At 45.2% G+C, this 121,673-nt stretch overlaps 2 protein-coding genes and 1 long non-coding RNA gene across 5 annotated transcripts; 1 reads left to right on the forward strand and 2 right to left on the reverse strand.

Annotated features, from left to right (window-relative positions):
- Positions 1-3,393: 3,393 nt before the first annotated feature.
- On the forward strand, positions 3,394-5,018 carry SIVA1 (SIVA1 apoptosis inducing factor). Its single transcript, XM_075426720.1, has 4 exons — positions 3,394-3,551; positions 3,672-3,863; positions 4,150-4,306; positions 4,785-5,018. The coding sequence occupies exons 1-4, from the start codon at positions 3,434-3,436 to the stop codon at positions 4,840-4,842; spliced, it is 525 nt and encodes a 174-aa protein (XP_075282835.1). The 5' UTR covers positions 3,394-3,433; the 3' UTR covers positions 4,843-5,018.
- Positions 5,019-23,309: 18,291 nt separating this feature from the next.
- AKT1 (AKT serine/threonine kinase 1) lies at positions 23,310-97,275 on the reverse strand. Of its 3 annotated transcripts, none has more exons than XM_075426731.1 (15): positions 97,209-97,275; positions 95,634-95,708; positions 90,041-90,215; positions 58,342-58,470; positions 51,639-51,750; positions 48,675-48,822; positions 46,729-46,860; positions 46,496-46,561; positions 44,764-44,832; positions 43,909-44,034; positions 42,459-42,587; positions 38,043-38,257; positions 29,962-30,049; positions 25,494-25,596; positions 23,310-24,799 (listed from the first exon to the last, which is right to left on the reverse strand). In XM_075426731.1, the coding sequence occupies exons 3-15, from the start codon at positions 90,084-90,086 to the stop codon at positions 24,720-24,722; spliced, it is 1,443 nt and encodes a 480-aa protein (XP_075282846.1). In that variant the 5' UTR covers positions 90,087-90,215; positions 95,634-95,708; positions 97,209-97,275; the 3' UTR covers positions 23,310-24,719. The 3 variants fall into 3 exon arrangements, with proteins under 3 accessions (XP_075282846.1, XP_075282843.1, XP_075282844.1); XM_075426728.1 differs by lacking the exon at positions 97,209-97,275 and adding an exon at positions 96,738-97,043; XM_075426729.1 differs by lacking the exons at positions 95,634-95,708; positions 97,209-97,275 and adding an exon at positions 96,738-97,043.
- A 16,985-nt stretch (positions 97,276-114,260) lies between these two features.
- LOC142361994 (uncharacterized) lies at positions 114,261-119,472 on the reverse strand. The gene is made up of 3 exons (XR_012764576.1): positions 119,149-119,472; positions 117,363-117,736; positions 114,261-115,759 (listed from the first exon to the last, which is right to left on the reverse strand). It is a non-coding gene; the product is annotated as an uncharacterized LOC142361994 (long non-coding RNA).
- Positions 119,473-121,673: the final 2,201 nt, after the last annotated feature.

A 121,673-nucleotide genomic window follows, 5' to 3' on the forward strand; every position in this document is an offset into this window, starting at 1 on the left:
CTTACAGGTGGATCAGAAACAACAATCTTAAAATCTGTCTTTGCGTACTGGAGTATTTAAAATCTAGATCTACACATTTTGTAGGCAATGTCTGCTATAGTTCAGGCCTAAATGTGGCGTATTTAATTAAATTGTTCTCAGTGAGAAAGGATTTTGGTGCCAATTCTTACAAAGGGATCGGTGTGATCCTGAGGACTGTATATCGGTAAACTTCTGACAATTCCATGTATTTATAAGTACTCTGAGAAGGGAGATGAGCAGTGAGGTATCAGTGTTTGCTGCATTGTTATTAAAAGTCAAATCTAAAAGCCAACTGGGAAGAGCTACAGCTGTGTATTTTTGAGGCTCCCACTATACCAAACAGGCAATAAATTGGCAGAGTCAGTAAGAACGCAGTAACATATGTGGGGGAAAAATAACCTCGGCTGTACGCCTAGAGCAATGGGTTCTGAGCGAAGCAGTTAGCGCTCCGGGGAGCGATGCTGCAAGCCATTTCTGAGTAGTTCCCTGAGAGCATCCGTTTGGTACCTCAGTGGTAACCAAAATGACAAATCGGATGTCAGGAGTTATTGGGGAAGCGGCCAGAAAGAAAACCCCTTTAGGCTGATGCTGCCCAGATGCACGGCACGCCCGCAGCTGGCACGCTGGCCACCCAGCTTCAGGGAGGACATTGGAGACCAAGAGGTGCAGGAAAGGACGTCGGACGCTGTCTCTACCCCGCAGCTGAGGTACGCCGGGTGGGCTCGGCCACCCAGTCCCTGCTGCCCAGAGCTCCCCGGGGCAGCCGGCTCCCTCCCTCCCGCCCTCCCTCCCTTCCCATGCAGCCCCATCCCTTCCCAGAGCAGCAGTGCTCGCTCGAGGCTTCCCATGCTGTGCACCGGGATGTGGCACAGGTGATGCGGATTGGGACACACCGCAGAGCAGCGCTTCAGTGGGACGAAATATTTTGGCCTGAATAAAAGATGGGGGAGGATGATACGGGAGGCATCGTTATAGTCACGGATGTTTAGCAGAGAGTCAATGGGGAACAATTATTTGTTATTTTCTGTAAAACCAGGCATAGGAGACACCCAAGGAAATGAACAGGCGGCAAACTGAAAACAATCCATCTGAAATATTTTTTTTAAATAATGTATTGCTAAGTTGTAGATCTTGCTAGACAAAGTAAGAAATCGACAGTACCAGTTTTGAGAAGGGGTCTGGACAAATTAATGAAGAGTGGGCTTACTGACTACTATTAAACATTAAGATCTAGATGGAAATTTCAGCTCAGAAAATTTCTGAATGCCAAACTGATAGAAGCAATGAAGGTGAACTATGACCAGGGTTCTTCTGTGTCTGCCCCGACTTTCTTGAAGTACTGATAGAAATAGAAGATTATGAAAGACAGTGAGCACAGTCCCTTTTGCTTTAAATTTGCTTACTGGAAATGGAAGCTATTGAAAAAAAAATGAAATGCAATTTTTCCTTTGTTCTGTAAGTGACAAAGCTGTTCAGCAGGCAATTTGCCCCGTAATATTCACACGGGCACAGGAGGAGCAAAGTAGCAAGAAAAAGGCTGTCTTTTTATTCTTTGCTTTCTTTCACAAATATGTTTTCAAGGACAAAGCAGAATCATTGCATTTCACAATTACACTTAGTGGCTTGGGTTTTATCTGGGTTGCATTTTCACGTTCAGAAGCTGCATAACGTAACACACAATCTCGTTGACTAACCTGAGAAATCGTCAGCGTTAATTTTCACGAACACTCGATACCCGCGAGCTTTGCCAGATCAGATCTCAGCCTTTCTTCTACTTCCAAATCACCCGCGGATCTTCCTCAAGGCTATACTGCTGCGATAAAATGCTCAGAATCATTCTGTCTGGTAACGAGTCAGCAGATTGGTGGCTGAGCCAGCTCCATCCCTGGAGCAAGCTAAGGTGTGTCGGTGCGGACCAGGCAGAATTATTTTGCCTCTATAGCTCACAGATAGGAAATACCTGGTCAGCAGCAGATGCTGTTAAGGCTGAGGATTGTGAAGCGGTGAAGCGATGTCCCCACCTGAGGCGGACTGAGATAGCGGCTGCAGCAGCAGATTTCTGTGCGGGCCCTGCGGCGGGGTGGCGGTTCCATGTGTCGAATGCGATCGGCCCTCAGGGAAAGCGCCCTTGAAGTCACCCTTCAGTGACAGCACCAGCAGCAGCACGCCCTGCTCCCTTTCGAATCTGCTCCATGTTCTGAGACCAGCACTGCAGAGTACTCCCCCTTCACAAGCAGAACAGAGCTTTGAACTTTATTTCTTTGCATTTCACCTGGTTCTCAGGCAGTTGAGCTCCGTTCGCGCTCACCCTGTGCCGTCTTAAGGAGACGTGTGCGATCGGCTGCCCTCCGAGAGCTTCAGGGACATCACAGTGTGCATCTACTGAATATTTACAAAGACATTTCCTTAGAGGGATCGAAAAGACTGTGAGTTTTCAGTGTGCAGTGGAAAATCGCCTGCTAAACATCGTTAAGCACGTGCAGAAAAAGACAAAGTGGAAATCTTCACAGCTGGAGGAAGTGCAGAAGGGGGTTTTGTGGATTACTGTGCAGTGCCACCATAGTGTCCACTCCACACACTACACCGCTGGGAGAGAAAATGATCCCGTTGGCCTGTGTGAAATCAGTGTGGTTGTACCTGCGAACTAGTAGCAGTTCTGCAGCCAGCGGAAGCGTGGTTTTAGTGTTCACTGATGGAAAAATCGCTGCTATACTCGGTTGTGATTTTGTCTGGAACCCCAGCACGCATTGGGGTGAAGGTTTGGATCCAGAACGCTCTCTGTGAGGAACACAGCCGGCCTGGCTGGTTGCCTTCAGCCAAAGGGTGCAAAACACCGCACCGGGAGCTCCCACACCGGCTCTGAAGGTCTGCTGTGCCCCGAGGAAAACGATGTATTTCCAAACCATACATTCCAGCCAGACTGACTGCCGCTTGGAGCTGGGCGCGAGGGGTTTGACCCGTGGGGAGATGCCCAGGCCGTGCTGAGGTGTGCCTGTGAGCGGGGCTTGACGACGGCCACTCCCATCACCCAAGAGCCGCAGCAGGCCTCGGGGTTCGGCTGCGGCCGAGGGTCAGCCCCGACAACCCGCCGAACCCGCCGAGCGGAACCTTCCTGCGGGAGGGGCGGCCGGTTCCCCGCGGGGTCCCGGCTCCGGAGCCCCTCAGGCTGGGGACGGGGCACTCAGGACCGCGGGGTGCCGGCTCAGGAGCCCCTCAGGCTGGGGACGGGGCCCTCAGGACCGCGGGGTGCCGGCTCAGGAGCCCCTCAGGCTGGGGACGGGGCCCTCCGGAGGGGGCGGGCCGTTCCCGGGGCCGGGCCTGAGGCGCCGCCGCTGGCCGGGCGCGGCGCTGACGCGGCGGCTGAGGGGCGGCGGCGGGAGGCGGCGCCGGGCCGGGCCGGGCCGGGCCCGCCATGCCGAAGCGCTCCTGCCCCTTCGGCGAAGCGGCCCCGCTCCAGCTGAAAACACGCGTGGGCCTCCGCGAGCTGAGCCGCGGCGTGCGGGGCGAGGAGTACCGCCGGGAGGTCTTCGGTGAGGCGGGGGCGGGCGGGGGAGGGGGGAGCGCCGGGGCCGCCCCCCCCCCGGTCCTGGCGGCGGGGCTGAGGGGAGGAAACGGCCCCTGACTGCTGTCCCCTCCCCTCCGCCCGGCAGAGAGGACCCGGCGGCTGCTCTTCAGGGGCGCCCAGGCCTACATGGAGGGCTCCGGGCCCACCGGCCCCGTCCCCCGCTCGCCGAGGCCCGGCGGGGAGGCGCAGGACGGCAGCGTGGGGCGCGGCTGGAGCCGGCAGCTGCTCATCGGCCACGACGGGAGGCTGCTGAGGCGGCCCGCCGCCGCCGAGAAGGGTGAGCGGCCCGGCCGCGGGCGGGCGGGCGGAGGGGCTGCGCTGCGGCCCCGGGCCTCGGGACGGGGCGGGGTGTGAAGGAGCCCCTCCGCCCTCCTTTATTCCCTGTTTGCAGAGGAAGCGTGAGATCTGGCGGGGTTAGAGACCGCGCGGTCTGCTGGAGAGGAGAATGTGCCGCCGGGAGCCGCGGTGCTGAGCCCGGATGCCGAGGGCTGGGAACTGCCGGGGGCTTGCTCTGTCCTGCTGCCAGGTCGACGCCTTCTTATAACCGCGTCTTTCCCAAGCAGTTCCGCCCGCGGGAGTCTCCAAAGCCTGCTCGTCGTGCGTGAGGACCGCTGATGCCGAGGAAGCGTGCGCGCAGTGCGAGCAGCTCGTCTGCCGGAACTGCAGCAGGCTCTGCGGCTGCTGCAGCACCGTTACCTGTGCTCTGTGCTCCACTGTCGAGTAAGTGCCTTGGGAGTTCTTATTTTAATTACATATGCCCTGAAAACTGGCCGTAGCGTATGAACATCCGACAGATGTCTAGCTTATCCGCATAAAGGACTTGAACTCTTCTCATGTTGCTTTGGCAGCAGTAAAACTACCTGAAACGTGGAAAATAAAATGCCTGTGTGAAGCAGTCTAACCAGTCTTGGTGCAAGTCTAGTTTAGCTTCATGTTTAAATGTTCTAGGAGGCAAAAATTCCTTGTGCTTTCCCAGTATGCTGGCCAGTGATGAATGAATGCACTCCCAAGGAGCAGTCTCATGTTTTTGCCACCGTTGTTAACAGTTCTGTGATATAAAGGAATGTCGAGTATGCTGTGTGGGAGTCCCGTGGTTACAGTTGATAGATGGAATAGGATGGCATTCTTTGTTACGTTCCAGAAAGAGTAGACACACTGACTTTGTTTCTTCTGGTTTTCTTTTTCTTTTCTTCTCTAGTTATGGTGATGTTGGAGAGCAAGTTCTCTGCAATGGTTGTTCAATATTTCAAGTCTGAAACTTGATGAAATAGCCTTTATGGTTAAGACGTCCGTAAATTTCATGAAGTCTCCTTACGGCTGGTCAATTAATTCTTTTAGCATATGAATTATGGAATATCTATGTTTTGTATCTTTATATTGTACTTTTTAATACTGTAGCTAAATAAACTTTTATATTTTGAGGCTTTCTAGATTATTCTGAGTCAACTTTCTCCTTTTCCCTAGTTGTGATATGTCTATCTGGAAGGGGCCACTTTGTGCTCTTACCTGGTGTCCCTTATGCGATACAGAATTTGGAATATTCATCCAGTGACTTGCCACTTGTTGCTTATGTTAGGACACACTTTTGTGGGATCAGAATAGAAATCAGTTGCTCCTTGTGTACTTTCAGGGGAGTGTAAATCTGTTGTGGACAGACAACATTTACTTTCTGAGCTAACTGGGAAAATCAGCCAGGCCTGAAGGCTTTTCCAAATAGGGAACTTGCTAATTTCTCGTTAATTTTTTTTTTTTAAACTGTCAGAAACATCACAGAATCACAGAATGTTTGGGGTTGGAAGGGACCTCTGTGGGTCATCTAGTCCAACCCTCCTGCCAAAGCAGGGTCATGCTTATTGACAGCTTGAGTAGTTTTAGTTGTTCTTTCCATGGTAACTTTGATAGAAAGAACAGTGGTATACCAGGCTTGCAGCAAAAAAGCTTTTGTCAATAGTTAAGTGTCAAAAACTGATTTTCCTGTACCTTCCTTGCAAGGTCTTTCTTGGAAAGCAGCTTGTTTGTGTAGGTTGATGATCTACACTGTAAACGTCATATTGTCTTGAATACCGACTCAAAAATAGCTCATGAAGTGGTCTGAAAAATGGTCAGCACTCAAGCGTACATCTCCATAAACCAGCTCATTCCTCATTTTCCTTTCATATCCCTGCAGAGACCAGTTTGCTTAGTATTGTTTGCGCTGTAGGAGTGAAACTGTCGTTAAGTACTGCTGGAAAGCCCCTCAAAGTATTTTTCTTTTACTATTTTTTGCTAAGTTTTTAAAAATAAAAACACCAGACTTCTCATCTTGCAAACTAACCACACATAAGACAAAACTACAGTGGTCTTTACCTCAGGGAAATGATGACTAAAGTGGCTGATTTCAGACTGTAGGAAAAAAGGAACAGATTTGAGAGAAAACAGAAGTTTTCATGGCACTCAGCTGATGTTCTGCTTCCCAAATTCTTTGCCCTTAATTCCCAAAAGGAAGTCTGCCACTGGTGCTTCCCACTCTTCTCAACTGTGGTTAGTATGTTTCACGTGGAGTAACTTTTTTTTACCTCTTCCCCACTACTCCGGCCATTTCTATTTGAAGAAACTGAAAGGCCCTTGCAATGCAAGCTGAGAGACTTGCTGCTCTCTTGTGGGGACATCTTTATTTGACATGCTGTTGAAAGCATGCTGGGTATTTTTACAGTTCAGAACACTGCAAATAACCAAACAGAAGAGTACATGCTCTAGCGAAGGGCGCGGTGATGGCTATGGCTGAACAGCAGGACGACTTCTTAGCTGTGCATTGCGTGGCTGTGGATACGTCAGGCACGGTGAGGTGCCGGACGACGTTCTCGCTGGCCCCGGAGCAGCACCTTGTATAACTCTGCAGAGACACTCTGAAAGCGTTTGTGCACTTTAGGGTGTCTGGGGGGTATCACTTCACTACTAGGTCAACTGTCTGTGTGCTAGCCTGGGCTGACCAATGGCTCTGGTCTGTTTCCCTGCTCTGCGTGCTTTGTAGCTGGTTAAAATGGGAGAGTTCACTAGTTCTTACTCCAGTCTTCATTCTGAGCAACTGTAAAATGTATCTTGTCCCTACCTGCAAATCAAACAAACGAAGTCGCAGTCAGTCAGGTGAGCTGGCAGTGAAAGTACTAGTCAGGGTGTGCAGCCATTCCGCAGCATTGCCTGTCTGCTCAGAGCTGCAGTGGATTAAGCCAGGGCGATGGCAGATGGCCGGTGCAGTTCCCAGCTGTCAGGTGTCATAGGGCAGGTAAAAATGTGGCTCCTGTGGTAACCGTCCTAAAACACAAAGCTGAGTTTTATGAATGGGAAGAATCTGTGGGTTACTGCATTTAAATGTTAGTTCGAGGGAAGAATTTTAAAACTCGGCTTTTGTTTCATTTGAAGCTCTAAGCAGTGAACAACAATGTTTTTCAGTCAGGCATATTTTCCAAACTGAAACCTTCAAGTGTGTGCCTGCTTTTTCTCATCCTCTCCCGAGGGTGAGAGACTGAAAATACTGCTTTACTTCTAGGCTCCCAGAGAGATGAGACATGCTGTTTACAAATGATTTATGTTTCAAAGTAGTTGATAGATATGGTTTTTTGGCTCATTTAGTCACTGCTGCATTTCACAGAAAGCTGTGCTCTGTAAACAACGAGATGGATTTCATGGCTGAAAGTTCTTACTTGTTATCCCCTAGCCTGCCCCCTGAAAGATGGTTGTTCATTAGGACAGGTACCTGATGTGGAGTGAAGAGCTGGGAGAAGAAAAAAGCAGGAGGGCTGGAAGAGAACGGCTAGAGGCCCGCAGAAGCAGGGCAGGAGGAGCTCAGAACAGCGTGGTCAACTCTTGCATTGGGGTGGTGTGTCATACGTGTAAGAAATGTTTTTTTAGTGGTTACCGGCTCATTTGTTTCTCTGGCTTCAGAAGATGTGAAAAACTGCTTCTCGTGCCCTTTATCTCCCAGAAGACTCAAATCCCATTACTGAGGAAAGTTCCTGCTCTAGTCCTGCAGTTCTCAGGTGAACAGTGGGAGGTAGGACCAGGAACTGTTTTTAAATCTTTATATTGCCAACAGAAAAAACCTGTGCGGAGGGAAGAATCTTTGAGTGAGAGGTCCAAGGATTCTTCTCTTTGTGTAATTAACTCCTACTCACAAGGCCTTGTCTGTTGCCACTGGTCATCGAGCAGTACGTTGGATGTTCCTAGGACTGCACAGGAGAGCCAGAGAGATTTTCTGGTTTATTAATTGAGCAGGAAATTGGTTTTTATAGTGTGCTTTGTTGTTGTTATCATATGTTCTTTCCCTCCTATTCAGTGCAAAGTGTCAAAAACCAAAGTTTGCCTGGTGTTCAGAGGGAAGGAGATCCTCTGAGGAGCCAGCATATTGATGAGTGAAAATATCCTACAGTAGTGATTTTACGGATGGATGAGAAACTTCTTCTGAGGCCTGTACATCATTACTGGTGAGCTATGTCTCAAAGAGCACAGTTTTATGTCTAAAAGGAAGTCAACTGATCTGATCAGGATGAAACAATTTCCTTTAAGCCTAATAAGTGAGTAAATACTAGAAATGTATGATCTCAGAGATGTCAGATACTCCTGTAGGGACAACCCAAGGTGGTAAATGACTTCAGCAGTCTCCAGTCTCTAAATCTGCATTAGAACAAGACCACACAATATTATGAAGAACGTCAGTTAACAGATCAAATACACTTGAGTTCTCTCCTTCCGTAGAATTTATCCATTAGATGCGTCCGTCGTAGTGTTGTGTTCTTGGTGATCAGATTTGGTGGTTACACAAACAACCTTAGTCCTGTGTGCGCACGGAGTAATTCCTGCACGTTCTGTAAATTGGGTCAGAAGCCTGTTTGCTTTCCAAGAGCAAAGTGAGTCATTCAACAGGTGATCCAGACACCCTGAAAAAAATCCCACAACCTTAGCTTAGGACACAAATCTACCCAGTGCCTTTGTGTGACTGGTACCTCTTTTGTTTAATGCAGCCAGCATCTAAGCCTCTTCCCCTCCTTTCGTTTTAGCGTCCCATCCGTTTGGACCTTGACTTCTAGCCTATTCATAGCTTTTTTTTCTCCCCCCTCCCCCTTTTTTCTAGGCAGGTAATAACTAGATGCAGCTGTATTTTATCTTGGGACAGAGCACAAACCCCAAGTCACTTAGGTGTAAGCGAAAGATGATGTCCTTTATTTTTTCTGAATATGGCTAAGACATTTATGCTTTGCTTCTGTGCTGTATTTGCTACCATCAGCTGCAAGGTAAGCGGCAGCAATCTACGAATGGTTTAGATCTTCTGGATCTTTTCTGAAGAGGTGCAACCAAGAAGTAGAAATGGAAACAGTATCTTTGTCCCAAGGTTTGTTAGGCCTGATTCTTTTAAAAACACACAGCTGGTCTCCGGGTGAATTGGTTAGACAGCAGTGAGTGCCAGCACCACGCAAATCAGACGTGCTGCTCTCTTTCACCACGCAGAACCCTACCAGTAGTTGCATGATGGCTTTGTGTTTTGGCGAGATCAGACTGGATTAAAAAATTGCATCCTAGCAAAACTGAACTGATACTAAACTCCCACCTATGCTGCATGTGTACAAACTTACATATACTGCTCCCTTGTAATATCTGGTTAGTTGTAATATTGTTGCATCATGGCAGATGATGCAGCTCTTAGCTATTTGTGCCGCCTTTACCTTCCATCTAGATTCCAACAGTGCTGACTGCCTAGGCACGACATCCCCAGAAACTCCAGATAGTAGAGAGCGTGGCAGTATATCTCCGCCGTTTATTCTATATATACCAGGCTTGTCCTCTGTTCTGTGCGGTGGTTTGCGATTGATTATCAGGCTAAGTTTAGATCCCAAGCGATTGTAGAAATCTGTGGGGTTGTCCAAGCAGAGGGAGGAAAACCTCCAACCGTCTGACAGGAGCACTCCACCGATGGGCAGCACAAAGACTCTGCAGCCAGGCTTGGTCGCGCGATGTGGGGTGCTGCAGCTTTGCAGACATGAATGGAGAGGGTGGGTGGGAGGCTCTTCCATGAGAGCTTCTTTCTTCCAGCGGGCTTTTGCATGGGGACAGATAAGGTGAAGAAAGACCACAAGTACCCTGATGTTGAGTTTCCTTGTGCTGGGTCTTCCACTCCCTTTAGGGTTTTCCATTACTGAATCTTACAGGGGAAGGTAGCAAAGGTTTGAACACTGTGTTTTGTTTGTATTGAAGCAAATTGGTGAACCCATTAAAGGTAGCCAGGAGGCTTCAGAAAATGTTAATGCTTCTTTAAAAAATAAATAGGAGCTATGTAATTCAAAGACCAACACTGCTTATGGATAGAAAATGGGAAGAAAATTATTCTAAATCTCACTTTCTATTTGTCCTGGTTTCAATTGGGATAGTTAATTTTCTTCCCAGCAGCTGCTGTGTTTCGGATTTGGTACAAGCAGGATGTTGGTAACACTGATGTTTGCCGTTGTTGCCAAGAAATCAAGGACCTTTCCCAGTTCCTCAGATGCAGCTAACGAGCAGGTGTGCAGGAGCTGGGAGGGAGCACGGCCAGGCAGCGAGCCCAGCGTGGCCAAAGGAAATCCTCCGTACCATGGACGGGATGCTTGGTCTGTGAATGGGGGCTGGCCGGGGGCAGGAAGCTCTTGGCTCTTCTTGTTTCTGGGAGTTCGAATCCTCTCTTGTCTGGGAGTTCCAGCTTTTTCAGGAATTTAGTGAAATTCGTGATTTTGAGGTTCTGTCATCGCTGTTCAGGGACTGACTGCGAATCGGTCAGCAGGTGGTGAGAAAAATCGTGTTGTATATAGTTTGTTTTGCATATTCATTATTATCAGTATTACTATCAGTATTATTATTTCCTTTGTTGACTTATTAAACTGTCTTTCTCTCAGCCCACGAGTTTCCCCTTTTGCCCATTTCTCCTCCCCATAGTGCTGGGGGGGAAGGGGAGGGGTGAGCGAGCGGCTGGCTGGTGCTGAGCTGCCGGTTGCTGGGTTAAACCACGACACTATTTTACATTAATAAAATTGCAAAAGAGTCAAAGTGATCAGACACTGTATATTTTATAATATTTTAATGACTATCACAGTTCTATGCACAAGTTTTCCATCTTTTTCTTTTGTATAAATATATATTTCTGAAGATATTGAAATATCATACTTTTTGTAGTTTATTTCATTTTGAACTGCTACCGTTGTAATACGAGTTTTAATGATATTTGCTAGTGCTGTGTATTCTGGGCTTTTGTTACTTTGTGTTTTCCTGGAGGAAAAGCTTCAGCCTCAGCAGGAATCAAATGATTATAGCTTATACTTCTATTGCAAGTTTTTAGTTCTCGGGGTTGTGATTTCCATTGAAGCCTGGTGATGGATGTTACGTTACTTACCTCTTGCAGATGTTATTGCTTAAACATTTTGTGGTTGTAGGATTTACTTTAAACTTCAGGATTTGTTTAATTGTATTTTCTTACATTATTTTATTCAAACGTAATATTTGAAATCACAGTCCCCTTCTCACTTGTTCCACTGTCACTTGTTCTGTAAGGTGTGGATGTTTTTCTGTTTCTTCTCTCCCTGACAAATACAGCTGTGGGCAGTGAGGCCAGATGTTCCCTCGATAGCCTGCACAGCAATGTCAGAATCCACATCACTTCACCGGGTACTCTCGAGCTGTCCTACAGACCTGTGCTCCTGCACTGCAGATCTGAACACCGCCCGCGGCTCCTCCTGCAGAAGTCTGCTTTAATCTGGCGAGAGGCTTGGGAGAAGACACAACCCTTGGTCCCACCCTCTCAGCAGCGCTTTCACGTCTCGGCCACGAGGTGGCATCGCGACGTCAGGTTTGCGTCGATTCTGACCCATGGTCTGGGGTGTTTGTTTTTTCCTCAGGTCCTCACAGTTTAATTGATACTGTTATAACCGGACTCGTAGTTTTAGGGGGGAGGCATTTTGTCTTACAATATCCCCCGCCTAAATCCGTAGGCCCAAAACAAATGCTTCCAAACCGGAATTATCTATCCAGAATACTCTGCCTGAAATTCAAAATGGACCATTTTGCTGTCTACAAAGATAAAAGCAAAACGTAAATCATGCATAAATATAAATTGACCAAACTGATTTTTCTTTGAATTTTAAGGTATTGGCATCATAAACGAAGGTATTTATATGCTAGACAGCATGTTAAGTTATATCTATCTTTTCTTAAAGAAAACCAAAATGCAAGACAAGAACCCCAAGGACAAAACCCCCACCAAACACCTTGCATCACACTCCACATTTTGCTGCATTACATGAACATACCGCACACAAGTTCCTTCTCGTGAAGGTGTGAAAGAGCACAGCAGAGCAGGGCTGTACGGCGGGCTGCTGAAGTGGCCGGGAGGGTGCTGGCGTCACGGGAAGGCTGCTGTCCGTCACCTCTGAATGGCAGCAGCAACCAGGGGATGGTCCTGAGGACTGAGAATAGGTGAGGGTTATGCCATTCTTTGAAGAGAACAGTTTGAGGAATCATGGGCTGCTCAGTCTGACCTCAGTCCACGGGAAGATGACGGTGCAAATCCTCACGAAAGCCGTGTCCAGGACTGCATCCAGGCACATGAGGGGCAGGAACTTAATTGGGAACACTCAGCATGGATTTACCAAGAGCAAATTATGTCTGACCAAGCTGACTGCCTTTTCCGATGGGATGAGCAGCACCAGATGAGAGAAATGGACGCCATTCACCTTGACACTAGCACGGCTCTCAGCGCAGTCCCCCAGCGTGCTGTTGTAGAAGCTGTGTGGGAGAGGTGTGGTTTGGACAGGTGAACCATACGGTGGGTAGAAGATCTGCTGGGCTGTCAGTCACAACGGGCTGCGACAGGCAGGGCAAACCCAGCCAGCAGCTGATTACCAGTAGCATTCCTCAGGGGTTGTTACTGGAACTGATGGTGCTGGGTGTCTTTGCTAAGCAGCGGGGCGGTGGGACAGAGCGGAGCCTTCGCCAGTCCCTGGGTGATGCCGGGTGGAGGGCGGTGGTCAGTGCCTGGCGGGTGGCACCACCGGAGCCTTCACAAACTGGAGAAATGGGCTGGCAGGGCCTCCCGCGCTCGGCACAGTCCTGCCAGGGGACGGGCTCTCGCCATCCGCAGCCCCGGCCGGGTGCTGACTGACCAGAAGACAGCTCTGCAGCACGGGACCCGGGGGTCTGGAGCTGGCCCGGAGTCGCAGTGCGTCCTCGCTGGGGTACAGGCAAACCATGCCACGCTGCAAGAGCGGAGGCCGCGCGGTTCCCCTCGCGTGTGGGATCCAGACGTGTTGCTGCTGCACGCCAAGGCTTTGGTCATCCTGAAGACCCCACGGCGCAGAGAGACACCGCCCACAGGCAGCAAGCCTGGCGACTGCCACTTCCCAGCTAGTCTGTGGCCTTCAGAGTCCACCAAACACGCAAGTGTTTTATGATTTTTCTTGGGGTTGCAAGGCTGGCTGTTCATGTTAGGTGCTTTTGAACACACTGAGAAATTTATAGTACCGTTGAAACTCTTCGGCACTCTTAAGCCTGCTGCTCTTCCTCTGCTCTCCTAAGCACTGATTACTGCTAGCTGTGAGAGATGAGGAACTGGTAAAAGGATCTGTGGTCTGAGTACGTCCACTCTTACATCCTGTTTACTCCGCTAGAACTACCGACATGATGAAAGGTACTCATATCCTGAAGTGTTTTGGTGGGCTGTGCTGAAGAGTGCAGCACTGCGGATCGTAGATTCCTGAGCCTAAAGAAATAACTACATTTTCAATTAAGTGCATACAAAAATTAATGCACTTTTATGTATCTTGGTCCCAGCAAGTTTCATTTTAGCAGCTTGATTCTCCCCCACGCTTTCTTGCACTGAGTAATACCATGCTAAATGAGTAATCTGATTGTTCTGATTTCTTTTTCCATCATAGCAAGGTTATTTACTGCCCCAAACTAGATTTTAAAATATTTTTTAAATTCTTAATTTTACATTTTATTTCTAAGCTTAGAAACCTGAGACTGTAGTCAGCTTGGACAAACTGTGTAAGGAATTAAACTATAGTCAAATGTAAGGCTGAAAATACATAGTCAATGTGCAAATCTTCATGGTCTCCTCACAAAAATGTTAAAAACAGAAAGCCAGCTCCAATACTTCCTTCACGCCTTGTTTCGTACGCTGCTGAGTGGTTTAACTCCACGTTGTTCTGGAAGTCTGTGCTTCTCCAAAAGAGAGAACTTGGTGTTGTCGGCTGTATTTCTACTTCCAGAGCTGGTTTAAGGTACCTGTGTGTTTAGACAGGCCAGTTTTCCACATGAATGCGAGAGCTTTCTTACTGTGAGTTACTGTAAACCAAGTCAGAGGGACTTTCCCCTTCTCCGGTACAAATGTTCCACTCTCTTTACTCCGTGCACCCTCACATATCCACGTATTTGTGTTTAGGATCATTGCTATGACCGTTTTTCTTGCATCTTGTACTGACTTTGTCCCTTCTGTGCTGATGCTGCTGATGGGGATGCAGCAAGCGCCAGTGCGCTTCTGCTCCCCCTAACGCTAACAAGCGTTCTGTTCGTGGAAGCGTAGCGCTGGCCTGGCTCTGCTGAAGACCTCATCGAAGCTCATGATGCTGGCCCTTCCCTGCTGCTGGTGCTTCTAATCTACTGCAGAATGATGTGATTCGGAGTTCTTTCATCTCCTTTAGCACTAGGTATTGTCTCTGGTTGCGTTTTACGGTGCAAATATGTCTTAATGCGCAGGAGTTGTAGCTTTGAGCTGTACCTGAAATGTCTCTAATATTATTTCACCGGTAGTGTCTTCTGCCCAAGTTAAATGCAAACTTCCGTAGTAACGAGTGCTTCAGAAACACTGTTAGAAATGAGACTACCCTTTCATGGTCAGTGGCGTCCATCACTTGGACATGAAAACTAGTTCAAACCTCAACACTTGTTCTCTGTATTTTCTCAAGAATTCCAGTTCTTGCGAGGCTTTTTAACTTCATTCCTCCACTCAGGGTATTTTCTTCGTTTGCTTAGCTCATGCTGCCATCTGTTGTTCAGCAACGCCTCGGAGCCAAGACGGCTGATGGGGATCGGAGTTCTCTTCGAATCAGCACTTGGCACCATGAGCTTTTTCACAACCCCGCATGCGGTTCCAGCAGCTGCACGCATGAATCACTGCGGCGCAGCACCCTGCCAGAAGGGCCTTGGCCAGCACGGTTGGATGCCACACAGGCAGCAGTGCTAGGAACTGAGCTTCTCAGAAGGTGCGATATAAATTTGAGATCGTTATTTTGATACTCATTTTGATGTAACATGCTCCAAAGTGTCATTACTGTTCAGAAAGCTTTGGGAATACCTAGACTGTACATAAGAATTTACAATTAATTACCAAAAAAAATCAGTAGGTTGGGGGGGGTGTGTGCATGTGTGTGTTTGTTACAGCAAACTCTTCTGACACATTCCCTATGATGTGTTACTGACAGACCGCTTGCCCCGGCACCAGAGCTGCTCTTCACATGCTTTTGAGTCAGTCTGTATTTAAACCTGTCTCCAGCAGTATTTGATGTCGGTTGTTTTAGTCTGGTTTGCTTGGCCATGGGTACTCGCTCGATTATGCCGTGTGTTCACTGAGAGATTTGCTATCACGTACTGTTCTTCTGCAAACACTACACAGCCCCATCTCACTCCGAGTTCAGCGAGCTGCGAGAGCATTTCCTCACGGTTTGCAAGAGGATGGTGTGCATTCCACGCCAGCTGTGTAGCAGTGAGCCGACTGCACGAACGCCAAGCCCAAAGGTGTAAATCAGCCTCGTGTTATTGGGCAAACTGGGAAGCTATACAGCTGAGGAGCTCCTCCTGCACAGAATTTGCGTTAGGTTCTAGCGCTGTCATTATTTGTTTAATGATTACCATTGCTTTGGCTATTTAACACAAGACTATTCACAAAAAAAAATTATGGAGTCCATATGTTTGTATTTCCCTTAGATGCCTAAAAAGGGGGGGCAGGGGGCAAGATGGAGGTTATATTGTCTTGACTTTATTTTGAAGCTGCATCTGCAGACTAGCTGGAGCCAAGCAGGGTAACTAGAGGCTGGGACAGTATCATCCCAGAATAGGGTGTTGAAACTTCTTGGGCAACTTCCACCGAGCTGCCTGGCAGGCCTCCCCTGGTTCCCCTCAGACCATCGCATCCGTGAGTACCTAGGGGTTAACGCAGAGTGTGTGCCAGAGTGGGAAAGGCTCCGTGGTTCTGCAGAAGTGTGGTGGGAAAGGACATGATTAAATCTTGTGTTCCAAAAGCCTTTCACACCACTAGCAAAGTGGATTAAATGGGCCAAGGGATGCACAGGCTGCAGCCTGCGGCAGCGAACTTGAGGATGATGAAGGTTGCTGTTGGTTTCCCACACCTTCAAGGGTTCTTAAGAGTTTATTTGAAAGAGTTAAAGGGAATATGTAAGTGTTTTCCATCAGCAATTTTCAGTCAGTATCTTACTAGGGATTTAACTGTATTTTTATAGGGATAGGTTAAACCTGATAGTTCATACCACAATGAAAAGATAGGCTAGAGAAAGGGCAGAGAAATGGTCTGGTTTGCTTTCCTCAGGTTTCTTCCACTTACCAGCTGGAAGACCACACAAATTTAGGGATGCCCTGTAACAGAAACGGATGCCAGACAGTGAGGGATGACCAGACTGTTTTCTGAAAGCAGTTAACTCCCTTCTAACTCTGCTAAAGAAGCAGGAGTGCATGATGAAAGGCGCGGGGCAGTTACCTCTGCTTGTTACCCTAGTGATTTCTAGTTGTGCTTCCACAGCAGAATTAACAGCAGATTTGAAAATGTCACTAGGAATAGGAAATCACTTTAAAACTCAGTGGTTTCTTTGGTTAGGCCGGTATTCCATGCCAAAATACATCAGTCAGCATCCTACAGGAAACCTGAGGATGTGGGTTTATATAGAGAATGTAAAGTGGTCCTGCAGGTTTGGGTCAGATGATAAAATTCAGCTTGATCTTGCTACATTAAGGAACTGCAGTATCCAAAATAAGATTATATTGGCAGAGCACAGCTACTATGCCCATCCCTAAATGCAAACACTTGCTTGTCTTCAGTGTTTCATCTCTCCTAGGAAAGCCACCACTCCCAGACCAGCAGCAGACACAGCCCTGAGCCGCACTGGAGGTGAGGGCCAGGACTGTCCCCCAGCCCGTGCGCCACGCCGGGAGGAGGACAGACTGCGGGACAGACTAACGCCCAAACCTCCTCCTGCTCATTAGATCTGCACACATCTGAGCAAGGAAGGGGGGTCTGGCAGCTTCCTTCTACCATTTAAAAGGGAGCTTAGCTGTGTAGTGGGTGTCTGAAGCCTCCACAGAAACCCAAGGAGGATCTGCCATCAGCACACTGCCCAAGAGACAATACTTCTTGAAAGTAAGAAATATTATGCCAGTTCATAACACACCCTCTAGAAGGGACTGCAGCAGAAGACCTGAAATAGGCTAAGAAGGCATAAAAAAGAATGAGAGAAGGCAGGCGAGGAGAAGAAATCCACTGTTTGTCTGCTGGGAGGAAGGAGGAAGGTGTCATAAGGAAAAAGGCAAAATAAAGAGAACTGGAATTCAGACAAAAACGACTCAAAAAAAAGGGAGAGGGGACAAAACAGAGCAGCCTGGTCTCCACAGGTACCACCCCGCACTCTGCACCCAGCCTCCACGCAGCAGGGAAGCGAAAGCCCAGCTCCGCGTGCCAGCCCTTCTGGGCTCCCCGGAGAGCAGACCTGCTCTGCGGCGGACAGCCAGATGGCATCGCCAGGGCCGGGGCTCCGGGGGGGTCCAGACGGGGAACTGGAAGGTTCTTCGTGCTGCTACCGCCTGCCTCTGCAGCAGCCCCCCAGCACGCTGTGTGCCCGCAGCGTGTCCCCCCCAGACGTGTGCACCCACGCACCTCCGTACCAGCAACATTTCAGCTGAACCCGGTAGAAAAACAGGTGTATTCGTATCTTGGGTTTTCTTCAGGTTTTAAAAGTATCTGTGTTGACTTTTCCTTTCTTGCAACACGTGCCCGTGCTTTGTCATCATCGAGACGTTGCTAATAATAAGCGGGCCGCCAGCACTGACCTGAGAAAGCCGAGAGGGCTGTTTTGCAGAGAGGAACCCCAGACACCGCCGCCTCGCTCACGCTGACCTCACCAGTCAACCTCGGTGCCTTCCCGCAGCGTCAGGATACCTCTCCTAACCGCTGACAAGTACAAAGCACACATGCCACAGGTTTCTCAGTTACCTGGAAAACTACCGGACAGCCCAGGAAGCCTCACAACTCTGTGAACTGCTTACTGGAATACAAAAAAAAAAAAATAAATTCATTTTAAATAACAAGCAGCCACCTTTGATCTCCACTTCCTTAACAGCTCAGCAAATGAGCATAGAAAGTAAAACTTCAGAAAGGTAATGTAATTTCAAGTTTTACAATAAAGGAAGATGCTAAGTTTAATCCCTTTATCTTAGTTACACATCGCATTTATGACTGCTTCACCTGTGTAAATAAGTACATTTTGTTCTGCTTCCTTGTGCTTCCCTTCCTCTGCACCTTTCGAGTCTGCAGTTGCACCAAGTGACCTTGCTCTTTCCTCCTGGTTTTTATTCGGTTTCATTTTATACTCATTACCAGACTGTCGGCAGGTATTCCTGTCTCCCTGTTTAGTTTCATTTCCCCCAGTAATATCAGAATAAGGAACAACTGCAGCAGCTGAACATACTGTATGGGAAGCTTACCAGATGCTGCAACCATCCTAAGAATACTACCGCTCCATTTTCATTACTAGAGTTCATTAAAGGGCTTATGTCTTGATCTTTCTGCACATCCATAAAGCCTTTAAAATCACTGGAGCAATTTATCAAATACCTTAGAAAAGTTCACTGGCTACTAACAAGGCCCCAGCAAACCACTCCAATGCTGTACCGTCCCCGCATGCCAGGCCTGCGCAGGGGGAAAGGTGTTGCAATCGTTCTTCGTAGTCAGACTTGCACTTGGCTGAATTAAAAAATAAAAAGCCAGTTTCAGCGCAGACCATGCCCTCAGCCGCTCGGGGCTGGGGTCAGGGGCGAGCTGCCATGTGCTGAGCTGCCGGCTTCAGCGCTGCCAGGAGACCCAGGGCAGACCGGCAAAGCCTGGGGTGCAGCCGCCCAGCGCCGGGTCCCAGCCGCCTTACGGGAGCTGGCGGCTCCACCCGCCCTGGGAACAATTTCCGAGCAACCTGTGTCAGAGAGGGGAGGAGAACATGAAAGGAGTCGGTTTTGGGCACGACTCCGTGGGAAGGAAAAGCTGCAGCCACCCCAGCCAAGCGGAGATGAAAGCACCCAGCGGTGCTGCCCAGAACGTGGCCTTTGAGGAACAGCCAGCAGAGCCGGCCGGGAGAGCAAACCTGAGTGCAAAGCAGACCGCATCCTTCACCCGAAAGAGTAAATTATGCGCAGCCTTTTGTCTCCTAGTCATGCCAGGAGGAAACCTGGAGTATCCAGCCTGCCCGCACCCCTCCCCAGCGATGCGAGGGCAGCGCTGGTGTTCCCGCTGCACAGGAACGCGCTGACAGCCTCCGGCTCAGGGACCACATGCTACAGCACAAGGTACTCCTCGTAGCCCTGGGAAAATTACTGACACAACTACAATGCAATAAAACTTATTTGAATTCAACACAGATGCATACTTTGCTTAAAACAGTAAGTGCAGTGAACTTGGGATGACCAGGGCCAACGGCATAAAAGAAAATGAGAAAAATGCGGGATTTGTACTACTGCAAGCATCTCCAAACAAGGCTGGTGCCGAGCCACAAAGACTGTACGAAAGCAGTAGACCGGTTGCGTCGGTCTGGAAGTAAAGATGCACACCAGAGACGATAGGAAAAAACCCCGTGAAGAACCTCCTTCACTAGGGCACGTGCTCTCACATCCGGGCCTAAAGCATTACACAGGCTCACAGAGTACCTGACGTTTTCTGGAGACCATCTAGGGCAGCACGCCCGCCCCCAGCACGGCAAGCAAGGCTTCCCCAAAGAAGTCCAATTTGTTCCAGTCACTCCACTTCAGTAGGCTGAAGGAAGAACAGTATTACTGGTTTTGCTTTTCTCCAAAACAATATAATGTCTAAGTATGTGGTTTATGATCATTTTGATCCAACTTTGGTGACTTCCCAGGCACGGTGCTGAAGCTCACCATCGCTGTTCTTTGTTCTGATGGAGGTTCTCTCAGTACCAGCCAGCACTTTTCTGGCCAGCGGCACCAGGACTGTAAGAACACAACTGCGCAAGGAAACAGCTATGGTAGACTTTGCAAATACCCAAAGATCACACCATTTCAGGTAGGGATTGTGCCGCCTCTGTTTTTGTGAAGAATTTTTCACTCTTGTACTCAAAATAAGGATAGTATCTTCTCTGGGGTGAAAGTTACATATTTTTTTTTATAATGTGCACAATTTGAGACCCTCAGAATTCAGAAAATACAGCAGCCGCCATCTTCTTGAAACAAAGACCTGATGAAGATGCAAAACAGAGACAGTTACGGTAATATGACAGAAGACATGAAGGCACAGCGTGGAAAGACTCATAAAAACGGAATCTAAGCATAGACCGGGGTTACATTTAACACAGGAGAAAGTCGCTGAAGTCCATCTCTCCAGACGCAGGCAGTGAGAGGCAGACAACCACGCAAAGCAGTGCTTCGGGAACGGAGAAACGGAGACCCAAGCTACAAGCACGCTGAAAAACCACAGAGGGAAGCAGTGTTTTCACATACAAAGTCCCTGAGAAAGAACCCAATGAGCTCACAAAACCAGGATGGTGACCAGCAGTTACAAAAATTAAAATTGAAAAGAAAAAAAGGGAAAGGACATGGCACATCGGGACTACTGTAACAAAACGGGTTTGTTCAAAATGATTTCAGACACGGAGCCACCAGTCATCACCTGATTAGAATGCAACATATGTTCCATTAGACAGAGCGACCAAACGTCTGTACGCTCAGCTGCACTGGGGATAATAAGCTCCCATTTGCTATAGGCACTGCGTGTTCTTTCGTTTTACTTCTAGTGGCAATTAACCTCCCTGTTATTAAGAAAACTGAGCTAAGAGTGGAAGACAAACACACTCATTTGCAACACTGAAGAAACAAGATCCTTTTAGATTCGCCCATTTCTTCAAAAGTGTTTTCACCTCGAAGCTCTCCTCGATGCTGTGCATCAACCCAACCCTCCCTCCCGAGTTCCCACTGCCCAGGCTCCTCCGGCAGAAACCCCACGCAATGCTCGCAGGTGCCTCACGCGTGCCGGCTTCTCTCCTGCAGCTCCCTCTCCCTGGAAGTGGCACTCCCACCAGAGGCTGTGACCTCTGGTTTGGGACCACCACCCTAAATCCTGCTGCTGGAGATAAAAATCTGACTTACCATCTGCTCTCTAAAAAGCAAAGGGTATTTTCTCTGACACAGATTTAAAAAACCCTTCAAGACTCAGGAGCGTGCAGCATACGCTCTGGTACCGAGCATTTCAACGCACGTAAGCAATCCAAAGTAGGAGAGAAGAAAATTCTCCCCTAGTTAAAGCAAAGATCATCCGATTCAAACAACCGAGGAAAGCTTTGACCCTCAAACCTCCAGAAGCTATCATAATTTGTTTCTCAGGTGCAAAAGCAGGAACAAATTCAAACGGCAGCCACCATGCTGGAGGCCTGCAGGAGAGCAGTGCTGCAGCTGGCCAGCACAGGAAGGTTACCTGCTGGGGGGCGGACGGCCTAGCACCAAAAATGGAGAAAGAGCCGTTTCTTTTATTGGGGGGTGGGGGGGGGGGGTGAGGGGGGTGAGATGTCATAGTTTGTGCAGAGCTGGGAATAATATATATATATATTATATATATAATACACCACTGTGATCTTTGCCCAGTTTAAAGGGAGAACAGCCTGCCACATCCTAATGGGATTGTGGTGGATGGTTCAGTCACACACGAGAATATAAAAAGGAATCTGCAGAACCACCTCGCCTCTTCACCCCAAACGGCACAAGCAGCAGAGTGTCTCCATTTCGACCAGCACTCGGCTGACGTCACCTTCTGACTGGAGCCAGAGGCACACAGGGAACCCCATGTTGCGTATTTGCTCTTGCAAAGGGTTTTTTTTTTTTCCTCTTTTTCTCCCAACCCGAGCTTACAGTCAGGTTCCTGGGCTGTAACATGCGTGCGCTACCCGTGTTCTGCATTGGGGCTGCACCACCTTTGCTGCAAAGCACACCACCAGAGCAAGATGACACCTGTCAATGCCAGAAGGAAGAATGAGGAGGTTTTGGCTGCAGAGATAGAAAAGTTTTGGGTTTTCAAACAAAAGAGCCAAAGTAACATGCAAGATGTAAGCACTCTCTGCATATATGGTACAAATGCAATCCGAGGTGAACAACACTCCAGTCGCAGACTTTTGTGATAGGATTTTCTGTGCTAAACCAAAACTGCAAGAACACCTTTCATGTTTGCAGGCAGACAGCTGTAATGCCGGTAATCATTCAATTCTAGACGACAGTAGGCACAGACAAAACGATGGGAAATATCCAGAAGCCCCTGCATTCAGTTGTGGCCCTCAGCTCACTGTTGCTAACAATACAAAGATTCCTAAGCTTTTTTGGCAGCTTTTGGGGTTTTTTTTAAGTTCCATTTTATATATGGGAATTAAAACAAAAATCCATTAGCAACAACTGGCATAAAAATACAGTTCTGAGACATCACCAGCCTCATCAGACCAACCCAATCCAGGTCTGTTCCTGCAGATTCATGCAGATTCGGATGCACGAAGTGTGTTAGCTGGGAGCTTGTTGGGGCTTGCAGACTTGCAGAAGAGCTCTCTGGACTTTGTCCCCGGGCTGCCTGCAAACTCAGCTGCAAACTCAAATGGAAGCAAAGCAAGGAGAGCAGTTATGAGATCAGACTTGCAGAATGGGACAGGCTGTCCAGCAACAGTCTCTACAGAGACACAGATCCCTGCTTTCACCTTCCCTCCTTGTATAAAACGTGCAGCAAATTGTACTGGGAATTGTAGCTTATTCCTTGAACCAAAAAATGTTTTGGATGTTTAATGGCTTACTACAGTGGCAAATTCATGCTCAGTTCGAAGCACGCTGCAGTTGTTCCTGGACGTTCTTGGATTTTTCTCTGTATTCTTGTTTGGAAAAGGACATTCCAGCCTTGTGTGACTACCTCCTAGAAGCGATTAATGTTAGTCCCCAGAAAGGAAATGCGGTATTATATATTGTACACTGGCCCAAGTGACTGGAATAGAAATACCTTTGAAGATCAGGGCCTCAGTAACACAATCTCACTGGCATCAGGAGGACAGCAAAACGAGGCCTGTCCTCAGTCACCTCAAGACAAACTATTTCTGGCACTGCATGTATTTCTTTTAACAAATATTTTCCAAAATTATCTTTGCATAAGGAGTAGCACAGAGAGGAAACAACTGAGGAGGGGCACAAAAACCTAAATCCCTCAGTGACCTGCACATCAAACTCGAGAAACTGGAGCACTCACTGCATCTCTACCAATGCAGAAGGCTCCTACCACAAGAAATAAGAACCTAACTTGTTAAAGCAATTTTTATTTAAGTATTTGGAGGGAAACTTTCATATCATGAGTAAAAATACTAGAGTCAAAAATTGTTAAAAAAAAATTCAAGATGATGGGCTCTCTGTGCAAACCCAGCAGTTTCTGATGGAAAGGGGAAGCGAGGGTTTTCATAACATACTCCCTTTCAAATAAAATATTAAATGCTAGTTAACTGCAGTACATGTCATCATTTTTTATACAGTCAAGAGAATGAAGAACAAAAAAAAGCAATTCAAGAGAACGCAATCTACAATGGAATAAATTCATTCGCAGCAGAGAGAATAAGACTGCTTTTATGAAAATTACAAAGAAACATGATACAACAAAAATAGGGTGTGGGGCATTTTCCACTAAGATTAAAAATGAAAAAAAAAAATTCACTTTTTGAACACCATTATTATTCAAACACATATGAAGTTTCAACCTAGTTTTTTTCTTATACATGGGAAACACTGTTCAAGCGAATCTTCAAGAGTGAGAAGGCACCATGAACTCTTGGCTGATACCTTTAATGCACACTCAAGAAAGAAGAAATGATCCGGCATGATGCAAAAAATCATTAAGTGTTTATATATATTCATATATCTTCTCATAAAAAAAAAAAGCGGCAACAAGTCATTACTTCAGTGCCAAAATGTACTTTTGTCTGGCTGACTCACTCCTTAAGATGATTTCTCACTTAGACCTGTACGGTACTTTTATACAGTGGTGAAAGTGGGTGATTTGCTGCGTTGTTGCATTTCATATTAGACTGGTAAATCAAGCGTTTTCTAGGTTCTGAGAAGCCAATCCTATGAAGTATTCCTAAACTCTACGCAAATGGAATCATTAAATGCACTGTCTAGAACGGAATACTCATCTGTACAACGTGGCAATTCCACTGGATTCAGTTTGATATGTAATGTCTTGTAGCAGATGTTATAACAAAAATAACTTTTGCTTTTTGATTTACCTCACTGAGGCCATTAATGCTGTTCCTATAGTTGGTTTTCTGGAGTTGGATGACAATTCACTGCTGTCCAAAATGAGTTTGAACCTTAACCCTCCAGAGTTTGTTCACTTTGTTGCTTATATTATTGCACTAGCTACTAAAGTCTTATATCTTCCTATATAAATCTAATTGTTCAGAGTGCAGATTCTATATTTAGATAATGAACTGTATGAAATAAATAAAATAAGGGGATTTTCTGGTCAGAGTTGCTGATATGTTGAATACCTTAATTATTTCTAAAGTAAACAGTTTTGGTGTATATTCTTAAAAACCTATGGTCATTCAGCATAAAAGCCTTGACGTAATACTTTTAAGAATGGATTTGTTTTCCTTCTCAAAAACGCATCAAAGAATTGTTTTAAATACAGAATCTGTGGAATCTGTGAGGCTTCCTACAAATTCACCTAAATCGTAATACAAACACAGTTTGTAATTCAGATAATATAGAAAGTTCTCTAGTGTCCATTGAAGTAAGGTCCCCAAAATGCAGTCTGTTTTGTTTCTGAATGGGAAAACATTGCAAAACATTAAGCGGTTCCACTGGCTGAATAGGAGAACTGAGGAAAATGAGGTCGTCTTTCATTATCTACACAATCCATGCTGTCATCTGAAAAACGAAAAAAAAAACCAGTAGACAACATTTGCTACCTTTTTCAGTAAACAAACAACATGATAATGCACAGGAGAGTAATTTCAGAAAATGTCAGTCGCCTCTTTCTTCCACTACTTGAAAGGACAAAGAAAAGGGAAGTCTCCAATCTCACCCCAACAAATGGGCATCACAGAAGATCCTGGCTGCTGTATCTAAACGGTTGTTGGGATGTCCATTTAAAGTTGCTACGAGCTGCAGTGCTTAAATACTTATTCACTGTTCTGAATCTCTGGCAAGTGCTATTTCAGAGCATCAAACATGTTCAGTTACCACGAAAACAAAATATACTTTGACTGATTATGGACATCAGTCTGTACTCAAACTGACTGCCTGCATACACACAGTGTGTGTGCAGATGTACACATGCGAAACTCAGAATTATTTTCTAGTGGGAATGTGCAGATTTGGAAGAGACAACACTGCACATGGTTTCACTATCTTCTAAAACAGGTTTTTCATTTCCCGAACTGGAAAGACAGGTGGAAAGTTTCACATCAGTTTACCAACGTCGTGGTCAAGCACATATATGGAAACCCAGCAAGTTTGAACTGATGCCTTTTCACATGGTCTAAGGAGACCAAGTAACATGACAGCAAATTACTTCTGGTTGTCTGGACAACACAGTGGGCAACATCTGGGAAAACTTTACCTTGGTCAGGAGGAGTGATTGTTATCATCTGTGCTGTGAATTCTTCATCAAAGTATCTCGTATCTGTTTCAGATGTAACTTGTGGCTTAAATGGAGGTACAAGCTATGAAAAGCAAACAAAAAAAATACTGTCCATTTCCAGGTTTTTGCAGTACTATTTGAAACAGGAAGAATTTGAAATAAGAGTTATAAGCTGCAGTGCCTTTTCCTACATCCCTAAAGTTTAAAAATCGCCAGTTTTTTGACTGCCTCTGTGCTGTAGGTCAGACCAGCCGGGAAGAATTCAGGACAAGGCAGAAGCAATATCAACATTTATACTCCTGGTCCCCAAAAGTAGTTTGATATTGACTCCAAACTTCGAAAATCCGCAGTGCTTACAGAAAATCGCGCATGCCTAGCAGTGAACATCCTCCTCTTGTTACACCCCGAGTTGCACTGTTTGGGTTTTATTTGTGACACTCGCTTGGGCAGAGAGGCAAGGAACCATCCCTGCGTCCCCAGGCCAGCTCCGGCAAGGGGAACAAACTCCAGCTGGAGCGGAGCTGCTGGCCTGGGGCTGGAGGAGGAGCGCGCCTGGGAAGCGGGGCCAGTTGCACGCAGATGCGCAGGGCTAGAACACGGTCAGTTTTGGAGGGCAAGGGAGCTGGGACTGAGAGCCCGCTCACCTCGCCGCTGCACGACACGGGAGGTGAGCACTGTCCTCAGCCCTCCCAGAGGGGACACGCAACAGCTCTCCGAGCCGGGCTGCAGCTCGCCCACCACGGGGGGTTAACCGTGGCCGACTTCAATAGCACACCAGGTAACAATTCAGGAGCGTGACTGAGGAAGTGTAACAGCTTCCAATCTGAAACCGCAGGGAAAGGTTTATCAAGGCAAATGGTAAATTGCTCCAACTGGAATTAAGTAGTGACCCCGCGACTTGCACTCCTGCTCTTACAGAAGTAAGAACGACACCTACAGAAATCACTACCTGGAAAACGTCAGCTAATCTTGAGTGTACAAAACACCTCTTCCCCACCACCAACATTTCCTCCAGCTTAGACCTGAAGAATCCTTTGCTTGGCAAGTTGATTAATAAGAAAAGCACAAGCTTCATGCTCGCTATCACCAGGATCACCTTTCTGATCTGTTTTGAGAGCACCTAACAGAGTGTTGTCCTGTCTTAACAAACAACGATCCAATGGAGCCCCTTCATTTTCAATGTAGAGACTAAGAAGTGTAATCTACATGAGGTGATACTTCCAAATACTAAGAAACATTCTAGAGTTTTAAAAAAAATCTTTAAAATTTAACAGACATAAAAATTCTGTTTATTATAAGAGACCACAATTACAGTATATATTGACCATAATTTTTTTGAATTATTAATGATCCTCTGTGCCCAAGGATGGCTTAAAAGAGCCTGACAAATGTTCTCGTGAAAAAAAATTAGGTCCTGAGAAGTGGTCTTTCTGTCCTGAGTTTCAGAAGGAGAAGGAAACAGGATATCCCAAAGCCACAAGTCACTCTGAGCCTTGCAAGTCCTCCTGAAGGTACTGAAGAGGGAATGCTTCGCATTACGATGTTAATAATGCTATTCTCTATCACATCAAACCAACATATTACGTATAAAAACCCTGCTGAGGATGAGCATTCTTCCTTTCACATTTTAACTCCATTCTCCTTCTCCCTACAGCAGCTTTCTGCCTACTCCTCACAGCGAGCCCTGGTTTGCTTCAGACAAGCTGTGCGTGCACGCGCGTGTGAGGTTCTGCCTGTCCTTTTCGGCAAATGGAGGTTTTGGCACTCGCAGTGCTCCCCGTCTCTCCAGCTTGCTGTGCGCGGCACAGAGTGATTTAGGACCTGGGCACTGCAGCAGACGCCTGAACTCTGTGCAGCAGAACAACTCGGAGCAGCAAGCCCAAGTCAGAACACATGCTGCAGGATCATTTTCCCTTTTATTTTAGTATCTGTTAAAAGCAATTTGAGACAGATTATGATGCACCCACAAGACAAATTTTTTTTCCCACCTAGCTGTCAAATTCAGAACATTAAGCTGGAAACAGAGGAGAAGCCACAGAAAGCTCTAGCGCTGCCTTTACCAAGCAAATATGTTGCTTTACTGAAAAGCTGCCACTGCAATCGCTCTGCAGCTCAGCTGGCAGAGAGGTGCCACCTGTGGCCTCCCGCTGCTGTGGACCAGCAGCATACCCGCAGGCTTATGTTGGTTTGAGAGACCAAAAAGACCAGAAAACAAAAAAGGTGATTAAAATCTCATTGCACATGTTTCGCTTCCGGGTGGGCAAAATATTGCAAATTCGATCGCACCTTTCTTTCCACCAGAAACAAAATAACAACACTCTCTCAGGAGAGTCTAATAAATATTTTAAATTCTTGGGACAACCCTAGTTATTCAAAACTCCTTATAATTCAAAGCAAAGCTGTGTTTCCAAAATGTTTAATTACAAAGTAAGTGTTCTTGATTACCCCAAGCCTACATTCATAAACACATTCACCATTATCTGGAGATAGCGGGTAACCAAGCTTAGCACATAAACACCTCTAAACAGCTGACAAAATTCAGCTTTTATCCGTGAGATTGCATTTCAAGTACATGCTACAAAATTCTCTCTGGACCACCCAGAACGCAGGCAGCAATTACTCGCAGGTTTTTCTGAAATCTCTTCATTTGCACAGCATGGCTATTTCTACAGTAGGTAGTGGTTTACATCCAATTTCAGACACACATGCTAACAGGACAGGAGCAAAACGGGAATCCAGCCTCCTTGGATATGCCAAGGTCAGAAACAGTCTCAGTGAGCACACTGTTTTCGCCAAAATAGGTAACATTTGGAATTTCCTGGTAGTTTCCACAATAATCTGAGTCAGTACTACTATGGGACAATTCATGAAGGCTTTCTCAGTCCAGTGGACACCTAAATTGCCTCCAGCTTGTGTGATTTCTCCTCCATTCAGGGAAGCAGGACGACCATCAAATAACTTCACTGAAGACATCTGAGCACTGTTATCAACTTTTTACCTTAAATTGCAAAAAAATAGCAAAAGCCCAAGTATTCAGCTTGCCAGCTAGGTGAAAACGGGGATAACTTCTTGTTTAGAATAATAATTCAGATACACTTTTTACAATATACTGAATAAACTTCATGCAAGTCCCTCCTGGCTGCACACAGCTCTCTCATGGGATGCTTTGAAAGGACAGAGGTCTAAACTCTACACTTTCAAGGCACAAAAACTTATTTTACGATTTTTCCGTTCCCTTTAGCCACACAAATCTGTGAGGAAGTGAAAGAAGAGAAGGAAACAAAGCACTTTCCATAATTGTATACAAGCACTGGACAATTCTCCCAATATGGTATGGAAGCCAGTGGTGTTACACTCTATTTTTTTAATACAAACATTGCTAATAGATCACTGTTTTACTGATAGAATCGAAAGAATTTGAACTCGGTTTCTGCTAAGTTTCCTACCTGCTCCCACCAACTGGAGCGAGATCAAAACTGTATTTAGAGATTAAATGAACTCCAGTATCATGGGGTCTGCAGGGGGAGGGAGGGAAATCGGGAAAGGCTGGGATTGAGTGAGATTGTGTGGCACCAGCAGGTGGGAGTCTTGAATCACCAGACCCACGTTTTAGTTTGCTACATCATGAGCATTATGGAAAATGTGGCTGGTGAGAATCAAATAGGAGAGGAGAACAGCACATCACCCGGACAGCATGAAGCAGGGCATCTTGGAGGAGTGGAATAAGTTATCTGTGAATGAAGGGACAGTGAGGCACAGACACCTGATGAAACACGCTCATGCAGAAAGGGACGGGCTCTTTGGCTTCAGTGGCTCCCATCGGAAACTCTTACAAACTCCATGGCTGTCATGGAAAACCAATGAGAAACACCAAGAAGTGCGGACACTTCACATCAGCCCTCTGTCACCAAAAAAACCCACCCCAACTATTAGCCTTGGATTGATGTAAAAGCCTACACTTGTCTGCACTTGCCTATTCAGTCTAATTTCGTAATTCAAGACAGGAAAAATGCCAAGGGAGCAAACAGCCCATCTTACACTACTGCTTCTAGGAAGTCTTGCTTCAGATGCGCAGGAACCAACAATAGCTCCTGGGCTTGCAAGGGATACGTCAGTTGACAGCAAGGAACAGAAAAGCAGGAAAAGCCTTTTAAAAAACTTATATACTGTCTAAATTTGGAAGCAATTTTGGTTACATCCTATTTATTCAGTCACAGAAACAAGTATCTCATTGAGACATACGCCTCTCACTGCGGAAAAAAGCTTTGGTTCAAAAGTAATCCCATTACATTATTTTAAGAAACAGGCAGCAATTTAGCCTTGTTAAAAACAATTGCAAACCTCTTCCATGGAGGGCTTTTGTGTACCTTACAGCAGCCAACAAAATCTGAAACACTCAGTATATCCACAGCTACAATTCACCTTGGGAGAACAGTTGTGCAAGTACCTTTTTCTCGTATACATCTTGCCAAACAATGCCAGCAAAGAATTTGTGCTGCATAATCTCCTTGGCATCATCAGGACCGCCACCTAACCTGTTTGGGGCAAAATAAGTGATTAAATGTACAGTTATCTTTCTCATACAATTTTTATTAAATGGTAGTGAAGAGATTCTGTGTTTATACAGTACATTTGGGAGCAGTTCTAGCATTTGCTTCATATTTGGTTTTTGTGCAAGGGCTGCAGGATAGCCTATTTTAGGCCTCAACACAGTTCCACTACAAGATTTGAAAACATGCTAACAAACAGAATCAGAATAGAGGCCTCTCTTAAACAAACAAAGAAAAAAAAAAATAATCACAATTCAAAAGACCGGCCCTTCGGGAAAGATGCTGTCCTAGGGACCACAGCATATCCTGCAAGTCAAAGGTCTCAGCCACACACCCTTCCCTCTTTCTAAATCAACAAGTGACCACCCCTTATAATTTTCTAGAGCAGAGTGATGCCAGTAGCAAAACTGAATTTGATTTTGAAGTGTGAGAGAGGCAAGGATTTTTAAGACAAACTGATTTATGCAACCTGATTTAAATTTCCATTAAAGAAAACAGTTGACAACTGCAGCAATAATATCGTGTTGTACACAAATCTTTCCTCCTCCTTGGCTTCACAAAAGCACAAAGGGTGCTTTATTGACATAAGGTTTATCAAGATAAAGCACTTTTATTCCAAAATAAAACTATCCACACAGCTTACCGATGCAATCAGTTTAGTTGCAGTCTTGAGTGAACAGATGGTTAAATTTTGCTGCGGAGGTTAAAATGTTCTCTAAAAGATTGAACCACATCGGCAAGCTAAGGCATGCGCTGAGAAAACAGGACACATACTGAGTAACCAGCAGGAGACCTACTTTCAGGTAACAAGGTTAAGCCCACGCTCAGGATTTTAAGCACAAGAGGTGTCACCATCTTCATCCAGGCTCACCTCTAGTATGTGCTCGTCCTCTGATTCTTGGTGCCACTGGCAAACTGAGGTATTACTCCTTTTTTAAGAGCTTGGAACAACGGCTCTACAAGACCAAGCCCAGAGCTACACCACCACAGAAAGACAGGCCAAGGACTGTTCTCTGAACCTGAAGCCAAGCTGCCCGGCCAGGCCCCATACTTGCTGCACAGCAGCTGGCCCTGAACCTCCTCCAGCCCAATGCGGTAACCCGTGGCTCTAATCCATGGCTATTTGAGGGTGAGGGGAAGGGTTTCAGTTCAGAGTATCAGAGAGAATGTGAAGGCTGTGCTACAGTCCACTGAGGTGGTATTTTGACAGCTTGAGAGTGTACTGCATGCTGTGGGACATAGTGTGAAGGCACAATGCCACCGGGACAGCATTGGACAATTGCTTAGCGAGGAGTTGTCAAATACGGCGACACTTTGTCCATACTGATGAATGGATCCTGGCGCACACAACTCCCTCCGCCATGGCCCAGCACTGTCTTCAGGGAGCGCAAGCTGGCAGAGGCCACGGCTGAACCAGAGAGACCAAGCAGCAGAGGTGCCTGGCAGTTCAGGGTCCATGCTTGGTTCCCAGCCCTCTCCCCTTCAGTGGCACAGCAACCTAAGGGGTTTGCTCCTTCACATTCCTTCATGAAATGTGCAGTGGAACAGGGAACAGATTCCCAGTCTTTGAGTTACAAAGTGTGGGTGATGCTCTCCTTCCACAGGAGAGCTCCAAGACCAGACCTAAGTTCATCGTAGAGCCCCACAGGCCACCACAAGCTGGATGATGGCTCTCCCATCTGCCTGGCAGCACTTTATGCAGCTGCAGAGCAGCCTGGAACAGAGACAAACTCCAGGGCAGCCTGGGAAGAGAGACAAACTCGGTGAGTAATCATCTCTCGGCTGGTTCCCCACAGGTCGAGAGCCTTTGCCAAGTCTCTGCCAGATTCCTTGCTGCTTCCCCAGCTGATGATGGCTGGCACAGAAGAGGGTGGAGTTGAACCTCTTTATCCACAGATGTCAATGGACTGCACTTCTGCTCAGAAGCTCAGGAGCGACTATGAGCTAAGCAGAGCCTGAATTGTGTTTTGCAGAACCATGCAGGAAGGTTGGCTGGCTCCAGCCATGTACGAGTGCTTTGGAGAATATGCTATTGCAAGCTTTTCTTCCATGAAGGACAAATACAAACTCAGGGGAATGCCAAGAAAAACCCCAGATGTTTTACTTACCTTTTAAAAACCTATACTGTTAAAAAACTCTATTCGAAGTGAATTGGGAAATGACAGAAACCTCATATTCTGGATACACACTTCTCCCAAAATACACTCTTGTTTTTCAGAATAATTATGAAAGGACCCTCTCACAGACGGTAAAATTAAATCAACACCTAATGCAAAAACCATGGTTAAGCACGACTGAGAACTGAAAGAGCATCAGGTTTGTCTTTCATAAGGACATGCAACAAGTAAAGAAAAATATAGCAGGAATAATTGTCTGACAAGATTCTTGTACAAGAAAGTTAAGTTCTGTGCATTTAAGTCTTCAGGCAGAACCCAAAATAGTATAAATAGGACTTAAAAAGGAAAAGCTGTTGAGATTTACAGCATACAAGGGAATATATCAGAAAGTGTAGAGGCCAAAAAGCCTTTTAAAAAAGAAAAAAGGCATTAAAACCCCCTCAAAACCCAAACTTCTGTCTAAATTAAAAAGTCTCCTTACAAAATACCTGCCAAAAAATTCCAGTTATTCATTTAACTTCCATCTATATTTGAGAGCCTTTGTTTCTATGTTTCAACTAAATGCCTTGGAGAAAATGCAACAACAAAATTAAACTGATACCATTTCCACATTTTTAATTTTTATGAAACCGTATTGCTTGCAAGTTCCTTTAATCACCTAATGACAAATATCTGGGCTCCACAAGTCAGGGGCGATCAGCTAGCATTCCATGTTCCATATCATTCCAATATTTTTTAAAATGTATGTATTGTAATTGTATATATCTATAAAAAAAAAGTAGTGCATGAACATACAGTCAACAGTGAAAGCAGTATCACAGGCCAGCAGGTTGCAATGAGTGGATCACAAGAAAAATACTGTTTCTCTGCTTGTCCATGTAGAAGTAAACAGTGCTCAGCACCCAGGTCCGTTCCCAGCTCTTTAAGAAGAAACCCACTAGGTTTATAGTGGAAAAGTTTCTGCAGTGAGGACAGCCAGGCTCCAACGCAGGAAAGCGGGCAGCAACTGCCTTCACTCTGCCCTGCCAACTAACCCCATTCATAAGCTCGGGCTTCACCGTATCGGAAGCCACAATACAGATTCCAGCTGAAGAGACTGTCGTACTTCCAGGTGAGGGATTTCTGGCGTTTACAGATTTGTACATGCACCATCCTGATCTGAGAAGACTGCCACAGTTTTAGGCACCGCTTCTGGTGCCGTTCTGTCTTCACGTGATTTCTCTGCCTCCCCCCAAAACTGCTTCTACAAGACGGCAAAGATACCCACGGGCTTAAGGAATTCAGCTCAGCAAAAGCTATTGGTGTTCACCAGCTCAGAGCCTGCATATTCCTCCTTCTCCGATAGAGTCAGGATGCAGACTAGTAACTTCTTTTACTACAGCCCTCACTTTCAGTGGTCTCCAACAGCCGCAGGGAAGGATTCAGCAACGGCACCTACACTGCTTTCCTGTGACCGGCACTACCAGCACGGAGAAGCTCTGGCTGGCTTTGGGAACAGCACCATTTGATGACTCCAGATTGGAAGGAAAACGCAATACTCTTCCCAAAGCCCTGTACACAGAGTCTTTGGGGGCCTTCCTGATCAGAGATTAAGACTTTTGGAAAGTCTCATGCAACTCCCAGCTCTGTGATGAGTTTTACTTCCCCACTTCTTCATTAACCACGTGTGTGCGACACAATCCTAGTGAATCCAATAACACTGGAAACGCTTCCACCCCCCAAACGTTAGTAACCACAAAGGAGTCATGCTTGAGGAAGCTGAGGCTTGGGAATTCTCTAAACTACCAATTTCTAGAAAGCTGGGAAAAAAAAATCTCTTTAAATTTGACTTTTATGTTTTCCTCAGCTTCAGTTTAGATTTCTTATGAGTGAACCGTCTGCGTTTGTCCAAACTTGTTCTGAGTGGCTTTGGACTGAATCAATTTAGTCTAAAATTATCATACACAACAGCTACAGCTCAGTCCACCTCACAGCACCTAGTGAAACTTGTATGAAGACTTGATGAGCACTCTGCATTTCAAGTGATACCAAGGACACTGGAGTTGTCTGGGGACAGAAACACTTTTGTACTCAAGACACACACATCTCAGAGCCAACACAAAACATTTGTCATGCGCAGTTTCAAAACTCTGGACATCCACAAGGCATGAGGTCTGCTGCCTAAGAGGACCAGCTATTCAAGGTTACCTCCTCCTGTCTGCCTCCAGCTAGCTGGGACTGCCTCCAGGCCCCTGCAGTCGCCATGACTGTCACCTCTACCTGCTCCAACTCCAGCAGCAGCTGTATGGGCTGCAGACCTAGCTGTGTTTGAGAGCAAGCTTGCCCAAGCCATCTACCCTTCCCATAGCAGAGCACCACAGAGGACACAGACGTACACCTTAGCTACAAATCACCTCCTTTCACAAGGAAAAAACAACCAAGGAGTTTGGTTTTGATGGTGGTAAAGACTTGATTGACCCTGATCTTCCTGACCATCTGCAGCCAACGTTGCACCCTGGATGTGGAAAGAGCCACCATCACTAGAAAGAATGAAGTGCCAGATCTCTGTGTGGCTGCAAAGACTGATCATCAGCTCCCAGGGACCACCTTCAGTGCTCCAAAGCCACAACTTCAACTCTGTGAAGTCATTAAATCTTTCACCAGACATTTGTGAAATGCTCCATCTTCTTCCTCTCATTCTTCCTGAATGGCAAGGTCCAACAACACCACAGAAGACAGAAGTAGATGAAGCAGCTCATGACAAACCCCATCTGAAAGAGGCTGAACAATCCTGACCTATCACAGGGAGCACTAAGGCATACAGTGAAAACACTTGATCAAAATTCAGAGGAAACCACCCTGAAGTTCTCTCAAGGTGAAAACCTGCCCAGATTCAGAGCTGGCGAGACACTCTGCTAATGGCAAACCCATCCACCCATCTAAACTCCAACCGTTTACACAGAGCACTCTGATCCATGCCCACTGTCACAGGTTGCAGTCTCCACAGTCAGAGAAAGAATAATAAAAGGTAAAAATTTTGCTGGATTATGTGTGGAAAAAATGCTCTGATTACCTCCTTCCATTTGATATATGTCACAAAGCAGTGAAGGAGAACTTCAGGTCACATTAAAAGGAAACATTTACAGAACAGATTTTTTCCTTCTTAGGAAAATGAGGGTTTACAAGATTAATAAACTTATATCAATCCCAAAAGAAACTTCAAAATTCCTTTTCTCTTACAAAATGGATTTTATATGACCAAATTTAGAAAACAGCCATGATTAAAAGCAGAATGCAATTTATTGTTCTTCACATTTTCCCCACATGCCTGTGAGTGTGAGACTGAACTGGTATTACTGAACGCAGAGCGCTAAGGGTACTTCTGTATATCCAGCTCAGGTACAACAGGTAATTTTTAAGATTTAAATCACTGATGCAGGGCACAATTCACTAGCTCCTTGATACTTAACTTCAAACATCCTCATCGCTGAACGTCATTATGTCAGCCTTTTTTGTTGTTGCTCTTTTTCTGAGGATTTTACGGGAAGGGATAACATCCCCAGTTTCATTTTTCTCATGCTTTTGGCTGTCTCCTCCATCCCACTCTGAGTTCAGCAGCAGTTACTAAATGTTGCCAGTTCTGATTTTTCTGCCACAGACAACACTGTGACGACACCAGCTTCTCTCCACCCCTGGGCTTTGTGGAAGAGGGGATTTCTGTTGAATTACACAGTGCTTCCCCAAAGCATCATCAACGGGCTAATTGCAACCAGACTATCACACATTATTTAACTTTTCACTAAATGTATTTTCACAGCTATCTGGCTGTTTTTCTTCAACACAGCTCCATGAACTCACTGTGAGTCAACCACCAAGTACCCCAGGCACCCACTCAGCACACAGACCACACAGTAAAGGAACATAAAACTATAAGGCCAGGACTCAGGACTTCTTCCTTCCAGCTTGCTTCCAGCTCAGCTCTCCACACTGCCTGAAACGCCATGAAGCGCAGGGGATTTGCAGAATCACAACTTCAGTTAAAAAGTTGGGTGAACAGTGATTGGTGAGAAACCAGTACTTAAGAATGGTCCATGATCCAAAAAGCTTGGGAAGCACCAGTGTAATTAGCAAGCTGCCATGTGTGCAGGCTCGTCTAGTCTATAGTTATTTCTATCAGCAGCATGAAAATCATCTGTCCAACAGATCAGAGCATCGTTGATTCCAAGCCTGCAGAGGATACATGCGAAGAAGTGGCTATTTGTATAAAATGAGCATATTGTGGAGTAATTATTGGCATTGGGAAAACCTTGTAATTAGAAACAAGTGGGCGTTCTTTGTTTGTAAACAAACTGCATTTTGGTTCATCAGAGATGCTCCTTTAAGAACAAATTACAGCAGATGCCGCTTGTGTTTCCAGTGATTGAAAGGCCCCACCTGAATAAGCTACAAGAGGGTCACAACTGTATTTAACCCAGCGCTTTCCTGGACAGGAATGCTGTTGGCAGGGGCTGCAGAGCACAGGCCCAGGAGGGCTGCTGATCAACGACCCAACCTTCTCCCAGAGGTCCCCTTGCAGGCGCCGGGTCCAGGAGCGGGGTGCAGCCATTGCCACCCAGTACACAGCTGGCCGTGCTCCTGACTACAACTCCCATGTCACCACTAAGCGGAATCCTCCACTAGTCCGAACTGTGGATTTGCATTACAAGACCTCTCAACAGGATTTTCCATCAGAAATAGTGATGGAAATCGCCTACAGTGATGACAAAAATCCTTGCTACAAACATCCACGTACTGGGAAAACCCATTTTCCTGCTATGTGCACACACACACAGACTAAACAAACATCAGAAAGCAAACCGGAATACTCTACTTGCATCTCACATGAAAGATTTCCTATCTGGGGCCCATTTACAGTGGAAGGTCCAGGACAGGAGATCGCAGACAGAGTCACGATATTATCTGTTTTAAAAATGTCTGGGTTGACAAGATGGCAGGTTTTTAAACCGATGTTTATCTTTGTGCGAAGGTCAACATCCTTTTTGGACCTTGTTCTATTTTCTGTTTGTTAGCCACTAAGGGCTTGGGTTTTTTGTTTTGCTTTTCTGTTTTTAAATAATACAGCATAGTAAGGAAAAAAAAAAACAAAACCAAAAGGAGGAAACAGAAAAAGCAGATTAAGCATGGTATAAACTCCACCACAAACATGGTACAAACACCACCACCTACTGTCCAAAGCAGGATGCTAAATCACTGGCACAGATTTAAACAAAAACTCAGAAAACGGACAGCAGCCTGAACTGTGACAGAAGGTGAAAGCATTCAGTGTGGAGCAGCTTGTAACCCACAGCAGCTACTGGATTTGTTATGACCAAAGGCAGGGTTAACTTGCGTTGTCCCAGGCTGTAGCTTTGCATTAATGGCAGCCATCGTATTCTGAAGTTCAGCCTTCTGATCACCAAAGCTGCTTCATGTCACTATTAGCGGTGCCAGCTCATGTCAGAATTTCAAACAAGAGTGAGTAGGTCCACTTGCTGCATCTTGGCAGATGATCATTTTGAACAGATTAGAAACAAAACTACAATTTTGTCTGAAACACCTTCCTCAACTTTAAATAACGAAAAATGGCTGGTGTGCGTGCGTGCAATAGCCCTTTGTGCAGTACTATTTTTTTTCAGTGATGGCGATATGGGCATTTCATACAGCAGCAGAGAGACAGTCACTTTTAACTCACCTGTCTTGAAGACAGTTCTCTTTAATACACACACCTTTTCATAGCACAATTAATAACTTCTTTCTGAAGCCTTTAACAGAGCTTTTTTTTTTTTTTTTTATTTCTGAGGGCACGAGTGCTTAAAAGTGCAACTATTACGCAACAGTCTCACCTTTGCTTAGGATCTTTCTTCAGCAAACCCGACAAGAGAGATTTTGCTTCAGGTGACAAAGTGCGTGGAAATCTAATCTCCTCCATAAGGATGAGCTCAAAGAGCTTTTCGTGATCCTGATTGTAGAAAGGGAGCCGGCCACACATCATTTCATACATCACAACTCCCAAACCCCACCAGTCCACTGCACGACCATAGTCATTATCTTCCAGCACCTGAAGAAACACAAGGAAAAGGCTTTAGAAGACATTCCCAAACCAAGTATGAACACAGAACTTGAGAGGCAAAATATATCCCAGCAAGTTCATCTTTTCACTTCACAGCCGAATCGACCAGCAAAGTATCTGCACAAGATCCATTTGAAAGAACTGGCACCCACATTCACCGCGCTAGGGTGAGCAGAAAGGGGAAAAGGAGACAGCGGGTATGTTACAGCAGCTTCCTTCTCTTCCTCCTCCTACCCTCCCTCACGTTATGGTCACGATAAGCACAACTTTCGAAAGCCCAAAGGCTGAGAACTGCTCTCACATTACAGAGCCAGCTGTCAAATTCTCCCTTCTTCATCACAAACTGTTCCAAATGGCATCCAATTTTTTAGAAAAATCCCAAACCACCAAGAAGTCAGTGCAGGGAGAAAATAAAGACCATCAATCTATTTACTTCACAAGCGATAAGCCAAACATCCCCATCACCTCCATTATCAACCTGCACCCCCCAAAGGGTGGCTCTGCACATGCTGAAAGACCACCCACAAACACTAAATGACTAACCTACACTAAACACTCAGAGCCAGAACACCAACATTTGACCAGCTGGAAGGCTGTAAAACAGCAGCCAAATTGTCTGGAAATGTTTCCTCTCCTCCTCTCTGCCCTGCTCCAAAGGCACTTGCTGACTAGCTTGAACACTCCTGCCTCTGCTTAGAGGGCTGCACACCCAGGGGTTCTCAATGGGGCGGACTTCTGCCAGGTCTCACAGAGGAAAGAGTCCAGCACTGGGCACTTCCACCTAACAAAGCCCTGGGTGGTGCAGGGACTCGGGACCCCACAGTGCCCTCCATCTCTCCTGCTTCCTCCGGAGAAGCCCTGTCACCGTGCATTTCTCATCTTCTGCGTTGAAGGTTGCTGAAATGAGTGGGGAGTGTTTTGTGGCTTGTGGAGTGGATGGTACAAGGACTTCTCCAGACTTTGTGTCTCCTATGCAGTTGTCTGTGGCTGACACCAACAGTGTCATGTTCCAGACCCTGTCCTCAGGTTTTAGTTGTCATCTTTACTCTTTTCACGGGTCTGCACTTAACTGCTCACTCTTGCTGCAAGCACAAACCATGACCACACCATCATCGAGTTTTCTTGTTGCATGGTGCCTGTGTGAGCTTTGCATAGCTACAATTTAGAATACTTTACAATCAAAATTAACAGGGTGAAAGAGCCAAACGAAGTCGACACAGGTTTCACAAAAGCAGGATCTGAACCTCTCACAAACCTCAATAAAGGTTTTGCACACAAAAAAGCAGCATGAAGACACTCCACATAACAACTGTTTGCACTCTGCCTCTCTTTATTCACTAATTATTCCCTTTAATTATCTGAACGAGGGAAAGGGCCTGCAGTAAAAACCAAAAGGCTGCCAGGTATTAGATTACCCCACGTTGGTCTATTTACGGCATCCCCTGCCGTATGATTCACACCAAACGACAGCTGGCTCTGCAGCTGCCCCGTTCATGTACACGGCCGACACAGCTGCCGGCCGGACAGGATTCCAGGAGCCAGCCCCATCCTTTCCGAGGCATCGCGGCCCTCAGGCTCACGGGCGATATTGTGTGACAGCGCAGTCAGCCACCGCTCCCCGAGCCACCCCGTTCAATCAGCGCTTCCTGTTTGCACTCCCCTACGCTTGGGTTACCCAAAATAAAACAGTCACAGGGCCTCCCATTTTTATTTTTCAAACTGCTGCAAGAGACGCAAATAGGAGAGGACTGAAAGAAAAACAAAACCACAGAGGCCTTTGTTGTGTATGTAATAAATGCTGCTTTTGAAATGCAGCAAATACTTAAAATGTTACCTTAGGAAGCATATTAATACTCTATATTACAATCTAGATTACTAATGACAGCTCCTTCAGTCACACCCATTAATTCTGAACAGAATGGAAAATGCTTATTTCTTCAAAGTTCTTTATCACAATAAGCATATGCTCGTATTAGTGATTGCACAAAGCAGAGCAATGGTGTTAGGATCAAAAAATATACCGTAACCAAAAAGGTATTGCACTCATCCATGATTTATTGCAGGATAGCTGGGGAGCAGTAAAGTAACAAGGTCATCTCACTCAAATTGAAGTATCATCATTTCCTAACAAGCAGGTCTAGACTGCTGCGAGATGGAATTTGAAAGAGAAGGCACAACAGCTGTAAACATCACAGCCATGGATGCATCTGACCACATCAAAGTTGACATGGTTCAGCCACTGTCAGCCACGCACAAGATTCCAGTATGAACCTAAAAACAACGATGCAACAACTGTACAAACACGCCGCTATGCCGGATTCAAGTTACAAACGCAGACAAGAAGAACGAGCCCCCTGCTTTTAAGGATGTATGACCTTAAATGCACAGAATATCGCTCGCACACAGTTTCCAGATTGTTTGCATGCTACTGACCAGATGACAAAAGCCTCCAGAATTTAACACCCCAACTCACAGACAGGATTTGCAAGGAGGGGAGAGCGCTGCGTTAATCAAAAGGATTTGTCCTTCAGGGTTTTGGATGAGCCTACCATAAATACTAAAAAGAAAAACAACAGCAAATAATGTTACAGAAGAACAACGTAACGCCTGCACAGGGAATCCCCACATTCCAAGTTAGGAAAAAACAAAACCAAAACAATAAATATTTTTAGTCTCCTCATAAAATCCTTGATGAGAAACTGAAGTTCAGCAATTGATTTTAAGAGGGAAGCTAAAATAGAAGCTGTGTTGATGCATAATAAACACTCTGTCGTGCTGCTAATTACTCCCCTGCATCAGTAAATCTTGAACAGTGGTGCATGGACCCCAGTTTAGTTTCACTGAAGACTTCTGGTGATCCATGGAGAGCTGGTAGCTATCATGACACTGGTTCCACCTCCTTGCTGCAAGCTCCTTTGACAGGTGACCACATTCTTCATTATTACTAAGACACTGGGGGCCCTTCAAAGCAACTGGGAGTTAAAAAACAAACAAAAAAACAGACAAAAACCAAGTGCACGCTGCCACCGCTATGCAAGCGGAGAGCACAAAAGTGCTGATCAGCAAAGACGTCAGCTCTCCATAGAAATATTCCTCCTCCACTTTGGTTTTCCATACTTTGTACTTGGGCACACTTCAACTCAAGAAAGGTTTGCAATGCCCAAGTCTCCCACCTCGGAGAAAGGCTATGTCCTGGCTGTGCCAGCAATGTACCATCTGCGACAGCCCAAGTGCTCCAAGCAGGATGGAACTCCTAATGCCATGGGCAACAAAGCACCCCCTGCAAGGCCTTTCTGCGCGGTACGCCACGTTAGCTCAGCCTCGGTGCCCTACCGATACGGCCAGTCTGCTTCCAGACAGCTTGGAGCGTGGGCAGAGAAAACTGGCTTCTGCCTGCAAAATACCGTGTATACATATATCCTCCATCACACAATTTCACTTTTGATCTGCCTGTAAATAACTCACAGCTGTAACACCACCACTGTTGCACAACTGTCAGAAGGAGTATTTCCAGGATGAAAGTTGCAAGCACACATTTGCATTTTTACATCTTAAAAAAAAAAAAAGTACAAAAAAACCTCCAAAACACGCAGTCTGGGGACTGGGATCCCCTGCTTGGATCTGTTTCCGAAAAGTTCAAATTAACATTGAGAAACATCTCATGCTCTTACAGTCACAAAACAGTCAGCACTTTTAATGCATACCATGCTAAATACTGCAGAAAAAGCTTGGTCTGTCCTGTTTCTGAATACATGTCACCTTAGACTGTCTTCAAAGAGTAAAAGAATTGGATGATATTATTACTTCTTAAGTGAAGTCCTGTTGATCTCTTTCAAATAGGCCAACACACAACAAACAAATCACAAAACAGCAACCAATCTATCAAGTGTTATTTGAAGCGATTTAAGTTTTTTCTTAATTAGATATCTGACACAAGAAACAAGCACTGTTCCAGTAAAATGTAAATGTTCCCTAAAGTGGAAGATACTACCCTGTCCAAAAAATATCACATTGTTATGCTAAAGATACGTCCCAGAACTTGGTGAATAAAAGATTCTCAGTATGTGTTGCTATATAACAGTAGTTACTGTATGAACACATTACGGCACAGGAATTATTTTGTATTGCTACTGCTACCACGGATGGCATTTACAAAGATAATTTAGTACAACAGCCAACATAAACATACCTCTGGTGCAAGATACTCTGGAGTGCCACAGAAAGTCTTCATTGTTGCTCCATCCTTGATGCCTTCTTTACATAGTCCAAAGTCTGTTATTTTTATGTGTCCGTCTTTATCCAGCATAAGATTTTCCAACTGAAAAGAAAATTCAGGTGAAAGACATTATTATGTATAACATACACTGCTCTTGAGCAAGTCAATGAAATACATGAATTTCTGCAGATCAGTGTTCAACCTCATTCTCACTGGGGTCAGAACCATAGTAGCTACCAAAGTACACATAATGTAAATATACACTTCTATTACTTTCCTTAGTTCTTGAGGGAATGTTAGGTAACCAATTTGCAGTCTTTGGGTAACCGACCGTACATATAGAAAGAACATAGAATGCAGACATTGTATTTATGCTTCTACAATGTTATCACCAACAGAACACCAGTTCTTTTAAGAATATTTTAAGTATCCCCCCCCTCATACAATCTCACCCCTGCTTTTACTCTAAGCAGTTTTATGAAAATCTCTTTACCAGTAAAGGACAGCAAATGAGACAAAAACCAAATGCAAGGCTAAGGAACCCCTTCCAAAGAGACCCTTTACACGAGAATCACTTTATATGATTACTCAGCACGTGGTATTCATCCCAGCCTGCACCACTAATTTTTGAGAAAGCCATTCAGATTTCAGGACAGAGTTTCCACTGTGTATGAAATGAAAGTGCACTTTCAAAGGAATCATGGCGATGTGGGAGATAAAATCCCAGCAGGAATCCCAGAACGACTTTGATGTAGCCTGAAAAGATTCCATAGCATGCTTCATTTTAGACTGCTCCTAAATGAACTACCAGTATCCTCCCACCCTCTCCTGAAAATACACTTCTCAGGGAAGAAGAAAAAAAAAAAAAAAAAGCTACTGTTGCATTTTCCTCAAGAAATTCCCAAGTTTATTTGCTATAAGATTTCCTGGTTGGTTGGTTGGGTTTTCCACCCTTCTTTGCTCACCAAACAAATAAGCAACTTGAAGCTTATCCAATTTTCTAACCGCAAGCAGGTACTACGAAGATAGTGCTGCGTAGCACATTGCAAGGAAGCACAGCATCCACACAGTATGAATTCGCATCTAGCTGATAAGACCTGGGACGAAGAGCCCAGAATTATGTTCCAACAACACAGAAAAGCCAGCAAGGTTTCTCTTGGAACACTAGCAGGCAAGTGAAAATGCAACCCAAGTAGCTCAGTACCCCTTCATATTCTCTGAAGCGCTGTCAGGGTCCTGATAAATGCATTACACAACCTCTTAAAAGCGTTCAGACATCTTGTAAAGTCAAGTCCAACAGTTGCAATAACTGTTATGTTAACGTTCAGTCAGGAAAGGCTTTCTTATAGTTCAGGCTCATTTGCCTTTGTGACTAAACCAAAACCCTAAGCCAAAAAGCCTCTGAAATTATTTTTCAACATACCTTCAAATCTCTATAAACCACATTCTTCTCTGAATGAAGGTAATCCAGTGCTGAAACAATCTCAGCTCCATAAAACCGAGCCCGGTCTTCAGAAAAGACGCGCTCTCTTGACAGGTGGAAAAACAACTACAAGAACAGTAATTTGTTACCTTTAGATTGCACATTTCTGAGTTGTGTCTCGCACTTCACAGGTCATCCTGCTTGGAATGCGGTATTACCTAAGAGAAATCCCCTTCCCATCCTCACCCAGCTGTGTTCCCAAATGTGTTAAAAAGCCTCATAAATTAAATGACTAGACAATTATATCTCATATTCACAGATGCACGCTGATAACAACTTCGTGCGCTGCACATTCTTGTATGTACAGAAAATTACAAAAACCCATTTTGATTGAACTACAATTACATATGAAAACTACAGCTTAACATATGATTTAGAGATATGTTAATAATCCAACTTTTCCTTCCTGACTGTCTAACAGTAGTTTGCTGTTGCTAGTTCTCCCTCCAAACTAACACATGCTCACAATATTGATTAAGAAGTGTTAGAAGTTGTCTGAAGAGCACCTAGAAAGCAACCTTGCCTTCTTGAATTACTAAATGTCAGATTACAATATGTTGCTGTCATGTAAAATATGAACCCACACCCAAAAACCTCTATTCTCTAAAAATGGAGCTAAGAAAAATAAGAGTCTTAATTCTTAGTATTAGTTAAACCTACAAACAGCTCTGTTTAACTGGGACAACTTGCTTTAATTAGAATTGCAAACATGGATCTTAGCTAAATAATGTCAAGCAGAATTAGTAGTAGTACAGGAAAATCCCAAAGTATTAAACGTTATTACATTTCCCTTACCTCCCCTCCATTAGCATACTCCATAACAAAACACAAGCGATCATGTGTCTGAAAGGAATACTTTAAAGCCTGAAACAGATTTAAACCAAAACTTAGAAAACACATCACGCTGACAGTTATAAAAGCATTTTTAACAGATTTTCAGAAACATAGACATAAAATTTTCTATTTTAGTGGACTTTTTGTCCTTGGGTCTTAGATAATACTTACACTTCCCTGTTAAAGCTGAGGACTGGTCCACCACCAACTTGTTTCATTAAATAAATTCAGGAAGACACTAAAACAACTCCTTGCAGAAGCTATCAGTAACGTCTATAATGCTGTGAAACAAAGTCCTGGCCCATTACGACACAAAACTTCCCAACAGTGGCTCTGACATTTCCTCCCCAGGCCACAAGCTCCCGCAGTTTCATCTCACAACCAAACCCCAGAGCACAAGGTTTTACCGCACGGGCTACAAGCCCTCTTATAGGAAACACATACATATTTACACGCAGCAGCCCCCTGGCCTCTGCCCTGCTGCCTGCACCGCTCCCTGTTGAGAGCCTGCCAGCGGATTGAGCAACGCTGTCAATACCAATCAGTAAGCAATTCACAAAAACAGGCCGGACGGAGGGTGTGAGGAAGCGTCACAAGGTGCCTCTGTACAGTCCTGTCACGTGTATTCCCGTGACAAGAGTAACATCAACTTGTTTGCCACAGTCTTAAGCTTTTTGGTTGTAACCCAGTCTTGCAGCCGAATTCTCAAGACAGCCGTTGGTTTAGATATTTGGGTTTATGCAAGCGTTAAAAAGAAAATACTGCATTATGATATCATCATCTTCATTACTAGGGGTGGCATTCTCACACCAGTCATAATTTTGCAGAGAGAGGGAGGGTCAGGTTTGAGACACGTCAACAAACATTTACTGATTATACTGAACACAGCCAATATTTACTTCCAGAGGCCACGCTTAAAAGTCTAAATTCCAGTTAAGCCCTTGTGCACCTGGACAAAGGAAACAACCAGGATCCTACACAGGTCTCTTAGAGGGCTTAAGCGGCTGGAAACAATTCAGAACCAACTTGTAACAACTACCAGAAACAAAATCTTGAGGAGGAACTTAGGTATCTGAACTCAACCCAGAAAGACTGCTGGCGTTGGAGGTCTAAACTGAGAGCATGGTTTGATTTTACAGCTAAGGCAATTCAACAGGAAAGCAGTGGATAAAGCACGGTCCCGCTCTTCCCTGCCCGATCCCACACGCTCCCACCACTGTCCTTTGGCTGGCATTACCAGTGCTCTGATTCCACAGTGAGCTGCTTCTGGGAGCTTAAAAAAACAGCAAAGGCAGGCAAAATTAAAGGGTTTTTACCCTACTATATCTTCCTGAAGTTGCTTGTAACAAGATCAGGGTCACCCTGCTCTCAGCTACAAAGAGGAGACCGACCCTTTGGAGGACAAGGAAAGCAGATACTTCTCTTGGAGACAGCAAGCCATTAAACGGGTGAGCCGTAAAGTCAAACCACACCCTGAAACACTGTCTTCAAGAGGTACTGCGGACCTGCTCTGCAAGAAGCAGAAGACTTAAAACAGCATTTTAATTTGTGCTTCCCCAAAACGGAAAGGTACGAAAATACACAGCCACTCGGAAAACACAGATCTCACATGTATTACAGAAATAACAAAAAATAAGGACAGCCTTGGTTGTCATGATGTCAAGTTACACTCAGCAGAGGGAGAAACGCTTACTGTTAAGAATGGATGCCGCGAGTTCTGTAAAACACGGTTTTCTGTCAGCGTGTGCGCTACTTCATCCTGAAACACAAGCAGAAGGAAATCAGCAAAGAGATTCCCCAGATCAGGGGTCCACTTCAAACACTGATGGAGCAATTATTTGCAAGTACTCCGAGAATCCTTGGTATGACTTTCCCAACGGCTGCATCAAAGGTGAACCGCATTCCCAAGCTCCGCCGTCTACTCACCTTTGCTACAATAACTTCCTTCTTCAGAATTTTCATAGCGTAATACCGTCCGGTTGCTTTTTCTTTAACTAAAATGACCTTTCCAAAAGTGCCTTTCCCCAGTAGTTTAAGGTATTCAAACTCATTCATGGTCTGTTAATGACACAGATAAACAAGAACATGAACTAACAACAAGTATAGCATTCTCAGACTAGAATTTCTCATTCACTTAAGAATATGTTGCATATGTGGTTTTTTTAATCCTTTTGCTTAGTAGAATTCAGGAGCAGAAATTTTTCTTCCATAAAAATGAATACCAGTGCACTCCCAAAGATAATCACTCAAACTACTTAGGGAAAACCATAAGCTTTCAATTAACAGAACACACTTTCACATGACTCAACACTCAACTGCGCAAATACCACTCAACATCTTATTATTAGTCCATAGACATTTTGAACACTTGTCAGTGCAGACATTCGCTAAAAGGCACATGCTGCTCAGATTCCAGGGATTAAACCCATACCTTTTTTCTGATGTTCCCCACCTCTCTAGGGGACCAGCTTTCTTGGGCTTCATTGAACAGCACCAAAACCCACAGACAAAATGACTGCCTCAGATTAGTCATTCACTCTTACTTGTTTTGCCATTAGGAAAAATGCTGGGGAAGATCAGAATCTGCTGCAGGCAGACGATAGTCTCCGTACCGTCATATCAATGACCACTACCAACATGGCAACAGGAAGACTTACACAGCCAAAGGCTACTACAGCCTCAGTTGGGGAAAAATTTTAAGATGCCCCCCCCCTCCACAACATAAAACTTCATCCATATTCTTCCTACAGCTGGCTGAGGAGACTTTCTGCTAATTGTTGAATACAGTTGATGCCAGGACCCCAATAGTCATCTTGGTCATCCTCACTAACACACCCAGAGAGTCACTGTCTCAAAAGAATGTGTCTATTTGATCAACGCGGTGGTTCTTCCATTTGTATGAAGATCTGCTCAGCAAGAGCGGTATCTGTTCAATCAAGGAGACAGAAGCCTGGCAGCTACAATTCAGAATGCCATTGCAGTAGCCACCCACAGTAGTCTAAAACCACTGACACAACACAAGGCTGGCACCCATACTTAGTGATGGCACTGGTGGATGGCTATCTTATTTCTTTAAAAACTTCACCAGTTTTCCCAAAATTGAAACAAACTTAAGAAGTAAGCTAGGATGACAACGGTAAGATAAGGACAGAAAGAAGTACCTTGGTACAATCCACAGTGTGGATTTCTGCGTGGGAGAAGGCTGCATCAATCACCTCTTACAAGAGCAGACAGGAATGCTTTGGAAAATGCAAACCCAAACAGAAGACCACAAGGGGGTAGAAAGAAGTGAAAGGAGGTTGAAGACAGATCCCTAAAAGGGCTCCACAGGGCAAAGATCTCCTCTGGTGCATACTCCTTCCATGGAAGACCACTGCTGAGCCGGCCCTGTGCACTCAGACAATGGTGTGCCTGATGCAAAAACCCAAGGTCTAGGAACACCAGGGACAGACACCACAGCGGCTGCCTGGGATTTAGCCTAAACCCTTAATCTGGACCAATTAATCCGGACTCACCCTAAATCCTGCAAATCCATTGGAGTATCTATGCACCACCTTGCACAGAGTTGACACAGTCACATGGTCCAGCAGGAGCTATGATTTCAGGCTCTGTACCACAGGAAAACAAGCAAACCAATTCCAGACCTGAGCTGGCCTTGAGAACCCTACAGGAAGACCACCCAAACTCAGAACTCCGGTGGATGCCGTAAGATTTTGCTTGGTACTGCTCAGTTCAGACAATTGTTTCCTCCAGAAGCTGCATCTACAACCACCTGTGTAATTGTTACGGGAACAGATGTGTCTTTACAGCTCTTTCTTGTCTACATTCGAGAAGACCTAAAAAATATTGTTGTTCCTGCTATGCTCACTTACCACTTTGTGTTTTGGCTTTGTCATAGAAACTTCCATTTCTTCAGCACCTGAATTATCACTGGGAGAGCCAGACCTAAAATCCATCATCTCTTCCTCTTGTTTCTTGAGGCTGTCTGCTACTGTTTGGATGGCTTTTGTCCATTCTTCCCTGGCAAAATATAAGCGAAATAATTTGTTACTTGTGACTTCAGATTATCGTCTGCCATGGCTAATGTCACCAAGCAATGCAGAGCAACTAATACTCTCCGATGAATCAATGCAACATACAACAAATTATGTGCATTTTCAAGCACAGGAAAAAAGCATTTTTAAGACCACTTTTAGCATGTATCTTTATTAACCATACTAGAAACAAGAGACAACAGAAGTCATCTCAGTCTCAATACAAAATCAGGCTTTTCAGAGAACAGAATTGCTAATAGGCATTCAGTTAGCAGCTCAAGCTATGACCTGGTGATACAGAGATTTACATAACAAAAACAGACCTGCCAAAACCAAAAAGCAAAAGGGTCCCAGGCAGCAGAAAACAACTAAACACAGCTTCTCCATTCCTGCGGTGCACTGGAACACAGATATATCCAGCTGCTGGGGGGACTATGCCACCTCTTCATACACATATCCCAAATTTTAATGGTAAGGGGTCTTCCAAGAAAAAGTATTAAAGCCCAGGATACTTCAACAAATCCTGTGTTATAAAGATGATGACAGAAGTACAGCAATTCCTGTGTACATTTTAGCAGAATGTCAGCAAAAGCAGTGACATTTTGTCTTAGGCACACGTCTTGGTTACGATAACGTTTCCACTGCTGTTTCAGCAATGGGTGCCCTGATACTGACCCCTTCGCCTCCCATAGAGGCCACTTCCACTCCAGTGTCCTTCGGGAAATTTCACACCTTTGGAAACTACTGAAGTGAAAGTTCTTGGCCTTCATTTCACTGCAAATTTATTGAACATACAGCATACAACTCATAAGGGCTTACAGGGTTTCAGGATGGGCTTTAAAGCATGCCGGGGCTGAAGACACGTTCAGTGGACTATGTGAATTTACCATGGTTTACTATCTGTTGTATCTGTAGGGAAGAGGACGTAGTGGTTTAGTCGTTATTTCTGGGGCACTGGCTAAAGTCTTCTCCCAAGGACACCCCAGGTAAAATACTTCTGCTACTACAGCAGGAACAGAAGTAGCCAAAGCGAACAACTCCATGTACAATCTGCAGTGAAGCCATACCATCCTCATCAATGCCAAGTTTCTCACCAGTTCTATGAAATTATACCAAAGAAAAAAACAACAACAAAAAACCCCCCACATATCTGAACATGTGAATTTCAGTTTGTGATGGATGGAAGCACCAAATCATTCCCCAGAGAAAGCAAAGTCCATGGGAAAAAGAACCCAGCACAAGATTCTCATAAAAACTGCACGAGCTACACATACAGTCTCTCCTGCCCTGTGCATTTTTTTATTTTGGATTTTGTCTGAACAGGCACTAACCATCCCTGTGCGGGCCAGCAAGGTAATGCTAAACATTCCGAAGGTTCTCCCTACATTCCTAGCACAGACTACTTCATTCACCATCACAAGCACATTCCTTTATTTACTAGTCATTTTTCATATTCAGAACTATTACAAAAAGAACTACTTCTGTATTTTCATCTCTCCATCTCTCTTAAAAAACAATGTTGGTTTTACAGGCACCGAGAAAGCTAAAGGCCTATCTACCTTCATTCACATCTCTTAAGATTTGTTACTGGCTCCACTGAGATCTCGGCCCTCCTGAAGTGAGTATCTTTGACTTCTGGGAGACCACAACTTCACCCTCAGCTTTTACGTCTCAAGCATACAAAACAGAGGTGACTAACACTCCGAGCCCTGAAGTGTCACAAAGCTGACTTAACTGGCTAGGAGGGAACAAAACATGACTGAAATACAACCCTCCCCCAAGTGGAAACTCTTCTTCGCTCCCTTTAGGGTCACTGACCACAGAGCTACTAAAAGAAACACAGACCAGTTTATTTTTCTTTGCTTTTAATTTGATTTCACCTTCTTCTGATCATTGTAATAGAATCAAAAACAGTAAACAGGAATCATTGTTAAATCGGTGCATGCGAAGGCTATGAAAGAAAAAAAGCGACAAGTATTAAGTAGAATTTGCTGATCTTAAGAACAAGCATGCACCAGTATCATATCTAGGGAGGACAAGGGTTTTAAAATACCCCTTCCCCTAGGGCAATGGTACTGGAATAATTTAAGTTCAGTTCCTGAAATGCAAGTAAATATTTAAATACTCTGTAGTTGTAGAATAGCTGTGCTGGAAAACTGTTCTCTCAGGAGGCAAGAGATCAATTCTCCGATGATGAGAGCACGGATGCATGCTCTTAGCTTTGTTTGCTAACAGCTGAAACAGGAATCTGCACCTGCAGCAGATAACTATCACCTTTATTATCTAATTTGCATAAAGCATTAGCAATCAACAATGATACAACTAACTTTTTTCCTTTAAAAATAAGGTGTCTAAAAAGACTTTAAAAGGTCAGTGTTCTGACAAAACACCACTTTGCCCGAATTTCTCTTTCACTTGTGCTCATCCTTCCAGAAACTCCCAGGTCAGAAACCCATTCATTTCACATACCACAACATTTGCAGTGAGAAATGAACCCGGAGTTTCCAGAAATAACTACCTGTGTGCTGGTACACACCTGCACCTGTCTGTTTTGGATACCCAACCTAGCAACATTTCACTTCCAAACGCTGCTCAAAATCCACTCTCTGAACCCCCCTTTAGGGTGCCTTTTATAGTGGAACACACACTAAAACTGAGGCGCTCAAAAATTATTTGATGTTCTTCAGTCTAGACGTACATCATCTGATAAATAAGAGCTTCGGCAAAGGACTCGCTATTAATGCCGAACACTTGCATCTGCTTTTGCAAGTAGTTTATGTATTAAATATGAATGAAACATACCGCTCCTCTGGAGTCTCCACATGAAATGTTCTTTCAATTACTGTGGTCCACTGGAGGCATCTAATGATAAATGTGTTTGGTTTAGGTCGTTCTGTCTTCATCAGCTGGCACTCTACCACAATCAAGGAAGAAAGAGTCATGGTACATAAGCAGGTTTAAATAATCATTTGTCTTTATTCTTATCTAGCAAACTGTTGCGATTAATCAGCCATAGAAATCTCTGTAAGTACTTCTTTAGGAGAACTGAGACAATTTACTGTGTTGATGAAACCAATAAATAGCTTGGGAGATAGTCATCTAGCAGCACCAAAATCCAATTCTGCTTAGACAGGCTCCACATTTGGTCTGCCCAGAGCGGTAAGCAGGAATGTGATGTGATGACACAGAAGCCATTCAGACTCAGGTTCTACACTCCAAAGGTCATTCAGAGCAGAGCACACGGACAAAGGCAGCTGATAATGCAGCAACTACATCCACAGAAATTAAAGCCAAGCCCCCACGTTCCCTCCCTTTGACTTTCCCGACGGAAAGCCCTGTCCTTGGCTTTCAAGGAGTTGGTAGAGAGCGTGTTTGGTCATTTTGCAGTGACCTGAAGATTAGACTCAGCATTTCGAATCCTCAAACACTAGAGGGAACATCAAACTGCAGAGGCACCCCCAGAGAAGACCCCGCTCAAAGCACCTTTGGGACCGCAGCCGGGTGCCACATGGACACGCAGTAACCAGCTTCCATCCCGGCCGGCATTTAAGCACAACCTAAAACGGCCAGAGAAGCATGGCCACATGCAAAAACACTGCCTCCCTCATCAAAATGCTCTCTTGAGAGCTGAGCATTACATTCGTCTTTTGAAAAATCACACCTACTATTTTAAGCTTCACAGGATGTTACGAGTGTTTATCCTTCAAATCTGGGCCTGAAACAGGCACCTGATTAAGGGTACGCTAGCTATACTAAAATAGAGGATCTGAAAAACACAAGAAAATCAATGAAATAGCACAAGCCAAAACACCACACTTTTCAGATTTATATTAACAGAAACTCTAAAGCTAATTAAACAGCTCCTGTTAAAGGAAAGTCAAACTAAGCAACCAAGTGTGCGGGGGGTGGGGGGGGGAAGAGATACCAGGTTTTTTTTTTTACATTAAACTCTTAAACTCTGTTCCTTGCAGTTAATAAAACCATAAGCTCGCTATTACTTGGCTTCAGGTTCTAAACCAACTTCCAAGTAAATCAAAATGCACTACGAAGACAATGAGAAATTTCAGCTTACTGCTAGAGCTATAAACATCCTCCACCATCACTAACGTGCAACTCGAGGACAGAATCCAGCCAGAATAGCAGCGCACGTTACAAAATCCACACTGGTATCGTTAGGTTAATTTTATTACGGTAAAAATTTAGAATGCTCCATTTTAAATTCAAGCTCTTAATTAGCACCAAGATAAAATATTTACCGTCAGTGGTTTTGGGCGCCGTATTTTTGGCAATACATTTCATGCCTCATTTGCTCCTGGAATTATAAGCTTTTCAATGAGTAACTTTGCATTTTTCATTACAAGAAAATCTAATTTTTCTTTAATACCATGCTGAGGTTATACTGCATCCTACTAAAGCTCTGCAATTACATAAGAGAAAGTTTATTAATGAGTCATGGAAAGGTTTTAGTGTGATAAACAGCACTCCTTCATTCACCGAGATGAAAGAACTTCCACACAGCAACGTGCTCGCAGAGTGCCGTACTCAGCCTCCCAGCTACCTCCATCCTCTTTCGCAGAATGGCAGTGAAGGCCAAACACGACTGCACGAGCTGGCGCAGCCCAGCAAGCTCGGGTCTGATAAATTCAACTCCAGAGATCTCATTCCTGCTCCCGGGTCCTCCACCTCAGCGTAGCTGCTCTTCTTTCTCCTGTTGTTTGTTCTGTCTCCCATTTTTGCCTGCCTAACGTGGTTAGATGAAGGTTGAGGCTGCCCTCTAAGAGCCTGCACAAATGCAGCCCCTAAGATACTGAATTTGGCTGAAGATTCGAAGAAGAAAATCAGGCTATTTCTAACCTCATGCAAATCCAGAGCTGTTCTCCTTTACTTCTCCAGAAGTGCAACATGATGAAGAAATACACTGAGACGTTTTGCTTACTTTTTTAAAACAGCTTTTAAATTCACATTTAGTGCCTCACATTATGCATTCTGAAGTAACAGCACAGATATTTAAACTAGCCATGAACTCTAAACTTTAACCATTTAATTTCAGCATAATAAACCACACAAGGCATTTTCTGTCATAGAAGGGGACCAATTAAACATCACCACTTTTCCCCTAAATCAGGGCTGTCCATTGATATTTGTTAAGCTTGCTGATCCAGCAATCTTTAAGGCATACAGCAAGATGAATAATAGAGATTTGTCAGTTAATAACCACTATAATTCAAGTATGTCACATAGAAGTGTTTTGTTTAGTGAACAATATGCTGTCTAATTACCCCGCTCAATCATAACAGCACATATCAAGAAATACAGAAGGCTTTATTTTTAAATTGCTTCAGAAAAGTGCTGTACCACATAGGTTTCAGAAAGTTTGATGCTACCACTTAGCTCGCCCCATATACGACAATCGCATGGATTTTCTCAATGAAACGATGGAGCAGTAGGTTTTTTCTTACTTTTAAAACCGACTCTGTGCTCTTTGCTGTAGTTGGCAAGCTAGAGAAGCACCAAACTTGCCTTCTATAATCATGTCCCGCAACACGCACCACTACAGCAGGGCACAGATAGAGATGCTGTACAATATTACATCTGACTCACGGCATGTTTGGGGGTTCTGCTATAAAAACGTTCACATTTCAAATACAGGCCGAGGGTCGCTTACCCAATTTGAAGACAGTTTTTCCTGTCAAACGGGCCAACATAAGTATTCCCCATTTGCAACAAAGCAAGTACTATAAACAGCAGCCTGTTAAAAATGATTTAAATTGCTCTAAAGAACCTCTTGATTCTTTCTTGGCGTTTGGTCTTTTGAAGTAAGTAGGACAGAGAAATTGTTCCCAACAGGAATAGACACCCAGGCATTCAAATGTAAATTACCATTTTGTATTTGAAAGACACTTAGTATTATCCCAGTGACTTTCTAAAATGTCACAATATTTGCTTCCCCGGCACTTAAGCTAAAAGGCAGATTACTTGCGATGAAAGTGTCAAACTCTGCTCCCCATATAATGACATCACACTTAAAAACAATAATGTCAAGGAAAAATCCTTCCCATTCCTGCTTTGGTTTCTGTAAGGAAGAGGATAGGGGGAAAAAAAAAGAAATAGAAAAAAAAAAAGGTAACTCTGGCAAGAAGAATGATGAACAAACAAAACTTCGGAAAGGCAAACAGGAATATTAGGTTGAAGGGCTCCTTTTCTGCAAGCACCACCGGATAGATTTGCCCCCAAACAGCTCAGCATGGCAAAAGCGAGGAGCTGGGAGCCCCGAGTTACAGATCTGGACTAAGCTGGCCCTTAGTAACGGCAGACAAAAAGTCTGTCCAGTATCTGGCCGTCCCATGCCCCCTGATAAATGCTCTTGACTGCAGACACGCAGTCCTGTCCCAACAGGAGCACCCATATTGTCGAGCAATTACGTTTTCAGCTGTACAACAAAACCCCCACAGTCCAACCCTCCTTTTTGACAGTCGGAGAAATAATCCCTTCTTTCTAACAGGAACAGCCTCTCTCTCCATGTGGTTTTTCACAACATACTGCTCTTCTCAGCTATATGGTTTTAAAGGCTTATAACCTAATAGGCAGACATACATGATAATCCAAGATTACAATCGGTATGAAGGCTATTTATCTCGCAGATTTACAACATAGACTCTATTGGTTATTTATCTGCAGGGTCTCTGGAGCAGAATTATTTAGGTACTGGCATTTTTATTCCTTCTGTCTTACTAGTGGTGAAGGACAGAACCTGAACACAAATATGACTCAAAAATCATAGTTAAATGTTCAGGCACCATCCTTCAGAAGTTTTGCTTTGGTGGCTTTTTTTTTTTGTTCTTGTGTTTTTGGGGTTTTTTTGTTTGGTGGTTTTTTTTTTTTGTTTTTAAATAAATTACCTAACCTCCACGGAAAATAAACTCCTCAAACACATCATTAAATTACAAACATATATATATAGCTATTTTAAATAGAAAATTAGGTGGAAAAAAAGGTACTTAAAAAAAAGAAAAGTAAGCCTCCCTTTAACCATGGGGGGCCCTATAAACAAGTTTTCAAAGATGTATCATCAAAACCCTCACAGACCAAAAGGAAAAGGGTAGTGTAGGAGCAAGAAGAGACTATCAAACACATGGAAAGCACATTCTGTATTTATTGCTAATACTTTCTTCATATCTGTTAAGGGAAAAGACCAATCACCGTCAGATGTTATCTGCTTTCACCTTTTTCTCCTGAATTGAGTACTTCCTACCTCTCATGGGCTGACAAAAAAAATCACTTAATATGAATTTTACACTACAAGAAGAGTCCCATAGTCATGAAAAAAACCCTTTTACTTGCAAAGATAAAAAAGCCTACATTATTTTACAGCAGAAGAGGGAAAAGATTTTAATCAGAAACATGGGACCACTTCCAAAGAACAGACTGACAAGAGACAGCCTGCCATCTCATTAAAAAAAAAAAGTAGTTCACTAATTAACAAAAAAGTCAGGGCTATCATGGTCTTTTAAAAAGAAAAAAAAAAAAGATCAATTTTTACAGAACATTTAAGCTAAATCCCCCCTGCTTTCACTGGCAGGAGGCTTCTGCAAGCTGCCTCTGTCGCACGAGGCTGCTTTCTGGCCTGAGCCTTCCCCCAGAGACAGCCCGAGTTCATTCACACCAACTCGACGAGTTAACCCAAATGAAAGTACCAGGCAAACAGGTTCACAGGGAAAATCTGTGGTGCAAAACACATCCAAATGACACAAGTGCGGAGGGTACCCAGAAGGGAACCGCGCATCAGGTGCTGGCAGCACTGCATGCCAGTGCCTACATCAGCAATTAAATCCTGGTGGGGCAACAGCTGCTTCAGTGAGCCAAAAACCAAAACAAGGACTTCTAGCGGAGAGGCCTCCCCGTACTCATTGAGGCCTTCCCGACCTGCCATGGGTTCACCAGGCAAGAGCCGCTGCTAGGATCATCCTTTCTCCCACCATCCTCCCCTCGTACGGGGGCTACACCTTACTCGACAGGCACGTGTCACATCCTTTTCAACAATGCTCCAATACCATGGCAACAAACTTGTTCATCTATAAATGCCAAGACTGATGGGCTCTACCTGCCAAGAAAAGCACCACATTCCTGTTGTGAAAATCGATTTAAGTTAACCCTTTTTGAAGGCAACTTGGACAAAGAGAAGGCAACGGACACATCTTCTTTTACTCCTTAGCACTGAGCTCAAGTAAACAATTACTGGAATTAATGCAGTTAGCAGCAACAGGATGGAAATGTCCTGCAAAAAGTGCATTTGTTAAAAGCCTCTGGCTACAGACCAAGTATTGAATTAATCTATGAATTAATGGCTTTCTGCTTCTTTTCTTTACCTTCTTGATCCATAAGGAGATACCAGTCTAAAGAGGAAAGTACCGTGTCATTACCAAAATGAAAACATTACGACAGTTCTCACTCTACAATGAGACAAAAAACCCCAAAGCACTCTTGGCATCCAGCACAGAGGCACCAGGCAACGGCACATCCATTATTTATTCCCACTATCAGTCAGAACAGGTATACGTTGCTACCACCGAGGAAAAAAATAAACATTTACATTAATTCCTAGGGTGTTCAAAGATGAACCCCATGTATCTCAAGCTACCCTGTAATGAAGAGGGAAAGCCCCGACTCCTCTCTCTGCACAGTTTTGCTTCCACTGGTCACCAGGACAGGCAACAGATCGTTATTAATAACAGGTGCCACAATGATCTATTTTTAAGCGGTGGAACGAGACACAGGCAGATCATGAGACAGGAAAGATGAAGAACAGGAGAAAATAAAAGCTGGAAGTATACAGCAAAAGGTTAAACACATGAGCAAGAAAAGGAAATTATCTTCAGATTCTTCTATCACATCCTGTGCTGCAGCACCTGAGCAAAGTCGGAAATGTTTGCACAGGACAGAGTGCAGAGGTTAGGAGATGTTATTATCTCCACACCTTTTTGTTGGCTCTAACAGAAGAAATATGGTTTTGTGTTCAAAAATAAGAAAAACTGAGTGTGTTACATTAAAGCCAGTACTCATTCTGCATTCTCTTATGCTAACAATCACATAACTTTAACCTATGCCAATGCCATCTGAATCTAGATCTGGTGGCAGAAGAGAGGCTGAAAAATGCTTTGGGTCTGCCCACAAGCCAAGTACCGAGACGCGTACCTGGGTTAATTTTCACTTTAAAGCAATCTGCTCAATAACAGACATACAAAATATTAACAAATAAACCCCTTTTATTCTATAAGCAGAAGCAGTAAATTAGTAGGAAACTGCAAAAACAGCAGAGCATCAAACCACCACAGCACAGTCATTCCTGAGAAACACAGGTGGGTTTATCATCCCAAATAAACGTATTTACTGTTTAGACACATCACTCTGGGCGGATTTGAATGTTACTGATGGAGCCTACCAGTGCTGTGACTCCAAGCAGACATCAGCCCCCAAACTGGACGAGGGAGCATGTGAAAACACTTACGAGCTACTGAGAAGTTATTTAAAGGTGATTCCCGCTGGTCGACATCCTGCGGTCGTTCCTTGTAGCCAATGAATGTGCCATCGTTCTTTAAAAGAAAATACCGCGGCCTCCATGTTTTTATGTATTCTCCTGGAAACAAAAGATGGGCAAAGGGACAGATCATCAGAAAACACCCTGAAATACCAACTCACCAACAATTTTTTTTAATATTGAAAATATATGTCATCCTGACATGGCAGCAGTTTTAAAAGCATTCAGTTTATTCTGATACAAACAGTGGAAAAACACAGGCACTGAGTCAGATATTGCTAGTGATGTTACCCATAAAAATGGGACTTCACAAAAGGTAAACAGCTATGTTTTGTTCTTCCATCTACTCCGATTTCCATTCAAATTCTGCAACATCTGCCTTAAATGCATTTTAAATTTTAAAAAAATCAGAGCAGATGTCCTATGTATTATTTTTGCTATTGTCATTTTTCATACTGACAAGTGGAGAAATTTTTTTCATTTACATTTTGCAGCGCAAGTATTTTAAACAACAATGGGTAATTTACTAATTAGTCAACCGCTTTATCAAAGCAACAGTCACTTTTAGAACAGAAGAAGATAATTCTCTGTTTAAGTTACATAACATCACTCACTCCTCTCACAACATCTCAAGCGTGAAACATGAGATGATATATCACAATACGAAGGGGAAAACACTGGATGATGTATAGCCACCACAAAGAAGAAAACAAACATCTATTCTGAAAGATATTCCACCTTTCTGTGTGAGAGAAAGCATCCCTTGCTCACACCATGCTACTGCTCATCTGAGTAACCTGCGCAGGTAACAGTCGTGTGATTGTGTTACAGCCACATTCAGAATCTCTAGCCGTAGCATAAAAATAAAAGAGTGGATCAAAGCCACAGTTATTTACTGGATTTAATAAGTTGGGCTTCAGGAAAGGAAGACCGGGGTTCCACCTGCGGCTCTTCTGGATGACTTTGTCAATGTGCCTCAGTTTCCCCCTTTGTCCACTGTCACCTTCTCAGGCAGTCTCTCCAGAACCTCAAGCAGCTTTACATGGTGCTAAGCTGGCCCTCTAGGTCCTACGAGGTCCTGCAGTAATGTTTCTATTTGCCTGAATCACAAAAGCCTCACTCAAGGTGCTATTCAAATGAGGGTACCAGCCACACTTATCCAACTCTGCTCACCCCGACAACTGATTTAAAAGCATTAAAAAAAAGAAGCAGTGACTACAAAGCACCCGCAGCTGAGCAGCAGCCATACCCTCCTCTCTCCAGTATGGTTTCTCACTTGTTCATCATCAGGGAGAGGGCGAGGGAGCAGACTGGGAGCCAAGCTTCTTCCCAGCCCGCCACAGCATGTGCCCCCGGGATGCTGCCCCTGCAGCGGCTGGTGCCCAGCGCCCAGGGTTTCATCTGCTGGCGAGCTCTTCATCTGCTGAGAGCCTTTTCTTCTCACAGCGAGTGAGAGTCCTGAGAAGAAAAAACTCTCCAGTTTTACTGGCTCTGGCACCCTTCTGCTGCCCTCCTGTCCTCCCAGGCTCCGCTCACACCCTCTTTCCCTGCTCCTCAGCTCTCCGTCGCTGGTGATTTCTCTCCCAGCGATGTGCACCCTGTCCCAGGAACTCCCCTGAAGCTGCTTTGCCTCCTTCCTCTCCCCACAGACTTCCTCTCCTTCCGCGGTGCAGTTTCAACCTGCTTTGGGCACCAGCTGTGCCAGTTCTGCCCCGTTCGGACTCATCCTCTTCTCTCCTGCACACAGAAGCACAAGCAACCCCAACACCCGCACCACGTGGCCACGGGCGTGCACACCCATGGCTGCCGCTTGCACCTGTTTAGCCCTCATTAGGCTTTTAGTTGTCTAATCTAAAGCAAAAAAAATGAGAGTTACTGAACCAGTGGAGAGTCACAGGGAGCTAACCTCCAACGGCAGCCATGTCTGCAGAAAACCTCCTTTTGCACCGATTAAACAGGGCATGAGGCAAGAAAATATGAGAGGAAAAGGAATGAGCACAAACTCATTCAGTCTTTCTTTTAGAGACGATTCTTACATTTGCAAGAGTTTTACTAACTTCTAAGGGGTTTACAAAAATGTCATCGTCGCTGCAGGAATTTCAGAAGAACTCACCTATATAGCTGTTATGGCTTAACATTTATAAGCAAGGCAGTAAATGCAGGAGGCTTTGTTGCCATCGCCTTTTTAATTCTGACCTTAATTAAAAGCTGAAAACTTTCTGGGATCAGCCGGAGATTATGAAGCCTTTCACATTTAAATTATCAGTCCAACTCAGCCCAGATCAGTGAGATTGGAGTGATCTCATTAATATTACACCACAGATGTGACTACAGGGAGAAGAAGATACATGGCGCTCAGCCTAGCTCTTGCCAAGAGGTTTGCCAGGTAAGCAGGCCGGGGATGCGGCTGCCCGGACGATCAGGATTTTGGAACACACTGTTACAAAGCTGACTCCTTGGTATTTGATTCTCTTGCATAAAGCAGACACAGGAGACCTAGGAACCATCACATACCTCTCATCACACCTGCATTTGGATGGGACAAAAAAATATCTGAAGCGGGGCAGGACAGCAAGCTTCCATTTCCCTTTCTCCCTAATCTACACCACACACCTTCCCTGTCAGTATTTACAGACGAGACATCTAGTTTTTGTAGACTCTGAAATTATCACCTGGTTATTTTCAGTGGAGTATACATAGTTTTACACTAAATGACACTGTACTGTCACAAGAGACTCTTCATCTTAGAGTAGATGCTTATGTTTGGCTCTTACACTTTCTTTCAGCTTTACTCCACCGATCTGTTTCTCTGTTAGAAACACATAATCTAACAGCATTAATCACATAGTATTTAAAATGGTATATTGCATATGTATATAGTATCCTCCTCCACACTCGCTCTTTTCACTCTTTCTGTGTGAAAAACCAAGGATTTCACTACTGCCAGGCATTTTGCAAGGACCATTCTGCTTGGACCTTCCCTTACCCATTGCTTTAGCTGGTTCTGGCTCCTGATCCACCTTCTAAATTTGCAAATAAGTAACATGATTTTAAACTTCTTTTTCCACATGTCTGGAGACTAATGAATCCTGTAATATGGCAAGCGTACCTATTATTGGTTACTGCTCTTTCCAAGGACAGTACGAGGCACACTGCAGCATCTCTGGTATAAATATTACTGTGTAACACACTGAGGTTATACTTCTGCATCTTGCAGCAAAGTGGCAAGACATTGCCTGGTGTGTGACTTCCCAATCTGACAATCTGTAAGGATAACTTTACATTCCTGACAAACTGTCGTTCCTCTACAGAAGTTCTGAAACACAGATTCACCAACACAGTCATCGACAAAATGTACCAGGTACATATTCTTAAGAAACAAGTTTCTATTTTTACGATTAGCTAAACCACTAACTTCCTACAACCTGTCAGGAGGACCACATTGACTGCAACTGCAAATCCGAGTATTTTCAGCAGAAAAGGAGTTTGTCAACACAGACAACTTAAGTAATTACGAGGAACTACTGGGACAAAGCCGACCGAAAACCATCAACACCTCTTCCTTCCTCTGATAGACTCAGTAAGCTGTCATGCCTGAAGAGTGAGCTGTTTCAATTTTTGCCCTGTGTTTTTTGTTCCTGTTGCAGTTTTGTTTTTAAGAATCACAAGCAAGAAGTTACTTCAAGTCACTAATACTAGTAGTTACGTAGTCACACTAGAAGAATTGTACCGAGTACAGTAAATGCAAGCATGTGTGGCAAATTCTATCAGACTACACTAAAAAAAAAAAAAAAAAATAATGATCCACCATGGAAAAGTGAACAATTTACAAAGCAAAACATTTTTTCCTCTGTGATTCATTGCTTGTGTAATGCCCTGGCAGAGCCTTCTTTGTTTTCAGTAACAGAATGCTAACACTGCAGAGAGAGGAAAGCAAAAGCATGGGTTATAAATCCTACATATAAAATCCTGGAACCAGACAGACTCCTCTGTAGCTTGCTAGCTTTATCATTTAAAATCTTTATGCACCATTCTATTTACTCCAAGCAATTTCCAAATTGCAAAGATTCCCAAACTGTATATATCTGGAAATATATACGAAGATTGTTATAGACTGATTTCCCTTTAGTGCCTTGTGTCTGCCCCCCCACACTGCACATTAAAATACTCAACACACACTTAGAATGTAAATCCATCTCATGGCAGCAAGGCTTTTTTGCAGTAACACATACTGCAAAGCATGCTTACGCCTGAGTATTTCAGAAAAAGTTAAACACAAAACTCTCTTGGTTCATGAAAAGTTAATTCTACTGAGGATTTACAATAATGCAGGGTTAGGTTATTTTCCTCTCCTCCCCACAACAGTATCTCACCGAATCTGGAGCTGTCTACCACTGATAGAGTGTCTAACATCAGAAACAGCTGCCACTCCCTGGGAAGCTCACGGGGTAAGTGGAGAATAATGAGCAGCAAGCACCAGCAGAACAAAAGAAAATCCATCTTTATTTACCAACTGCTGCATGCTTGTTGCTGCATCAAGCTCATTCAAAGCCAACACCACACCCTTTAATTCAGAACAGACTATATTTAAGAAGCCTGTGCTTCTTTTTTTTTTTAATCAACTCATACATACCAATGGTTTGAAAAAAAAAAATCATTAGGTTAACCAAGTCAGCATCCAATGATACCCTTGATATTTACAAAAGCACTGGACCAACTACTAACTTCCCTGTGCCCCAGAGTAACCAGAACGAGCCCAGCAGCACCGACTGAAAACAAGCTCTCAGTTATATCGAATGTACTCCAACGGCTGCCACAAATCTATGGATAAATAATGCCTTAAACTTTCTGCTCTGAGCATCAGAAGCAGCACCTTCAACTACAATTAAGGTTAACACTCATAATATTAGAGCTTTTGAGTTTTGCAAGCCTTTGCTATGTTCCCACCCGCTCCGAGGATGTACGACACTCCTGGACGGAGCGTACAGCCCGGAACCGTCCGAGGGAAACACAAAGTTATGCCAATCGTAGGGTGAACGTGCCACCGGCGAAAGGCAGCATGACTCATTTCTGAGGCTCCCATGGCTGCAAGCAGTGGTCTGCATCCTGTCGGCCTCATGAGGTTTCCATGAAACAGATGCCAGCATCCTGAAAGACGTGAAGCTTTCAGGAGCTGCCATCTCCCGCGTGCTGAGGATTTACAGTTAGGTTCTGCTACTCGAGTAAACAGGGTGCGTGGCCACTCGCTTCAAACCCGTCTGAAATCAAAACAGCCTGAAAACACGCCTTTGCATTTCCAAAGCACTCAGAAGCAAGCCCTTTCCAAACCCAGCGAGCTAATTCTGGATCTTAATGACTTGACACCAAGCAATTAAACAAGCCTAGGGTGACCCGAATGAAAACTCTCAGTTCAAATACATGGGTTTTTGTTTTAAAGTAGCTTTATGGACACCCACCAGGCTGGTGTAGCGCTCTTCCCTTCCCTCAACAAACTGTCAAAACAAGACATTTAAACACAGTGCCAGGATTTTGGTAGCTTGGGGACAGGAAAAAGGGGGAGAAAAAGCCCAAGAGGTTAGGGTAACGCCTTTCCCCACGGGTTCGGGGAGCGAGGAGGACCTCTGCCTCGGCTGCCTATGGAGGGGCGCGGCGAAGGGGACCGCGCTTTGCTGATTTTTGTTTTCTGGGGCTGCCTCCCGGGCCGCCGTCCCCAGCGCCCAGCTGCGGCCGCGCCGCCCGTGCCCCGCATCCCAATGAGGCCGCTGGCGCCCGGCTCCTCCACCCCTCGCACGGCCCGGACGTGGGGGCCCGTGGGCCCGACGGGGTAACGGGGGCACAGTGAGCCTGCCGCCGCTTTCTTCTGCCTGGGCAGCTGGGCGGTCATGCAGTGCCGGCAGCCCGCGGGGCCCTGGCTGAGGTGACGGCCAACAGGTTGAGGAGAAATGCCGCCGCCGCCACCGCCTCCTCCTCCCGCTCGGCCCCGGCTTTTCTGAACCGACTGCCGTTTCTCACGCTCACACAAAGCTCCAGCACAGGGCACCTGCTTCATTACCATATCTGGGGGGAATCGGGGCGGGAGGCAGGGAGGCAGAGGGGCCGCCGAGCGGGCTGGCCGCCGAGCAATGGCGGGGCCCCGCGAGGCCTCCGCGTCCCCCGGCACCCCACGCCTCGGGTCAGCCACAGAAGCCACAGCCGGGCTCAGCACAGCGCTGCCCACAGAGCTCTCTGGGCGCCGGGCAGCAAACTGGAAGTACTGGAAGCTACTGGACTCCAGTTCCAGCGTGCTGGAAGCGACCTCGGTCTGCAGTCGCAGAGCAGTGCAGGCAGGCAGCACGCGAGGAAGGCGAGGAACGGGCGCTCCGCTCCACGCAGCCAGGCCACGGGAGAGATCCCAGGCCAGGTTACGGAGAAAGCAAAGCAGATCCTCACCCAACGCTTTCAACACGGACAACCACCCCGTTCTCCTGATTCCATCTCTGTCAAAGGGTTTGAGATCACCATCCAACACCGCCACTACAGAAGATGACACCTCTGTATTTTTTTTATCACTGTATTTCAGCTATATGGTTACGTAAAACTGAAACACAGAGGTTTATCTGTTCGGGTTTTTTTGCTGAATTTCAGTTTAGAAGGTCAAAAATGTTGCCATATTGCTTACAGCAATCAATTTAAGCAATACCAGATATTCCCAAAGGAGCGAAAGAGAATTAATCAGCATGTAAAAAACTCCTTACTCCTACCTTTGGCACAGCTTAGTCAGGCCAGTCCTAACCTACAGCTGTCTCCAGTGGGAGAAGATGCAAATGAAGTTTCATTAAAAACAGCAGTTTTACGGATAGCTACATAAATTACAGGAAAGTATAAAGCAGTTTCTTAAGCTACGCTGAAAACAATCTCAGAGTGAATTGGGTCTCCACTACCTCATGGTAGGAGCAAAAGGACTTAAAACTACAACAAGGTGTCCAACACAATTACAGAAATCTTCTCTCTAATACGCTCACAAGCAGCTACAGCATTTTAACAACATACAATGTTCCTGTAACAGAAAGTGCCACCACGTGTCCCTCTTCTTTTAACAGGTGCCCAACTCTCTCATTTTTATGAACAAATAAAAATGACAGTGGAGGTGTCAGATTCACTGAACTAAATTAAGTATGCTTGGAACAATTATTTCTCCCCAAGTAATTTTTACCTTGACACTATGATGGAAAACAGCACAAGCAGCTAACAAGGCACTTAAGCTAATAAGCCTCTGCAACTTTTTAAATATCCTCCCTTAGAGGAGGGAGGCACCCACAACTATTCCTCGAGCTCATTCTGAAGTTAATACAACCAGTATTTCTGCAAATCGGGCTCTTAAATACATTGCATGTATTTATATAAAGGGTGTGACTTAATCCTCCAAAGATTTTATGATCTCTACTAAAAATACAAAGGAAAAAAAAACCCCAAAACACCAAACACGGCACACCCTGGTGTATTTGAACAAGGGCAGGATTTTCTAGACATCATCTAAAAGCTGGTTTAATTATTTTACCTCTTAGCATAAGCATCCTTAGCCATGACTCCTGCACTTACCGGAACATATGCCTTATTTGAATATGACATACTCAGTTTTTGTTCTGCAGTAAATCCTGTCCAGATAGCGTAAGAGGGGACAAAGCAAAGACGCACACACAAACCAAAGCTCCTCCAGAGATTAAGCAAAATATGTTCGAAGGCACAGTTTTAGCTTGTATTCCTAGGGCTGCCTGCGCATAGAGGATATTGAGGACAAGCATCATTAATTGATTAAAAATTGATTTTAGGTCCTTTCCCCCACTCTGCCCCATTACAAAAAACATTAGGAGAGCCAAAGACTCAGGTGAGAGCAATTTTATGATACATTTATTTGCTTTGCAAACACTCAACCTGAAAAGTATTCAGCAGAGCCTCCCAATTATGATCCCAAAGCTGGTGAAGCCAAGAGGTGAGCTGGTAACTTGGCGAGCTGGGGGGGGGGGGGGGGGGGCGTGTCCGCACATGGGACAGCAGGAGCAGTGGAGGGAAAAGGCAGGACACAACCGCACAGAAAACATCCCCGGCAAGGACTCGCAAGTCCCTGGCTCACCCTTCTAGGCTCCCACTACTAGATCATTGTGTCATTCACAAAGTGAATCAAAACCTCGGAGAACTGTAAAGAAATGGTGAAAAAAAGGCTGAGGGACATTAGGGGAGATTTATGGAAACGGCAGCTTTTCTAAAACAGATTATATGGACTAACTTCAGAGGCAGTCTGAAACACGGAAAGAAGCTCTGTAAAAACTAAGCTGCAGAACATGGACTTTTATAAATAACCAATTTATGGAGGGTAAGAAATTAACACAGCATATTGTTATCCTTTAGGTTCTGGGTTTGAGTCCTAATTTTCAACATAAATACACAGAGTTGTTTTAGGCCACTTACAAGAAAAGCTCTACCAGTAATTGTGTGATCATGCTGTGCATCAGGAAATTTCTTAAAAGAGCCAAGAAAAAAAATACGCAGAATTTTAAGCATGTTTGTGTAAACATTTACTGGGTAAATACTTCATAGAAAGACGCATAAAAGCCAAGTTAAGCAAATATTTCAATGGCAAAAATAAGAAGCAACATAAAAAAAAGGATGTGCTGTTTGCATGGCTGGGGTTAATTCGGATTTCCCTTCTTCACTTCATCACTAGCAAGTCTGCAAAACCCTGGAGGAGCATGAGGAGACCATGTTAGTTCTAATACAATGTTTCATTTATCTTGAGCCATTTAATGGCCATCAATGGAAAAATTACAAGCACTTCCCAGAAAGCAAGTTCTAATATTTGTTATCACGGCAACCTCCTGGTTACGCCTCCAAATTTAGTATTCCACAGATAACTTTCACTGAGTCACTACCCTAAATTCAGCAATGAAAGTCTCCTCCAGATAACAGGAGTGCCTGCCTCAGTTCAGAGGAATTTCGCTAAGTAACTTCAGTGCCGACTTAAGTATTTATTAAAGCAATTTCACCACTGGGTAACGTGAGAGCTAGCCACCACCGTAGCCCCGGTGCTAAGCTTAGTAGGGTAACACAGGCGTAAGAAACTCTGCCAAGGATTTCTGTGCCTTGGACTGAGGTGTGTTGTCACCATAAAGTGGAGCACAATCCACGCTGCTGCCTCCAGAGGGTGACAGGCTCAGCCAGACACGCTTCTGTCACCTTAAACACTATGAAAATTCACTTATTTTTACAATACACAGCAAAAAATACTGAGTTGCAATACAATCAAACAGCAAAATTCCTGCTGGAATTCAGTGCTACCACATGTTAGTCCTGTAACACTGAATGTATGTACGTACTACTAAAAATACATACATATGATCATGACTATTATTTTCTGAACCTCAAAATCATCTCTTATAGCAAGATGCTCATACCTGTCCCTAACAGCTTTAAGCTCCAGGAGAGATGCATTCCAGTCAGTCACACAAAAATCTGTTTCTTACACAAGGAGGAATGAAATAAAGACCCCAGCTGAATAAAGGCTCATCTACCTTGACACTGTTACCATGAAACAATTTTCACATTGCAACAGCATCTTGGTACCTTGAAGCCACTTTCCATTTTTAAAAAAGCATCATAAATGAAATGTATACACCACAGAGGCAAAAAGCAGATGGGCACAGGAAGATGGGAGCTTGAATTACACTTTCCAGCTTGCAGCGGCCCTACACTATTGTTTTGGGAAGACATAGCAACAATTCCAGTCTCCTCTTTGAAAACTGCTCGTATTCCCAAGAGAACAAAAAAAATCATCACCTCACCACCCCCAGCCAGCCCTAAACTCACACCAGTTTCCGTGGGCATCAAAGCTGGCACTTGCCCCAGCAGATCTCCAGAGGTCAGCAACTGCTGCGCCGGCCCTAGCTTTCCCCCGCGCCTGGTTCTCCAAGCAGAGCGCACCACACGCCTGCTTCTCGCCAACCACGTTCCCTGTACCACCCGAATCCTAAAGCCCTGTCCCATACCTGGGCACAGTCCACTCTTTGTAGCTCACCTTCCCACTCTTACTGGCATGTCCCCAAAGAACAGAGGCAAAACGAACACCAAGAGGCATCCCTTGCGCAGCCGGGTTACAGCTACCCTCCAGGTGTGTAGGAGAACTTGCAACAACTCCAGCAGCTGTCCAGGAGACACAGATTCCCACACTTGTGTGTGAGAACACCAGAAAGCCATAAATAAAGCTGACACTAGGGTTTTTTCTTTTGCTTTGTATTGTTCATAAAATATTAAAAAAAAAAAAAAAAAGAGAGAGAAAAAACCCTCCAGGTCAGCTGGGGTAACGCTCCTGAAGAAGAAGGTCATCTGGGGCCATGTTCGTGCCTCAGGGACATCTGCAAAGGAAGGTACACACACAGAAAACCCTGCATGCGAACCCTGCTTTGCTGCTGCATGCTTCTGGTTGCAGCATTTTCTTCCACTGGTGCCAGATGCCATGCTGTCGGCTCGGGCGGCAGCTGCTGGGGCTCCTTGGCCACCCCAGGGGTCAAGGTAAGCAAGGCCACCCTGCAAACCCCACTGCCAGCGAGGCAGGAGGGCAGCAGGAGGAGAAAGGGGGAGGACGGAGGCACCTTGTGGAGGTGGCAGACATGAGCCAAGATGTGGCCACCATGATTCTGGCTGGAGTCTGCTGCCTCAGAGAGGAGGATGCTGACCAAGGGACAAGGTGGGGTGTCCCCGGCGCTGGGTGTCAGGCGCTGGGCTGCGGAGAGCACAGGCAGGGCAGCGAGAGGTGGCAGCCCGACCCTCACCCCGGGCCACACCAGCTGTGTCTGTGGCCATCACCAGTCCCGGTCCCGGTCCCGTCCCAGCAGCAAGGGGGGCAGCTGGAAGGGCAGGTCGCGCCCAGCCCACGGGGAGAGTGTTGCTCCCCGTTCAGGACCTTGCTCTTGAAACACAGCCAAATCCGAGCAAGTTTAAATAGCAAAGCTACATCCTTTAAATACACACACACACGCATACGTTAAACAGAGCTAACGCAGAGCCTGGCCATGAGCACACAACATCGCTGCACTGACCCTGCTCCTTTGCAGGCAGAGCCAAGGCTCACAGCGAAATCTTCCAAAAGTCAGCCTGTCCACAAAGACTCAGCTCACCCCCTGGTCTGGGGAAGCTATAAAGTTTAGATTGTTCCCAAATTAATACTTTGATGCATTTAATTCCCCCTCCCCCTCCATACTGTGAGAAAACCATTTTAACATCAGGATTACCATTTCAGTATCAAGCTAAGGAACAAAAAAAGTTTCCAAAAAGCAGTCACTGCACACTTGCAGTGGCTAATCTGCAATTTTCATTTATTCACAGCACACTAAACCAATCTTTATAGTGAGCAGACCATCTTGCACATTACCATTTTCCAAACAAAGCCACGCTTGGGTACAGAAATTGGAAGGTACAGGTAGATCCCCCTCTCCTTTTTTTTAAAGAAAAAAAAGAGAGAGAAAGAACAAAAAATCCACATGAAAATTCACGTCCTGATATTGTATTTGGTGATAAAACTGCAGTTCAACCAAAAGTAACTCAGCACAAGTCCACTACTGGCTCAGCGTCACTGGTTTGAGAATGTGTTTTTCTACATACTCTTCTTCCCCTCACCAGAGAATACAAATTTTCTAGTTTAACCATCTTCCCTTTTCCAAAAGAAATGGGAGCCTTTTCAAGCAATGAAGACATTTAGTTATTTAATCACAGGGTCAGTACAAGATTAAAAAGTATTAGAAAAAATAATCCAAACTAAATGTCTCCACTATGATAAAGTTTCCCAATGAACCTTAAATCAAAAGGTTTCCAATTTCAGGTATAAAATCCGATTGAAAGTGCTGCTGCTTTGCAAAACATCTGCTTTCTCCTGCCCCTCCCTACTAAAAATGCAGTCCAAATTGCTGTTTCCATAAAGAAGTATGTCCGATATTGACAGGAGTTCTAGGAGAAAGTCTTGATGGCCTGCAGGGATTCTTACACTTACCCCAAAGGTAAAATCTACAGTAATTTATCATACAAAAACCAACCGCTCTGCAGATCAGGGCTCCCGTTCCATGCTGCAGTCAGAATTTCTACCAAATGGGGGGGTGGTCGTAATTAAATAGCTTCATTTGCAATCCTCAGTTCTTTGCACCTAAGTCATGACAGCACACAGGACAGAGAGAAAGGTAATTACGATGCTCTATACACTTCGTATTTCATCAGGTATGCGTCCCTGTTTTAATCTTTAACATGGAAATTATAAACAATAAACTTCAAAAAGGTTGATGATAAAACAGTAAAAGACAGATGGGGGTGAAGGAAATAAAAATAATAATTAAACAGGTTTTATGCATTACAAACGTTGATGCCTTTTCAAAAGAAGAGATCCAGCCATAATTCCCCCTTCCTTTGTACTGAAGTTTAATAAACATTTTCTCCAAGTTACCAATTTTGAGAAAATCGCTGGATAAACACTTGTGTTAACCCAGTTACATGGCTCGGTGCCAAATGTGATGCCAAACTTCCCAGTTGCAAAACGAGCTGTTTTTACACACCAAAGTAACCACGCAGCAGGCCTGCCGCGCCTGAAGACAGCTGACAGAGATGACTGTGGCTGTCCCCCCATTGCACCGACATCCATCCAAATACCAACATCTGCTGTGCTACAATTTACTTTTTACACAACATTTAGCAAAACAGTGCCTCCGACTGCAACATCATTAAGGAAGTAACAACAAATAAATCGCAAAGTCCCATCAGACAATTGTAAAATTAAAGCGTAGTTTGTCTTGCATACACTGAGCTTTAGTTCAGATGTATTGGACTTCAGAAATAATAAGCATTAGAGTCTATTTTCTTTTATTAAACACACATGACAAAATTCTGTAAACTGTGACAGCCGTAATCCATCATTACAGTGAAAATTACAGTTTTGAAGACACTGACTTGGCTCAGCGGGCAGCGCGGCAGATGCCTGCGAGGCAGCCTCGCCTGCCCGGTCCCATCGCAGCAACCGGACCACTAACAGGACCACACCGCGCCTGGAAGTGTAACCAGCGCACTCTCAACGCGGGGCCTGCTCCTTTCCAAACACCCAGAGCACGTATTTCTGCTCATGAAGTAAGGAATTAACGTTCCTAAAAACCAAAGGGTCCTTCGCTTGAAAAGCAGGACAGAGCATGGAGGCCAAGGCGATGGGATGCCACCCCACAGAGGCGAGGCAGCCAGGCAGGCTCGGGGAGCCAGTCCTCTCCCAAATTCATAGCCGGGGGTTCACACTGGGGTTTAGGCTTCGAAGTGAAAGCCAGGTTTGGTTAGCGGTTCCACTGTGCTGCCCAAGTCCCTGCGTGACCAGGTGTCCTCCAGCGCCTTGTCCCCCACGCCTGCATCACCCAGGGTGCTGCAAGGCAAAACAGGGCAGCATGGCCGCCCCGTCACCGCGGCGGGGCTCGGGCTGGCATCGGCACACAGCCAGAACGGGAGGGAGGGAGGAGAATTCTAATCCTTAAAATCTCATTTTCTTTTGAAAAGCAGATAATGAACAAAAAAATTCATCAAGAAACAACTTCAATTGTTAGGCATCAATACAGGTGGTTTCCCCTCAATCTTTCTGCTCCTCATAACCATCTTTAACACACCCTAAAAATTGCTGAGGTTACAAAAAGTGACCTTTTTTTGTGGGAACAACCACTCCCCCTACATCTCCAGACAATCTGTCCGTCAGGAACAACCACATACCCAACACTCAGCTCCAGATACCAGAACTCGGCAGGCTGTATCTCAAAGCAGTTTCGCCAAAACAATACAGTTTCCTTCAAATCCCTACCAGCTTAATAGCGGGAGACAACAATATTTCAGATAACACAGGCAGCAAACATTTTGGGAAGTTCAGTGGACATTCTTTGTCCAATTCACAGATAAAAACAGTCAACAGCCACAGCCAGATTAACAAAAGCGCTTAAGTAATGTGGTGCTTAATTGATGCTAAAGCCAAGGGGTTTGGCGCTTAAGTACTTCTGGGGGTCTGGGCCAGCACTGATTTGTGTCAGACTTTACGATAATGTGTATACCTCTGCCCATCGTGGGACTGAGTCCCGAGCAGGGAGTTAGAGGACAGTCTCCCCTGCGCTAGCTACTACATGTTTGCACAATAGGAGTCAAGGTCCATCGGAAACTTATCTGAAGAGTTGCTCCTGCGCAAACTTTAGGTTCAACCTCCAAGTTCAGAACTGAAACACTATTTGTTTGTCCATTTATCCCCTGGCACAGTTGGCTTTTTGTCAGACAGATGTATGCCACATGCAAGTCATTTCCCAACCTCTCTGCTCCACCTCCCTCCACGCACTCTGCACACACTCTGACCCTTCAGCAAATGTTACAAGAGAGAAGAAAGTGTTTCTGACAGTTTGCACGCTCTTCACAACAATTTTATTGCAGGGTGTAAACGCTTTCTCCTGCCCCCAACCCTACTTGTAAGGAAACAAAGCAAAACAAACAAGAAATCCACCACTTCCCAAACAACTGAATGCCCTAAACCCAGCGGCACGAAAGGGGAGGGAAGGGGTGGAGAGGAAAGGACGGAGAGGATGGATTACACTGAAGTTATTTTTGTTCTGTTTAAGTGGATGGGCCGAGACAACTAAATATAGAATTTATCAAGGCAGGTGAACAAGGAAGATGACATGAGCCACACGTTTCAAGGAGCAAGCAATAAACGAAGAACACATCTACCTCCTGCCCAAAAAGCTCCCCAAAAAACACACTTCAACTTGCATGAGCAAGATCTGAGTGAACAAATAGTCAACTCACCGCAGTCATCCCTCTGGACGTGTGACAATGTAAACATTGTGCAGATAGGTTTCCTGTCTCTTACCTGCTTGTACTATATATAAACAAGCACTAAACAGTCCACGTTAAAACAGAAAGAGGTTTCACTCTTCCGTGGTGTCTTCGGACAGAAATTCTTCTGAAGAAAGTATGTTTGCATGTACAGCTGGGTAATAAAGCATCACTTGAAATCAAACGTTAAGGAATGTTATGTTGTCAGTGGCAACGAAAAGGATGTGGTTTCTATGAAATTTAACCAGTTATGTCAAGGACAATTGCTTTCTTCTGGTCAGACTGCAGTCCGCAGCTTGCTCAGAGTAACTGCTACACTAATTTGAATTTCGCAAGTGAAAATCCATTCATACGTATTTTTAACTCCTTCCAGGGTCTGAGCGAGCCTGTGAAATGCACTGGGTGGCTGCTGCCAGAAGCACGTACTCCATTCAGTCCCTGCGAGCAGCCCACGCCGGGAAACACATGAGTAGCAAGTCTCCCACAGGCTCTGGGGCTCTCGGAGCCCATAGCCAAGGACGCAAACAATCGCTTTTAGCAAGGACGTTCAGCGCATTGCTGGCACGCACGCAGCAGTGAGCAAGGAAACACAGGGAAAAGACATGGCACCAGTCAAGCCATGACTTCAGTGGAAACCACACTCACATGAGTGCTGCAACCTACTGCTGGGCTTAAAGAACAGAAAGCTTTTACACGGAACATTTCCCTTCTTCCTTCTGTGCCCCCAGTTACCACAGCATCCAGGAGCCCCACAGCCTGAGCTGCATTTGTCCTCACAACACCCCTGTGAAGTAGGGAAGTGCTGTTATCACCATTTTACAGTTAGGGAACTGGGGCACAGAGAGATAAAAATAACCTTATCCGAGATGATCGTATAGGAGGAAGTCTGTGGCAGAGCAGAGGAGGACCAGCTTCGATTCTCAGTTCCAGGACAGTACTCTAATACAGCAGCCACCTCTCCAGCTTCCAGACGCTCTGCCTTTGGTTTGACCTGCCAATCTTCCCTGAGCAACAAGGAATGGAGAATGCCTACGCCTTTTATTAACAGTGTTTCCAGACCAGCAAAAATGGAAGAGGCTATCAGATGCAGGCATTGTTTGCATTCAGAAGTCCAAATCTGAACAAAGAAAACAATTTCCAAAACAGTCAGCACTATCCTGGTATTGTGGGAAGAGGAAGGAAGAGGTATCAAGTTCTCAAAGTAGAAAAATAAAACAAATCCATGGCAGGTCATAGGTACAGTTTTAAAAAATTAGTGAAAGTTTTAATAGGAAGCTGGTATTAGACATGTATCCTTCAAAAAGCTCCATTTTGGAGATTTTAGTTTATAAAGCACTAAGAAAGGAAAAAAATCCCCTTGGGACTACAGCTATCTCATTTCAGACGCAGACCTAAATGCAGATCTGATGTAGTTTCACAAGGAGACCCTGGCTCCGGACTTCATACAACAATCCTGTCTCAGATAAAACAATTTCCAGAGGCTGGAGACGGCTCAAGGTTTCCCATTTCTGGTTGAGCCAGACTTCAACCCTGCCCTCAAAGGCTCTCTTCTTCTGAGTGAAATGGCACCTGAGGTCCAAAATTTCCACTGTCCTTTGGGACTCCAGATCACCAGTTGTGCAACAAGCTTCTACAACTTAAGGGCATTGATAAAGCAGCATTTAATGTCAACCATTTGAGGTAACTATTACCCTGGAACAAACAGCAGAGATCCATCACCCTATGTATCACCTGGTTTATCAGGTCTGGCTCCAAAAGGTGGCTGCTCATCATAATGGCCAAAGGATGATGGACTGCTACTACACCAACACAAACAGGCCTCAATGAAGGGCACAGTCACTACTCTGATTGGGTGCAACGGAAGAAATTAGAGGGTTGGCGCTAGCTGAGGGCACCAGATTAGCCACACTCAGCTTCCAGGTTGCCTATGCTATCAGCAGACTATCCCGTCAATCTCTGCTGATAAGCTGGACCTTATGGCCCAGGCCTCTACTTTTACAACAGGCTATTGCTGTAAACTTCAACCACCAGCAACAAGATGAGAATCCAGAGCACACCTCTTCTGCCATGGTCAGAGTCTCAAAGAGCTGCAGCCAACTACCTATTGCTGAAAGTGACCATCAAGGCACCTCATTTAATTTCCATCAGTGACATGAAAGAACTGAAGCCTTGCGTGGAGAGGACCAGAAGAACAGAGCTAGTCCCACCACACATCTTGCTACCCCTGTTTCACCCCAGGAACACGCCTCTTGCCCTTCTTTTACACCAGGACTACAAAGGGGTGAAGGAGAAAGGCTGCGATGAGGTTAGACACATTTCTGCTTTCTGACAGTGAGCCTCACAGCAACAACAGCCAAACAAACAAACAAATGAAAGCAAAACTCCCAGCACCTTCACATCTACACAGCAATCTTAGTCAAGCAAACATTCTATTAATTACAGCAAAAAGCAACTTTTGCTTCCAAAGCACAGACCCAGAACACTAGCAACAAGCAGTAAATTAGCCAGGTTTGTTTATTATTCGATGTTTTGAACCTTCTCCTTGAAAAATCCCAACTTCTGTATTTGAACAGATCAGCCAACACTTGAAAATGAAAAGGCCTGTTGACAACAGAGGCACTGCTATTTATTTTCTGTTTGACTGCCATCACAAGGAGTATGAAAACTAAAACCAAACATCTCTACAAACGGGGCTGTTTTTCTCCTTCAAAACCAGGCTGGGCTTTGCATGAGATTCCCAGTATCAAACTGGTCAAGGATCACAGAATACCTTATGTTGAAAGGAGCCATTAAAGGTGATCTGGTCGAATCATCCCCTCAAAGCAGAGCCATTCAAAACGCTACAGAATAAATCCTAACACTAATGGTACATGTAAGTGTTTCAGAAAAATTATAGAAAAAGGCATAAAACAGAATGAATGCAACTTTATCAAACTGCAACTTTCAAATCAAATTTGGGGAACAAAACCTCAAGTCTGCTCGGCCATGTGCCCTCATTTTAATTTTCCTGCCTCCAGTAACTGGTTTGAGGATTGCAAGAGTCATCACAAAGCTGAGTATCAACAAATATTCTCTGTGTGTACTGGGCATAAAAAGGAGAAAGGTGTTCCTCCATGTTTTACTTCACCACACGAATCATGAGAAAAATAGCACAGGATTGTACACAGTCAAAAAGGTATGCACGGCCTCTGAAGCGTGAACATGTACCTACAACCACACATCCTGTTGTGTGTCATTCCACTTCTAAAATGGTGCCTGAAAAGAGAAAAGTCTCCAGAAACATGAGGTTTTGCCATAAGCAAACACAGTCTAGTCGAGGGAGTAAACAAACCTCTTCAAAACACCAACAAGAGCTGTTGTGAAGCAGCCTGCTCCTAGCAGACTGGAGCTGCTGCTGAGAAGAAAGCTTTCCTCTGGCCCTAGGGAGCAGGATTCCCTGAAGTGAGAAGAAAACTTCGTATTTACTGATTTTTGCACATTGCTGCCAGTAATCTGTCAGAGGATTAACACAATCCCCCCCCAAAAATTAAGCACAAAAACCCCATCAAAAAAAAAACCAACCCTTAAAATTGGACAAAATTCATCACAGTAAAAATTATCTTTTTTTCTTTCTTTCCTATTTTAGATATAGCTTTCTATATCATAATGATTTGTATTTCTGCAGTACGCCGCAACTTCAGATACACATGTGGAGCCGAGCCACCTGCTGTACAAATAAAACAGTGAGACAGACCCTGTTCTGCAGAGCTCCCTGTCACAGGACAGGGACAACAGAAGGCCAGCCAGCCAGACACACAAAAAAAAAAGGAGGGGTGGGGAGAAAAGGGGGGGGAGACGGGGACAACAACACAGGGCACGGCAGAGAACAGCAGTCTCAGTGCACACGCACTGCAAGTTCGTCAAGGCCTTTTCTAAGCAACACAAGGAGAGAGAGCTTTTCAAGAGGGTAACAAAGCAGCACTGCAGCTGTTTACAGGGACCATTTCCCCAGTGTGAAAGGGTAGCACAAGAGAAAGCAGAGAAGTGGTTGCTTGCCCCCATGCCGTAGCCTCAGTACAGAGACATGCTAGGCTAACTCCAAGCAGAAGGTAACATCTTAATAGCAAATTACAGATGGTAAAAATAGGTATGAAAACCAAAAGCAGCTGGTTTTGCAGCTCAGTGCAACAGGGGAACTAGTAGATAGCAACAAAAAGATTGAGCTCCGTCCTGTTCAGAGCAGCACCATGAAAGGGACAAGGTTACATGCCAAGCATACAAAGATGCAAGGCGGTGCAAACCTTAGAAAAGGATACTCCCCCCTCCATGTTTTGCTTTTGTTTTCCATTTTCATGAATAGCACTATACTCCAACAACTACAGCAACTTTGAAAACATCGACTTCTTTGAAGATCAACACACACAGTCTCTGCAGATGATCTGGTTATAGCTGCTATAGGGCTGAGAAAAGTCCCCATTTCAGAATGAAATTTGGCCACCAGCTGCTCTAAGCAGAGAAGGCGGTATACATGTAAAATCATGGTTTTCTCTGAAATTACAACTCCTATTACCCAGGAAGACAGACTAGACTGGGAAAAAATGCATTAACTCCAAACAGCGCAGTCAGGCTGAACTGACTTGTATATGGCTGGCTAGTAGCCTTCGCTCAGTTGTCACAGGTTTGCTCATCTCAAAATAATTTCATATTATTCCTGATGAACAATCTACCACAGCCACTTCAGACCTCTGGCTTCCTTTCCAGATAGAGGGTAGGTATTGGTAAGGCTGGAACATCTCAAAACCTCAGGCATTTAAAAAAAAAAGAAGTTATAGCAGTTATTACAGAAGGATGAAACACCTACAGTACCAAAGGTTCCTACTGCAGCAAGAACAGCACGTTCTAACCCAATAAAAGCAACCACCAAGTCTAGTCCTAGAGCTGACTCTGGACCAGATCAGCCTATGGCAATCACAAGGTGTAAATTTCAGGTGACTGCTCTCAACGCAGCAGGGCCAGCACAGCTGAAGAGAAGCAGCTCCACTGCCTCCGTCTTTAACAGGGCTGTCCACTACATTCAAAATGTGAGGCCAGATTCGGCTGCTACATCTTTGCAACCCCATTGTGTGACAGAGAATTAACCCAGGTTGTAAAGCCAACAGTCCCGAGGGAAAACGCCTGATTTTACCTGAACACACTGAATCTGGCAAGAGCTGACAGCCAGGGAACACACAGAACCCTTTAAAAATACACAGCGTCATTTATTACACTGGGACCGTACTTCATGTTGCACAATCCAAGCTTTTGTTTCAAGCTAGAAAATGTTTTCTAAATATTTTGTCACCATGACAGTCTAGCCTTGGACTCAAATTCTGCCCTTGGTTACTCCAGAAAGCCCCTGCGAAGTCAACTGTGCTGTGCAGCCCACGGCCAGCCGCGCCGCGGGCCGCCGGGCAGGCTCACCTGGCACAGCAGCGACCGGCGTCCTGTCGGCCCTCGGAGCTCCGCAGGGCGCTCTCCTCCCCAGCTGTTTTGCCTACCCACAAACTAAAACATTCAACATCAGATCCGCATGAAGAAACAACATCGTATGTAAGAGGAAGATGGTTTTGCAACTACGAAATACTAAACATCCCCACAACAGGTTCAGCTTTATTCGAGGAATACAGGCAAAACAAAAACTACTCCCGAGATAGCAGAATGAAATATTTTAAACACACAGAGGAAAAACATCCCAGCTCTGAGGGCCCCGTTCCAAGTAAAAACATTTCTTTCAGGGACATGAATTTGGCAAACCAAACGTGAGCACACGCAGCCCAAGCCCGCAGCACAGCCCCGACCGGAGCAGCGGAGCATTTCTGCGTGACTCAGGAAGCCCAGCGAGGACTTCTGCAGAACCAGAGCAACAGGGTGTTTATATACAGCCAGCAGCGTCATGTGAGCGGGCGGTTTAGTTTGCGAAATGAATGTTTGCATTGTCATTTAAAAAAAAAAAAAAAGGAAAAAAAAAAGAAAAAACACCCTCTATTCCACACTTCTAAGTTTCCAGCATGAAAAACATAGCAGGGGAAGGAAGTACTCCAGCAGCCAAAATTTACAAATTCTTACCATAACTTTGGCACAGTAAACTTCTCCAGTGTCACAAAGGCCCATTCTTCAGGGGGCTTGGTCGCCTTTTTTTTCAGAAAGACTAATCCACATGTGAAGGTTATTAAAGAGCACACACACAAAATGGCAACAGAAGCACAAACATGCACACTTTTTTGGGGCGGGGGGATGTTTTCCAAGTTTAATCTGTCTTTCCTTACATAGAAAGACACCTCTGAACAGCCTGCAGGCAGTTATTTCTGCTTTCTCTCTTTTCACTAGTGAAGCCGTGAAAGCTTTTTCCTTTCCTTACCATACAATGGCAATGATGTTTTATTTTATTTTAATTCATTCAAATAGGTGACAAAGATTCATCCTCATTAGTTGCACTGAGCACCCAAGTTTCAAGAATTTAACAAAAAACCGAAGATTTTAATACAGAGGGGGGGCTTTTTGTTTGGTTGGTTGTCTTTTTTTTTTACTAGAACAGAAATTCCTCACAGTAACCTTTAATTCTTTAAGAGGCACCTTACTAGAACCTCAAAGAAAATGCTAATACTGTAAGCTACACTCGGCATTTCTGCACTGCAAAAACAAACCCAAGCTGTGACAGTCAGCACTTTTTCCTCTTATTATCAATGCCATATAAAAGTCCTAACATAGATTTTAAAGAAATACAACAGAAAATCCTGCCTGATCTAAATACATACAGCTAAATTTATCTTTCAGTTTTTGAAACACCGCTTAGAGATTGGGCATTTAGAGTTCTATTCACTGGCTAGAAAAAAGCCAAATGGTACATCTTAAAAAACTGACTCTGAAATATTGTTATGAGAACAGGGACAAGCTATGTAAACCCTAAAATTCTGTGGGTCTTTGCATTCACGATTATTGTCGCAAACTAAAAGGCTCATATTCCCTACTAAGCAAACATTTACAATTAAATCCATTCTGCACAAGGCATTTGCATTTTGAGATAGAACAGTCAGTTGTTCAGCTGCTGTGATTTAGATGGATTGGTTCATTATTGCTGCAGTTTGTTTTCAGCAACACTGTATAACAAAGGGGTGCCAATGTAGTCTTGAACGGCTTTAAAGCTAAGTCTGCTGGTATTCTTCCATGATGATGTAATTTAACTGTCTCCTCATCTCTCGGATCAAGATATCTTGACTTTACAGGCTAAACTTCAGTGAAAATGACAGAAACAAGCTGTCACAATAGTGTTGAATAGGCAGTATCTCTGCAAGCGAGCTGAAGGCTGTTGCTGCTAAGTTTGCTGTGATTTCCCACGTACAAAGAAGTAATTTTTCCCTAATTCTTATTTAGAATAAATACTTTTCCTATCATGCAAGTAACAAGGCAACTTCGACTTCCACACCGGGAGATGTATCAATCATACACCTTCAAAAAATGTATCTGTACCAGAGAAGATGAACTAGAAATACAACAACCTCTGATGCAAAGAAAATGACAAGTTTAAACTCCCAATCTAATGACGGTCTTCTCAAGACACTGCCAGAGCAACACAAAGAACACTTACCACAGAGTGACTTGATTACTTAATTTATAGCAGCAAAGGATTCATATCCTACATCCGAGAATCTATTTCCACCTATAAAACTACCTCCAAGCTCCACAACCAGCTCTGTCACCACAGGTTATCACAACTGGATTCTAGCCTGCTCCATGCACAAGCTTGCAGTGGAGTGCAACTAAAATGATACTACTACACGTTTAAGTCAAGCCTTGAATTGAGAAATAAATGCCTTCGCTTCTCTTGGTGTTCTCAAAGTTTCATTTCTCCTTAATGAGAACAGGAGGGGAAGGAGATTGCATGATCAAAAGTTAAAAATTAAAAAAACAAAACAAAATCCCCTAAAATCTACATCACAAAGAAAACACTTTCATTTAGTTAACTGAGTGCTATTTATAGAAGATTTATACACCCCAAGTAGGTGCAGAGATATGTATGACCCACAAAAAAACCCCTCAATCCAGACAATCCATGCTTGGAAGCCCTTGAAAAGCAAGCAGCAAATACGAGGTAGGATTCCCACTTCCCAGAGACGAAGAGGCCTGACAATGGATTTCGAACGGCTTAACAGTTTTCTTCCAGGGTGTACCTTCTTACTGACCCTTCAACGGTGAAGGCCCAACCTAGGCCTAATGGCAAGAATATATAAAATAGCGTGCATCCTTGCACTTCAGGGCACAAACCCTATTTTGTGTACTTTCCACACCGCTGTAACTACACCATTCCAAACAAGGCAGCATTAATTTGGCAGACGTAATAGGGCACGTACAAAGGCCTGTATGGAAACACACTGCAAAATCTTCAAATAAGTATTTTTTCTCTTACATCTTGAGACTTGATTTAACCAGAGTTTGATGGATTAAAATGCAGTTCAAATACAGTTTCAATCGTATGTCTCCATTAGCCATTAGACCAGTCAAGCCTCTTGCAGCAAACGCAAAATTTACTCTTTCACATCGCTTGCTTCCTGAAGTGTAATCAGGGTACACTTCCTGACCCCCAGACCCTTTGACAGAATTGCTGAAATAGTAGGGTATACTGCTGAGTGTTCAGAAAAATAAAAACACACATTATAAATTATTTTAAATTGTATACTTTTAAAAACTTTTTACTAGAAGTAATTAAAAAACCCTTTTCCTTCTCCATAGTCTAAACTGTGAAGAAGGCACTCGGGGTACATTTTCCAGTTCTTCCTCCACATCACGAGGATTAGCAAGCTCCTCTGCTTCAGAAAGAAACAGGCGAAACTTTCAAGATCTTGCAACTTCTATAGGTGGGAACTGATTTACAAAGTCACAACAAACTTAAGGGCTGCACTCCAGTTTTGAGAATTAGCATCAATTGCTGTAAGCAGCCCTGACCCCCACCAGCACCTAAAGTCCACTAAAATAACACCAGCGTCAACTTCATGAGTTAGACTTTCCTACCAGTACAGTAACGCTTGTCTTAAAAGACCTACCCTATGAAGAAAGGCTGAGAGATCTGGGGTTGCTCAGCCTGGAGAAGAGGCGGCTCTGGTGAGATCTTATTGTGGCCTTTCAACATATAAAAGGGGCTTACAAAACAGACTCAGAGAGGCTTTTTACTGGGGCCTGTAGTGATAGGACGAGGGGGAATGGTTATATACTAGAAGAGGGTACATTTTGATGACCTGTAAGAAAGAAATTCTTTGCTGTGAGGGTAGTGAGGCCCTGGCACAGGTTGCCCAGAGAAGCTGTGGCTGCCCCCTCCCTGGCAGTGTTCAAGTCCAGGTTGGACGGGGCTTTGAGCAACCTGCTCTGGTGGAAGGGGTCCCTGCCCATGGCAGGGGGGTTGGGACCGGATGATCTCTAAAGGTCCCCTCCAAGCCAAACCATTCTATCATTCTAAGACTGGAGCTCCCTCCCAAAACAGCTATCTCCTATGAAGGCTGTGGTTCACGACCAACACAAAACTCAGTTCCCTGGCACGCATGCTCCACGGTCCTCATTAAGAGCACATTAGTAAAGCACAAACAGAAGAGACTGATTTGATAGCCCCATAAATGATTCAGATGCTGCACTCAGTGTCAATATCAACACAAAATACCACTACAGTCATGCACAGGACCACTGACTCCAAGGCGTATTTCCACATGCCATTCACCAAAGGCCTGGGATTTGGACAGCACTTCAAAACACGCTCTCCCAACTTACCCCAGAAACTCCAGAAAGCACTGACTGACTTGCCCGTAGTCTGTGGTGATTGTTTACCTCTGCTGTCCTCAAACATGACCACACCCTTTTGAATAAATTGACAAATTTCACAATATTGTTTGACCAGCTATCTTTTTCACTTTTTTGGCTCAACTTGAAGAGATGGGAGAATAATCCCAGAGTTCCATAAGACATTTTCCAACTGCCTCAAAGTCGGTCTTCACTATTTCCCTCTTTCAGCTGCAATAAATATTTCTCACAGAAGCACCCTACTTCACACCTAATATGGTGCTATTCTTTCTCCATTCTTTTTCTTCCTCTTTCCTCATATAGTTTCCTGGGTTTTGTTCCCCCTTTAAGAGGCACATTGTACCTGCAACATAATGCATCTGAAAATAATAATCCCGCCTCTGTATTTCCCTCATGAGAGATGACTTTTTAAATAAGATTTAACTAATTTTTTCCTTAGTAAATCAGTTACTTTCATATGTAAAGGGGGAAAAAAAACCCCACAAAGCTGACAGTTGTTTGTTTTTTAGAATGCTCTATCTTTTAAAATGTATTAAATGTTCAAATGCTAAACAAATCCCTCTTTCCAACCCACGCTAAGGTTTGTTTGCTGAATGAATCTGAGACCAACTACCACCCTAATTTTTAAGGGAATCATCAGTAACATAAAAAGTGAATAAAAGGAGATAACGACATGTCACCACGTACTGCTCTAACAGCATCAAAGTCCTTGCCAGCTTTTTCAGATGGTAAAGTCGAGGGCAAAGAGTGCTAACAGCGAGCAAGTTCAGGCAGGGGCAGCCGCAGGCACAGGCACGAGTGGAACCGACGGTGTTCACGCAGGGAACGGTGCAAGGGAAGGAACCTGCTGGCATCCACACAGAGAAGACACATCCAAGTGAGGACAAGGTGCCAAACTGAAAACGCATGGCACAGCACCTTGCCTCGAACCACTCCTGCAGGAACAACGAGCCAGCTTTACTCTCTTCATCTCTCTCTACCTCAAAACAGCACACTCACTTCTTTCTTCCTAAATCCAAACCTGAGGAATTCTCAATATTCCTACCGAGAAAAAAAGAACAGAAAACCACATGTGGATAGTTTTTTTCCTTTTTTGCACAGGCCTACCTTTTCCTTCTCGAAAATGAAGGAACCATGAAAGAGGGGATCAAAGCCAACACAGCCAGTTCCTGCATGATCCACTGTATCAAGCAGGGCTTGCAATGTCCTAGATCCCTCTCAAATCTCTTTTAACAACAAGTAACAGTCATTTAAGACGCTACTCCACTTTTAGAGATAGAAGTGAGACCTAGTTTGTTTCACTTCTGATGAACAATAAAACAGAATGTGAAAGTAAACTTCTAGGACTGAAATAAATAATGCGGACATCAACATCTGAGCTCTTCCTATTTGCCATTCAAAATGAGAGTGTGTTTGGTGTCACTGGCATGTAAATTCCAGGCAGGCAGTTTACAAAGACAGAGAAGAACATCTAATCTAGCATGACTTCTCTAAAGAACTGAAAGTACTTTGCAAAAAATGTGGGGGAAAATGTTGGAATAAAAAATTTTTGGGAGCAATTTTTACTGAAAAAAGAAACATTTGGACTTCACCCTTCAAAAATGTGAAGATGTGGCTTTAAAAATAGCTTTTCCTGCACAAAAAGTGTCCTGGAAGAAAGACTTCTCTCAAAGGACACTGAAAAGTAACAAAGATGGTCAAAGACTGAAGTAGTCTGCTCAGTGGAAGGAAGATGAGCAATCTCTAGGCTTACGCTAGCTCTGTCAAAGATTTAGTACAGTATAGTTAAGCTGTACTAAGTAATTCTCAGCATCTGACTTCCCTGTCATCCAAAGTACACTTCTTACAGTACACTGGATCCAGCCTGTTTCCTATGATCTCTCCACAAATAATTCCATCAGATGAGATTTACCCTCCAAAAGTCTAGCTGACTAGCCATTATCAGCTCATATTTCTCCAGATGTTTTGTGATCTCATCCTTTCTTAATGTCTCTAGCATCTTGCCTACCACCAAGGTCAGATTTACTGGGCGATGATTTCCTGGTTCCTCCCCAATCCCCTTTTCCCAGAACAGGGCAAGCAAAATGAAAGCAACCGAGAGCTAGCATTGCAAAACTATTGCCCCTTGTGTTGAAAAAGAGACAAGAAAAACCACAAACTGACACAGCTTATCTTTTGTTTCCAATAAGAAGAGCAACAGATTTCCCTATAAACCCAACACTTCAGCTCTCGAAGTAGAATCAGCTTCTGTCCCTCTGTCACAAACCTCCCCCCCCCTTTCTTCAGCCCCTATCTTGTTTCTTACCTTTTCTCCCCAGTTTTTCCTCTGAAGTAGCTGTGCCCTCTATAGCTGGCATCTTCAGAGTTCAAATGTGTCTTAGGATCCTTTGCATCAAGTGCCACAGCCACTCCTTTGAATTACCGTGAGAGCCAGACGATCCTTGAACTAATGTGAACCTCGAAGGCTCTGGTTACCCAGGTCATCAAGAAAATGCACCGCTACATCCCGGGGACAGAGCAAGCCAAGGTAAAAAATAAAAAGCACCCCAAAATAAAACACACGCACAGAGAAAGAGAGGTAGGGAACATGGTGAGAATAGAAAAGAGAGAAGAACAAAGAGGTGAAGAAAAAGAGTAACAGAAGAGACCCATTGGCTTTAAAAAAAAAAAAAAAAAAGTTAACTTCTGGTCACACCTCGTAAGCTCCTGTTTTGATTCATGCTACCCAGACACTGAAAGTATGAACCTGTGCTCAAAACAACAAAGCTCAAGTTCACAGTCTGTGCTATTCTGCTAGAGAAAGTTAAGAGAGCAACAATCAGCATTTAATTCTTGGTTTGTATTTTATATATGGATCCGGCATTCATGTTATGCAATGAAGCTATAAGAAGACAAATCATCAAGGACTACTGGTTATTATTAGAACATCTGTATCACTCCATTTCATTACAGAAATAATTCTCTAACAAAAAATACAGTATTTCCAGCAGTGGATTAAGTATCTTTGGTACAATTTCTCATTTAAGGACCTCTACTCTAGCAATTTTGGTCAGCTTGGCAGCCACACTCCCAACTAGTCAAATAGTTTTGTCTGCCTTAAGTCCACACAAATGGACACTGGAGCACATGTCCTGGTTTTCATGGTTAAAATTACTATGCAGCATTTATATACTATTTAAAAACAGAAGCAAAAGTAGCTCCACATTTGCTGCAAATTACTAATGGATGAACACACAGGTCTGTCCTGCTGCTTATAATTGCTTCAGAGTCTCACAGAGAGAAATCAAGATTTCTATTTCATTTTTTAAATGTCAGTGTACATTTTTCCCTCCCCCTCTTTCCCTGCCTCCAGAAGACTCCTTTTTCCATACGAGTTTATGCCCTAATAAGAAGACCGGACATACTAGGGAAGACAGAGATGACAGAGTATCAAAACGCACAATCCTCCTCTTTGTTAGCCTTGCAGAAAGACTTGAAAAAAATAAAACCAAACAGGATGAAGGCTGAAGACAATGGAAAGACCTTTATAAACAGGGACCAGAGCAGCAAGATGCAAGAAATCCAATGAGATCTTTAAAATGGATCAGTAAAGTAAATAAAAGACATTTGGGCATACGTCTTTTATCCAAAAAGTTCCACAACATATGACCAAAATTAAGGATACTGATAACATACATCCAGAAAACCAGTAATCTCAGAACTCAACAAGCAGCAGTTTGGGCAGATAATTTTCTCCTTTCCCCCTCCTTGCCCACGAAACAAACCTTCAGCATAACGCAACCAGGGATTACATATTCTGGACATACACACACAATACACCAAGCCCAAGTTTCTTTACGGTTTCTATGTGTGTGTTGGAACACTGCAGCCATGCAGTTACATGAAGACTGGTTAGTAATGTAACTACTGTTCCTGTCTTCATGCAAGAGCCTATCGCCTTGCTGCGACTAGAGTAACAGCGCCAATCGCTGCCAACAGGGAAAAGGGGAAAAAAACCCAAAGTTCATTCATGAATACTTCTACTTCTGGCTGGTTGAGGTTAGACGTGTCATGGAGATGACTCTGGCCCCTGCACAAACAAACATCTGCGCTACTGGAAGTAGAGCTTCCTTTAAGCGACTGACTTACACAACTGCCAAGAGCTATCGGCCAAGCAGTGACATTTAATTTCATTTCTCCATTTGTATTTTTAATCTTGGAAACAAAAACAGAAATGTAAAGCACACTGACAGAAGAAAACAACCCCACAACTCTAGAAAGCCCTGCTATTTCCCTGTCAGGCCAAAACACCTGCTCCTGCTAATGATGGCTTCACGCTTACATACACCTGCCACGCAGAAGGGCTCCAGAGCCCTTCGCAGCCTCCTTTATATGTACACAAATCATTAAAACCACCAAAATTAAGCCACTGCTGGGGTGAGATGTAGCAACTGTTTAACTGCACACAGCCACGCCGTTCAACTGCTCAGGACGTGAACTAAGAAACACCATATCCAACTGAAGCTACAGGGGAAACGTTAGGTAGAGAGAACATCATTGCCCAATCTGGATTTTGGCCAGTCACTACTTAAAATATTTGCATGTGGAAAGCCCTAGGATCTTAAAAGAACACATGCAGTGCAACCTTTGGTTTTATAAATGATCCAAAAGACAAACAATATACATTTCCTATATCTAAAATCCTCCTTTAGCAGTCCCTCCCTGCAGTAATTACTGTTTATGCCTTAACTTCAGAAGCTCACAGTATCAGACATCAGTTTTGGAAACATCCTGTGGTTGAAGCACTTCATCTTGCAGAGCCAGCAAACTAATAGGGTCTGGCAATAAATGTAGATGATTAAAAAAAAAAAAAAAATCCTTTACAAAACAGACACGAGTGGATCAGTTACCCCCACAAGCACCCCCAGCCAAAGGAACTGAATTTCTCAACTGATCTCGAAAGAGTTTTGAAAACCAAGAGAGTAACGGAGCTGACATGCTGGCAAGCTCAGGAGGAGAGATAGCACTGCTTTCTAAAACCCTCCTGGCATGGGCAACGCCAGATTAACAGTTGCAAAATCAATGAAGTGGAATGAAGTAGGTGTCACCGCACATACCAAGAAGGCAAAAAGGCACTGGGGAACAGGTTAAACAGATCAGGAAACCTGGCATCCGAAAAAAAGCCAAGAGACGTTCAACAGTTTGGGCATTTGGGCACAAATTTGCAGTCTCAAATATGCAGAACATGCAGAGTAAAATTTTGGAAATGGAAATGTGTTCAGCAGATAATCTCACCATAGTATCATCAGCAAACCATCAGAGATAATAATCTGCTTCTCTAAGGTAATTAAAAAAAAAAAAAAGAGATCAGGGCATCTCTTAGGAAGACCTCCTCCAGAGGTCTCCTTACTTGAAAGTAGCTTTATCGTAATCCTAGAAACAACGAAAATTCCATTCTCGAGAGTAAATACAGAGAAGCTTGAAACACATGACTGTTGTAAAGTTTCACACACATCTATCTCCGAATCATCACGACAATACAATTCCATTTTCATACTTTTTAAAATAAACTTTTGTCCCTCCGATTTTTGTACAGCGCTCCTCAAAATAACAAAATATTTTTTTTAAAGTTACAGGAAGTGCAGAAAGAATTGTAACAACAGACAGTTAATAAAACTCAGCCTAAAAACATCATATAAAACTAAAAACATATCTCCTTTATTTGACGGGAACAGGAAGCATAATTCCGTGTTTCATTCTCCTGTTTTATCCAAATACAGCATAACTCTCAAATACTTTATAAGAACAAGGCAGCCTGGGTACACCAGAATTATGAAGTTATTTAAGATAACGAGTGGAAAGGCGTTCCTAACTAAAATACACCAGAACGAAAAAAATGGAAAAAATTTTATCAAAACATTTTTACATCAAGCATCAGACAATTCGCTAAACTAAGCTGTATATCCAGCTATTAGAAATGTCCACCCTTTTAAAACACGGATTATCAATGTTTTCTAAATTCTTAGAAATTTCTTAGCATGACAGAAGAACCATCAGCCTTTATCAAGGTTATGATAACATATTTCCATTTTCTTCCAGAAATAATTACGCTACACCTTTGCACCTTCAGGCAAGTTGTTGCAAGCCCTCTAGAAAAATCCTGAGTGCGCAGAACCACGTGAGCTTCCTTACTGCCGGAGCACACAGGTTCTGCTTCTGGTCCAAAAAAATGACGGTATTATGGAAAGTACCTAACACCGCTCTCTGCTTTCCAAGAGACAATAGCAGAATACAAAGAAACAGGTAAGTCAAGTACCTTACAGGCACAATGCCGCAGTAGTAGAAAACAAACACCCCCCTAGTTCGCCCCAAGAAATCCAAACCCACTGTTTTGGCAATAAAACATTTAAGAACGCGAAAAGCATTAACAGTACAGGTGACTAGGTTATTTCAGTTTTGCCACCCAGTCAAGAATAATTACTTTTTATAAAAATCGAATGTCGTTAGTGGTACTACAGAAATGCAGAGAGTGCACAAACTCCAGGCTGTTCTTCCCATCTAGGATGCCGGTACCAAGAGCGGTTCAGACCCGAACAAAACAGCGCACTCTCTAGCAACCTCTGCAAGAGCACAGCACTGCTTGCAAAATACAGGCGTATTTTCTGCCATTCAGATGAAGATTCACCTCAAGACAATTCTACGCTCTAACACAAAATGAAAAGCTACAGACCTACAGTTTGCTACAGTTTAACCTTTAACACTCTAAGTAGCATCTCCTTTGGTTGCTATCTTTATCATCATTTTCAGCTGACGCAGTTTTCAGTGAACACACACACACACACATGCACACACCCAAAGAAAACCCCTTACACGTGCATTTTCTCAAACTGGAGAGAAAGTCATGCACGCTCCTTGTATGCCGTTTCCCATTAGGCTGACTGGGAAAATAATGGCCTATTTGAAGATTCGCTGCTCAAGGACAGACCACCACGGGGGAGAAAGTCAGTCTGCTGTCCTGGAGCGAAGAGACACTTACCTCGTTTGTGAAGCCACCCTTCCTTCACTATTGCTACTTCATTCATAATGGCAGGAATGTCTCTTGAAAAACCAGCTTATGCCAAAAGATCACTGTTGAAATTCCTGAACTCCCGCAGAAGGCTCCACAGAATGGATGGGGTGTTTTTTCCCGTTTTGCTCCTTCTCAGCTATTTCTGAAAGGATCAAAAGAAGAGTGAACCATCATTTTGAAGCATGTCACATATGTACAGTAAGGGATACAACAGGGAGTAGCTTTCATTGCCAGGGTGCTGGTTTGGGGTTTTTCTTTTATTATTATTACAAATCCTAAACGAGGGCTTAGCTCTTCACAAGGATTTTTATATCTTGGCGGGTGGAGGTGCCAAAATACACACTTGCTAAAGTCCTGCTTCTCCACCGAGTAGGTTGATCATGGGCAGACTCACAACATCACCAGACGCTGTCTGGGTTAGAGGTGGATGCAAGCCCTTGTCCACCAGACCTCCATTCTCTCCAGCAGCACCTCACTCTCCACAACAACAAAAATGCTGAGATTTCACAAAGTCCAGTTTTCAATATTGTCTGGTAAGAAGACTTCCAGAGAACCTCTTCTGGAAGATTTCTTTACAGCCTGATGTACAGCAGCCTATCAAATAACACACAGAGCATCTTAGAGATACACTCCTAACAGTAAAAATTCCTAACGCTCTCCTTCAAATTTTTCTAGCTTCAGCATCATCCTGTTAACCACACTCAGATCTCCTAAACTCCCCCAAAAATTGTCTTCTCTACCTTTGATATTTATAACTCCTACTTCTCCTAGAGGTATACAAAGCATCACAGACAAGCTCACGGACCTTTCTGATATCCTAATTCAGCCCTCAGCGCACCCTGATCAATTTTACTGCTCTTCCCTGAACGCTGTGCAGTTTGCTGTTGTCTTTCTCGCAATGAATTACACCTAAGCACTACTTAGGGTTTTTACCCTCTACTTTAGGAGATGAAATCCCTATCTAAATATCTCAGAATTGCCGTATCTTATTGAATATGTGTCTAGCTCATGGCTGACTACCACAGAAATGTTCTTTGTGCTTCTCTCCCTCACTGAAAGCAATCTCTTCCCAAACACATTAGCTTTTATTATTTTTCTAAATTGAATCTGATTATTTTTCTGCTTGGGGTACAAATGTTCTCTGTTTGTTTTCCTCTAATGACTTTTGTGCTCTCTGAAGTGTCCATACCACTGTTCAATTTGGTATTACTTTGGCGATCAAAAAAATGTAATTGGTGACAAATTCCCAGCAATAACCAAGAAGTTTAATAAAACAGAACCCAGCAGCATTTGTAACTCACCGCCAAAGACCTGGCTTTTACTGGAGTGCCTCTCCAACCACGGAGACATCACATTCCCACCCAACAAATACACACCATCCCTGCATTCATTTGGCACACGTGCATCAATTAGCTCTGAACACGCAGGTGATAGCCATCCATCAGACACTAGATTAAAAAGCAACTAATTCCCCATAACTCACTAAGACACAACCCTGCATGGAGGAAACAGGTGGTCAAAATGAATCCAGCCTAGAACTGAAACCCCAGCAGGGACAGGAGGCTCTGGACCTACACCACTAACGCTCTGAAACGGGCAGCCTTCAACGCAAGGAGGTCAAATTCGAACGAGCTCCATCACTGCAAGCAGAAATGGACTGGGAGAGAGGATGCCACTCCCCTGACACTTTGCCTATGAACTTTGACAGTTTATCACTATTCCTCAGCTTTTCCAGTAACACTTTATTTCTAGTTTTGCCCCAGAAACAAGCTGGGTTTTTTTTACCAAATTACAAGTCTGCCATATCTCACTGCTTATAATTATCAGCTCCAAGAAATAGGCAAGTCGTTTGCCTGAGGGAGGGAAAACACATGAAAAATTACATTGGAACAAGGGACACGTAAGAATTCCTTAATTCCATAAATAAATATGAGAACGCCATATGCTGCAGAACAGAGGCCAGTAACCCGCAGCTGCCAGTTACCTTGGAACAAACCCCTTCAGCTCCACAGCAATTAGGACAGAACCTGATGAACATGACAGGCTTTCGTTCTCCTTTCACAAATGCATGCGCAACAGTCATCCGAGCTAGACTGCCTTGCTGCTGTCAAGAGGAGGCTAGACCTTGTTTAGAGGCTTCATTTAAGCATCGAGCAATTTGCAAAGTGCTGAACGAAACCCCTAAGACTGTCGCAGTTTACATCTGGAAACGCAACACCCAGGTGTGAAAGTTAACGCTTCTAACATTGCGCTATAACAAAACACGGGGACTGTGCAACCTACCTCTGCGTCTTGAATTCAACAATTGAGCTGCACTGAACGATCCAATCTCCTTCTCAATAACCATTCATAAAAAAGAAAGCTACAAGTCAAACTAGCCTGTAGCAAGGACAATCCTCTTATTAAAAACAGAAAAAAGCGCAAAGGTCCAAAACTCTGCACTCTGCAGCTAACTTAGTCCAGGTTTTTCTGGGTTAACACTTGCCAAGATTACCACTTGGCAGCCTCCTGCTTGTCATCAGCTAAACTGTCATCTCATAATCTGAATTTGAATGACAATACAGCCAAAAAAAAAGCAGGTCAACAAAGAATTCCGAAGTTCAGAGGAACTACTTTTTCTGCTCTCTGGGGTATGCAAAAAGTTTGGACTGCCTTTTCCCTACCATTTCTACCCAAGAAACATTCCCCACCTGCTACTGCAGCCCTGCTAGCAGGGATGTTCCTGTTCCTGCCCGCCTCCTTCACAGGCAGAGGGGTGGTGAAGGGGTAGGGGTGGTGAAGGAGCTACACACACAAGACTGGGTAGCTCGGCACAATGAAGTGAGGAAACACCAAACATTCCCTGACACCAACCTGCAGCATGGGCTCCACCTCAGCCCTTCCACCAGCTATGCCAGAGGGCTTACTTTATAAGGAGGAACTTAAGTTAATTTTTCTTCACACTGTGAAGAGCTGGGAATCCCTTCTCACTGTCCAACAAGATGACCATAGAGAGAGCTCCAACAGCAGCAAACTCACTCTAGCGGGTATATTTTAAAACACACATTCAAGCTGTGTCTAATATATCTATTTTAGTAAAAGACGCTATTGAAGACAGCCACAGCAAGCAAGAGTAATTTCTCGGAACAGAAGAGCCAGTTAACTACAGGTCAACTTTCTACTGAAGATGCATAAACCAGAGAAAGTTCCTTTTCCAATAAATCCTTAGAGGGGAGGGGAAAAAAAAAAAAAAAAAGGAATGATTACAGTCCTCATTTATGGCCATCTAGGAATGGTTCCCAGTGAACAGAGGGCATCTGAGGTAAGTATGACCTGGCTGCTCCAGCCTGTGTCCGCACATGACTGAACACTGTCAAAAGCTAAACAACTCCGTCTTTCTCTTAGCCTTCTGTTTGCCTGTTTTTCAGTGTGTGTTTCTGTAATACCTTTTTCAATACCAAAGTATTCCTCACGTGGCTAAAGCGCAGTAAATCATGAATGGCGTGACATCAGCATCGTATCACGGTGACGCTGGTTTTACGCATATATTAATTCCTTAAAGGTTATTAACTTCTTCACAAACAATGAGATAACTCACTTCCCTCGGCACTGCAGCGGTGAAACCTGCTCTAAGGAGTCAGTCCAACCAGCCGTCCAACAGAAGGTGGAGCAGAACCATCTTTTCCGTATTTGGGAGAGGCGCATTAAAGCTCCTTCTCTCATTCTCTTCCACTTACTATGCTCACCTTCATTGGCCTCCACAAGGTCAAGAGATGAATCTGTCCTCCTTACCCTCTTTCCAAGATGGAATTTTATATTCATTCCTACTCACACCCTAAAGCAGAGCAGGAAGAAAAGAAATCCTTCTGTAACACTGAAGCTGAAACCGAAGCTTATGGGATGCACGAGCATCCATGGCAATTACGTCATCCATGAGGGAGGGCAAGCAAGCGACTGAAGTACGATCAGACCCACCAACCTCAGTCCTGCCGCCACCTCATCTGGCATGTTAGACCATGTCTGGGCTGTAGTCATCAGCCCAGATCAGAAAGCAGGTCACAGCAAAGCACGCCCTGGACTAACACCGTGCCCATCACAGCACCAGTTACCGATGCTCCCAAGACACCCTGAGTCCTAATGTGCCGCACATCCTTACGTGGTCTTGTAACACACAACAGCAGGACCAAGGAAAAAGGACCCAGCTGCCCCTGTTTGCCTGCCTTGGCCACATGGCACTACCACCAAAGCAGACGAGACACACAGGAACTGGAGCGGGGAGGAGGAGCGTGTGGTTGGGCCCATTTCATGGGATATCACGAGCAACCTGAACTGCCTTCCCGCAGCAGATCCCAGCGTAAGCTCGCAGATGACAGCACCTTAACAGCACAGACACAAGAGAGCTGGGCTCCAGCCAGCATTTCAAGTGGAGTGCACAGATAGGTGTCCCCACCAGGCTCTGACCAGAGAAGGGCATCTCCTGCACTAGACAAAACCTGCCCCCGGTGTCTGGGGGGAGCGGCAGCAGTTCCAGCACGCTCAAGGCTCTCTAAGCACACAGCAGCAGCTTCGCACCATGACCCAGTTACCAAATCTGGGCAGACAGCTTTCGAGAAAGCTTAGAAGGACCAGGTTGTTCCAGCATCTTGGCTTACTACACAAAAATGCATTGTGGGCCATGAGTTAGGTGTGGTCACCAGTATGTTCTGTGTTGAACGGCACCACATCTAAACCGGCATTTCATCGCAGCACGTGCAGCTTATCACAAGCTTCCGAAAGGCTTCTCTGATACTAAGAGCTATAGGGATAGCTAGTGGAAAAGAAAAATCTCTAAAGCCACATCCACTTTTCTCTCAATGTTAGCCTAATCTAAGTTTACAAAACTGTAATTTGAAATACTTGTGCTGTCCTGCCTTCGCTGATCAATAGACAGGAGGTTAATATTGTTCAGGTGAGGGGCCAGAGTTACGACACCCAGCTGTCCAAGCTGCAATCACAACTATAGTTTGATAGGACAAACTAAGCTGCCTATTTCAAAACTGAGTGATGGCAGAAAAGAGAGTTCTTCATACCCTCTCTGTCAAAGACACAGGCTAGACAAAATACTCTTTATATTCCCAATTAAGAACAAGCCCTTTTACAGTTTACGCTCATATAATTTAAGAACTGTGCTGCCCAGAACTTCTGTACCAACTTGAGACGCATTTAGCCACATTCCATTTAAAAGTATTTTTAACAGAAGTTTTGTTCTGTTCCCCAAACTAATCAAGTCAGTTGTGAACCTATTAAATTCTTAATGTAATCACTTACAGGACATTTTTATAAGCCAGCAAGTGAATGCTGGAGCTACAACTTACTCGTGGACATTGGGTCAATTCTTAAATTTGATTTACCGCTGCTCCACACCAAAAACAGTTCTATAAACACCACACACACAACAAAACCCCTCCTAATCAAAAAAATCAAAGGTAGTTCCACAGTGTCTTTAAATCTATTAACTCAGACAAATGTTGTGGCTGTCATCAGGAAATTAACTACTACATAAGAGTAATTACTAGTCATGCAGTATGTCAAATTTATTTACCTGTAAACAAATATTCTTCTGAATTAAGTGTTAGTAACTCGCCTTTATAACTGTATTTTGAAATGTACGTCCCTCCTGTGGCATAAATAAAACAAACAAGAGCAAATCAGGGATTTGCTTCTTATATGTTAGAGATGGTAGGAAAACAAGGCAGAAAGAAAAATAGTTGAATGCTTCGCCCAGGGAGGCGGGGGGGTGGGATCCCGATGAGCTACAAGCCGCACTAGCACCCGTAGCGTACTGTCCGTAAAATAAATAAAAAGTCCTAGCATGCTCATATGCTCGATTATAATTATGTGTTTGACAAAGAAACAGAGGCAAAGTCCTGCAAGTCGCCAAGAACACTTCGGCAGCTGCAGAATCTCACCCGGGGGAGTGGGCGGGGGGGGGGGGGGGCTCTGCAGAAAGCTCCCTACACCTCTGCAAAAGGCGACTGCAAAAAAAAAAACAGCCAAAAAACAACAACAAAGCAAGCAGGCAGCCCCCAGGCGCTGATCAGCCATCCACCCCCCCGCCGGCCCAAAGCCCACGGACACAGTCGCGGCCCCGCCGGCGAACGCTCCCCGGCCCGCAGAGCCCAGCCGGGCTCCGCAGCGCGGCTGCAGCAGGCGAGGGGAGAAAATGGGGGCGGAGGGGGGGGGCGGAGGGGGTGGGAGAAGGGGGGGGGGGCCCTGGCGACTTTATTTGCCACAGTTTGAGAAATACCACCCCCCCACACCCCGTTTCTCCGGGGATGCTCGGGCAGGTCCCGGGGCTGGAGGGCCGCGGGTCCGAGGGGGCCGGGGGAGCCCCCCGCCCTCCCATCCGCCGCGCCCCGGGGGAGCCCACGGCTTCCCTCCCTCCCCGCCGCCCGGCCCCCCTCATCCCCCCCTGGGAAGGGGGGGGGGGGGGGGGGAGCAGCCGCCCCACCGCCTCCACGGCCCCCGCGGGCCAGCGGCCGCCGCCCGGGGAAGGCGCAGGGCGGCCGCCCCCCTCCCTTCCCTCCGCTCCCCTCCCCTCCCGGCCCCGCACAATGCGGCGGGCGCGGCGCGGCCGAGCGGAGCAGGCCCCGGCCCCGTCGCTTCCTTCCCCCAGCCCTTCCCAGGCGGGGAGCGGGTCACTTACATGGCTGGAGCCCGGGGAGGAGGCGATGGGAGGGTGGCGGCGGCCGGGGAAGGGGAGCCGGGGAAGGAGGGAGGCAGGGGAAGGGGAGGGAAGGGGGGAGCGAGCCGGCGAGCGAGCGGGGGGGCAAGGGGAGGCTGGCGAGGCGGGCTCTCCGGCGGGCGCCGAGCGAAGGCCTCACTGGGCTCCCGGCAGCCGCCGCCTCCTCACCATCCCCGGGCGGCGGGCGGCGGGGCGGCTCCTCCTCCCCCTCTCGCAGGCGCTCGGCCCGCGGGGCTCCCACGCCCGCTCCGGCTGCCGGCCTGCCCTCCCCGCCGCTCCGCCTCGCCCCCGCCGCCGCCCTGCCTCCGGCCGGGAGGGGGAGGCCGCCCCTCGCCTCCCTCAGCCGCCGCCGCCTTCCCCCGCTTCGCCGGGCCCAGCTCCTGCAGCCGGGGCCGGGCTCGTCCCGCACGCGTCTCCGCGGCGCTCGCTCACATCCTCCGGGGAGCGGCCGCCGGGTCCTACCGCCGCCTCCCGCTCCGCTCCGGGTTTTGGGGGGGGGGGGGGGGTCCCTGCCGAGGCCTGGCCGCGCTCGGGCTCCCCTCAGCGCGGCGGGGCAGCGCCCGCCGGCCCGGCCCTCCCGCCGCCCCCCTCCGCCGCCCACGCCAGGCCGGCCCCGGGCCCCGAGGGCGGCGTTCCTGCGGCCTGGTCCCGGGGTCGCCTTCCCCCGGCCCTCGGCCCGGGCGCTGCGGACTCTCCTAACCCGGCCCTGCGGGCAGCCGCCGCGGTAGGAGGCCGCTGCCCGGCGTGCGGCCCGTTCACCCCAAAAACCAGGGGCCAGACCCCGCCGTCGGGGAGAGGCCTCCCGCGTTTCCCCCTCTGGGAAGGGCCAAGCCCCCGTGAGCCTTCTGGGGTGCCACCAGCAAGCTGCCCTGACAGCGTGGGGTGCCCCACCCGTCCGCCTACCCCACGCTCAGAGCTTTCCCTCGCACCCCACGAAGTACCAACTGATGAATTAATTAGCTATGGCGGTCCCTCGGTGGGTATCTTTGTCGGCAACATGGGCAGTGGGGCTGAGGGCACCCTCAGCCAGTTTGCTGACGACATCAAGCTGTGTGGTGTGGCTGACATGCCGGAGGGAAGGGATGCCGTTCAGAGGGACCTGGGCAGGCTGAAGAGTTGGGCCTGCGTGAACCGCATGAAGTTCAACAAGGCCAAGTGCAAGGTCCTGCACGTGGGTCGGGGCAATCCCAAACACAAGTACAGGCTGGGCGGAGAGTGGCTCAAGAGCAGCCCTGAGGAGAAGGGCTTGGGGGTGCTGGTGGATGAGAAGCTCAACATGAGCCGGCAACGTGCACTCACAGCCCAGAATGCCAACCGTATCTCAGGCTGCATCAAGAGAAGCGTGGCCAGCAGGTCGAGGGAGGGGATTCTGCCCCTTTACTCTGCCCTTGTGAGACCCCACCTGGAGTCCTGCGTCCAGCTCTGCAGCCCCGAACATAGGAAGGACATGGATGTGTTGGAGCAGGTCCAGAGGAGGCTACGAAGATGATCAGAGGGCTGGAGCACCTCTCCTACGAAGACAGGCTAAGAGAGCTGGGGCTGTTCAGCCTGGAGAAAGCTCCAGGGTGACCTTCTAGCAGCTGTCCAGTACCTGAAGGGGCCTACAGGAAGGATGGAGAGGGACTTTTCACAAGGGTGTATAGTGATAAGACAAGGGGGAATGGCTGTGAACTAAAAGAGGGCAGATTTAGATTAGATATTAGGAAGAAATTCTTCACCATGAGGGTGGTGAAACACTGGAACTGGTTGCCCAGAGCAGCTGTAGATGCCCCCTCCCTGGCAGTGTTCAGGGCCAGGTTGGATAGAGCTCTGAGCAACCTGGTCTAGCAGAAGATGTCCCTGCTCATGGCAGGGGGATTGGAACCAGGTGATCATTAAGGTCCCTTCCAACCCAAACCGTTCTATGATTCTATATTTCAGTGCCCCTTTCCGCAGCAGGCGGGCTGCGAGGCCTGGGGAGGTTCAGTGATGGCCCGATGAGTGCTGGGCAGCACGAGCGGCTTGGAACATCACAAACGTCTTGAACTCCTGCTTACAGGGCAACAGTGTTAATTAAGACTTTCAAGAGCCGTTCTGCTCTGAAAAATGATGTTGTAGAAATGCCTTTAACAAATTTATTATTTCTCCGCGCTTCCGGTATCTAAATTTGCTCTTTTTGGTCATTAAGGGATTTGGTTTGTTTTCTAGCTGACAGTGCCATAAACACTAACTGGGCTGTAAGAACTGATTGGAGTTCTTCAGAAATCTGCGCTCACCAATGTTTGCGTTTCTGCCGTCGGAAGCTAGCTGGGATTTCAAAACCAGCACATCTTCCCACAGCTATGCGTGTAAAGGTGTGTAAAATGCATTTACAGCAGTAAAGCTGGGGAATACATCTCTGCATTTCTGCTGGTAGCAAACCTATCTGATAGAACAAGAGGCTTGCCTACCACGTGGTTTGGACGATTGTGTGCATTTAGTGAAATCCACTTTCTTCTTCCCGTTGGATCAGCGAGGTCTGTCTGATCGTATCTGTCACGAGGGTTGCTGAGCGTCAAGTGGATCGCTGGATTTGGGGCACAGCAGTGCGCTGGAGGAGCCAGCAGTGAGACAGAGGAGGAGAGGCTTCTGTCTTCTTCGGGGGGGGGGGGGGGGGGGGGACGACGACGACAGAGAGAGACCTCCTTTCCCACCAAGGAACAGACCAGTTCCTCCTGCCAGAGCTGCTACGCCAGCATGGGATTTTCGATGGCTCTCCTTTAGGTTTACGTTTCAGCACAGTGTTAAAAATGTATCATTCGGGCAACTTGGCGGAACAAGCAGACCCCCTGGTACAGGCCCGATTAGCTAATTTAGGGTCAGAGCCTCGTCTGCTGCAGTCAGTGGAAAGATTTCTGTCGATATCGGGGCAGAATGAAATGGCTGTGCAAACTTTCTAAGATGCAGAGGTAGCGGAAAGGAAAAACCTGGGTCTGTGATCACATTTCAACCTCCTGTGCATGACGTTCAGAATATTTAGTGTAGATTAAAATGTAGGTAGGCATTAAAGATATATTTAAAATTAAGTTTTAAATTTAAATTTTATTTATTTAAAATTAAATCACTGTGCAAAGCTTGCAGGCAGCTCAGAGGACATGTATAGAACTTAACAAAAAAAAAAAAAAAGGAAGAAAATTCATTTATGAACAGATTTTGAGTCTTCAGACTGCAGTTACACCTAGGAATAAAGAGTGTGTATAAATACAGGAGTTCACTGGCTGTAAGGCGCTTCTGTCCGGGCAGGGGATCTCTGGTAATAGATCTGATTGCAGGAGAGCTTCCTGCCAAACCCTGTCCTGATTGATAAGCTCCCAGGCTGCGTGGTGAGCAAGGTCCTTAGGACTTCCCCCTGCAAACGAAGCAGCACTTTAAAAAATAAGGTCATACAGTAAACACGGTTTTCTGTTATGAAGAGAAGAAAATAAACCTTTGTTGTCTGCTAGAAAGGAAGTACAATTAAAAAAGCCCAAAATTTCAACACTAATGGATTGTCTAGATTTGCCAACTGTTGATTTACCACAATGAAAGACAGGCCCAAACTGGAAAGTTTGGATCCTGATCTGGACGTGACATTCCCCAAATTAGAGGGGGAAGTGCAGTTCGGGGTCTGGAGTAAGGGCTTATCTCTCGAACGCAGCAAAGTACTGTGGATAAAAATACCCAGGTAAAGTAGGAAGTGCCTGGTCTGCGGCAAGAAGAGTGGCTTTGTATCCACAGTGAACAAAAGCAGCTTTTTTTGTTTTTTCTCTGAGAACAATGAAATCACTCAAGAATTGTTATAAATGCAAACAATGTGGGTTTTATCACTCAGTTATCATCAATAGGATTAGAGACTATAAATGCTAATTTTTAGGGAAGTCCCTAGATTTCCCTGAGTGCTTCCTCAAATTTCACATCTGTTGAATATAGTTTATTAAATGCTTCAGGATAAGGTGTTCATCACATCTGTTCCTTGGTGTTACATTACTCGAAAATACTGAGCGTAGGGGTTAGTGCCAAAGGATGGTTGATTGCCAGACAGTGTATCAGTACTGCACCGGAAGAGCAGGTACTCCTGTTCTCATCCATTTTTAACACATATATAGGCAACATATAATTTGATGTAACTTTTTAAAGCTATTTTAAAACACTGAAATTATGCAGCTTCAGATAAAAATGGTTTTTATCCAGTCAGGCATACGAAGAAATGGTAGTAGAAGAAACTAGAAGACTAGCACGGTAAGATGAAGTGGAACTATGGAGTTAACCCCCAGCAGAACAAGTTCTGCTCCGTGATTACAAGTAATGGCACCACCTTTATGGGCGAACAGTGAGTTTATTCTTCTCTTTTTAAAAGGTGGGCCATACTCAAAGGAAGAGACTGCATGGCATCCTGTTAGAATTAAAGAGCTAGTATCTCAGTCCAGGCATTAACGGCTTTGAAACAAACAACTCAAGTTTGGTCTCAAGCAAAAATCTAGCTCAATAAAAATACAAATCAAAAGCGCATTTCACAGTGCTAAATATAATAAACATAGTTGTGCTTCTAAAATTGAACAAATCCAACGTTTGAAGGTGTATTTCTCAATAGCAGGCTATCTGGGAAAAATAACAGTCATACTGGAACATTGTCATTTTGCTTTCTAGAAATTAATCTTGTGAATAAATAAATGTATGATTTTGTTTGTACTTCTCTGATGAATTTCCTTCAAGAGTGTCAGCCAAGGAGCAGCGAACTGCGTGAGGCCTGTTTGCTGAAGCATTTTTGGGAGCAGTTCCCAACGGCTCGCTAAAAGCCCCGGGAGCGGTCAGACAGGAGACCGAGGGTGGGTTTCCCGCCTCCGTTCCTGGTCGGCAGGGTGCTAAAGCTGGACAGCCCGGGCCGGCAGCGTGCGTTCGCCAGCCAGGGCAGGAGGAGGGCGGCACGCTTCCCGGTCCTGCAGAGAGCTTTTCTGGCAGAGTCATGAGTGGTGCTGACAAACTCCAAAGCAAGAGCCGTGCAGTCCTTTTCACCAGGAATAATGACAGCTGTGACTCGGGGCAGCAAACACCCTGTAGGGAATTTGGTGTATGAACAGGAACTGAATTGGTTTGCATAGGAAATGCGCTAGTTAGATATAGAACGTACAAAAATTGCAAAGGTATCAGTTCTGTCCCGTACACCACCGCAGTTGTTCTTGTTGTTACAGCAATAACCACAAGTCCCAGTCTGGACCAGGCGCCATTAAGCGCTGTAGAGACCCATCAGAATACACAGTCTCTGATCTGAAGGGACTGAAGTCTGCTTCAGACCCCTGCTTTCCCCCCTTGCTTATAAAGCAACATTTCATGAGGTCTTAGTTCTGAGAAGATACCTGAGAATGCTGAAATTCCAGTAATCTTGGTGAGGAAACATCATGATCTTCACTGTAGTAGAAAGGCAAATCCTCTGAGACTGAAATACTGAAGTTATATACATGTATTAAAGCAAAAGTAAAAAACTTTCAGGTTCTTGTTGCATTCCCAGCTCTCACACACCCAACGCCATTTATGCTCTTCAACTAAAATTACAGAGTTAAGCACAATGTGGGCATACTAACCAGGGTGCGGTGTCAGTGGCTGGTTGCCCCTGCAGATCCCCACACGGAAACGTGGCAGGAGCGCGGCTGGACGTGGGCGCGGGCACAGCAATGGGTACTTGGAGCACTGGGTCTGGCTGTATTGAGCTCCAGACAGGTCAGTTTGTGTCGTGGTGTCTCCAGTTTCCTTGAGATCAAGAGCTTTAACCGAGCTGTTAAGGTTTTAGGCATTATGGTGAGAGGGGCTTGCTAGATCCTTTAAAATGTGTGTACGTATGGCGTGTATCCAGTGGACTGCCAGAATTTTTTATTACTTGTGTATTTACACTTGAAGAGAAGGGATTGCTTTTCATTTCATCAGTGTGTTTTTAGTGGTATCTGCATGCCCTGGAAAGTCTGCTACCCTTTGAATCACCTCCTCAAAACTGTATAGCTTGGAAACTTTAAGGGCAGAAGGGACCATTTCAGCATCATTCAGGTCTGACCCTCTGGCTACTGCAGCCATAAAATTACACTTAGTCGTGTCCTCATCTGTATTCACACCTCATAGATAAAAGAGATGACTCTACTGTGAATAAAAGCAGGAAAAGAGAGGAAAGATTAATTCCTGTCTTTGGTGCTCTCTTTACTTCAGAGCCCTGCTGCGTCCTCATTTCTGCAGTCATGCTGATCAGATGCCAACCAGAAAGCAATGGCTTATATGGAGCAACAAGAGAGAGGAGTTTCTGCTTTATTTGTGATACGAGAAGCAGTCCTATGAAAGGAGAGCCCCAGTAATAATTTATATATTATGTAAATATAAAAATATACTATTTAAAATATATATATAATGTGGGGGTTTTTTGCTGTTAGAGCATCTCTCTGCTGTAGTTCTTTGATGTTGAATCAGGTTTGAGCTCATACTACCACCTGCCCTCAGTGCAATCACAGAGCTCTCCTTTTCTGCCTGACTTCTTATCGTCACAAAATGCCCGAGTGCTTTTACTAGCCTTTGGCTACATCTGCGTTGGTTTTGTTTGCTGTGCCTACAGACAGGCTTGTGGCTGCTGCAGCCTGTTACGTCCACCCTGCTCAGAGGGGTAGGGCTCCTCTCCAAGCCCGAACCCTCTTCCTCTCCCCCGGCCACAAGTTTCCTGTGGGCAGCAAGCCAAGGCACACTGGGTCTGCATGAGCAGTAGAGCCCCAGAGGAGTGGTTTTCTGGAGCAATTCGGGCAGTGTGGAGGACCCCTTTCCACACCAAGGGTGTCTGAGTGAAGTGGGTACGCTTCGGGCTAGCTGTGACGGGGTCCCTCAGACTGCGTGCCCAGAGGTGGCCAGAGTGCACGTGAACTGGTCTGGAGGACGTCACTGCTTTAGGTTCACTGGAGGGGAGCCCAGTTCGTGCACTCCCAGACTGGTCCGTGATAGAAGTGAAGCACAGTAAAACAGCTTGATCAGGAGATTTGCTTCAAAAACACACTCCTGATTCAAACATGTTAATGTAGATACGGGCATTGAAAACGTTGCTGCCACATGAGCTGATAGTAACCAGAAGTTAAGAAGATATTAGGAAGAAGTTTAAGAAGATATTAGGAAGAAAAGAAGAATTTTAAGAAGGTATTAGGAATAAGAATCAGAGATATACACAAACACTGCAAAATTCAGTCTGAAAAACTCTGCATGTATGCTTATACAAGAAGAACCTTTTTGGTTGCCCTCCCCACCCGTCACCATACTCAGCAGTTTTCTTGGACCTCAAGCCTGCAAGCATTGCCTGTCTGCTGAGCGTCCCATCCCAGCCTCAAACAGAATGGCTCACGCTTTGATCTGGGTCCACACAGAACCCGGGTGTAGCAGGGCCATCCCTTTGGGGCTGCGTGGGACAGGACCTACCTCTTGGTGTGTCCATGTCCACTGCCGAGCACAGTCTCCGCAGGAGCTTCTTGGCGCTTGTCTAACATGCACGCTAAATATTAAAATAATTAAGGCAGCTGGAAGAAATCAACCTGTTGACCTGCCTTGCGGTTTTCACTGCCCTCAGCCTTGTCATCTGCATTTGGCTGGAGAAGCGGCTGCTCCTCGGCCAGACGCTGGTTGCCAGCCCGGAGGGAATCAGGCCCACTGCATTCTGCTGCCGCATCCCACCTGGCACTCGCACGGCGTTCCCGCTGCAGCCCCTGAGCCTGCCAGGGCAGGCTGGAAGTGGTAGAAAGTGATGACACCAAATGAGCAGGGCTTCTTCGCCGCCGATAACACCTCAGCAGATGTCCCTCAAATGCGCTCACGCTTCCTCCCATTATAGCGTCGTTATTTTCCATTTACCTTTCACCATCCCACTTTTTAAGTTAGCAAAGAGGTTACTCCTTGCTGAAGACTATTTATGTGAAAAAAATGGAAAAGATCTTTGCTGCAGTTGTTTTAACTGTTTTTTGATTTATTCTTGGGCAAGGAAACATTGCAATTCGGTAAAACACCAGTACTGAGATGCTTCAAAGCATATAGGTACCAGACTTCCACTGAAAACGTTCATAATTTTCTTGTGTTCATTTACCCTCTTCAGAAATAGAATCAGTGATCAACAAAGTTGCTACACTGCGTACCTTACGGAGGCACCCCTGTGATCCCATTATCTCTGATCTGCTCCCCGTAAATCCTGCAGGTTTCACTCCCACCTACTGCATCTCATCCCTATTTAGAGAATCAGATCTACCCCAGGGTACCCTTCGGGACGGGTAGAGTTCCACTGAAATCAGCGGGGATCTGTTTAAGGACATGCCTGCAGAGAGTATCTGTTATTCTATATTTACACAGTACCCAGCATAATAGGACATGAAACCTGATTAAAGCCTCCAAACGCTACTGCCATGGAAATCAGTCTTGTTATTGACTGATGACTCAACATGTCTGAATTTAGATGGAAGAGGGCTACTTTCAATTCCCAATTCTTTTATAGACTCTCTGCGTAACCTAGCCAAGTCATTTAATCTCCGTACCTCAGATGCTCCTGTATTTAATGCAGAGAAAGTCAATCATGGATTAATTCCCTTCCCCCAGCCCCTTCTCTGGTTCTTGATTATAGGTTCCTTGGGGCAGTCATTGCCTCCTGCGGGGTGCCAGGACACCGCACAGCACCAGGGAGCTCCGGCAATCCTATAAATGATAACAATCATGTTCAGTGGCGCAGAAGCAGCTGTGATTGTCCTAGTATTTGTCCTCATAGAGTCATTTTTAAATTGAAAGCACACCTGGGACGATTCAGTTCCAGAAGAGGCTCAACGTGATCCTGGGATGATGACAACCCCAGTGCAACCTGAGCTGCAGCGTTGCCTTTGACAAAGTAAGAAAAGGTAAAATGAAGAGTCAAGAGATTTTTTTAACAAAATGCAAAGCAACATGGGTGGATTGAAACCTTGAATAAAACACCAGCAGCCACACAGCTTTCCCTCTTCATGAGAACAGATGTGGAATGCTATTATTATAATTTGCAAATAATGTTACCCCCCTTATGTGTGTCATTGGAGCTTTTTTATGGCAAGGCTTCAGCTAGACGGTTTCTTACATAGCACTGTTACTCTGTTTTTATTTCAGACGCAGTCGTTAGGTGATGGTTTTCCATGTATGGGTTCTATTAATAAATAGCCATCAGTTACACAGCTAGTTATCTCAAAAAATATTAGTATTTTGAAATTGTGAAGGTATTTCCAAGGTTAGAGTATTTGCCAAAAGTTAAGCCCAGGAGCAAGCACAGATCCCTGCAGGCATGCCATACAACTTGTGCAGGCGACCATTATTAATACAAATCACTTCAATTAAAATTGACAAGTGAGCTAATTAATAGTATGGTGATTGATAAACAAGACCTTGCTCATTTTATCCAGGCATTTGTTAATTACCTGCCTGACATTGCAGCTGACTGGCGAGGATGCACTCCTGCTCTAGGAACGCCGTGGGTTTTGTGTGTGTTCCAGTTTACTGCTGATGGGCTGTACCTTGAAATTAGCAGTATTTTTGAGCCATGGGATATAAAGTTTTGTGTCTACCTGCATCGCAGCTGGGATACAGTATGCATCAGCTCATGCACAATAAGGTAAATGTTCCCTGCCGTGTGATGCTGAAGTAAATTCTCACATTATTTGCTGACCATATATTTTTTTCTCTCTCTCCTATTCCCCCTCTCCATCTGACAGCCCTGGCAGCCTCCACAGTGCGCTGTAACAGCGAGCACACTGCGACACTGTTGCAGGGGTTCCCTACAGCAGAGCCTTCCCAGTGCCATTGATCAAGCCACAAGAGCTAGTTAAGTAATGCAAGGTTGCTATAATTCCCTGACTCATCTCCCGTTCCCCCTGGAAATCCTAAACGTGCTGCTGGAAACCAAACTGCAGTCCTCTGGCTGCAGCAGGACGAAGTAACTTTGGATTGCTGAGTCACCACATTGACCCACACAGCTCCAATTTCTGTTTATAGTTAGCAAGAGTTGAAAATGCTCATTGTAATCGTGTCGCGGTTGAGGTACTAACTGCACATTCCCTGGAACTGCCTTCAGCCTGGCATTCGGCGCGGGGCTCAGACTCCCCAAATCACTATTTGTGTAATGTTTACAAAAACACTTTTTCTTTTAAGTAGCCTTGAATTATTATATGCTTGGGGTCCTTTTTTTCATGCGTATGTCATCTTAGAGCTAATCAGCATTCTGCTCTTGCATTTGCAACTGCTGAGAAAGTCAGATCTTAAAAAGCCATAACTCCCCGACAATTTCTGCCTGTCAATAGCTCGTACAAGCTGTTTGGGCGTAGTGAGTAGTGTGGGGGAAAGCTGAAGATCAAATTATTCTCAGGTATGAATTAAATCTATTGGTTTGTAGCTGCCGACACATCTCCTTGCTCTGCGTAATTAAATCCTCCTTGTTATGTACTGCATGCTTTTACGAACGCCGCTGTCCTTCTGGGCGTGATATGTGTTTCTCTGGTAAGAAATGTGTGTTTTGCTACAGTGGCATCGCTATGCAACACTTCTGATAATGTTAGCTATGAGTCCCACTGTTTTAGATGCAAACCTTTTGTTCTGGTCCGCGACGTGACGTGGAACGTGTTTGACGTGTGCCTGACTGCAGAGACAAGTGGGAGAGCAGAAACACTGGTGGCGGGCTACAGTTTGTTTCTAGAATTGATCTTGACCAGTCAGCACAAAATGCATCGCGTCAATGAGATTGCCGTAATGCTCTTTCATTAGGAAGAATAATTCCTCTTGGACACTGGGCAAACAGGAGTTGAGCGGGGATGCCTCCACCGCCCCTTCAAACTGGCTAATAGAGAAAAGTCTGCCTGCAATTCAAAGCAAAATATACAAACAGATCAATGTAAATAAAGATGAAGGAAGAGGAGACTCACATCAGAGAAGACGCAAATGAAAAGGCATGTGACCAGTTTAAAATACGAATGATCTTCTGTTAAAGGAGCTCTCTTCAGTGACCTTCTTTCCTGCCATGTGACCAAATTCTTCAGTCAGGCACTGTAAAGGCATGCTAAAATTGTCTTTATTTTCATTTCAGATCTGGCCATGTTAACATATACTTGCTTTATTCATTTATTGCCCGAATAATCTGACTTTCTGCTGAAATCAAAGGGAGTTTTTCTTGTAACCCCTCTCCTGGCTCTGCTCTGGGCTGCGGCAGTGGTGCCTGCAGCCTTTTACAGTCCCAAGGGCCTGGGGCCAGCCAGCTCCCCGCCGTTACCGGGCCCATCTGGGAAGTCATGTTGAAGCCAGCGAGTGGCTGTGGAAGAAGGCTGGTGTCTGTGCAAGGTCCTGGGCCGAAGGGCGAGCCTCTCTGACAACAGTATGCCCCGGGGTGAGCAGAGGGACACTCGCTTTGGACCTTATATTAAACCATGCCACATGTCCTAAGACAGGCGTGGAGAGGTAACAAGGTGGGTACCTGCATCTGTGCAGCCTCTTTAATTTATCAAAATCCCCGCTGGCTCGCACACCCAGACCTGGAGGCAGTGTTCGCTCGGTTGCACCCGTTGCCAAATGCAGCAATATGGTAACTCCTGCTGCTCCACGCACCCCACTCAGACTTCCGAGGATCACAGAAGAATTTCTGACGTGCTCCAACACTGAACAAAGTAATCTCTGATCTTAAGTGGGGAGGGGGGTGAAAATGGGTTCAGTTTAGTACAGGCAACTGGCAAAGATTCAAACTGCATCTTACTTTAGCCAAAGCAGTTCACCAGTCCTGAGGAGAGATGTGAATTTTCAGCTCCAGTCAGATGCCTCCTTATTCATTTCTCCTTATCTCACTTTTAAAATCTTGCCAAGGCTGCACCCCTCCCTATATCTCTAGGCATTTGAATACCACTCCAGAAGCATCTGAACTCTTTGAGGGTAGGCCTGTTTTCAAGTCACCACGTAACCTTTCAGAAACCCCTGCCACTGACGGCGTGCTGGCAGGGCGCACCTCACTTTGGAACGATGCTGCCTCTTACCTGTAGAGGTACCACTCCATCCACCGTACCTGAAAGGATCTCCGGGACTGCCAGCCTGCTCTCACCAGACAGGAGCGTGCCATTTTCTAGGCGATGTTTAAGCCAAGCTACCATGCGTGACAAATAATATAATCTTTTTTGCTCTAGGCAGAGCCCAAGATTGACTCCTCAATCTGTTACTGACTACGCAGCAGGGGCTTCCTCAAACTGCTAAGTCTAAAATGAAAGTGAACAGGAAAGAGGGTAAAACACGCAGCTTGTGCAGCATAAAATTGCATTCTTCAAAAATCCCAGTTTTGTTTTCCTCCCAGACTTGTTCCCATCCCAACTTCTATTCCCTCCCCACCCACGTTTTCTGCAGAGATCGCTTTCGGAGACACACTGTACACTTGTTTTCTCCAGAGCTTGATTTCAGTCCCACTGAAGTCTGTGTCGGTCTTGAAGAAGAACGTGAGAGAGTCGCGTCTGAGCCATGGAGGAAGGACACTTTGGCTTCTGGCAGGGCATCAGTTATAAAGCCAGAACAGATTTTTTTTATGTGTCACTTGCAATTAGAGGAGTGACCTGAGAGAAGCATAACTCCTGCGCAGGCTTTCCACAGGGGCTGGTTTCACCCCAGGTAAGGGTTAGACCCACTGGGAGAGGCTGGTGGCATCTCATATGGGCTGGGAGAAGTGCTATAGAGCCACAGGATTTCCTGGCATACAATACAAGAGGACATTATGGTTTCCTGTATCATGTCCAACTTTTAGATCTGCTCACACTGTGTCGCTTATAGAAGTGATTATTGTTCATTACCTTTGGCTTCAAGAATGGCCATCTGCAACTTTGGAGTACAGGACATGCGGAGACTGAAATTTATTTCAGTTCCCTCTCTTTTATCGGCAGCTTTGTGCATGGGCTTCAGGTTGGGACGAGAAAAGTTTCAATGCAAATCAAATTGGCTAATGCAGAACTGAAGTGGTTTTTTAACCTTACAGACCTTTCTAAAACATAGAGTTTTGTGTGATCCTTGGAGAGCGTGTGACACCAAACTCCCTCTCTGAAGGGCCTGGCTGTGTTTCTCTTGTACTTTAGACAGAGCAGGCATCAGTGACATTGACACCTAATTTAGTCACCACCTTCAGGGTACGTTAAATTAGCAAATTCTCGAATTTGCTAGGAATTCGCGTAGATGAATTGATGATTAAATAGGTGATTGAACTGAAGAACCCAAAAGGAATGGTTTGTTGCTAATTTAAATGCCGTCTAAGTCTAGACCACTCTCCTTGTTACATTCTAATTGACCTAATTATTTCCAAAAACACTCTTTTTGTCATGTCTTTCGCATTTAGATCGTTCTGTATGGGGGCTGGATGTGGGAGGAGGGCTGCTCTGGTGTATTCCAGCAGCAGAGAGTATTTTAAGCAATGACTTTGGATAGCAGCAGCAGTGACAGCTTACGAAGCTGCAGAGCTCCACGTAGACTTGAAGAGAAGACTGTGGGCTACCTGTTTGAACTTCGCCGCCGTACAACCACATCCACTTTTACCACGTCTCCGAGAAGGCCTTCTCCTTTTCGGCGAAGTTTCAATATTAGTGCTCAGACATTCCATCGAGTTACTGCCATTTGCTAAGCTAGCGCTTGTCAGCCCAGCTGAGCTGGGCAGCTGTTCTAACCGCGTGCGTGCGTGCGTCGGCTCCCGCCAAGGCAGCGGAGTGGCACTTCTTGTGGCGGGGAAAGCAAAACTGAAATAGCGCACGGTTGCTGTAAAGAGCTGTTGTTGCTGCTTGTAGGAGCGAGTGCCCTCAGTTACCACATCTCAGCTGACATGAGGTAGCTGGTTCACTGGCAGGATCATGAACCTGAGCCCTGCAGAGACCCAGGTTTCCCTCACATAACAGTATTATCTTTAATTTATAGTAGTGAGGATATCAGCTGTTGCGCAAAAGAAAACTGAATGTTAAAACACATTTCTAGCCCTCTAGAACCTCTGGTTTTAACACAGAAAAGCACCCAGATCGCCTGTATATTACAGAATCACAGATTCACAGAATCACAGAATAGTAGGGGTTGGAAGGGACCTCTGTGGGTCATCTAGTCCAACCCCCCTGCCGAAGCAGGGTCACCTACAGTAGGCTGCACAGGATCTTGTCCAGGCAGGTCTTGAATATCTCCAGAGAAGGAGACTCCACAACCTCCCTGGGCAGCCTGTTCCAGTGCTCCGTCACCCTCAGAGGGAAGAAGTTCTTCCTCATGTTCAGACGGAACTTCCTGTGCCTCAGTTTGTGCCCATTGCCCCTTGTCCTGTCACTGGGCACCACTGAAAAGAGCTTGGCCCCATCCTCCTGACACCCACCCTTCAGATATTTGTAGGCATTTATAAGGTCCCCTCGCAGCCTTCTCTTCTTCAGGCTGAACAAGCCCAGTTCCCTCAACCTCTCCTCGTAGGGGAGATGCTCCAGTCCCCTCACCATCCTCGTAGCCCTCCGCTGGACTCTCTCCAGTAGCTCTTCATCTTTCTTGAACTGGGGAGCCCAGAACTGGACACAGTACTCCAGATGAGGCCTCACCAGGGCAGTGTAGAGGGGAAGGAGAACCTCCCTCGTCCTGCTGGCCACATTCTTCTTGATGCACCCCAGGATCCCATTGGCTTTCTTGGCAGCCAGGGCACACTGCTGGCTCATGGTTAACCTGTCGTGCACCAGGACACCCAGGTCCCTCTCCGCAGAGCTGCTCTCCAGCAGGTCCACCCCAAGCCTGTACTGGTGCATGGCGTTGTTCCTCCCCAGGTGCAGGACCCTGCGTTTGCCTGTGTTGAACCTCATCAGGTTCCTCTCTGCCCAGCTTTCCAGCCTATCCAGGTCACGCTGAATGGCAGCACAGCCTTCTGGTGTATCTACCACACCTCCCAGTTTGGTGTCATCAGCAAACTTGCTGAGGGTACATTCTAACTCTTCATCCAGGTCGTTGATGAAGAAGTTGAACAAGGCTGGGCCCAGTACTGACCCCTGGGGGACACCACTAGTTACCGGCCTCCAACTAGACTCAGCGCCGCTGATGACAACCCTCTGAGTTCTGCCATTCAGCCAGTGCTCTATCCACTTCACCGACCATATTCTGCGTGGAGAATCCACCATGGTCAGTGTAAGCCAGCACAGTCATTCATCATCTACCCTAAAAACATGCTCTGCACATTCAGGCTGAACTGAAAATGTTCCACCTTCCAGCTCCTGGTCCTATTTCACCTTTGGCTGTTGGATGATCACCAAAACTTATGTACAATTGTTGATGGAGGCAGAATGGCTGTAATTACCTTTAACTCTTCTAGGCTGCACCGGCAGATATCAACATGCGTGACCAAAGCAGCCTCTCCTTTCACTCATTTAGGGAGAGAAACTGAGGCGAGGGAAAGAAAAATGACTTGCCCAGGGTTGCACACAAAACCAGTGAAGGTGCAAGTAGGGGAATGTGCATGGCCTGCTTCAGGCCTCATCAGGCAGGAACATCTTAACCAAAGTTCATGCTATCTTTGGCCTGTCCTTCACTGACTTTAGCTGAATTACCCCTGGCTCTGGTCTGGTGCCCGAAAGAAGAGGATGAGGCTTAAGATGCATAAAAATGCATTTTGTTATCCCTGGTGGCTGCTTTGATTTTTCTCAGTTTTCTATAGCTGGAGACGTGTCACTCAGATGCCGTGCCAGATGTTTCCCACAAACTGTTGCATAAATGAAATAGCTGAAGCGAGGTATGAACGTACCCGATTTCCGACTGGCTGCCAGCACCCACGGACTGCATTCAGTAAACCACAGCTCTGCTCTCCTTCCAGTGAACCTCAGAAGACCTGCCCATCCAAGAGACCTGAGCAGGTGGTGACGGCCGCAATGACTGGGAGAAGACAACTGAAGTGGCCCCCCTGGACAGGCTGCCCCTTTCCCTCACTCCCAGATGCTCAGGATCCCTTGGCAGAGGCTGGTTGGTGTGGGACTCTTTTAATGGCAGTGCTGAAGACCTGGGCAGAAGGGCAGTTGCACAACCTTGGACAAGAAATAGCCCAAAGCTTGTTGGTGTGAATGGTCCTGCTCCAAAAAAACGTCCAACAACTTCCCTGGTAAAGTTTCTTTTCCAGATCTGGAGTGCCAGGTGGGTGTTTCCTTCAGGTAGGACTACACCTGGATCTGGGGCTTTACAGGAGGTTTTCAGCTTACGGAGCACTGGACGTTTTCTGTCACATCAGGCCATCAGAAATTTCTGTCATGTACTCATTTCTCAAATTAAGTGCATAAAAAGATGGTGCAGGCAGCCAAGTCTCACACAGATCCGGCTGTGTACTGCCAAATCTTTACACATTGCCACTGACCGATGCAATCGGTAGCCAAAAGCAGCTCGCTAAATCCAGCAGCCTCCTCTGGAGCTGGTGCACGATGTGCAGATGCAGAACATCCCACCTCCCCTGCATACCACTGGCCAGAGGTTCCCCAGCCTGGCCCTCAGTTTCCCTGATCTTTTTATAGGGCTAAAAAGATGATGAGGGGACTGGAGCATCTCTCCTACGAGGAAAGGCTGAGGGAGCTGGGCTTGTTTAGCCTGAAGAAGAGAAGGCTGCGAGGGGACCTAATAAATGCTTATAAAAATCTCAATGGTTGGTGTCAGGAGGATGGGGCCAGACTCTTTTCAGTGGTGCCCAGCGACAGGACAAGGGGCAATGGGCACAAACTGAAGCACAGGAAGTTCTGTCTGAACATGAGGAAGAACTTCTTCCCTCTGAGGGTGACGGAGCACTGGAAGAGGTTGCCCAGGGAGGTTGTGGAGTCTCCTTCTCTGGAGATATTCAAGACCCGCCTGGACAAGGTCCTGTGCAGCCTCTGTAGGTGACCCTGCTTTGGCTGGGGGGTTGGACTAGATGATCTCCAGAGGTCCCTTCCAAACCCTGCCATTCTGTGATTCCTCGCCCCACCATGCTACACCGATAGCAGGGAAATGGGAAACAGGACTTTTCCTTTCCTCAGGGCAGTCTCTCCCTTCCTACCCTCGGATCCCCCTGTTCTTGTGGATTTCATCCAAGAAATAAACCCTTTTTTTATGGAATTTAGAGATAAAAATCAGTGTAACAGCAGCTCCAGCCTTCCAGTGCTTTGTGAATTATTATTCACTGCACCTTTGGATGTATCTTAAGGAGTTTGTGGTTTAGGAAACCAACTGCCACCTGAAACAATATCCTGCATAAATCCCCTGATTGCATCTGTGATCTCTCCTCTGCCCATCACAGACTCCCCTCCCTCTTCTGGTACTTCAGGGACCTCTTTGGTCTTTTCCAGGTTCTCTGTGTTAGTACCCTACTCATTTGCTATGATCAAATTGCAGACAAGTTCATGAGGCATTTGCAGATAACTTTTTCTTCTTTTTACTTGTAGCATGATTTTTCATGCATGATTTTCCCAAAACCTGGGAACTAACATTTTTTTTCATGCGTGCATGGTATTTTTCTCTGAACAATATTTCTGCATGCAATTAAAAAAACCCTAATTCTGTACATTTTAGAAATAAAGCCTCTAGACTTATATTTAGATTACAATGATCTCTTGAGCGTGAACTGTCTTTCCAGTCTCTATTTATGATGCGCACAACACAACAGTAACAATAAAAACAATGTCATCTAGTTGCATTCAGACAGTAAAGATCTATTATCAGCTGTGCCTGGATATCCTCATTTCTTCAGTGGCATGCAAAAAAAAAAACTACCATGAAAATTTCTTACTGAAGAAAAATATTAGATTTCCAGCAAGGAGAAGTATTCTTGGGAAAGTTCATTTTTATTCATTTTGTTGTTGTTTTTGTTGGAAAACCGGGCACCTTAAATCCCTCGCAAAAAGTTCTGCTCAAACGAAACTTAGGGCTTTGGCACGTTGAGGTAAAAAAAACCCTAATTTTTGGTTTCAGCCCCAAACTACCAGCAACAGAGGATGGTTTTTAATTAATAGTCAAAAATTCCTCTTGCTATTCTTTTGTTTTTCAGCAAAAACTGCCAAACAATATTTTCTTGCCAACTCAAGCACAAATAACCTCTCTGCTGCTTTTGACAACTTCCTTGGGATTATGCTCCTCTATTCCAAGTTCTTCCCGTTTTCTTTCCTCTACCTTAATGCCAGCGTTGGCACCGAAGCTTCCCTTAATGATGACATATGTTCCTCACTCATTCAGAATATGATCTAACTCTTTATATAGAGCATCTGTTTATTTATCTGTGGGACATGTGGCTAGAACATAAACTTGAATGAGCTGTGGGAAAGGCCAATTTTAAATATGAAAATAGGCTAACATTGGTGTACTTACAGACACTCGCAGCTCTCAAATTTGATTGCTAGTCACAGAAAATGCTCAGACATTCTCATGACAATTAGTATAAACATTATTCTTTCCATTCAAAAAAAATATTATCATAGCTGGACAAATAAACTCACCCACAACTTGAAAATGAATGTCATTTCAAAATTGCCTTTGAAGGCATAATTCAGTAGCGGTGCTTAATATTCTCAGCTGTCATCAACCATGCAGTAATTAGTTTCAGTTCTAATGAATATTTATTTATATGAACAAGGTATAAGCATTGCAAATATCATATGTATTTGACCACAGTTTATGATGATGATATTGTATGATTGCATGTATGTATTCATCATTAATACATGAATATTTCATAGATCAGTGTAAAATGTAATTACACTCTAGTATGTTTGCTTAATGTCAGTGTCAACAGTTTGATGGAGATTAGCATAACACCGAGTCATTTTCTCAATACCGATCCAGGTTTCTCATCTCTGGTATCAGGATCAAGATGCTGGGGATGATAAATCACGGTGAGGTGCTCAGGGTACTTGATGTTTTCCACAGCTAGAATCACTTGATAGAAAGCTTCTCCTCAACTCAAAGGCAAACATGGGAGAGGGGGGGAAATCATGGTTAGGTTTCTTGAATGTTGAATCCTAGAAGAATCAAAGAGACAAAGCATCTAGTTATTGAGTTTGATGCAAAGTCCTGCAGTCCGTTTAAAGGCATTTATCCATCGTTCTTGCTAGTTTCAGGAAGAGTCCTAAGTACGAGAAACATTTGTACTTGCTGTCAGCAAGAATAAGATACTATTTCATCGCATGCTAACACCTGAACTCTCTATTACATCAGTTTTTAAAAACTTCCCGTTTGCCTGAAATGTTGGAAGTTCTCCATAATCACAAATATCCCCTAAAAACGAAAGATCAGAGAGAAAATAAAGCACTGCTTTCTATTTTTGTCGGTGTTTACTTTGTTCCGCTGTTCGTGTGTCATACACGAAGCCATTGCAGTTTCCTCTGTCAAGACAGTTTCTCTTGCAGTTTCAGTGTCTTTCTCTCAAAGCAAGACAGCAGAGAAAACATGTTTTAAAAATAGGAAAATGTGATTGTGAAACCACAAACTTGTGTTTTGTACAGAAGAGAGGTGAAGATGGTCAGAGAGAAGTACTGCACAGAAATCCCTTTAATCTAAGTTTTGAATTGACAAAGACTTACTAAAGATGAAACTCTTCACTTTTATACTCCTACCAGCCGTGGTATCGGAACCTGTGTACATTTGCGTGTGGGAGACGATTTCTTGATATTATTCAGCTACATAATTTCCCTGTTTTCTTGTGATTCCCCATTTTCAGCACCTTTAATTTGCTGGCGATGCTGCCCCAAATTGACGATCATTTCTGAAATACATCTGCTGAGATTCTAAATCATGAAGATTTCACTTGATTGATCCGTCCATGCTGCAATGCCAAGGCAGCACCGTGGGACTCAGCTCAGGCTCATTGCTGGCTTGGTCTGGTTTGATATCGCTGAGGGTTTGGGGGTTTTTGTAATGCTGATGGGATGGAGGGGAATGTGTGGTGGGGAAGAAATCCTTTCATTTCCATGGACAGGTTCACAGGCAACTTGTTTTTCTGAGCCTCTAAGCCGTGAAGTGCCTGCCAACATTTTCTACTAGTTGCTCTTGACAGTCTCTGAATGATGTATACGGTTTTGCTTAGGACCTGACATTTACTGGCCTTGCTTGTGTATAAGGCAGAATCTCATGTGATCTGCAAGGGGCATATTCCCACCGGTGAAACCTGCCTCTGCTGCTCCAGGTCCTATTCTGAGCATTATGGACCCAGACCACACATGGATTTCATGGGAGGTGGGTGGCAGAGGGGTGGGAAGGGCTTCTGAGGTTCGAGGTGCTGAGAAACCCCATGGAGGGAGTCATCTGATGGTCAGAGATCTCTCTGGAGGCTGAGTGGTGTGCTCTCTTGAAGAACTTGATGGAGTTATGTTGCTTTTGGGAAATTACTTGATTTGGAAAAGTTCTGGAAAAGGAGGCAGGAATTGTCTTTGCCTGAAGTCGTTCTAAGTCATGTTGGCTCAAGATTCTGAGATGGTTCCCAGGTGTTTGGACTAAAATCACCAGCCAACGTGACTGTACACATGCAGTTTGCCACAACATAATGTGCACAGGGCCTGGCACAGGCGCTGTAACACACTGAGTTACGTTGAGAGAGTGCCCAGACCCAGTGTCTCTGATATTTACCTCTGAAAGGCCACCAGCTACCAAAGCCTTGAAAGGAGCTTGGCAAAGAGGTCACGAGAGCCACAAGCTTTCCAGGCACTGCTGATTTTGGGGTTGCATAGCACTCCGTGTTTCTTCTCAGGTGGGCTCGTTTTCTTGGCGTAACAGCTTGATTTCAGCACTTTGCTACCTTGCTGCTATCAGCCCGTCCCATGATCGCCGCATAGCCAGCACCGTCATAACTTCAGCTGCTAAACCTTTGGCTCTTCTTGGTTTTAATCTTCCTATCCTTCTCCACGTTTCAAATCACAGAGGTCTTTCCTGGCGAAGAATGGTCCTTTTCTCATTGTGCTACTGCTGGTTCTGCAGCTGAATCCTTCCCCGGTGCTTTGCATCTAAGGCACAACACAAAGACAAGCAATGCAATGTGCTCCCTCCTTATTATTATAGATTGATGTTGAAAGGAGTGCTGCATGCAAGAATTTAATCAAGAAACTGCAGTAAGTTTATGAGCAATATATATCTCTCTTAATTTGGCCAGCAATGAAAATATGGTTGGCAAGGGGAAAAAAGAAAACTCCTTCTCTCTCACCAAAGTACTTTCCAACATGAAAAAAAGGATTTTGAATAAAGTGGCAATATGGATGCATTTGAAACTGCGAAATGTGATTCTTAATTGCTCGTGATTGTCTCTCCAACAACTGGTAGGTTAACCACGGCAGGCTGACAGCCTGTACTAACTGACAATCAATATTGTTGAAGCACAGAACCTTTGCCTGCGAGACACAAAAACATTTCATTTTCAAACACTACAGGACATCTGCTTCTGGAGAGAAAAAGTTGCTTCTTCTCGGCAATATGCACCGACTTGTAACTTATTTTTTCTCCTTGCTCGGAGGAAACAAAAGTCTTCTTTATACCATATCCTTTCCACTAATCTGGCAGCTATCCAGTGTGGGTTTAAACAGATGTTCTGGAAAAAAATATGGCATATACAAATGAGATGGAATCCAGCAACTCAGTCATGGATTATTACAGATATAAAATACGAAGGGCTAAATTCTTCCCAGATACACATTCTATAGAATATTTGGCACTAGATGTAAGCGCAGCACACAAACAAATCATTAATACCCTCATTAAAATAATTATTATATATTTAGCACAAAGACCTCAGGCTGGCTCAAACCCTTCGCGTTAAATACTGTACAGATGTACGTTCAGGGCGAGGAGTTTACATCCACATGGCTGCATGCACCAAAGACTGAGACACGTAAGTAACTTTACTTGTGCATGTTTACAGGATTAAGCCCCACACGTGATTATATTATTGGCAACAACGGGCATTTCTTACTTTCCATGCTGCAGCCTTTGAATAAATCACACAGTAACGAATGATTTGATGTTAAAAGGAAAGAATTTGAGTCTTGCTGCGTGTAAGTCTGCTGAGCCTTAGGGCTGCCACGGGGTTAGAAATCATACGGACACACACTTCATAAATGTATATTAGCACAAAGCAATGAAACCGATAAAATTATCTTTTTAAATGCTGACAAGCATCATACAGTCTCCTGATGTGAAGAGCAAACACCTAAGTCCTGAGCTCTGGTAACATGCCCAGGACGACCTGTAAAAGCAGCTGGGAAGAAGAGCTGGTACCACACGACGGGCCAACCATGAGGTGGGAGCGAGGGATGCTTCAGCGCTGGGCAAGGCACAAACAAAGAACTTGATTTTGGCTTTTACTGATACAGTACAACAATTAATATGATCTGACGGACGGAATAATATTTAAGAGCAAGTGTACCTGCGTGGTCTGTGGAGACTCCGCTCTTCCCATGCTTCTGGGTGAATCCTCATCTCCCACATTCAGCCTGAGCTGCTGGTGGCCAGGAGTGCGCCTACCATAACCTGCTTTTCTCCAAAGCTTTTGTTTTTAACTTTTCCCATTTTTCCTCCTCCCTCCCCTTATTTCATCTGAATTTGAAACGAATTTGCTTCAGGTAACTCCACTGTCCTTTCAACGAAACGTGTGCTCCCAAATAACAAACCCCTGTTTGAATAGCCCTCAGAATGTATAGCAGCAAAGACAAATACATATGGAAACAAACTAAAAAGAAATTTTTTTTAAGCATTCACAAAGGACATTTGATTACTTGACAAATAATTCTGTTGCCTATTGCTGCAACTGCTGAACAAAATAAAATGAAAGATGTTGGGGAGGTGCCGGAGTGAGGAGTGGGAGGGATTCATTTGTCCCCATTTTCCCAACTGCTTTTCTTCTCAGTCTCTAATTTCATCAACTTTGGAAAAGTTACAGGGAAATGAAAGTACAATGAACTCTAGCTTCTGTACCCCCACACTTTCTGAAACGAGAGCTCATTTGATGGGTTGCAATGGAGAAATAACGAGAAAATCTGAATGGAGAAGACAAAGAACTGGGCAGGTTTCTTTCTTCCCCTGGAGCTAAAGTGAGACACTAAAACATCAGAAATTTTCTAAATCCAAGGATATCAGAAAATCGCCATCTCAGAAACATCCCAAACACTCCTGGTAAAGCTGCTGCATTTGAAATGCCGTGGAAGGAAAACAGCCTCTGCTTTCCTTTCCAGGAGCGTGACAAGTCTGTCCTGTCCCTTGCCTGTGGCTGCCACGCGTGTTCCTTGCCCGAGGGCCGCGGAGGGCTCTGGGCTGGCCCTGCGGGCAGCACCGCTCGCCGCTGGTGCCCTGCGCTGGGGCAGATATTCTGGCGCTGGAGAAGCGGAGGTGCCGGCACTGCCCGTGCCAGCCCGCATCGCTCCACGCACCCTCCCCGGTACCCCCGGCCGCGCAGACCCACCCAGCACCCAGGCACGCTGTGCGCCTCCGCAGAAACGCTGGGGAACAGACACACAGAGACGATTTCATTACATCAAGCAATTTTAACAATTTTAACTACAGAAGAAGGAGCTGAACCGAACATGTGGGCTGACTGCAGCAAACCGCCTGGTTCTGCTTACAAGCTCCAGAAACCGAGTGAAACAAAGCACGAAGCTTAGCGTATCTTCTCTAAGCCAGTGAGCAAGTCAGGCTTAGTGGGTTATTCGATGATATTTGACTCTCCTTCTATATGAATAACATCTGCAAATACGCTGAGTCTCTTTGGAATTGTTTTTGGTTTAAAAGAATTTGTTATTCAGAGCACTTCAATCAGTCACTCCCTGGCTTGCTCTTTTGGCTGGTCACAGTGTCACGTCTAAGCCTTCCCATCCCCTGCCTCAAGAAACACCGTTCTCATAATAATCGGGTGTTTGTTACAGAAGCCCCCAAAGACAACAGGAGAGAGCCCTGACACGATAAGCCACTGCTGGGGGTTAGAAATGAGGATGATGCTAAAGCAGGGAAAGAAGACAAAATCAAATGAAGAAAAAGATCCAATTTGCGAAACTCCACTGGCTACATTTAGATTTCTCAGCGGCAGCCAGCTCCGCGTTAGGCTGGTTCACGCGGGCATCCTGCCCTGTGTCGGTGCGTCCGCCTGGCTGCTGTGCCAAGGCTAAGTGGCATTGGCAGCATTAAACGTCCCAGGCATCCCAAAGGCTCCTCCTGAACAATGATGTTGTGGCTGCCCCCTCCCTGGCAGTGGTCAAGGCCGGGTTGAACGGGGCTTTAAGAAACCAGGTCTACTGGAAGGTGTCCCTGCCCGTGGCAGGGGGGTTGGCACTAGATGATCTTGAAAGGTCCCTTCCAATCCAAACCATTCTGTGGTTCTGTGATTCTTCTTTTAGGAAAGAGCTCGGGCAGAACTGTCTGCCTTTTTCACACCAGTCAAGTCACAGGAAGGAAGGAGGAGGATGATGCTAGAAAAACTGATGGCCAGCACACCTACCTCCATCATCTCCACCATACATCTAGAGGGCTTCTGCAGCTGCTGCCAGTAGCAGAGTGAAAGCAAGATTTCTTTCCTATCTCAATCTAGAGATAATAACATAAAAAAGACCATCCTGGGGCAGACCAAACGTACACCTAGTCTAGTGTCTTCTCCTCAGCAAAGAACAGCAGCGATGTGGAGGGATGAATGCGAGAAGAGAGTGAGCAATCAGTGCTACGTCCCCAGAATATTTTTCACACCATCAACACCATGTGGCTTTCTAAGCCAAAACCAGTGCATTGCAGTTAACACCTTTTGGTGAATTTATTGACCATGAAATTTTCTCCTGGTCCTCCAAACCCATGCAGTCTTGGCACCCTGAAGGTGCTGTACCAAGGAGATCTACACCTTAACTACAACCTCACAAAGAATCACCTCCTTTAATTCATCCTGAACCTGCCATCTTGCCAAGTTTATCTGCT

The sequence above is a fragment of the Opisthocomus hoazin genome, chromosome 7, assembly GCF_030867145.1.
Source record: "Opisthocomus hoazin isolate bOpiHoa1 chromosome 7, bOpiHoa1.hap1, whole genome shotgun sequence".
Taxonomy (NCBI): Eukaryota; Metazoa; Chordata; class Aves; order Opisthocomiformes; family Opisthocomidae; genus Opisthocomus; species Opisthocomus hoazin.

Coding starts and splice junctions, on each gene's coding strand:
- SIVA1 (XM_075426720.1), top strand. CDS start 3,434: ATGCCGAAGCGCTCCTGCCCCTTCGGCGAAGCGGCCCCGCTCCAGCTG. Junction 3,552..3,671: donor GTACCGCCGGGAGGTCTTCG/GTGAGGCGGGGG, acceptor TCCGCCCGGCAG/AGAGGACCCGGCGGCTGCTC. Junction 4,307..4,784: donor GCTCTGTGCTCCACTGTCGA/GTAAGTGCCTTG, acceptor TTTCTTCTCTAG/TTATGGTGATGTTGGAGAGC.
- AKT1 (XM_075426731.1), bottom strand. CDS start 90,086: ATGAATGAAGTAGCAATAGTGAAGGAAGGGTGGCTTCACAAACGAG. Junction 48,823..51,638: donor GTGGAGACTCCAGAGGAGCG/GTATGTTTCATT, acceptor ATATTTTGCCAG/GGAAGAATGGACAAAAGCCA. Junction 46,562..46,728: donor AGGAAGTTATTGTAGCAAAG/GTGAGTAGACGG, acceptor CTTGTGTTTCAG/GATGAAGTAGCGCACACGCT.